The following is a 110168-nucleotide window of genomic DNA, read 5'->3' as shown; positions in this document are numbered from 1 at the left end:
CTATTGTGAGAAGCTTGTGGAAGGAGATCCAAAATGTTTCACCCAAGTCAAACAGTTTAAGGGCAATGGTACCAAATACTAATGAAATGTATGTAAACTTTTGACTTTGCAGAAAGTAATAAAAATGCCTTTAAACATTCTCTCTCATTATTCTGGTATTTGGCAAATATAAATAATATTGGTCCCTAATTGACCTAAAGCGGGAAAGGTTTATTCTGATTTCATGTCATAGTGAAAAAACATGCATGTTTCTTTTTAGTGTATGTAAGCTTCTGGTTTCAACTGTATATAGATTTTTCAAAGGTGCTTGATATGATGAAAATGAGAAATAGACCATAAACAATTAAATACCCATAAAAGATATACTGTAAGTTGATTTGTATCAATTAAAAAGCTCTCAAAACGAAAAAACAATCAAAACATACAAAGTGCATGTAGTGTGTAGGTACACATTAGGTGGAAAGGTATTGGAAGTATTGTGGAGGGGTCTGAGGTAGGTACTGTATATAGGATAGATTGATGTTATATGGACCAACGAGGATAAATCTGTCCCTTATCTGTGTCCTATCAACCAATGGGGCTTTAAGCACCCTAGGAATGTGGTGCCCCCATTCCTCGGCGGCTCGCCCTCACTGTTCCTAACTACCTAATTATATATCCTCTACCAAGATGAAGAAGTGCAAAGTGCAATAAAATCAGCACAGAATTAACAGACACAGCACCATTTATACACAAAAAGACGGTTAGGAGACTATTAAAGCACTATATAGACTCTACCAGCTAATTTAGCTATATCCCACACTGGGGACAAAACCAATATTCCGGTGTCAGTGCCTTGGATACCCAACTCTTATGTACATAGAATCAATACAAAAGGTACAAATCTCTCATAAAGTGACCATTAACTCGGTATTAGTCATAGGCAAAATAAGTAAGTACTCAAAATACCAATTATTACTAAATGTTTTTTTTGGCAAGCAATATGAGGTATATAATAAACCGTCCCCAGTAATCTACTGGGTATCCTACTTTTGGATGGTAGTCCTCCTGGCCTACAATGGAGTAGTCAAAAAACAGAATTCTCCCATCCTTATTAACACATAGTAGTGCCGTACCTGGTGTTTTATAGATGTATTTAATATTCACCCATCGTTCACCCAATGCGTACCTACCTCAATCCCCTCCACAATACTTCCTATACCTTTCCACCTAATGTGTACCTACACACTACATGCACTTTGTATGTTTATCGTTTGTTCGTTTTGAGAGCTTTTTAGTTGATACAAATAAACATGTCTTTTATGGGTATTTAATTGTTTATGGTCTATTTGTGTGAGATACCCTAGTCATTATATTCTTGGTCTATTTTTTGCAAATTGTGGCTGTTTTTTTGTCAGGACCCCTGAATACGAATAAATGGATGAGGGATGCAGATGAGGTATTTTCTGACAAAGCTCTAGACAGCACTTTTGTGGCGCCCTGGACAAGCCAGGGGCCACAGAGCACAACACCCACACACCCCACACTCCCGGTCAGGCACACCGAAGTCAGACACAAAACCCTTGTTGCCTTCCTCCAGGGGCTGATGTTCACACCAGGGGGTGGGCCAGGCGGTTGGTCCCGCCCACTGAGGAGTTCACAGTCCTGGACGCGGGAAAACCAGGCAGATCAGTTTAGGCAGTGGAAGTGAAAGGAGTAAAGTGGCAAAAGAGCAGCCTGAAGTTGGTCCGGGTGTGTGGCCCGGACGGATCAGCAAGGTTGGCAGACGGTGGTGACCGTCTGCAGGAGTGGCCTATCAGAGCTTGCCGTGAAGACCATGGACGGGCGGTGGCCCGGCGGTACTGGACCGGTACGCAAAGAGAAGCCAGCACCATCTGGCAGGGGCTTACGGACCCCGGCAAGGCTAGGAGTCGCCGTGAATTTGCCGAATTCGTTAGTGAAGGGAACCTCCTGGGTTTGCCAACAGCCAAGTCCCGACAGAAGGCAACAGTCCAACCAACAAGAGGGAGACACCGCCACCGCCAAGGCAACCGTTTCTCAGGGCCAGAGCCTGCGGGCAAAAGGGGCTCCTCCAGCCCATATCCAAGCTGGGGAGCGGGTTACCGGTGGGAACCCATCGGAACCATCAACCGTACATAGGTGAAGGGAAAGGCAGTCACCATCAACCTGCCGGGAGAAACAACACCGCAGCCGTCTGTGGGACCCGTCCATCCAGGCGTGTGTTTTACCGAGAACTGTGTCCTCATCATTGGGCTGAGTGAGTACCACCGTGCCGTACGGCACAGCGCTGCCCCTGCGACCCTGCACCTCACCAGGCCCCGTAACCCGCCTGCCATCCATCCCTACCCCATCACCGGGCCCCGGAACAACCAACCCCCTACCCACGGAGGGGAGAACTAACAACAAAGCTGCTCCCTGTCACCGCTCCCGGGATCCCCGTCCAGAGCAGCGGTGGTGTCACCATTATCACCACAACCGTGGGTGGCGTCACGGACAATAATCAAATCCCCACAATCAATCCCCACCCTTTTCACTCACGGGCGAGGAACGCCGCTCGAGTCCCCGGGATCCGGCCCACCGCTCGAGCCACCACCGAGCAGCGGCAGCAGCAGCGGCCGGACCCAAGCAGTGGGAGAGCGCGGCGTCCCCTCCTCCGCCCGCGACACTTTCGTACCCACTCCCACACTTAAAACTATTTTTTCTGATCTGCTGGCAGCCTGTAAGGACAATATCAAATCCTGGTGGGAGGTTCAATCTCTTGAACACTATATTAAAAATAAGATTGTCCCTAGAGGTCTTAGGCGGGCTTTGCACGTTGCGACATCGCAAGCCGACGCTGCGATGTCGCACGCGATAGTCCCCGCCCTCATCGCAGCAGCGAGATCTTGTGATTCGTGGCATAGCGAACATTATTGCTACGCAGGCTTCACACACACTCACCTGTCATGCGACTTCGCTGTGGCCCGTGACCCGCATCTTTGTTAAGGGGGTAGGTCGTGCGGCGTCACTGTGACGTCACACGGCATGCGGCGAATCAAAGCGGAGGGGCGGAGATGAGTAGGATGTAAACATCCCGCCCACCTCCTTCCTTCCGCATAGCCGCCGGTGGCAGGTAAGCTGATGTTCCTCACTCCTGCGGCGTTATACACAGCCATGTGTGCAGCCGCGGGAGCGAGGAACTACATCGTACTTGTCGCGGCAGCATAATTATGAAAAAGTCGGAGCCTGCAACGATGATACGATAACGACGCTTTTGCGCTCGTTAATCGTATCATCTAGGATTTACACACAACTATGTCGAACGTGACGCCGGATGTGCGTCACTTTCGATTTGACCCCACCGACATCGCACGTACGATGTTGCAACGTGCAAAGCCGCCCTTAGAATTAACATTATTCCCGCTACAAGATCGAAGACCCCCAACCTGCTCCGTAAGTGGGAGGACGAATCCATCTTGTCCTCACTACGTTTCATGACCATCCTTCTTGAGGAAGAGAAAAATACTCTAGATAATTCCTGCAAGAAGTTACAGACTCTGAGAGACGAGGCACTGAAATTTAGTAGTGATCCTGATTTTCCAAACAAGGAGGCTAGTTTACAAACGAGTATTGATAAATACCACCACAATCTCAAAGAGAGGAATCATAAATACTTCCTAAGGGATCTGGGGGATTTTGCAGGGCACTGCGGCCGCTGCCGCTGCCCCTGACTGCTGAGCCCCTCGCTACGTCCCCCCCATGGTCACCTCTCCCTCCTCCCTACTGTGCAATGCCCCCCGCTGCCCCCCTTCCCTGCTGGGACCTCCTACAGGGCATATAAACAGCTGCCGGAGTCCCTCCTTTCTCTTACCACATCTGCCCTCAGGGTGAGCATCGCCGATGGACCCCCTGGAAGCAGCGGTAAGAGAAAGGATCGGACGGGAGGGAGCCGATTGGCTTGCCTCCCTTGTGGGCACCAGCTCCCTCCTGCCGGTTCCCAGCAGCGGTGGGCGCAGGTCTTCCAGACCCTCCCGTCCACCGCAGCGTCTAAGCCCCACAACAGACCCCAGGCGCAGGGCGGCCCGGTCCAGAAGGTCCGGTCCGCTCTCACCCCCGGCCACCTATCCCCTGCCCCATCGGGCATCGCAGATAATAATATCGCGCAGCGCTGCTCCTCCGACACCCAGGCATGCTGCCCCCCACCTGGCATCGCGTTCGTCCACGCCACGCAGCGATGCTCCCCCTCCCCTCAGGAATGCTGCCCCCACCCTGGCATCACGTTCGCCACCACAATACACCGCGCCTCCCCCCAGGCACTCTGCACCGCCCAGGATGACGCGGCCCTCATGTTGCTTACCGCTCCATGCTGAGGCTGCATCACATCCGGTATCCATGGCAGCCGAGTCACTTCCTGTGACTCGGCAACCATGTGACTATACTGTACTTCCGGTTTTCGGCCCCCGGACCGGAAGTGATGTCATTAAAAGTAAAAGCGGCAAATTTAAAGGGAAATGCAGTCATAAACAAACATGCTTTATAACTGCATTTCCTGCCCAGCGTTCGCATTCATTACAAAGCGAACGTGGTGGTCTGCAGCAGTCAAGCACCCACCTTCCAGCCAACAATCTCCACTGCCCTCTAATCTCACATCAAGCAGCCAGGCCACATTATGGGAGCATCAGAAAGCAGAAGCTCTTCAGCCGAGGGATCAACACACTCTGACTCACACCAGGAATGCAGGGACCATCATGGGCACCTTTCCCAATCTGACCCTAGCAAGAACACTGAGTTCCATGGTGAAGAGGATCCATCTTTACCCCTGACACCCCCATGCTCCAACCTACAGCTACAACCGCAGGAAATCCAAGGTACTCCTCAATTAGATTTACCCCCCCTGCACCCCCTGCCAACCCCTGCAATCCATCCATCGCCCATCCTGCCAGTAAGCCAACCGCAGGTAGAAGCAAGGCACTCATCATGCGTGGGGTCAGCCGAGCCAGGATCATCAGCTCTCCATCGTAGACCCCCTAGGGGTCATAACCACAGAAGATCACCGTCCACTTCCCGCAGCAGAAGCCGAGATAGCCACGGGCGTCACTCCCGGCGCTCACGGCACAATCACCATTTCCGTTCGTCTAACCGCAGCAAGAGATCATCCCGCAGGAGACACCACACGCCATCCAGCACTGCGTCATCCGACTCTCGCCGCAGCCGCTCACTAAGCGGCCCTCCAGGCGAAAGGTTTGCTAATCACCACCACGGCAGCGAACCACTACCCGAAGAACTACCCCAGATGGCGGCGCCAGAGGAACAACCTACCACATCGGCCGGTGAGTACAGCTTTACCAGCGCTTGGGCAGGGGGGACCCATCCAGGAGTAATGAGGGAAACGGTTCGTTCACCGTCGGGACTAGTTCTGGTTAACCCGGCGTTCGTAAAACGCCAAGACATAGCGCATCAGCGCCCTGACCTACACAGGGACATGTTCTATTGTGGTGTTTCACCGCTAGGAACCCACCTAACCCCGGAAACAGTCCAAAAAATTTGGGCCAATGATTATGTGGACTATCTGGTCCCTAATATCTGCGGATCAAAACACCGTCGACAAGGAAAGACGAGGCAACGACTGCCAATTCGCTAAAAAATCCACCGTAGCCAAGACCATAAATAATTGGTTGCAGGCTTTCTGCGTTCTGGGGTGCGTGATGGGTCAGAAGCACCCCGAACGATGCTCAGAACTCTTCACTTACTGCGACACCATTTACAACTCCTATAAAACCCATGGGGGTTCAGCGTGGTGGAAGTATGATGAAGAATTTAGGAGACGCCTGGCATTCCAACCACAATTGGGTTGGGGTGTTAAGGCAACTGATTCGTGGCTCAGACTCATGATGGCACAAAAGTCCTTTCAGTCCTTTCCAGGCCAATTTTCCCCAAACCACGGCACACCGGGAGCCGCAAATGTTCGCAGACCAGTTGCTGCTGGCTCTTCAACGAAGGCCATTGCAGGTATCAAGGTCTCTGCAAATACAAGCATGAGTGTTCATCCTGCGGGGGCAATCACACCTCCACCAAATGCGATAAGCAAACAACAAGGCATCACGCAAAAAATGCACCACCAGGTCCCAAGGACCCCAGTGAACGTGCACGAGATGGAGCCATGGCTCGAACGTTACCCCAATAAGGCAGCGGCTGACACCATCAGAGACGGTTTCACCCACGGTTTCTTTATCTCCTTTAATTTCTCCTCAGAACCAACCTTCGCCCCCAACCTAAAATCTGCCCGGGACCTCCCACAGGTCCTGGAAAACAAATTACTCAAGGAAGTGGCACTAGGCCGCGTAGCAGGCCCATTCACTAACTTACCATTCCCAAACCTTCGCGTTTCACCACTAGGGGTAGTGCCTAAAAAAGAAAAGGGTGAATTTCGCCTCATTCACCACTTATCCTTCCCGGCCGGGAGGTCAGTAAATGACGGCATCCCCACAGAGGACTCAGCAGTGTCCTACGCGTCTTTTGACAAAGCAGTCGGACTTGTACGCAAAGCAGGGCAAGGAGCAATAATGGCTAAATCGGACATAGCGTCCGCCTTTCGCCTGCTACCAGTGCCCCCCGATTGTCACCACCTGCTGGGGTGCTATTTCAACAAAAAATTCTTTTATGACATGTGTCTTCCCATGGGTTGCTCCATATCCTGCTCTCACTTCGAGCTCTTCAGCACCTTCCTAGAATGGGTGGTTAAGGACGTGGTAAAGATCAAATCGGTCACCCATTATCTAGATGATTTCCTGTTCGTTGGCCCCGCCAACTCGGAAACATGCGCTATTGCGCTAAATTCATTCCAGGCACTAGCGGACAAATTCGGGGTTCCGCTGTCGCACGAAAAAACAGTTGGCCCTGTGACCTGCCTTTCCTTTTTGGGAATCGAAATAGACTCAATTAAGATGATGTTTCGGTTACCACTGGAAAAGGTCCAAAAAACAACATCGCTCATCGACGGGTTCTGTGCGGTTCGTAAGGTAACCCTGGCGCAAATGCAATCTTTATTAGGCTTGCTCGCCTTCGCCTGTAGAGTCATGCCTATGGGAAGGATCTTTTCCCGTAGGCTTTGCCTGGCCACTAGGGGCATAGCTGCCCCCCACCACAGGATTCGCATCACCAGCGCCCTACGGGAGGACCTACGTGTATGGAGGTCTTTTCTAGCTACTTACAATGGACGCACGTGTTTTCAGGAACAGGAGGTTTCCAGCTCTGACATATCTCTATTTTCGGATGCTGCCGGGTCCACCGGATTCGGAGTTTTCCTTGGTCCCAAGTGGTGCGCTAGTCGCTGGCCCCAAAAATGGCACTTATTAGGTTGGACAAAAAACCTCACTTTACTTGAGCTGTTCCCTATAATTGTAGCTACGGCTCTTTGGGCAGATCAGCTGGCGAATAAACGAATCTGCTTCTGGACCGACAACATAAGTGTCGTCCACGCCATTAACCACCTGGCATCTTCTTCCCCGCCAGTGATCAGCTTACTGCGCTATTTAGTCCTCAAGTGCCTCAAGCATAACATCTGGTTCAGGGCCCGTCATGTGCCAGGGATCGATAAGAATATTGCTGATGCCTTATCACGTTTTGAATTTCAGAAGTTTCGTGTATTACATCCGGAAGCGGACAGCATGGGCCAGAACTGTCCACAGTTCCTTTGGACGGTCCCCGAGGACAGCTGATGCCTTTGATCCAGGCATCCCTGGCTCCATCTACGTGGCGTTTGTACGGTAAGGCTTGGAACGAATGGTTAAATATAGCACAACCGCTGCCTAGCCAGGTGTCTGCTTATTTTCTCAGCAACTCCGTTGCTCGGTATATAGCGCATTTGCATAGTAATGGCGTGTCGGGTATAGTAGCGCAGCAGCGACTCGCAGGCATAGCCTTTCACTTCCGGGTTCGTGGATGGCCTGATGTCACCAAGGCCTTCCTGTTTATGCAAGCCGTTAAAGGCTGGAAGCGGAAGCGTCAGTGCACTGAAAGCAGAAAGCCCATTTCATTTGCCATCCTCTCAGGCATAATAAACCAGCTAGGTGACGTATGTGCCAATGACAGCGAGGTCCGCTTGTTCTCGGCTGCCTTCTCGCTTGCATTCTTTGGGGCTTTGCGAATCAGTGAATTAGTCAGCAGATCATCAGCCCGTCCCGGGGGTCTGCTCCGCGATGATGTTATAATTTGCAATGGTGGAGTACGAGTTCGCATAAGGCGCTCTAAAACAGATCAGCTCGGTAGAGGAGTTTGGTTCCCCATTTTCCCGTTTCCCGGCCCCCTCTGTCCCATCCTTATCTTGCGGTGTTACTTAGAGTCTCGGGTTCCCAACAAATTCTTTTTAGAGCACGCGGTTGGATCCCCGCTCACGGCAACGCAGTTTTCAGCCTTGCTAAAAACGTCACTTTCCAACCTGGGCTTACAGCCAGGGGATTATAGCACACACTCCTTCTGCATAGGCGCAGCAACCGAGGCAGCAAGGGCCGGCTTCTCGAACGAGGAGATACAGCGGATAGGGCGTTGGAAATCAGACTGTTTCTTCCGCTATATTAGGCCAGATCTAATTTAACCCCCCGATCCCTGCCAACCACCAAATTTTACCACAAGTCTTAACCTCGAACCAGCCTCGGCAGTCACTACACCTTTCCACATCCCTCAGATAACTAATCATTGCTAACCATTCAGTCCCGTAGTTCCGCCACCAAAAGCCATGACAACACTAATACAATGATGGACGCTGACACTATGATAAATATGCTGAGTACAGTTGCTAACAGCTTTTCTTCCTAGATCCGGCGAGACCTAGCATTTGGATCCTAGGTCACTCACACATATTCTGGGCAGCACGGCGGGCCGAGTCGAGACCAGGTGGAAGCGAGCTGGGATTTCATCACCTCAAGTTCCATTGGAGAGGAGATCGGGGCATGACCTGGACACAGGTCCTGCCCGAGGTAGTGAACATAGCAAGGATAGCCACGGGCCCAGTAGTGCTAGTAATCCACGCGGGTGGGAACGACCTGATGAATGTGAGGATCCAGGAACTGCTCGCGTCATGCAAGCAGACCTGGATAGGTTTAGCGGCTTCTTCAGCAACGTAGTGGTGGTATGGTCCAGTATATTACCAAGATTAAGCTGGATAGGGGCAAGGAACATAGCGGCTGTGGAGAGGTCAAGGCGGCATGTCAATATGCGGATCGCCAAATTTATAGCGTCAGGAAGAGGGATAGTGCTGGGACATGAGTTGCTGGAATCAGAGATCAGCAGATTGGTGCTAGAGGATGGTTTTAGCCTCAATGACATAGGTCTGGATATTTTCCTGTCAGACATCCAGGACGGGGTTGAGCGGGCCATGAGGGCCCTGTGTGGGGGTCGCAGCTCAGGCGTGGGCCTTCGCCACTCCGTGGCCGGTGGAAGAGGGATTTGGTGAGAGCCAACCTGCCACGGACGGCCGTAGGCATCGGGCCTCCTCCCTCAGGTTTAAGGCGGATTTGTGCCTGTGGTAAAAGCTGTGGCCAAAATATCAAGCAACCCCCTTTTTATATCAAAATTGAATGGTGTTACGTGGATACCTTCAATAAAGAACAAAAGAAAGATATTCCATGTGTGGTCTCCTTCATTGCGCGGTGGGGAGGGGGAACCGGTTGGTGGGTCTCGGCAGTCTGCAGGGCACTGCGGCCGCTGCCGCTGCCCCTGACTGCTGAGCCCCTCGCTACGTCCCCCCCATGGTCACCTCTCCCTCCTCCCTACTGTGCAATGCCCCCCGCTGCCCCCCTTCCCTGCTGGGACCTCCTACAGGGCATATAAACAGCTGCCGGAGTCCCTCCTTTCTCTTACCACATCTGCCCTCAGGGTGAGCATCGCCCGCCCTCCCTCCCTTAAGAAGGTTTTGTTACAAGTTCGGAAGTCACAGCCGGTGGAAGAGGGATTTGGTGAGAGCCAACCTGCCACGGACGGCCGTAGGCATCGGGCCTCCTCCCTCAGGTTTAAGGCGGATTTGTGCCTGTGGTAAAAGCTGTGGCCAAAATATCAAGCAACCCCCTTTTTATATCAAAATTGAATGGTGTTACGTGGATACCTTCAATAAAGAACAAAAGAAAGATATTCCATGTGTGGTCTCCTTCATTGCGCGGTGGGGAGGGGGAACCGGTTGGTGGGTCTCGGCAGTCTAAATCTAACAACGTATACCTTTGCAGAAGTGATATTTTGTCATCAGATATTTCAGATTCAGAATCAAGGAGTAAACCACCCAAATATAGGAACAATAGAGTGAGATTCTACAAGAGGGGCTCTAGGGGAGGAGGACAAAGATGGACAGATCCTCTAGAGAGGGAAGGGGGTTGGAGCAGGGAACATACAGCAAATCTGTCACCACCCTTGGCACCCTCCTCAGCATCACCCTCTGGATCTTTATCAGTGGAACCTTTTTTAGAGAACCGGGACCAATACAATCTATGGCAGAGGCCACAAAAGTTTTCCAGAAGGAGATGATAGCTCAGCAGGATAATAAATGTAGGATTATTAATTTGTCAAACTACAGACTGTCAGCAGAGGAGGAGAGGGTACTTAGTTTTGGACTGTCCTTTGTACCTACCATGAAATTTGACCCTTTCATTTGAGTCAAAGATGTTGAATTATTTTTGCGATTTATCCCCGTTGGTCCATATATCATCAATCTATCCTATATACCTACCTCAGATCTCTCCACAATACTTCCTATACCTTTCCACCTAATGTGTACCTACACACTACATGCACTTTGTATGTTTTGATTGTTTATTCGTTTTGAGAGCTTTTTAATTGATACAAATAAACTTATATCTTTTATGGGTATTTAATTGTTTATGGTCTATTTGTGTGAGATACCCTAGTCATTATATTCTTGGTTTCTTTTTATGATGAGAATGAGACTAATGGAACTAGGGTAAAATATGTGTAACTGGGCTAAGAACTGGCTCTGTGATAGAAAACAACAGTGGGATACCAGAAGGGTCAATATTTTGCCCTCTTCTTTTTAACAGATTTATTAATGATAATACTTTAATATTACAGAAGGATTTATGTAAGCTGGTGTCTTAAGGGCGCTTTACACACAGCGACATCTCTAGCGATGTCGTTCGTGAAAGCACCCGCCCCCGTCGTTTGTGCGTCACGGGCAAATCGCTGCCCGTGGCGAACAATATCGCTAGTACCCATCACACGTACTTACCTTCCTAGCGACGTCGCTGTGGCCGGCGAACAGCCTCCTTTCTAAGGGGGGCGATTCGTGCAGCGTCACAGTGACGTCACACAGCAGGCGTCCAATAGAAACGGAGGGGAGGAGAGCAGCCGCATGAAAGACACGCCCACCTCGTTGCCGGAGGACGCAGGTACGGTGTTGTTCGTCGTTCCTGGGGTGTCACACGTAGCAATGTGTGATGCCTCAGGAACGACGAACAACCTGCGTCCAAAAGCAGCAACGATATTTTAGAAATGGACGACGTGTCAGCAATCAACGATTTGGTAAGTATTTTGCATCATTAGCGGTCGCTCGTACGTGTCACACGAGGTCGGATGTGCGTCACAAATTCCGTGACGCCAACGACATCTCGTTAGCGATGTCGTTGCGTGTAACAGGACCTTTACGCAGATAAATTGAAGGTTAATGTAGATGAATGTAAGGTCATGCACTTGAGAAGACAAAATAATATTTATAATTATGTACTAAATTGTACAGCACTGGGTAAAACTGTTATAGGAATTTTATTCTCTTATAATAATAGCTGAATATTACAAGTAATTTTAATTCTTTGTACTCTTTATTCTCTACTCATGTATGAAAAGGAGGAGAGTAAAGGCTACTTTACATGCTGCGACATCGCTAGCGATCTCATTAGCGATGTGAAATTCTAGATCGCAAGTGCGACCTGTCGAGATCGCACATGCGTAAAATGACCTATGTACGATCTCGAAAGATCGCACTTGCGCTCTAGAATTTCACATCGCTAATGAGATCGCTAGCGATGTCGCAGCATGTAAAGTAGCCTTAAGGCTGCTTTCACACATCAGTTTTTTGCCATCAGGCACAATCCGGCAAAAACATGAAAAAACGGATCCGGCATCTCTTGCCACTGGATCCGTTTTTCCCCCATAGACTTTCATTAGCGCCGGATTGTGCCTGATGGCCTTGCGTTTCATCCGTTTTTTGCCGGATCCAGCAAAATGTACTTGTCCGGCAGCCGGATGAAACGTTGAAGTGAACGTTTTTGTGTCCGTCAAAAAAACATATGGCATGTTTTATAATGGAAGCCTATGGACGCCGGATCCGGTGTAATGCGGCAAAAAACGGATCCGGCCGCCGGATCCATTTTTTTGAACTGAGCATGCTCAGTATCACACCGGATCTGTCAAAAAACTGAAGGAACTGATTGAAAAAACTGATGCAATTGATCCATTTTTTCGGCCGATCCGTTGCATCAGTTTTTTCGCCAGATCGTGCCTGATTGCAAAACTGATGTGTGAAAGCAGCCTAAGCTATACCTGCAGAATTTAAGTCTTTTGTTTTTATTGACAGCGCTCCATTAGTAAAACTGAGTGCTCTCTAATATCAGCTTGGATGTCTGATTTTACCTATCTTACTAAAGGCCACTTTACACACAGGGATAAATCTTTGGCAGATCTGTGGTTGCAGTGAAATCATGGACATATTGTTCCATTTGTACCCGGCCACAAACCTGGCACTGATTGTCCACAATTTAACTGCAACCACAGATCTACCGAAGATTTATCTCTGTGTGTAAAGTGGCCTTAAGTGAGCGCTGTCAATCAAGACAAGGGACTGGCTTTCATATGCAAATATAAGGACATGGGGTGCACCAAAACCCCATTTGCATATTAAAAAATAGCTTTTTAACCCCTTCACGACCCTTGACAGATCTATCCGTCATGGAGCGTGTGAGGTTAATCCCCGCCCCCTGCCGTGGGCAGGTTGCGGCGATCCGCGCACATAGCTGTTTTTAACAGCTGACATGTGTGCCTGCATGTTCCGAGTGGAATTGCATTCCACCCGGAACATTTAACCCCTTACATGTATATGTATATATGTATGTATATGCGCGCGGCCATTACTTTTACTTACCGCCGCCCCCACCGGACGTCACGTGAGTGATCACGTGACTTTCGGTGGTTGCCATGGTAGCACAGGGTCATGTGATGACGCCTGTAGCTAGCATGAGTCACTTCCTTTCAGTGTCGGCATAATGCCAGCACGGAGAGTAAAGCAGTGTATCTGCAGTTCTCAGCTCTGTAGCTGAAATCTACAGATAGGGCAGAGCGATCGGATTGCTGATCGCTATAGCCCCCTAGGGGGGGTCTATGAAAATAAAAAAAAAAAGTAAAAGAAAAAGTTTAAAAAAAAAAACAAAACAAAATAAACCAAAAAGCCTAAAAGTTCAAATCACCCCCCATTCGCCCCATTGAAAATTAAAGGGTTAAAAAATAAAAAATATACACATATTTGGTATCGCCTTGTTCAGAAACGCCCTATCTATCAAAATATAAAATCAATTAATCTGATCAGTAAACTTCCTAGCGGCAAAAAAATTCCAAACACCAAAATTACATTTTTTGGTCGCCGCAAGTTTTGCGCAAAATGCAATAACAGGCGATTAAAACGTAGCATCTGCGCAAAAATGGTGCCATTAGCAACGTCAGCTCAAGACGCAAAAAATAAGCCGTCACTGAGCCATAGATCCAGAAAAATGAGAACGTTACGGGTTTCATAAAATGGCGCAAAACGTGCGCCACTTTTATTGGACAAACTTGTGATTTTTTTTTAACCCCTTAGATACAAGTAAACCTATACATGTTTGGTGTCTACAAACTCGCACCGACATCAGGCATCATACCTACACATCAGTTTCCCAAAGTATCCCAAAAACTATTGTATGATCACACTTTTTTTGCAGTTTTTCCACACTTGGAATTTTTTTGCTATTTTCCAGTACACTATATGGTAAAACTTATGGTTTCATTTAAAAGTACAACTCGTCCCGCAAAAAACAAGCCCTCATATGGCAAGATTGACAGAAAAATCAAAAGGTTACGGCTCTCGTAAGAAGGGGAGCAAAAAACAAAAAACGCAAAAACGGAAAACGCCCGGGGGCTGAAGGGTTTAAGCAACTATTAAGGGGGTTGTCAAGTGTGAATGACAAGTTTGCAGTCACTGTGTGTGTCATGCTGTGTGAATGCAGATTTATGAATCCTCCCAGTGCACTCACTGTGTGCTATGAGGATTCTCCGGTGTCTGCGCCGGGAATGGCGCTCAGGTATGCGATATGCAAACTCTCAGCTAAAACCCATCTAGGGGGCGCCACCTCGCTCAATACAAGTGCATTAAGCGAGGCTGTACCCACTAGATGAGTTCTCTCCAGGAGTCTGTATATCGCATACTTGACCGCCGTGAGTGCGCTGAGAGAATTCACAGGTCTGCAGTCATAGAGTGATGCGGGCTTTACACGGTACGATCGATCGTGCGATTTCACGATCGATCATACCCGCCCCACTTGTTTGTGCGTCACAGGCAAATCGCTGCCCGTGTCGCACAAAGTCGTTAAAGCGCCGTCACACGCTCTTACCTGGTGTGCGACCTCGCTGTGAGAGGCGAATGTCCACTTCCTGAAGGGGGAGAGACGTTCGGCGTCACAGCAACGTCACACAGCCGACGGCCAATAGAAGCGGAGGGGCGGAGATGAGCGGGACGTAAACATCCCGCCCACCTCCTTCCTTCCGCATTGCCGGCAGGTGCCGTGGGACGCAGGTAAGCTGTGTTCATCATTCCCGGGGTGTCACACGGAGCGACGTGTGCTGCCACGGGAACGATGAGCAGCAGTAAAAATAAACGATATTTTAAAATTAAACGACCAGTACACGACTCACGATTTGTGAGCCATACTGCGTCGCTCGCAGGTGTCACACGAGACGACGTCGTGTACGATGTCGGATGTGCGTCACGAAAACCACGACCCCGATGATGCATCGCACGATCGGTCGTCTCGTGTAAAGCCTGCATGACACATAGTGACTGGAGACTTGTCATTCTAGACCGGACATCCCCTTAAGCTAAACTGTGTATGATTTTTGTAGCAGAACCGTCCTCTATATAAGGCTATGTGCACACGTTGCGTTTTTTTCCGCGTTTCCGCAGCGTTTTGAGCGGCAGCGTTTTTGCGCTAAAACACATGCGTTTTTGTTTTCCAGCAAAGTCTATGGGAAAAGCAGAAATCCTGTCTCCACTTTGCTTTTTCTTCTGCAGCGTTTAAATTGCATATTTTGGGTCAAAAACCATGCTGAAAAAGAAGCAGCATGTCAGTTGTTTTTGCCATTTCTGCAGAGTTTCCTTAACATTGGAGTCAATGAGAAATGGAAAAATGCAGCCAATAGCACAATTCCTGCGTTTTTCATGCTTTTTACCTGCTTTTTCAATGCGTTTTTGGCTCCAAAAACGCATGATTTTCTGGCAAAAAATTAAAAGGTTGTAATGTTCCTTTACACACACACAATAACCGAAAATTTAAATGTTATAAAATAATAAATTTCACCAATTTTTCAGTTATCATGTGAATAACCGCTATAATTTCATTATAATTGTTAATTTTACATATAGTTATATTAAAAGTGAATATAATTTTTTTTTTCTATTTTTTCATTCTTTTTGACTATTCCAACTTTATTTCTCAGTGTCTTGATCAACAAAATACATCTGCAGAAACGCAGGTGAAAAAGCAGGTAAAAAGTGTGAGGAAAGAGTTAACCTTTTTCACTGACTTAGAAAATAATAGAAATTCATTCTCCCTGGCAAGACCGAACCAGACTTATTTGCGTAATAAACTATGAGACCAACTTCAAGGACGCAGAATGTTTTGACTTAGAAATGACTGACAAACATCTTGTTATGAGAATGAGAGGCGGAATAGACTATTATGGGAGTATAAGTCATTATATTAATTTCTCTTGCTGGGAATATGCAATCCACGCCTTAATGAATGTAGATTAATGAATATGTATGTTGCATAGTTACGCCCTAATCAACTTTGTATAACTTTGTAATGTAAACAATACCAATACAGTTTCTTTTTGGGAGCCGCACGTCTCCTAGCCTTTACGTGTATAACGGTGTCTGCCTGTTTTCATTGAAGGCTAAAGGGAGGGCAGAGGGGGGTCACCGGTACCCTCTCTCATTTGGGCATCGCTGGCAATAGCTGTGACCGTTAGGTCAACCTAACATTATCTGGCGTCCGAAAAGCAGGGACCCGTGTTTCTAATCCCAGGACGCAGTGGACTGTCTTGCCATTCAGAGGAGGAGTGGACCAGACGTGGGGACCAGAAACACCTGGCCAGGTAAGAGTTGAACCTTATTCTTCTCTTTATGCTCCCCACATCTGATCTCCCCTCTCCTCAACGTGCAAAATGGTACACTGTGAGTAGATACTGGGTTATTGGCGGGTTTCTACTGAACTCTGAGAGAGCCTTGCCAGCTGATGTTTTCTGTGCCTTGTTTGGTTGTTTGCTTGTTTGTTTCTCTGTGTTTCTCTGCCTCTCCGTGTGTCGCGTGTCTGCTCTCCTGCGCTTTACTTCTGTGCTGTTGTCCTTGTTGGTTGTCATAGATCCCATACATCAGTGAGTGTTGAAAGGGAATAGTGTACCTGCTCTGTCCAATGGATGTGATATTCACTGCCCTAGTGTTAGTGGGAATAGCCCTGTTTGCCATTGCTATCGGATATAGAGTGTATCTCTGTTACAAGAAGGGCAACCCAGCGCCATTCAACATTCTCAGCCCCCTCTGAAGTTAGGACACCACCTTTCAGTAGGAATACACATCAAGAATCAGTCTTTGGGTACTTCCAGGAAGGGTGGTTCTAGACCTCACCTTAGGTAGGAATACAAAAGGAGTTAGTCTCTGAGTATCTCCAGGATAGGTAGGTTTAGTCCAAAGGACGTTCAAGGGTCTAAAAGCTGAAGAAGATAGACGAAGAATGGGACAAGGAATATCAAATGACAGAAGAGCTGGATGCACCCTGCAACATCTCATTACGTGTTATCATGGCAAGAAGACAGCCAGTCAGTCCAAGGAAGTTTTCAAGACATTTGGATTGAAGGGGAAGGATCAATTGGACCCCAACAAATGGAATACAATAACAGCTACTAGAGCAGGAGTGATAGCAGATAAATCATGGACTAAACTGATCAGAACTCTTTCTGACATGGCAAAAACAGCCCACGATCAAGGTTCGATATACCATGAAGAATCAGACACATGGGAAGAAGCTGGGAAGCAAGCTAATAAGGATCCGCAGCCCCCTCCGTAGCTGTCAGCTACTCCTGGAACGACTCCAAAAATAGCAGGATCCCCGGGATGGACCTGCACAAACTGTGACCAACAAAATCCGGACTGGAGTGAAAAATGCCTAGCCTGTGGAGCTCCACAGCACAAGCTACAAGCCACAGCACCAGTGCCTCTTTATCCCGTAGTGGAAAGAAGAGTCCTGATAAGACCACCTGTTAATCCACAAAACCCAGATGCTCCTAGAGATGCAGTTCCCCGTACATATGAAGACTACGTACCCTGGACTCCAGCCGAGCAGATGGCTTTTCTGCAAAATGCTCCAGATCCAACTAGAAACCCAGTCAGTTTTTCACGTTACCTGAACCAAATACAGGTCTCCTACAGAAGCACTTGGTTGGACATGGAAGGTTTGTGTAGAGTTAAAATGTCTCCCGAACTGTATGCCAAACTCACTGCCCACCTGACAGGACATGCTCCGGACGATACCCGTAATGTGGAATCGGGCCAAGACTTCATGATAAGACTCAATCTCTTCTGCGCCCAGGAGCAAAGAACTAAGGGCACAATGGGACCAGTGCATCAAGGTCCTGTGGAGAATGTCAGCTCATTTTACTACAGATTGATGCAGTCATTCGCAGATGAAGGGCTGGACTTACAAGCGGGTGCAATACGCCGCCTGATGGTAAGATCCTTCATGGATGGAATACATGCACCTCTGGCAGATAAGTTGAAAGCGTGCTGCCCAGAATGGAGAAACATGGAAGACATAGATCTTCTAGTCAACAAAGCAAGTGGCTTAGAAACCGACGCAAAGAATAAAAGGAGCAACAAGAAAGTTGTCATAGCAGCAGTGGACGGTCAGCCAGAAGGTACAAGAAGGAAGGCACCGACCTGCTACTATTGTGGGAGTCAGAGGACGTGATCAGAGACTGTAGAAAGAAGAAGAGGGACACTCAAAACCGACCCGAGAGTCAGGAGGAGAAGACTGCCTGACTTGCGGCAGCACGGGGTAGGGATGCCAGAGGTCCATTTATACATGTCCCCCTTCACATTGGCAACAAGGAAATAAGAGCTTTAGTGGACTCAGGAGCCTCTCGCTCCGTACTCCCCAAGAATCTGGTGCCTGAAGGATCCATCTCCTCTGAAGCTACTGTAGTATCCGGATTTGATGGACAAGCCCAGATAATCCCAATAACACATCCACTGAAGGTGAAACTGGGACCACACATGTTCGTGTCTAAATTTTTAGTGTCACCCCTGGGTGGAGATGCCCTAGTGGGAGCAGATCTACTGTCAAGACTGCAAGCTCAGATTGTCTACAATGAAGATGGATCTGCTATCCTGCAAATTCCAGAAGATATCCCAGAAGAAATCCTGTGCACTCACCAGATGATAGAAGATCAACCAGAATCTGAAGTTACACATGAAGTAAACACGGATCCAATACTTCTACAAGTTCCTGCAGAACTCTGGTCCACATCAAAAACTGACCTCGGCACACTACCCGTGCCCACAGTAAAAGTTTCAGTCAAGCCTGGAATTACGCCACCGCAGCTGAGACAATACCCCCTCCCGCTACCTCTCGCAGTACATCTACCAGTACGTGGATGATTTACTACTGTGCTGCCTTAGTGAAGAGGAATGCTTACCTTTCTGGCAGAAGTAGGATGCAAAGCGAGCAGAGATAAGTTGCAGTTCTGCAAAACGAGGGTCACTTTCTTGGGTCATTGCCTTTCTGCGGGACAAAAACACCTCAGCCCGGACAGACAAGAAGTTATCAGGAAAGCAAGCATTCCTAGAAATCTCAAACAACTCAGAGGATTTTTAGGGCTAATATCTTTCTGCAGACAGTGGATTCCCAATGCATCGCTACTCATGCAACCGCTGTATGATTGCACAAAGAATATTCCTTTCTCCCTCACAGAAGAAGCTCAACAAAATTTTCAAAAGCTCAAGGAACTAGTGATTGATGCACCTGCTCTGGCACTCCCAAACTATGATCTCACCTTTAATCTGTTCGTAGCAGAGCTTCAAGGATTTGCAGTAGGAGTACTCACCCAGAAGACGGACAAACATCACATAATCGGGTACTACTCCTCTCAACTCGACAACGTTACCAGAGCAGCACCAACCTGTGTCCGTGCTGTTACAGCAGTTTCAAACATACTGCAGAAAGCATCTGAAATCTCACTCGATTTCCCGACTACCATCCTTACCAGCCATTACATCTATGCTGTTCTCAATCAAGTGCAGTTGAAACACCTCTCCATGGCAAGATAAGTCAGACTCCAGTGCACGCTGTTGCTACCCCCAAACATCTCATTTGCTCGAGTTACAAGTCTAAACCTTGCTGATCTGCTGATCTTCACAAGTTTAGAAGGGGGGACAGAAGAGAGGACAGAAGAGAGTGACAAACGTGCCAGCGCACCATTTGATCATGATTGTCAGGAACTCATTGAACATGAGGCAAAGCCCCTGCACAATATTCAGGCAACACCGCTTACAAATCCAGACTTTGAACTTTTTGTGGATGGTAGCAGATACGCTGATGAAGCAGGCAAGTTCCACACCGGATTTGCAGTAGTGACTCTATATGCAGTCCTAGCCAAACAACCGCTACCTCCACGCATATCTGCTCAAGAAGCAGAACTTCTTGCCCTCATTTGGGCAATTGAGTTTCTGGAAGAACGAACAGCGAACATCTACACGGACTCAGCCTATGCACATGGCATTGTGCACGATTTTGGCACTATCTGGCAGACTAGAGGATTCCTCACAGCAACAGGAAATCCCATCAGGCATGGAGCCTCAGTGAAGAAACTAATGGAAGTAGCCTTGATACCAAAACAGCTAGCAATCATAAAGGTTGCTGCACACACCAAGGCTCAAACACTTGAGGCAAGGGGAAATCGCTTGGCCGATCAAACAGCAAAAGAAGCAGCCTTACTCCCTTTGAAGGAGACGGAAACAGTGTCAACGACGGAGGAAGAAATGCAGAACCTCTTTGAGACACAAGAAAACGCCTCTGAGGAAGAAAAGGCCGGATGGCGGGCCAAGGGGGCAGAAAAGGTGGAGGGGATTTGGCGCCTAAACGGACTTCCCGTCCTGCCACGCAGTTGGTTCCCTGCCATTTTCCAAGTACTCCACTACCCCACACATGGAAGCACAAACTCAATCATGAACCAGATGCAACCATATTGGGTAGCCCCCGGCTTCAGACAATACGCCTCCCAGAGAATAAAGGATTGTCACATCTGTCAACAACACAATCCAGGCCAGCTAACTAAAACCCCGCAAAGACACATGCCAAAGACGTTTGCCCCATTCCAAAGAGTACAAATAGACTATATACAGTTGCCAAGACATGGCATCTACGAGTTTGTACTTGTCTGTGTAGACCTCTTCTCAGGATGGCCAGAGGCCTACCCTGTCAGCTCAGCCACGGCCCGAGTTACAGCAAAGAAATTGGCCTGTGAGCTGGTACCCCGGTTTGGACTCCCTGAAGTCATAGAGTCAGGCCGAGGTACTCATTTCACTGGACAAGTTTTCCAGAACACCTATGCCCTGTTAGGCATGCAGTCAGCCTTACACACACCTTACCACCCACAGTCATCAGGGAAAGTGGAAAGGTTAAATGGGACTCTAAAGCTCAAACTAGCCAAGGCAGTGGAGGAGACTGGTAGACCATGGACAGAATGTCTCCCCATAGCTCTTTACTCTATAAGGACTACCCCGCAGGGAAAGCACAGGCTCTCACCCTTTGAAATACTCTTTGGTAGTGCACCCAGATTAGGATGCTACTTCCCGCAGGAGTTACACCTGCAATGTGATAGCCTAACGTCTTATGTTGTTTCCCTGCAGAAGAGACTAACTGAAACCCACCAAAGGGTCTACTCTTCTCTACCTGATCCTGATGCGGTTCCAGGAACCCACTCCCTAAAGCCTGGTGACCGGGTCTACCTAAAGAAGCACGTGAGAAAGACCCTTGAGCCACGATTCGAAGGGCCTTTGACTGTCCAGCTGACCACTCCAACCTCCGTCAAACTTGAGGGGAGATCGACATGGGTCCATGCCAACCACTGCAAGAAGGCCTAATACCGCTGATAAGTATTTCTATGTGTACTCCCTTTTTGGGGCCTTCTACACCACGGCAGAATTCATTTGAGACCCATCATGAAGTGTTAGCTGAAAAAACTTGAGATCACAGACTGCTTGATATGTACACACGCACTTGTGACAGCCTCTTCCATGCCATACTTAGCCATACCAGTCCCAATAAACAAAGTGTTTCAATGGGGAGGCTGTTACAACAGATTATCAGTGTTCCAAGTGTTACTCTGTTTACTAGTTGCTTATGTAGTGTTCAAGTTGCTAATGGCTTTGTTTTCCCGCTGCTTGAAGCAATGTAGATACAATGATTATTCAGCACCCGTATGAAATCACTAATATGCCTTTTTCTCTTCTCTACTCTTTCCTCTAGAAATCACCTTGGCGTATCATGATGAGACTCCTATCGAGAGGCATGCAGGCAGTCCTGGGTGACGGATGTGAGACGACACTCCCTGAGCAAACCCGCGGCTCAGAAAGTATCTGGAGGCTAGCCTGCTCTCTCTATAGTCCAAAGCTTCTCGATGGCCCCCTGTCCATCAATCACGCCAATAGGGGGGATTGTGAGGAAAGAGTTAACCTTTTTCACTGACTTAGAAAATAATAGAAATTCATTCTCCCTGGCAAGACCGAACCAGACTTATTTGCGTAATAAACTATGAGACCAACTTCAAGGACGCAGAATGTTTTGACTTAGAAATGACTGACAAACATCTTGTTATGAGAATGAGAGGCGGAATAGACTATTATGGGAGTATAAGTCATTATATTAATTTCTCTTGCTGGGAATATGCAATCCACGCCTTAATGAATGTAGATTAATGAATATGTATGTTGCATAGTTACGCCCTAATCAACTTTGTATAACTTTGTAATGTAAACAATACCAATACAGTTTCTTTTTGGGAGCCGCACGTCTCCTAGCCTTTACGTGTATAACGGTGTCTGCCTGTTTTCATTGAAGGCTAAAGGGAGGGCAGAGGGGGGTCACCGGTACCCTCTCTCATTTGGGCATCGCTGGCAATAGCTGTGACCGTTAGGTCAACCTAACAAAAGCACTGAAAACGCACTAAAAACGCGGTAAATACGCATGCGTTTTTAGCGCTAAAAAATGGTCAAAAGCCATTTGGTCAAAAACCAAGGGAAGGAAAACGTGCAGAATAAACTGCAGAGACTCCGACGCAACGTGGGCACATAACTTAAATGTTTATTTACGTAAATGGAAAAAATAATTTCACCCAACAAACATTTTGCTAGTGCGATGGGTGATCTGACAGCCGGTTTAGTTAGACCAATCTGTTTCCGATTATTATCAGCGTTGTAAATGCACCTCAGAATAACAAAACTTTTTTTTTTTTATGTTTTATGCCCAATAATTTTGAGCAGATTGGTGTGGAATCTGTTCCTGAAACCCCCAACCACAGCTGAAAAGTCTTTTTAGTAGAGAGCACAGAGCGAATGTAGGTGAAAGTCATAGTCCTATCTCCTATGGGCCGTTTCACACATCCGGATTGCCGGATCCGACGCATACAGTACAATGGCAGCGCGGCAACTTCCGGGTCACATGCTCCGGTCACATGACAGCATGTGACCGGAGCTTGTCGTGCTGCCATTGTACTGTATCACACTGTACTGGAGTGCGCCGAATCCGGCAATCCAGCGAAATGCCGGATGTGTGAAACGGCCCTAAGCCATGCACTTCTAAGAGGTCTTTTGCACAATCAATGAGGGTTTCAGGGCTCAGAATTAATGGACCTAAAGGCTGCTTTACACGCGTCAATTTGATGGCCGATCGCATGTGCGATCGCACCCGCCCCCATCTTTTGTGCGGCATGGGCAATTTGTTGCCTGTGTCGCACAACGTCGGAATCCCCCTGTCACACGTGCTTACATTTCAAGCGACCTCGCTGTGGGCGGCAGACATCCACTTCCTGAATGGGGAGGGAGGTTCGGCGTCACAGCAATGTCACACACCGGCCGGCAAATAGAAGCGGAGGGGCGGAGATGAGCGGGACGTAACATCCCGCCCACCTCCTTCCTTCCGCATTGCCAGCGGGACGCAGGTAAGGAGATGTTCGTCGTCCCTGGGGTGTCACACGGAGCGATGTGTGGTGCCTCAGGGACGACGAACAACCGGCATCCTGAAATTGAACAAGATTTAGAAAATGGACGACGTGTCAACGATGAACGAGAAGGTGAGTATTTCTGCTCGTTCACCGTCGCACGTAGCTGTCACACGCTACGATATATTGAATGATGCCGGATGTGCGTCACTTACGACATGACCCCGCCGACATAACGTTCAATATATCGTAGCGTGTAAATCCCCCTTTAAGTATAGAAGATATCTCCCAAAAGTTAAGGTATTTTTTAAATATTTAATAGTGCTACTGCCTGTACTTCACCAGTACTGTGGTTCCAGTATGGTCCGCAGTCTGATGGCTGGTAACAACTCTTAGTATCTCCTTACCATTGTTAAAGGTATACTAGGAGCTGCAGTTTCATGCCATACAATTATATGTTGGGCTGGCTTTGGTTCTGGTGACGTAATCTTGAATTCAGGTTAGTTTTGGTGATTTAATAAAGTACCAATACTGGTTCTGGTGATGTAGTAGTGATTTGAATTTGGTTGGGGTGATGTTGTTGTGTTCAGATGGTGGTTCTGGTGATGTAGCCATGTTCAGATGGTGGTCCTGGTGATGTGGCCGTGTTCAGATGGTGGTCCTGGTGATGTGACCGTGTACAGATTGTGGTTCTGGTGATGTAGTCATGTACAAATGGTGGCTCTGGTGATGTAGCTGTGAACTGAGGTTGGTTCTGGTGATGTTGTGATTTAAAGTTGGTTCTGGTGATGTTGTCATGTACAGATGGTGGTTCTGGTGATGTCATGAATTGAGGTTGGTTCTGGTGATGTTGTCGTGAATTGAGGTTGGTTCTGGTGATGTAGTCGTGATTTGAGGTTGATTCTGTTGCTATAGTCGTGATTTGAGGTTGGTTCTGGTGATGTAGTCATGTAGATGTAGCAATCTTTATTAGACTTGATAGTAGATAATTAGGGTGAGTGTACCAGACTAAATATATATCTTTCTCAATGAGTCCATACATAAGCAAAACAAGCATTTGACTAAAGCCCCCATGCACTACAGACCGGTGTCCCATCATTCGGCTGGCAGCGCCCTGACTCTCCAATACACAGGAGTGCTCGCTTTGTTGAATGCTCTTGTATTCTCTATGGGACAGACACTATTAGACATCTCTGCTATAACTACTATATGTTATATGAATGGTTAGGGTATGTGCACACCACGGCTTTTACACATCTGCAAATCCTTTGAGTTTCTCAGGTGGAGGACAGGTTAGGAAATGCTGCCATTTTTTTTAAATTTTATTTTAAATTGAAATTGTATTTTGTACTAGTCAGCTACTTCCTTGCGGTAGCAGCCCTAAAAGTGGTTGTTACCTATTTTAACCACATAGTGTCTTTGAAAATCTGAAGCTGTTAAAAAAAAGCTAAACTAAAAACTGAACGTGTATGCAGCAAATGCTGATCTTCATTGTATTAGTGTTCAACACTTTTTCGAGAGTGTTACAAGAGGAGATCCGCCTGAGATACAGTTAGGTCCAGAAATATTTGGACAGTGACACAATTTTCGCGAGTTGGGCTCTGCATGCCACCACATTGGATTTGAAATGAAACCTCTACAACAGAATTCAAGTGCAGATTGTAACGTTTAATTTGAAGGTTTGAACAAAAATATCTGATAGAAATTGTAGGAATTGTACACATTTCTTTACAAACACTCCACATTTTAGGAGGTCAAAAGTAATTGGACAAATAAACCAAACCCAAACAAAATATTTTTATTTTCAATATTTTGTTGCGAATCCTTTGGAGGCAATCACTGCCTTAAGTCTGGAACCCATGGACATCACCAAACGCTGGGTTTCCTCCTTCTTAATGCTTTGCCAGGCCTTTACAGCCGCAGCCTTCAGGCCTTGCTTGTTTGTGGGTCTTTCCGTCTTAAGTCTGGATTTGAGCAAGTGAAATGCATGCTCAATTGGGTTAAGATCTGGTGATTGACTTGGCCATTGCAGAATGTTCCACTTTTTTGCACTCATGAACTCCTGGGTAGCTTTGGCTGTATGCTTGGGGTCATTGTCCATCTGTACTATGAAGCGCCGTCCGATCAACTTTGCGGCATTTGGCTGAATCTGGGCTGAAAGTATATCCCGGTACACTTCAGAATTCATCCGGCTACTCTTGTCTGCTGTTATGTCATCAATAAACACAAGTGACCCAACTTCCGGCTCCTGCGCTGATCATGTAGGACACAGGATGCCTGAGCTCTGTCATTCCCTGCAGCTCTGACATATATACCGGACAACCCACCAGCCTCCCCCGCTCCATACCACCGATGAGTGAAGTTGCTGCATGCAGGGAAGCTAATGGGGAGCCGTGGAGATAATCACTTGAAACAGCACGGTGAACTTCGCTCTCCCCCTCCCTCTCAAGATCTGGCAGCGTGATAAAGATGGCGCCGGAGCCTGCCCTGCACTAAAATCAGATCTGTACACAGAGAGCAGGACGCAGCTGATGGCTTACCTTGCACTCACTCCCCCAGCACTAAACAGTTAACCGGCAGCAGAATAATAAATCTCCTGGAGTCCTGATAAGATATCAGCAGCAAACAACACTACTGACAAGTTCTGCAAAAAGCAGAGTTAAAAAGCCGGAATCCCTGGGCCCTTCCCCCATCGCTGTCCAGACCTGTGCATAAGCAGGAGCTGAATCTCTAGGCATACAGAATCAGTGCAAAGCTCTGGAGAAAGTGAAAGAAGCTGAAGGAGGGAAGTTTAAACATACATCCCTGCAAAGTTACAGGACAGTGAGAATTCATATAACTCTGGCAGGGGGGAGAAAGGGGTGAAAGTGAGAATAAACAAAAGGGGGAGCAGAATCAAGATTTGTCTGACAACCCACACTAAATCAGTGTCAAAACTTGCGTCCCTTCATTCACTATTTGATGGAAAGATACCTGCTGCGCAGCAGCTCCAAAACACAAAATCCTCATACATCCAGCGTACAGTGTGAAAAAAAGATTGTGACTGCCCATACAGAATTAAGTGTCCCTCGGTCACCTGAAAATACTCATCAGATGGAGATGGAGGATTCCCCGGGGACCCCGGATGTATTCAAAACAGTGGAGGGTATGGATTATAAGTGTCTGGCTGATGAAGTCGCCAATCGTTTGCTACCTGACATCTCCGCTACAATTAAAGCATCAATAGCAAAAGCTCTCAGTGCCATACAGAACCAACTTGATGAGACGGTGGAACAGGTTGCGGCTATGGAAACCAAAATGTCGACGTTAGAGGAGGACTTCAGCTCTGACCACACTACAGTCATGCGTCTGGCCAGGGAGAATCTGACCCTGAGGGACCGTGTGGACGATCTGGAGAACCGCTCCAGAAGAAGCAATTTGCGCATTGTCGGCCTGCCTGAAACATACCCGGTTGGTGAGCTACGTACATTGTGTGAATCCACTATTCCTACAACCCTGGGAGTAGCAGGAAGGAGAAAAGTGGAAAGGGTGCACCGCATTGGTCCGCCAAGGAGAGGTGATGAGAGTGAAAATAACAGACGCCCAAGACAAGTCATAATGAAATACTTGGACTTCTCCGATAAACAGGAAATATTACAGGCATACAAGAAATTGAAACATCCCTTGGAGGTGAAAGGCTCGCGCATCTTGCTCTTCGAGGATTTTTCTGCGGAGGTCACACGGCAGCGGAGGGCATTCTCATACATATGCTCTGCCTTATTTAAGAGAAATATACGCTTCCAGTTAAAGTACCCGGCAACGTTGATTATCAGACATCAGGATGGATCCTACAATTCTTTCTCAAGTCCAAAGGAGGCAGAGGCCTTTATTGAGCGGATCAGCAGTCCTCGTGACCTCAGGAATTCTCCAGGACAAGGGCGCAACGACTCACCGAACCAGAGAGTGACCAAAGGGAGCTCTGTGAAGCACGCTACAGCTTCCCCAAAGGACCGGAGACAACAAAACAAGGAACTTAAGGGAACCTGAGACAAATAGACAAATGTCGGATGTATGAAGTTCAAGGTGGGACACCTGTTTTTGATTTAGGCTGGAGAAGCCGCAGTGGAAAAAGTTCAAGAAATCTGAGGCGAAGGAAAGGAAAGAGAACCTTTTTTTTTTTTTCCTTCTCTCTCTTTCTTTGTAGGTGGGACACTCCTTTATATTGGTTAAATGCTATACAAGTATAAGGTTGACTGAGCTTGGAAAATGATCAGAAAAAAGTGAAGTCTGAGTATTATGGTATAGTTGGGGGGGGAGGGGAGGGAGATGTTTGAAATGTTTGGGGATTTTGGATTCAAGTGAAGTAGCAAAGATTTTACACAGAGTTATTATTATTACTACTACTCTCACTATTGCAAGTGAGCACTATGTTCAATTGTCTAATTGGTTGAATTTTGTTTTGGCAAGGGAGGGCAGCAAAAACATGGTAAACGAAAGGCAGGATTTCCATTTATTACATGTGCTTTATGAGAATAGTCACCTGGAATGTTAAGGGGTTACGTTCCCCCCAAAAAAGAATTAAGATATTACGCCACCTTAATCGCCTCAAACCGGACATTGCGCTCCTTCAGGAAACTCATCTGGAAGGTTCAGACATGCAGAGGATGGGGAAATTGTGGGTTGGAGGAGTCTATGGGTCATCCTCAGTTAAAAGGAAAGCAGGGGTTATTACATTAGTCAGTAGGAGATTACAACATCAAGTCCTGGAAACATATGCGGACACGGAAGGCAGGGTTCAGATGGTCTCAGTGGAGATACCTGGAGGAATTTATAAAATCTTTAATATCTATGCCCCGAACGAAAACAACAAATCATTCTTTCAACGACTTGAGGCCAAAATTTTAGAACATGCCCATTTTAATCTAATAATTGGGGGGGATTTCAACTCGGTGGTATCTGTACTAGAGGACAGGAAAAATGCTAAAGGCCCCCCAAATGTACCGCGTGGCCATGATAAAGTTATGCGTCCTCTGTTAAATGCCACGGCCTTATGGGATGCGTGGAGACTACTGCACCCTCAGGATAGGGAATTTACGCACTATTCACATGCTAATAGCTCCTGGTCTCGCATTGACTACTTTCTTATTTCAGGGAACCTGGTACGTGCGCTCCACTCAGCTACTATCCAGGATTTGGTGATTTCTGACCATGCCCCGGTGGTGCTAGACCTAGCAAACATTTATCCCAGAGGAACGGACTATCTGTGGAGATATCCTTCCTTCCTTAAAGATAACGAAGATTTTTCCTTGAAATTAAAGGAATGGTGGACGGAATTTATGGTACATAATGATCAACATAAAGACACACCTATGTTATTATGGGACACGGCGAAGGCAGTATTACGGGGCAGAACGATAGCACATGTTTCCTATTTGAAGAAAAAGGCTCATCTTAAATTTACTGAAACCTCCCATAAATTGAGGGAAGCATATACTTCTTTTCAAAAGCATCCTGATAGGGACCATAGAGATAGATGGGTAATAGCCCAAAGAGCTTTTAATGGGTGGGCGGAAAAACGGGAAAAAATGGCTAGGTCAATGCAAGAAGCTACATTACATCGCTTTGGAAATAAAGCAGGGAAAATACTGGCCAACTTAGCGAAAAATAGGATTATAACTCAGGGACCCATGCAAACAAAAAATCAAAAGGGGGAGATACACAAAAACCCTAAGACAATAATTGAGACTTTAGGCACGTATTATAGAAACCTTTATTCGTCGGAAAAGGGAGACAAATTTCCTGATAATAATCTTTTATCTAAAGTGACACTACCTTGACTCACAGAAGAGCATCGCACTTTTCTGAATGCCAAAATTACGGGGGAAGAAGTATTGGGGACAATCAACTCCATGCATAATTATAAAGCCCCTGGCCCTGACAGATTTACGGGAGAATTCTATAAAACAGTAAAGGAAGAGATCTTACCTACATTACTAGAGCTGTATAATAGCATACTAGACGGTAATGCGTCTTTCCAAAATAATAACCGGGCATATATAAAATTGATCCCTAAACAGGGGAAGGACCCGAAGGATCCGGGTTCGTATAGGCCCATATCACTTATCAACCTAGATATGAAGATAATGTCAAAGATTATGGCAAATCGTCTAGCTATAATTCTTCCCCAACTGATTTCCCCAGCACAGGCCGGTTTCATTCAGAAAAGATCAGGGACACTAAATATTAGAAAAGTTCTTCTTGTCCTGGATAGGGTTAACCTTCGGCTTCTGAAAGGAGAATCTCCCGCTTTGCTTACAATAGATGCCGAGAAAGCCTTTGACAATATTGAGTGGTCATGGCTTTATACAGTTCTAGATGAAATGCGTTTTTCGGGGTCATTTTATACCTACATTAGAGAAATGTACACAAATCCGAAGGCTCAAGTTTACATTCCAGGATATCTGTCAGCCCCTTTTCCGTTACTGAAAGGAACCAGACAGGGTTGCCCCCTTTCCCCATTACTTTTTAATCTGGCTCTGGAACCATTGGTACGATTGTTATCTACACATAGCACCTTCCAGGGTATTTCTGTAAATAATAGACAAATTCAGTCAGCTTTTTTTGCGGATGACATTTTGCTTTTCCTTTCGAATCCAGCTCAGCAGGTCCCCGAGATTTTACAAATTTGCGAGAGTTTGGAGCGTACTCAGGCTTCAAGATTAATGCGTCAAAGTGCGAGCTCCTATACCTGGGAGGGACAAATGTTCAAACACGGGAGCAGAACCCTTTTGAAGGAATTACAGTGGCTAAGTCATATATCACATACCTGGGAGTTAAAATAGGTAAGGTTCCGGCAACCCTTTATAGTCTAAACTATCCACCCCTTCTGAGCCAAATAGAGCAAGATCTTAAAAGATGGCACGACCTTCCATTGAACCTAATTGGTAGAGTCCACCTAATTAAGATGATGTCGATATCAAAATTAATGTATCATCTTCAAACACTTCCCCTGCTTCTCAAGCATAAAGATATTGTCCAGCTAAATAGAGCTTTTTCACACTTCATTTGGAGGGATGAAACGCCCTCGTATAGGGCTTAAGAAGTTGATGGCATCTAAGGTTCATGGAGGTCTGAGTTTGCCGAACATTCGGGGTTACAATATAGCCTGTTTGACTAGATATATATTGGATTGGATTAAAGGCTCTAGGCATTATTCAGCGTTGGAGCTTGAGAGAGACTATGCACAACCTTGGAATCTGGTGGCATTGCTTCATACTAGGCAGGCTAATCTCCCAGTGAAAATCAAGCACTCTTCCTTATTTAAAGACACGATTGCAGCGTGGAAGGCGTTGAGGAAAAACTACAAACTTCCCCATAAAATATCCAAATACTTGCCTATATGGGGGAATCCAGAGTTTGTGCAGGGGACAAGCAATAAGCTGTTTGAAGAGTGGAAGGTGAGGGGTATAAGGACTGTTGCTCATCTCTTGCACACCTCAGAACCTAGATGGTTGAGTAGAGACGAAATTATAGCGCAGTATGGCCTGGGGCCTAACCAAGTAATCCAATATGACCAAGTGAGATATAGTATTATGACTCAGTTGCATGATGTGACCCAGGAGGTAGTATTTAACTCTTTTGATTGTCTGGTAAAGAACTCAATAACTTCATCATCTATCTCTTTTCTTTATGGAGCCATGCGTGATCTATTAATAGGACAGCACCCGGAAGGTTTATTTAAATCTTGGGAAAAACAATTTGAGGACCCGTCTATGGGGGTAAAAATTAGGGGAGGGTGGAATGCTCTTCGTAAATCAATTTTAAATGAGAATTGGCGAGAAACCCAATTTAGAATTATGCACAAGGCAATTTATGGTTTTAATCTCCCTCCATCAGCAACAAAGCCAGACAGGCTTACGTATTGCCCTAAGTGTAAGAGTAGTGGAACTTATCTCCTTCACGGGTTGTGGTCCTGCCCCCATTTGAGTCCATTATGGTCACAGATCAAAAGTTGTATACAAAAGGTGTGGGGTCTTGAAGTTCGGCTCTCACCTGGGTTCGCTATTTTTCACCATTGGGAGGAGGGGAACGATACCAAAGGGAAGATGACTAACCCACCCAGACTTATACATGTGATACTTCTGGCAGCCAAGAGAGCGATACTAAAAAATTGGTTGGAGTCTAGGGTCCCCGCGATTGAAGAGATCTTGGGTCAGCTCATGCATCTTCTTGAAATAGAAGGATTGGATGCAGAAAGGAGGGCGGATAGAATACGACAGCACTTTAACAAATGGAAGAAATTCATACTGGCCTATTGTACTCGGGAGGAGATAGTCAGGATTATGTCACCTTTCAAAGACACAGTCTGGTATCATACTGAAAAATTGAAGGATACATTGGATGGCTTGGAGGTGGGGGAGGAAAGGCCGAAAGCTGACTAAAAGGAGAGGGGGAAATAACCGATTTGAGTGGGACTTCTTTATTACCGTATATACTAGCATATAAGACGACTTTTTACCCCCTTAAAATAATGGCTACAGTGGGGGGTCGTCTTATACGCCGGATATACGGGGGGGAGGGGTGTGTGTGTATATATATGTACACTGCAGCGTCCAGGGGAGGTGGGGGCAGCAGTTCTGGAGCACAGGGGAACGCTGCGGGCTGCTGCCTTTGATCTCCTGCACCCGCTCATATAATATGCACAGCCGCTGTCCATCTCCAATGGTGCTGAAATCGCACGCAGTGATGGGCTGGGGCAGAGGTGCATATTATATGAGCCTGCGTCCCAGTGTGATCGCACATGCCCACCCCTGTGTTAGATTTGGCCCCCAGGCTGCTGCTCATTCTAAAATAAAAAAGCTTTACTTACCCCTGCAGCGTTTCTCCCCGTGTCCCTGCTTCCACTGTGATCAGGCAGGCAGAGATCTCAGGCTGCTGTGCCGATCACATGACCGCACTGAACCAGGAAGTGGAAGAACAGAAGCACGGAGCCAGACAGGAGGGAGCTCAGCGCTGGAGGAGATAAGGAAAGAGGGTTTTATTTTACTTTGGGCAGCAGCCTAGGGGCCATATCTGACACAGGGGGACTTGTGCGATCTATAGGGGCCATGGGCAGCACTATGGGGGAGATATCTGACACAGGGGGACTTGTGCGATCTATAGGGGCCATGGGCAGCACTATGGGGGAGATATCTAACACAGGGGGACTTGTGCGATCTATATAGGGGCCATGGGCAGCACTATGGGGGCCATATCTGACACAGGGGGACTTGTGCGATCTATAGGGGCCATGGGCAGCACTATGGGGGCGATATCTGACACAGGGGGACTTGTGCGATCTATATAGGGGCCATGGGCAGCACTATGGGGGCGATATCTAACACAGGGGGACTTGTGCGATCTATAGGGACCATGGGCAGCACTATGGGGGAGATATCTAACACAGGGGGACTTGTGCGATCTATAGGGACCATGGGCAGCAGCATGGGGGCGTTATCTAACACGGGAACGTGTGCAATCCATAGGGGACCATAGGCAGCACAGGGGAACGTGTGCCATCACAAGGGGGCTATGTTCAATATAAGGGGGCCATATCCAGATTAAGGGGGCTAATTTTAGGATGGGGGGCTATGAGGGACATATACCCTATATGATTTGTTAGAGGGACACTGGCATTATAAGATGGACCCCATTTAACATTAAAAAAAAAAAATTCTCTTTTCCTTCACCAAATTTGGGGGTGCGTCTTATAATCAGGTGCGTCTTATAAAGCGAAAAATACGGTATATATCATACAGCAGGGGTCGGGAACCTATGGCTCGCGAGCCAGATATGGCTCTTTTGATGGCCGTATCTGGCTCGCAGACAGGGCTCCTACCTGTCTATGGGCAAATGCCGGGGCCCTGGAGAGCCGGGGGGCCCACTCGGCCTCGTCAGTTCTCCTGTCCCTTGGCCGGGGCCCACTCGCCTTTATAGTTCTGCTGCCCCCGGCCGAGTTCCGGGGACCGCAGTCCTCGGCAGCAATCTGCGGCGCCGTCACTTTAAGGCGCGCAGACATCCTGTTTTGAATTTCATCTGTGGGTGGAGCTACCGCCTTCTCAGTGCCACAGATGAAGGAGGCGAGCTTCTGTCCGGCGCTGTGTGGGCCCCCTCTCCACCGTGACCTAATCGGGTAAATGCCCTCCCCGCCTCCCCATTATGGGCCCCGGTGAGCTGCTTCTAACCCCCCAGATGTATGCCCTGCCAATCCCCCCCCCCGCCGATGCCGCGGGTGCTGTACCCGCCGAGCCGCGGGTGCAGGCCCCACAGAGCAGCAGACTTGTGTGTATTTGTCTGTATGTAGCAGAGTTGTATGTGTTTGTCTGTATGTAGCAGAGTTGTATGTGTTTGTATGTAGCAGAGTTGTATGTGTTTGTCTGTATGTAGCAGAGTTGTATGTGTTTGTATGTAGCAGAGTTGTGTGTGTTTGTCTGTATGTAGCAGAGTTGTATGTGTTTGTCTGTATGTAGCAGAGTTGTGTGTGTTTGTCTGTATGTAGCAGAGTTGTATGTGTTTGTCTGTATGTAGCAGAGTTGTATGTGTTTATCTGTATGTAGCAGAGTTGTATGTGTTTGTCTGTATGTAGCAGAGTTGTATGTGTTTGTATGTAGCAGAGTTGTGTGTGTGTGTTTGTCTGTATGTAGCAGAGTTGTGTGTGTTTGTCTGTATGTAGCAGAGTTGTGTGTGTTTGTCTGTTTGTAGCAGAGTTGTGTGTGTTTGTCTGTTTGTAGCAGAGTTGTGTGTGTCTGTTTGTAGCAGAGTGTAGTACCATTGTTTCAGTCCAGTTGTGGCTTTATACAGCAGGGAGGAGCATTCCTTGCTGTACTAAGTGAACATTGGAGCGATTGATCTGTCAATGGCCCTTTAAAAACATATTGTACGGCTCTCGCGGAATTAAAATTAACATGTTGCAATCAAAGCAGACTTTTTTTCATTTGGGAGCGGGGTAGTCTTATACAGTGAGTATATCCCAAATTCTATATTTTTAGGGCAGAAGTTGGGGGTCGTCTTATACGCCCAGTCATCTTATACGCCGGCATATACGGTATATGTCATTACCATGTTCACAAGGGTTCAATGGGGGGAATGATAAGAATGATGGGTTAAGGGGTCGCTGCTTTCCTTTGCTTTATCTTGCCATGTTACGGTTATTAATGTTAAAAATTGGTATGGAATTTGGGATGATCAAACATGACAATGTAATGTTGAATTTACAATGCTGAATTCGCTTATGCCAGTGTTATGTTATTGAAAAATTTGAATAAAAATATAGTTAAAAAAAAAAAAAAACACAAGTGACCCAGTGCCATTGAAAGCCATGCATGCCCATGCCATCACATTGCCTCCACCATGTTTTACAGAGGATGTGGTGTGCCTTGGATCATGTGCCGTTCCCTTTCTTCTCCAAACTTTTTTCTTCCCATCATTCTGGTACAGGTTGATCTTTGTCTCATCTGTCCATAGAATACTTTTCCAGAACTGAGCTGGCTTCATGAGGTGTTTTTCAGCAAATTTAACTCTGGCCTGTCTATTTTTGGAATTGATGAATGATTTGCATCTAGATGTGAACCCTTTGTATTTACTTTCATGGAGTCTTCTCTTTACTGTTGACTTAGAGACAGATACACCTACTTCACTGAGAGTGTTCTGGACTTCAGTTGATGTTGTGAACGGGTTCTTCTTCACCAAAGAAAGTATGCGGCGATCATCCACCACTGTTGTCATCCGTGGACGCCCAGGCCTTTTTGAGTTCCCAAGCTCACCAGTCAATTCCTTTTTTCTCAGAATGTACCCGACTGTTGATTTTGCTACTCCAAGCATGTCTGCTATCTCGCTGATGGATTTTTTCTTTTTTTTCAGCCTCAGGATGTTCTGCTTCACCTCAATTGAGAGTTCCTTAGACCGCATGTTGTCTGGTCACAGCAACAGCTTCCAAATGCAAAACCACACACCTGTAATCAACCCCAGACCTTTTAACTACTTCATTGATTACAGGTTAACGAGGGAGACGCCTTCAGAGTTAATTGCAGCCCTTAGAGTCCCTTGTCCAATTACTTTTGGACCCTTGAAAAAGAGGAGGCTATGCATTACAGAGCTATGATTCCTAAACCCTTTCTCCGATTTGGATGTGAAAACTCTCATATTGCAGCTGGGAGTGTGCACTTTCAGCCCATATTATATATATAATTGTATTTCTGAACATGTTTTTGTAAACAGCTAAAATAACAAAACTTGTGTCACTGTCCAAATATTTCTGGACCTAACTGTAGGTGTCGTGTGCACACACTCGTAGTGTGAGTGGTCAGTAAGGGGCGTGACCACTTAAAGTGCATAGGGCAGCATGAAGGCCAAATACGGCCCTGAGCATAGACATGAAATGCTTCGCTATACCTTAAAGACAAGCACTCCTGGGGTCTTATTACACCTTGTGCTAGCGTTTGGCATGAGGTCATATTTAAAAGTTGCCATATATCGTAGGCAGACATGCTTTTATCCAGGCATTATGGTTCACCTATATTTAATGACCTATTCTGTCTTTTTGCCCTCCCAAATTCATCTAGACTATGGGTGACTAGAACAGGTTTCCCTAGAAGCTTTAGGCTTGGAGAACGGTGAGCAGAGGCACCAAATCTTGCATTCTTTATTTAGGGTGCCAATCTCCAAGATCAGGTAGGGCATTTCTTAAGGAAAATATCAGGTATTCCTTTGCCCTGTATTCAGACCTACAGTATCTAGTCCTCTAGTTTACCTGGCATAATAGTGGATAATAAAATTCACTCAGGAGCACATTATTTATATTCTCCAGGAACTAATGTGATATTTTATTTTAATTTCAGTAGTGGAGAGGGATAAAGGAGATAATGCCGCACTGCTCTCAAAATTAATAAACTGTTGATATATTAAAATTTTCTTCTTTTATTTCATAGGTCTACTCATTTCAGGGATCAAAGTCCCCTTCTTCAGGACTAAGGAACAAAATAAACAATACCATTGGACCTTCTTGATGATGAGCAGTGGCAGCCTCATACACGTATATTCCTATGTGAAACTTTTTTCTGGCTTTCAAAATCATAGTGATGAGATAGATAGATGTATAGCAGACTCCTTGGTCTGGCTCAGTGATATAATTTAGTTAATAGAATACGACTTATGAAATAATACTGTGATAAAACATTGAGTAAAGCAAATTTTACCAAGTCTGGGATTTATAGTTTAATGGTTCCTACATTATTTTTATACAATATGCCGACCAGCTCTCCATCAACTCCATAGATTCTAACTATGATAAAACTAGAAAAATAAGTGCTGATAGGGTCTTACCAGATAAACAGAGGAATAATGTATAACAGTTTACACTCACCTAATGTGGTTGTGAGAGTCACAACCACCACAGATAGCATGAGATAATGCGGCTGCCGCAGCCCCATGTGGATCATTCTTCAAAGCAGGAGAGGAGAAGGGTTAGGGTTAACCCCTTCTCCTCTCCTGCTTTGAAGATAGATTCTAACTAGGGATGAGCGAAGACAAACTGTAAAGTTCGGGGTTCGCATTGGACCCGAACACAAACGTTTACCTGTATGTCCGATTCCTGTTCTGGTTTGTCATCCGAATAAAGCTAGTTGAAAGGTTGCAGAGCAGCCAATCAGCAAACTTTTTCAGTGTGGGCATGTTCGGCTCCATCACAGCCATATTAAGTATTGGTATGACTGTGAATGGCCAGAGAAATTACTAAAAAAAAAAAAAAAATGTGCTCCCGCTCTATTTTGATAGCCAGTGAAGATAAACCAACAGCTACAGGCTGCAGGGCACACCTGTGAGCTTTACCGTGACTGGATATACGGCCGTGCCCTGCAGTCCGACAATCCAGCAGCACTTTCACTTTCAAAGCGCTGCCGGACTGTTGAATTGCAGGACACAATTGTGCCCCTGCAGTTTGACAATCCGACAGGACTTTGAAAGCGCTGCCGGGCAGTCAGGTTGTGGGTCACGGCCGTGCTCACAGTCCAACAATCCAGCAGCACTTTCACATTCCTAGCGTTGCCGGATTGTGGGACACAGCCATGTCCCAATATCTGACAATACAGCAGCACTTTCACAGCGCTACTGGGCTGTCGGATTGCGGAACACAGCCGTGCCCGGCAGTCCGATAATCCGGTAGCATTTTCACTTTCAAAAGTGTTGTCGGTTTTCGGGTCTTGGTTGTGTTCCGCAGTCCGGTCACCTGAGGTCACACCGTGGGAACCCGGGTGTAACCTCTGGTGAACTGAGTGAAGTCACCTGTTCACAGCTGGGTCCCCCTGTCAGTGTTTCTTGGAGGCTACAGAGAGCAGATATGTATTCCCTCTCTGCAGCCTCTGGATGTAGCAGAGTCGGGTTCGTCATATGACTTTATATGTATTACGTTTAATCTACAAGGGTGTTCTAGGGCTTAATAAAGGGGTGAAAGAGAGTGTTTCTTATTTCAAATAAAGAATTTTTTTCTGTAAAAGTAGCAACAAATCCAGCTCACCATCTTTGCATCCACTCTCTGCTCAGATCCCGGACAAAGGCCCCGCCACGGTCTGACAATTGAACAAGTAACACTGGAAAGTCCAGCTCAAATGAACAGTTCTTTATTTCTTGAGAATTTCAAGAACATGGGACATCAAAATTTTCACAAGGAAGCCGCTATAATCGCATATGCATCAACGCGTTTCTGGTGTGTTTCCACCCTTAACCCCTTCCCGACCATGGACGGAAAGATCCGTCATGGTGCCCTGGGCCTTAAAGACCAAGGACGGATATTTCCGTCATGGCGGAATCGCGGCCCCGGAGCCTCCGGTGATTGCAATCGGGTAACACAAACCGCAGATTCGGGGAGGAGGGGACCTGTACCTGACCTCAGGAGGGGTGGTGCCTCCTCCCCGGACCTACGGAGGCTGTGATTGGCTGACGAACGCCGCTCAACCAATCACAGCCACTGTAATGTTCCAGCCATTTAAAGTGACTGAAACATTGAAATCCAGCCCTGGCCAGTGCAGCTATAGCACTGGCCATTGACTGGAGCTGGGTGACCTCACTGGATCACCCTCCCCCAGCTCCAGTAGCTCTGATTGGAGAGATCGGCCTTGTGACCGATCTCTCCAATCACAGTGGACCTGTTGCCGGTGACCGCCCCATTAGCTTCACTTGTCGGCCCTCAAGCACGCCAGCACAGTGAGTGTATACAGTGCAATGGCAGGGCGACAAGATCCGTTCCCATGCTGTTATGTGACCGGAGCATGGGACCCGAAAGTTGCCGCGCTGCCATTGCACTGTATGAAACCGGCGAAAAGCCTCCCGATCCGCCGCCACCGCTGCCCTCCGCGATCTGCCACCTGTCTCCCGATCTGCTGCCCGCACCCCCACCCCTGGTATCTGCTGCCCGCACCCTCAGCCCCACACCTCCCGATCCGCCGCCGCCGCCCTCCATCTGCCACAGTGCCACCGCTCCCCCCGATCTGCTGCCCGGCCCCTTTCCCTCGTGATCGGCTGCTCGTCCCCTCACCTCCGTGATGTGCTGCCAGCCCCCTCCACTCGAGATCGGCTGCCCTCTTCCTCCTCCGTTATGTGCTGCCCAGCCCCGCCCCCTCTCCTCCGTTATGTGCTGCCCGGCCCCGCCCCCTCTCCTCCGTTATGTGCTGCCCAGCACCGCCCCCTCTCCTCCGTTATGTGCTGCCCGGCCCCGACCCTCTCCTCCGTTATGTGCTGCCCGGCACCGCCAACTCTCCTCCGTTATGTGCTGCCCGGCCCCGCCCCCTCTCCTCCGTTATGTGCTGCCCGGCACCGCCCCCTCTCCTCCGTTATGTGCTGCGCGCCCCCTCTCCTCCGTTATGTGCTGCGTGCCCCCTCTCCGTTATGTGCTGCCCGTCCCCTCCGTTATATGCTGCGCGCACCCTCTCTTCCGTTATGTGCTGCGCGCCCCCTCTCCGTTATGTGCTGCCCGTCCCCTCCCCTCCGTTATATGCTGCGCGCCCCCTCTCCTCCGTTATGTGCTGCTCGCCCCCTCACCTCCGTGATGTGCTGCCCGCTCCCTCCCACCTCTCACTCCCGTGATCGGCTACCCGCCCCCTCCCCTGTCACCCCCGTGATGTGCGCTCCCTCCCCTGTCACCCCCGTGATGTGTGCTCCCTCCCCTGTCACCCCCGTGATCTGTGCTCCCTCACCTGTCACCCCCGTGATCTGTGCTCCCTCACCTGTCAGCCTGTGATCTATGCTCCCTCACCTGTCACCCCCATGATCTGCTGTCCGCTCTCCCTCACCTCTCACCACCGTGATCTGTGCTCTGCTCACCTGTCTCCTCCGTGATCTGCGCTGCGCTCCCTCTCCCACCTCTCACCCTCCCCGATCTGCTGCCTCCTTCATCTCCTGTGATCCAGCTGCCTACATCCATCCTGTAGGGTAACTATCCCCGATCTCACCTCCCACTCCCCTTTCCTCCCATCCCCCCCATCACCCCTATCCTCTGCCGCTCCTGCATCCACTGCGCACTCTCCCATCCGCCCCCACCCTATCCCAGCTGCCGTCTCACAATCACAGACGCTCCCTTTATATGCCGCTGCCCCCCCATCTGCCGCCCCCCCCCATCTGCCGCTGTTCTGATCCATCCTGTAAGTATTGTTCGTGGCTCTTTTCTAACTATCCCCAATCGCATCTCCCACTCCCTCTCCCCCCCCTCCTCCCCCACCTGCTTGCCGCCAAGTGCTGATCAGGTACGTAATTGTTGCTCTAGTTTTTGCTTTTTTTGTGCACCCCAAATAAAAAAAAAACAAAAAACAAAACTTGAACAATTAGGTACCTGATCAGCAATCGTCCTGCAGTCATACTCGACTTTGGACAGGACTTCTTTTTTCCATCCCACCTAGTCCCCCCACCTTTTTTGCAGAACATTCGTGCGTGCGCCCTGTTTTTTTTTTTTCTATGCCATGGGGGTCGTTTCCAAAATGGGGTCACATGTGGGGGAGCTCCACTGTTTCGGCACCTCAGGGGCTCTCCTAACACAACATGGAATACACTAATTATCCCAGACAATTTTGCGTTTGAAACGTCAAATGACGCTCCTTGCCTTCCGAGCCCTGCTGTGCGCCCAAACATTTTATTTCCACCACATATGAGGTGTCTGTGTACTCAGGAGAAATTGCACAATACATTTTATGGTGCAATTTTTCCTGATACCCTTGTGAAAAAAAAGCTACCTGGTTGAGGTAACAATTTTGTGGTAAAAAATCTTTTTTTCATTTTCACGGCTCAACTCTATTAACTTTTGTGAAGCCCCAAGAGGCTCAAAGTGCTCAATAAACATCTAGATAAATTCCATGAGGGGTCTAGTTTCCAAAATGGGGTCACATGTGGGGGAGCTCCACTGTTTCGGCACCTCAGGAGCTCTCCAAACGCAACATAGTGCGGCTAACGATTCCAGCTAATTTTCTGTTCAAAAAAGTCAAATGGCGCTCCTTCCCTTACGAGTCCTGCCGTGCGCCCAAACAGTGGTTTTTCGCCACATATGAGGTATCTGCGTGCTCAGTAGAAATTGCCCAACAAATTTTGGGGGTTCATTTAATCCTGCTACCCTTGTGAATATGTAATATTTGAAGCTAAATTAACATTTTTGTTGCAAAAAGTAAAATGTTCATTTTTTCCTTCCACATTGCTTTAGTCACTGTGAAGCACCTGAAGGGTTAATAACCTTCTTCAATGTGGTTTCGAGTAGCCTGAGGGGTGCCGTTTTTGGAATGGTGTAACTTTTGGGTGTTTTGTGTCATGTAGACCTTTCAAAATCGCTTCAAATGTGATGTGGTCCCTAAAAAAAGTGTCTTTGTAAAATTTCTTGTAAAAATGAGAAATTGCTCATAAACTTTGAACCCCTATAACTTCCTTTAAATTTTTTTTTTTTTTCCCAAAATTGTTCTGATGTAAAGTAGACATGTGGGAAATGTTATTTATTAATTATTTTGTGTCATATGTCTCGTTGGTTTTAGAGCATAAAAATTAAAAGTTTGAAAATTACAAATTTTTCGCGAAATTTCCGTTTTTTTCACAAAGAAACGCAAAAAATATCGGCCTAAATTTACCACTAACATGAAGCCTAATATGTCACGAAAAAACAATCTCAGAATCACCGGGATCCGTTGAAGCGTTCCAGAGTTATAACCTCATAAAGTGACACTGGTCAAAATTGCAAAAAATGTCCTGGTCTTTAGGGTCAAAATAGGCTTGGGGCTGAAGGGATTAATTATGATGGTACTACAAATCAAGGTTTGCCTTAAAAAGCAGCCCAGTTCCGGTGAACTGATTAAATAGAGAATTAAGTGAGCACTTTTAAAAGAATTGTTCACGCAGCAAAAAAACAAACAAACAAAAAAAAAAATTGCTAACAGTGCTCACTTAATTGTCTATTTAATCACTGGTGTTGGGCTGCTTTTGAAGGCAAACTTCAAAACTTTCCTGTTACTTATTTTTTTCAGTGTTTGTGTTTTATTTGTGTATAACTATCCTGCTATTACTACCATTTAACTTCCAGTTTTACCTCCCTAGCGCTAACTATGGCCATTTTACAGCCCAGAACTTCTTGTCCTCCTTGACTTGTATAGGGTTCTTTGTCCAGGGTCAAGTTCGGCTGCTGAATCAGATGTTTTTAGCCCGTGCTGGTTTGGTGAACGCGAACATCCACGGCTTTGCTCATCACTAATTCTAATGTAACATCTTAACATTAAAAAAAGAAAGATCAAACACAAGGATATATGTTTTAAAGTATATGATTTTTAATGAATGGCAACAAGTTTTAAAGGGGTTGTCCAATTTCTATCATCCGATATAACTTCGATCTTGGGCAGTGGTGTACAAAATCAAGACATTTGCTGACACAACTCTCCGATGCCTAGCTGGTCTCATCTATTTAATAGGCAGCTCGTTGTACCCAGCTGAGCATCAGATAACTGACAACTATCCTGATTGAATACGGAAGGGTCTCTCTGTGACGTGTCAGAGTGGATGAAGAAGAGTGGCGGTAGGCAACCTCCAAGATTCTGTGCAAAGTTGATTCAGTTCCAGGGCCATCGGTGTCTAGGGCACAGAAATAATAAAAACACTCTACTAACCTGAAATCCAGTGTTTGCAGCAATTATGAGAAGCTACCCTGTCCATATGCAACTAAATTGCTGCAGAACCATTTCAACAACTACTGAATTACATGTCATGCAAACTGCTGCACTTCTGAAGGCCGGGGGGGGGGGGGGGGTCCAGCACATTCTTCTATTGGATAGCTCTAGTAGGTATTTGGTGTTCAGTAACAAATCTTTATTAGTAATGTCATTTATTTTTAGGCATCATCACTAAATGCTCTGCTTTCCATAATTCTTGGATGTGATGTAGCTTCACTTTGACTGTAATAGCTCAATTTTATTTTTTACATTTTGTGAGCTTAAAAAAAGTGTCTAATTTCCTGTGTGATTTCTCTGATATCTCAGAAGTTATGATTTGTAGGGAAAAAAAAATACTACATTCTGAAAAATGAAAATGTTTTTCCTGTCTGAACTATTTGATGATGAATACGAGATGAATTTTGGAGAAAATATTATATTATGCACCACATAAAAATGTTTGTTTTTTTTTCTCCCTGGGTGATGTTTCTGATGTTTAACCAAAACTGATTACTGATTAAAACATTTCCCACATTCTCAACATGAAATGGCTTCTGTCCTGTATGAATTCTCTGATGTCTAACAATGTGTCATATCCGGTAAAAACATTTTCTACACTGTGAACATGAATAATGTTTCTCTGAAAATATGCAAGTGCAAGTTCTCAATTTTCAGAAAATTCTGATGTCAGGTTAAACTATTTCCCACATTCTAAAAAGAAAATTGCATCTACCTTGTGTGAATTATCTGATGTCTAGCTAAATTTGATTAATCTCTAAAACATTTCCCACATTCTGAACATGAAAATGGCTTCTACCTTGTGTGCATTAATTGATGTCTAACAAGAAGAGATTTAACTAGAAAACGTTTTCCACATTCTGAACATGAAAATGGCTGCTCCCCTGTGTGAATTTTCTGATGTATAACAAGATTTGCTTTCTCTGTAAAACATTTTCCACATTCTGAACATGAAAATGGCTTCTCACCTGTGTGAATTCTCTGATGTGATCTTAGTGTAGATTTATCTGTAAAACATTTCCCACATTCTGAACATGAAAATGGCTTCTCCCCTGTGTGAATTCTCTGATGTGATCTTAGTGTAGATTTATCTGTAAAACATTTCTCACATTCTGAACATGAAAATGGCTTCTCACCTGTGTGAATTCTCTGATGTGATCTTAGTGTAGATTTAACTGAAAAACATTTTCCACATTCTGAACATGAAAATGGCTTCTCTCCTGTGTGAATTATCTGATGAGTAATAAGATGTGATATCTGCATAAAACCTTTCCCACATTCTGAACAAGAAAATGGCTTCTCCCCTGTGTGAATTCTCTGATGTCTAATAAGATCAGATTTCTGAGAACAATATTTCCCACATTCTAAACATGAAAAAGGCTTCTCCTTAGTGTGAATTCTCTGATGTCTAAGTAGACTTGATTTCTCTGTAAACCATTTCCCACATTCTGAACATGAAAATGGCTTCTCCCCTGTGTGAATTCTCTGATGTTTAATAAGATCAGATTTCTGAGAACAATTTTTCCCACATTCTAAACATGAAAAAGGCTTCTCCTTAGTGTGAATTCTCTGATGTCTAAGTAGACTTGATTTTTCTGTAAAACATTTCCCACATTCTGAACATGAAAATGGCTTCTCCCCTGTGTGAATTCTCTGATGTTTAATAAGATCAGATTTCTGAGAACAATATTTCCCACATTCTAAACATGAAAAAGGCTTCTCCTTAGTGTGAATTCTCTGATGTCTAAGTAGACTTGATTTCTCCGTAAACCATTTCCTACATTCTGAACATGAAAATGGCTTCTCTCCTGTGTGCATTAATAGATGTCTAACAAGAAGAGATTTAACTCGAAAATGTTTCCCACATTCTGAACATGAAAATGGCTTCTCCCCTGTGTGAATTTTCTGATGTGTAACAAGAGTTTCTTTCTCTATAAAACATTTTCCACATTCTGAATGTGAAAATGGCTTTTCTCCTGTGTGAATTTTTTGATGTGCAGCAAGATATGATTTCTCTGTAAAATATTTCCCACATTCCAAACATGAAAATGGCTTTTCTGCTGAATGAAATTTTTTATGTTTAAATAATGCTGAGTTATAGCTAAAAAATTTACCATTATCTGAACATGAAAATGGTTTCTTCATTGAGTGAGTTGTCTGATGTGTATCAAGATTGTATTTCCTTGTAAAGCATTTCCCACATTCTGAACATGAAAATGGCTTCTTCATTAAATGAGTTATCTGATGTGTATTAAGATTGCATTTCCTTGTAAAACATTTGCCACATTCTGAACATATAAATTGCTTCTCCGATGTTTGATCTTTTAGATGTTCAAAATCCCTTCTGCTATCTTTATTTTGCATAACTGTCTGTGAGAAATTAGAAGAGAGGACTTGTTGAAAAGGACCTGATGGAGGGTTGATGTTAAAGGCTGAAAGTATATCAGGTATATTGGCAAGTTTTTCATAGGTATCTTGTGTGATACCGTGATCATCTGCTGTAAAATCTGAAAATAGCTGATGTCCCTTGGAGTTTTTGGTACAGTCATCTGCCAAGAATGAAACATATTTTAGTTTAATCATTTTCACTTGAGCTATTGCAATTATGCTATTATTAGAGATGGGCAAACCTGAAGATATTTGGGTTCGGCCGGATTTAAAAAAAAAAAAAAAAATCTGCTTCGGGACCAGACTTGAACCACAAACATCAGCCTAGATGCCGAACCCCACATAAGTTTATTGGGACCCAAGAAAGGGTTAGGGAGATAAGAACAGGACAGTTATACTTACAGAGTCTCCCACCAGGCGGTAACACTGCTTCTGGGTCCACTCATTAACACTCATACATACTCACTGCATACCCCACCCACTGTCAATCCCAGTGTCAGTGATTGGTTTCAGTCATACCTCACTCCCATCCTGTGTGACAGTGCCTGTAATTGGTTAGAATCACACACGCTGTCGGTGTCTCTATAGTGCTATAAAATTGGTGTAGGGTCCCCCCATATTGTGATACCCAGCGCAAATAAAGCATATGGGTACAGGCTGCAGCCCCCAGCTTATGTTGGCTGTATCAAAATAAGAGGCACCCTATTCATATTTTTTAAAAACTATTTAGATAATTTTTTTTTTAAAAAAATGGCATTTTTTGCCTTCCTCTGGATCAACATGTTAGGCTACAGGTTCAACTAGATGGACTTAGAGTCTCCCTTCAACCTTAAAATCTATGATACTATGAATCAGTCCTAAAGTGTAAAAGGAGGAAAAGGAATATTACCCATGGGAAAAAAGCCCACGCTCAGGTGCCATCCACTATCAAAGCCTGGAGCAGACTTTGATAGCGAGAGGCACCTGAGGATGGGCTATTTTCCCATGGGTAAGCTAACAGGCTGATTCCTTTTCCTCCTTGTATTCTTTAGTACAATGTTTATTCCCCCACTATGATACAATGGAGAGCTTATTTATCCCACTAGGGAGTTATGTGATATCTTGTGATAGAGGTTGTTATAGATTAACATTTCCCTTGGGATCCCTAATTAACCCCTTCAGCCCCGGGGCACTTTCCGTTTTTGTTTTTTGCTCCCCTTCTTCTGAGAGCCGTAACTTTTTTATTTGCCCGTCAATCTTGCCATATGAGGGCTTGTTTTTTGCGGGACAAGTTGTACTTTTAAATGAAACCATAAGGTTTTACCATATGGTGTACTGGAAAACAGCAAAAAAATTCCAAATGCGGAAAAATTGCAAAAAAAAGTGTGATGGCACAATAGTTTTTGGGATGTTTTATTCACGGTGTTCACTATATGGTAAAACTGATGTGTGGGTATGATGCCTGAGGTCGGTGCGAGTTTGTAGACACCAAACATGTATAGGTTTACTTGTATCTAAGGGGTTAAAGAAATTGACAAGTTTGTCCAATAAAAGTGGCGCACATTTTGCGCCATTTTCCGAAACACGTAGCGTTATTTTTTGGGATCTATGGCTCAGTGACGGCTTATTTTTTGCGTCTCGAGCTGACATTTCTCATGGTACCATTTTTGCGCAGATGCTACGATTTGATCGCCTGTTATTGCATTTTGCGTAAAACTTGCGGCGACCAAAAAACGTAATTTTGGCGTTTGGAATTTTTTTTGCCACTACGCCGTTTACCAATCAGATTAATTGATTTTATATTTTTATAGATCGGGCATTTCTGAACGCGGCGATACCAAATATGTGTATATTTATTTATTTTTTAACCCTTTAATTTTCAATGGGGGGAAAGGGGGGTGATTTGAACTTTTAGGGTTTTTTTGGTTTTTTTTTATTTTTTAAAACTTTTTTTTAACTTTTATTTTATTTTACTAGTCGCCCTAGGGGGCTATAGCGATCAGCAATCCGATCGCTATCTGCTGATCACAGCTATACAGCTGTAAACAGCAGAAATAGTCACTTTCTTTTTCCCTCTGCTCCCGGCCGAGGAAAAACGAAAGTGAAACTTCGTAGCTGCAGGCGTGATCACATGACCCTGTGCTACGATGGCAACCACCGATAGTCACGTGATCATGCACGTGACTTCCAGTGGGGGCGGCGGTAAGTAAAAAACATGGCCGCACGCATTTAGATCTTGCTGCCAGACTTTGGCAGCAAGATTTAAGGGGTTAATGGCCACGGGTGGAAGCGATTCCACTCGCGGCTAGCAGGCACACATGTCAGCTGTTGAAAACAGCTGATATGTGTGCCGACCGCCGCCACCTGCCCGCGACAGGGGGCGGGGCTTAACGGGACACGCTCCATGACGGATATATCCGTCCATGGTCGTGAAGGGGTTAATATACACTCAGTTTGCTGCTCGTTGTGGGTGTTCACCCTTTCTTTTTCCATCTCATAACACTATGTTTTATTCTATTATTACAAGTTTGTAATGCAATGTATGTTTTTATTGAATTTTTGTTAAAAATAAAAGTTGGATATTTATTTTTAAACTCTAAAAATGCTCTTGGAGTTCTTCTTTTTCCAAGTCTGAATATGGAGTTGCTATATTTAAGTAACTAATAACATCAATGTTACTATCAAGATATAATGTGCCCAAAGGAAATAAATGTGTATTTGATGGTATAAAAGTATCTGAAGAAACACAAATATATACACAAACATAGCAGATCCATGGTATAATAAGCTGACATTTAAAAAAACAAACAAGTAAAACACTGAGCCTAGAGAGTGATCCTTAGCTGAGTGGTGTGAAAGTTTTATTGTCCCAATATCCACGCAAAATCAGAGGCCTGGTGTTGTGAATACATTTGGACTAGGTTCCAGTTTGGGGCTCCCTCTTGTGGTCAGTGCTGGTAGTGAAGTTTGCTTGCTGAATAGAAACCAGACAGCTGGGGATGATTGGCAATCAGGTTCTTCTGACTGGGCCTATATAACTGAGTAGTGTTCTCTTGTTCCTGGCCGGTGCTCAATGTTGTCTCCTGTGTGCAATGGACATTCTGAAGCCAGCCCTTCCTTCTGTGTCTACCAGAACTCCTTTCAGATAAGTTTGTTCCTTGTACCTCTGCTGGTGGTTTCCACCTTCTGGCTGTTTTTCTGTTTAGGTACTAAGGGTTATTCCTATTTTGCCTGTGTGGAGTTCTGGGTGGAGTTGGATCATTCCCTGCTGGAAATGTCTGTGTACCTTGCTCCATATTCTGCTATGTATTTTGTTTTGTCATGCTTGGTACTAATTTCAGTCCCTCCACTATATTAGTGTTTTGTTTGGATCCCAGTAACACCAGAGTACTGATATAGTTGGCGAGCGTCCGTGTGGGCTCAGTATTTTTCCATATCAGGCGTGTTGGTACTTTTTCTAGGGTATTGCACGGCTGCAGACAGTGCTCTTTTCTGTCCTTTCCTATTTAGATAGTTTGGGCCTCATCTTTGCTGAATCTGTTTTCTACCTGTGTATTGTGTTTTCCTACATCACCGTAATCTTTACATGTGGGCGGCCATCTATATCTTTGGGAACTGCTGCGAGGCAAATTAGCCTTTCCTGTATTTCTCTCTGTAGGAATAATTAGTTCTCCGGCTGTGTCGAGGCAACCAGGTCATCTCGTAGGCACGTCCCACGGCTACTTCTAGTTGTGTGTTAGTGGTAGGTCTGCAGTTCGCTGAGATTCCACTCTGGTACATTCTGGGTTTCCTAGTTTTTGTCCTTTTTTCTGATCCTCCTCGGTCACTGAATCATAACAGCCTGGTGCCCTCACAGTCTCAAGAGAAGACTCCTCAAATTCTGTAGTGAGTCATAAATCCTCCTGACAGATTTAGTCCTGTGTGGACAGAATCAAAGAGTATAATCAATTTATATTCCCAGACCCTTCGATGGTTGTGAGATTTGACGTTGACTTTTAATATGATAACTTTCATGTGATTTATGTTGTGTCCTGAAGCACAGAAAACATTTGCCACAAGTAAATGTTTTTTTTTTCCCTGTAATTGTGTGACGATGAGCCCTCATCCTTTTTTTTTTTTTTAAATCAGATACTTTATTAAAACAGAATACATACAACAGTATAAAAAAAAATCGACATCCAAATTAAGGTTATCATATCTATTACCCCTTTCCCTCCCCCTCCTGCCTTCTTGCCCCACACCCCGGCAGCAACCCTCCTCCCCAATACTACATCCCATTTAGTACACACTTAGAATACCCTTCAACTGCAGTATAGCAACCATCCCGTTAATCCCGACGTGCAGGAGGAACTACTAGTAACACAAATATAGTATCATCATTTGTCCAGGTTACTTCCCCATCCACTTTAAAGAGGCTCGATTTAGACCAATTAATGGTCAGTCCCGAAACTTCTCCAAATTTCTCTATTATCTGCATGGCATGATCCAATGAGGCTGACGGATCCCCCAAGAAAAGTAATAAGTCGTCAGCATAAAGAGCTATTTTCTCCTCTAAATGCCCATATCTAAATCCATGGATCTCCTTCGATTTCCTAATGGCCGCAGCCAGAGGCTCTATTGCAATAGCAAATAGGAGCGGCGATAGTGGGCAGCCCTGCCTCGTTCCCCGATGCAACTCGAACTCTGCGGAGGTCATACCGTTAACTCTAACTTTAGCAGTCGGCCTATTATACAACAGCTGCACCCACTTTACAAACCGTGGGCCAAAACCCATATGTTGCAACACTTTCTACAGATACCCCCACTCAAAACTATCGAACGCTTTCTGGGCATCTAGGGAAGCGATCACCCTCCAGCCAGGGTTGTCAAGTGGCAACTGTAGATTAAGATATAATCTCCTGATATTAGCAGCTGTCGACCTATTGGCCATGAACCCTGATTGATCCATATGTATTAGGTTAGATATAACTCCAGTCAGCCGGGAGCCCTCATCCTTATTCTCAGTCTCTGACCTATTTCTCTAACATAGAAACCCCCAATAGGACATATAGTGCACAGGATTAAGTACACCACATTGGAAGAGAAGTATGTAAATGTCCTGGGAATCTTATAGTCCTTCTGTGTGTTACAGATTTGTATCCGGTCTTTGGCTCTACATGAGTGCAGGTTTTTCAGCTCTTCCCATTGCAAGGATAAGTTCCTCTTGGTGTATCTGAGGGCACTGACCTTCCGATTATAATGCTTCTTAAATTAGGAGGTTTCCTGTAGCTTAGCAAGAGAGGATCTTTGAATATTGTTTTTAACCGGTCATGCTCATGTGGAACATGGTGACGTTTCTTAGCCGTTTTTCTCAGTACCTCAAGCTGTGGGTTGTACGTCACCACCAGAGGTACACAAATATTTTCCTTTTTTTCTTTGTATTGAAGTAATTGACTTCTAGGGGTCCTTGTGGCTCTAATGATCTGATCATCAATGAAGGTCAGATGGTAGCCTTGATATAAAAAAATTTCTTTTTAAGATGGAATAAGTGTTCTTCTTCCGTCTGTTGGACTGGAACAGATCGATTATATCTGAGGACCTGGCTGTAGACAATGGCCTTTGTAATGTGCTTCGGATGGAAGCTGTCTCATCTCGGGTAAGTGGGATGGTCAAGTTGTTTCTGATACACTGATGTCTGTAATGAAACATTTTGAATTTTTATGGTGGTATCCAGGAAGTTGATTTCCATTTTTGAGTGGTCCAATGTCAACTTTATGGTAGGATGTATTGAATTTGTCATGGAATTTTAGAAGTTCTTGTTCAGACTCAATCCAAATTATTAAGATGTCATTGATGTAACGGATGCTAAAAAGTCATTTTCCAGTTTAGCCTCTGCTCTGTTTGTATATATTTCTGTTTCTTCAGATATTTTTTTTATACCATACCTGATGAGACCTAAGAAGTCTTGAAAGCTTGCTTTGTAACATAATTTATTTTATTTTTGTTAGCCATTAAAAGGTGTCACAACTACAAGATTGTAATTTTGTTTCTCCCACTGAGAGCAATCATTCTATAAATGAAAAGCAAAAGTTATTTACTCACAATTTTGGAAAGGTGTAAAAAATTTTGTCCTTTCCATCTTTGGGGGTTTGTGTGAAATTATGTCCAATTTGCCTTTTTTTTTTATTTTTTTTTTACTGTTTTTTTATTTTTTATGTTGTTCCAATACACACAAAGAAAATAAAAGGCGGGTATAACAACACATGCGTAATTGCAATAATTTTCTGTGAGAAATACTTCATTTTTAAAGTCAAATTTCAGGATGCCAATAGTTTCGTCCATGACTGTAGCTAGAATTCCTCAACAATTTGAGGAATGAGCATCCTGAATAGGGCTTGTGCTGAAAGTAAACCCTATGGGAACAAACATGCTAGAAATAGGAGGAAACCCCTATGGCTAAATAGAGCTGTAAGGGAAGCAATAAAAGAAAAACAAAAAGCCTTAAAAGAATTAAAGAGGGTAGGTAGTGATGAGGCATTATATAATTATAGAAAATTAAATAAAATATGTAAAAAGCAAATTAAGTTAGCTAAGTTTGAGACAGAAACTCATTGTGAGAGAAAGTAAAAATAATCCTAAAATATTCTTTAACTACATAAGCAGTAAAAAACTGAAAAGCGATAGTGCTGGCCCCCTTAAAAGTAGTCTTGGTAAAATGGTGGAGGGGGATGAGGGTAAAGCCAACCTGCTGAATGACTTTTTTTCTACGGTTTTTATACAAGAAAATGCCATGGCAGATGACATGACCAGTGATACCATAAATTCACCCTTGAATATTACCTGCTTAACCCAGCAGGAAGTACGCTGCCGCCTCGAAATCACTAAGGTTGACAAACCTCCGGGCCCGGATGGCATACACCCCAGAGTACTACAGGAATTGAGTTCTGTGATAGACCATTATTTTTAATCTTCACAGATTCCTTAATAACAGGGTTGGTACCGCAGGACTGGCGCATAGCAAATGTGGTGCCAATATTCAAAAAGGGGACAAAAACTGAGCCGGGAAATTATAGGCCGGTAAGTTTAACCTCTACGGTTGGTAAAATCCTTGAGGGTTTCTTGAGAGATGCTATACTGGAGTATCTCAAGAAAAATAACCTTATGACAGAGTATCAACATGGGTTTATGAGGGATCGATCCTGTCAAACTAATTTGATCAGCTTCTATGAAGAGGTAAGTTCAAGCCTGGATCAGGGAAATGCAGTAGATGTTGTGTATATGGACTTTTCAAAAGCTTTTGATACGGTGCCACACAAAAGGTTGGTACATAAAATGAGAATAATGGGGATATGGGGAAAATATGTGTAACTGGGTTAAAAACTGGCTCAGTGATAGGAAACAAAGGGTGTTATTAATGGTACGTACTCGGACTGGGTCTCAGTTCATAGTGGGGTACCACAGGGGTCAGTATTGGGCACGCTTCTTTTCAACATATTTATTAATAACCTTGTTGGGGGCATGCGGAGTAGAATTTCAATATTTGAAGATGATACTAAACTCTGCAGGGTAATCAATACAGAGGGGGATAATTTTATATAACAGGGAAATTTATGTAAATTGGAGGATTGGGCTGAGAAGTGGCAATTGAAGTTTAATGTAGATAAATGTAAGGTCATGCACTTGGGTAGAGGAAATAAAATGTATAATTATGTACTTAATTGTAGAACACTGGGTAAAACAGGCACAGAAAAAGACTTGGGTGTATGGGTGGATGGTAAACTTCACTTTAGTGGACAGTGTCAGGCAACTGCTGCCAGGGCTAATAAAATAATGGGATGTATTAAAAGAGGTATAAGTGTTCATGAAAAAAATATAGTTCTACCTCTGTACAAGTCACTAGTGCGACCGCACTTAGAATACTGTGTACAATTCTGGTCACCGATATATAAGAAGGACATAGCTGAACTGGAGAGGGTGCAGAGAAGAGCCACCAAGATTATTAGAGGAATGGGTGGGCTGCAATACCAAGACAGGTTATTAAACTTGGGGTTATTTAGTTTGGAAAAACGAAGGCTTAGGGGGGGATCTAATCACAAAGTATAAATATATGAGGGGACAGTACAGAGACCTTTCCAAAGATCTTTTTACACCTAGGCCTGTGACTGGAACACGGAGGCATCCGCTACGTCTTGAGGAAAGAAGGTTTAATCATAATCACAGACGAGGATTCTTTACTGTAAGAGCAGTGAGACTATGTAACTCTCTGCCGCATGATGTTGTAATGAGGGATTCCCTACTAACATTTAAGCAGAGCCTGGATCTGGATACCTTTCTTGAAAAATGTAATATTACCAGTTATGTATATTAGATTTTATGACAGGGTGTTGATCCAGGGAACTAGTCTGATTGCTGTATGTGGAGTCAGGAAGGATTTTTTTCCCCACTGGAGCATGTTTGCCACATTGTTGTTTTTTTTTGCCTTCCTCTGGATCAACATGATAGGCTACGGGTTGAACTAGATGGACTTAGAGTCTCCCTTCTACCTTAAAAACTATGATACTATGAATTTGCTGATCCATGTTACTCTCTGTAACGCCTGGCTGGCAGGGCCGTATTTACCACCAGGTACCCGTGGTCCAGTGCCTGGGGCGGCACCTTCTGGCAGCAAAAAAAAATAATATTTTTTTTATACACATCCTCTCCCGCTTCGTTAGACAGTTGATTAAATCCGCTGTGTTTTTGGAGGGGGGGCGGGAGAGGCGCACCTTCATTTATCTGTATCTGCGCCTTTAAGACACAATACAGAAACTCCGGGCGCCGGGAGCTGATTGACCCCGGAAGTGCTGGCGCCTGCACTTCCGGGGTCAGAGGCACACGCCAATCAGCTCCAAGCTGTGGCGTCTGCATCTGGAGCATTTTCAAGTGCCACGGAGGAGGAGAGATCACTCACCGGAGCCGAGAGAAGAAGGGCGACAGACACCGGAGGAGGTGGAAGAGGAGGAGGGCAGCAGGAGCAGGTAATCGCTCACAGAGCTGAAGATTCATAGGGAAGGTACGGGTCTTCCTAATGAGGATTTTGGGGGAGGGTCAGGCAGAGGCTATAGTGATGTGTGTGGGAGAGGGTCAGGCAGAGGCTATAGTGATGTGTGTGTGGGAGGGGCAGGCAGAGGCTATAATGTGCTGTGTGTGGGGGAGGGGTAGGCAAAGGCTATAATGTGCTGTGTGTGGGGGAGGGGTAGGCAGAGGCTATAATGTGCTGTGTGTGGGGGAGGGGCAGGCAGAGGCTATAACGTGCTGTGTGTGAGGGAGGGGCAGGCAGAGGCTATAGTGATGTGTGGGGGGGAGGGGTAGACAGAAGCCATAACATTATGTGTGTGGGGGGGAGGGGCAGGTAGAGGCTAAAGTGATGTGTGTGGGGGATGGGCAGGCAGAGGCTATAGTGATGTGTGTGAGGGAGGGGCAGACAGAGGCTATAATGTGCTGTGTGTGGGGGAGGAGCAGGCAGAGGCCATAACGTGATGTTTGTGGGGGAGGGGCAGGCAGAGGCCATAACGTGATGTTTGTGGGGGAGGGGCAGGCAGAGGCCATAACGTGATGTTTGTGGGGGAGGGGCAGGCAGAGGCCATAACGTGATGTTTGTGGGGGAGGGGCAGTCAGAGGCCATAACATGATGTTTGTGGTGGAGGGGCAGGCAGAGGCCATAACGTGATGTTTGTGGGGGAGGGGCAGGCAGAGGCTATAGTCTGAAGATTAGGAGGCCTATTGCTGTAAATGGGGGGTTTAGGGAGCTTATTGCTGTAGAGGGGGAGTTAGGGGGGGCTTACAGAGTGAGGAATAGTGCAAGGGACAAAATTGATGGGGAAAAGTGTAAGGACTTCAGTATGGAGAGGGGTAAACTTGGCACCCAAGATCAATATGAATAGTGTTTTTTATTGTGAAGAACTTGTAGGGCCAGCACAAGCACAGATGTTTTGTTCAAAAGACCTTCATCAGTGCGTGCAGAGGGTCCTCAGACAGAATAGTAGCGTGGCGAGCAGTGTAGCTGGGTATGACGTGGTGTCCTCCGCTGTCTATGTGGCAATGCTGTGGTTGTGCTGGTCCTACAAGTTTCTACATCTACTTGAGCTGCTTTTGGACCCTTCTTGTGCCACCCCCAGAAGTGCCGTGTATCAACTCACTAAGTATGGAGAGGGGGAAGCATTGGGAGCTCATTATGGAAAAGGGGTAGCATGGGGGGTTCAGTATGGAGTGGAGCAATGTAGGGGACTCGGTGTGAAACGTGAGATAGTGTGTGTGTGGGGGGGCTCAGCTTTAGGCATGATGCAGCATGGTGGTCTCTGTATGCTGAGTGGGAGAGCATGGTGGTCTCTGTATGCTGAGTGGGGCAGCATGGTGGTCTCTGTATGCTGAGTGGGGCAGCATGGTGGTCTCTGTATGCTGAGTGGGAGAGCATGGTGGTCTCTGTATGCTGAGTGGGGCAGCATGGTGGTCTCTGTATGCTGAGTGGGGCAGCATGGTGGTCTCATTATGGAAAAGGGGCAGGCAGCATTTGGAGCACATTAAGAAGGGGCAGCATGGGAGGCTCAGTATGGAGAGGGACATTGTGAGGAGGTAGCAGCATTATGTGAGGACAGTGTGCATATTTCATAATGGAGGAAGGTGTGGTGGGTATAGTTTATAAGGGAGGACAGTGTGGCGTTTTAGTTTATTAGGGGGCAGTGTGGCGGTCATTGTATACAATTGGGTATGGTGTGGTGGGAATATTTTATAGGAGAGGATAGTGTGGAGGCCATGTACGTTAAGAAGGATTGTGTGGAGTAATATTCTTTTGCGGGGAGCACAGTGAGGAGCAGTTATTTTTTCAGTCCACAGCATAGGGCTTATTTATGGCACAGCATTTGTGGTTATTGTTATTCGGAAACATTATAATGACATTGTTATTTTTCAGGGCACCATGGTGAGATGTGCTGCAGAAGACCGAAGAAGAAGGAAGTCTGCAAAGACGAGCTGTGGATGTGAAGTCATCATGGATTCGGGGACATGAGAACAGCGATCGGTGAGTGAATTGTTACAGACCTTACACTGCACTAACATTTACACAGGTTTAGGGGAAAAAATGCCCGGAGTGCTTCTTTAAAGGGAACTTGTCAGCAGATTTGGGGTCTATAAGCTGCGGCTACCACCAGTGGGCTCTTATATACAGCATTCTAACATGCTGTATATAAGAGCTCAGGCCGCTGTGTAGAACGTAAAAATCACTTTATAATATTCACCTAAAGGGTGGTGCTGTGCAGACTGGTCGGATGGGTGTCTCCATTCTCCAGGTGCGGTACCTCCTCTTTTGGCCATCTTTGTCCTTCTTCTTCTGAAGACTGGGTGCATGACGCATCCTACATCATCCACACTAGCCGGCATTGAGGTCCTGCGCAGTACAATACTTTGATCTGGCCTACTCAGGGCAGATCAAAGTGCACCTGTGCAGGACCACAATGTCAGCTGACAGGTTCCCTTTAATATTAGCAGAAAAATCTACATTTATTTAATATGCAAATGAGGGCACTTTGGTGCACTATTGGTGTGGTCTTTGCTTCGGTGCACCGTTGGTGTGGTCTTTGTGTCGGTGTACCATTGGGGTGGTCTTTGCTTTGGTGCACTGTTGGCGTGGTCCTTGCTTCAATACACCATTGGTGTGGTCTTTGTGTCAGTGCACCATTGGTGTGGTTTGTTTTATGCCCAATAATTCTGAGCAGATTGGGGGTCTCCGGACCAGATTCCCCACCAACCACAGCTGAAAAGCTCTTTTAGAAGCGGGCACACAGCACAGAGCGGATGCTGTAGAAAGTCGTAGTCCCGTCTCCTGAGCTGTGAACTTCTAAAGGGGTCTTTTGAGCAATTTACGGGGGTCTCCAGACCAACACCAATGTGCTCAGAATTAATGGACTTAAAAGATAGAAGATATCTCCCAAAAATTAAGGTATTTTTAAAATGTTTAATAGTCCTACTGCCTGCACCATCAGTACTGTGGTTCCTGTATGGTCCGCAGTCTGATGATGGCTGGTAACAACTCCTGGTATCTCCTTACCATTGTTACAAACATACAAGGAGCTGCAGTTTCATGTCAGACGATTTTATGTTGGGCTGGCTTTAGTTCTGGTGATGTAGTAGTGATTTTAGCTTGGTTCTGGTGATGCAAGCATGTGCTAATGGTGGTTCTGGTGATGTAGTAGTGATTTAAGCTTGGTTCTGGTGATGCAGTCTCATAGCAATGGTGGTTCTGGTGATGTAAGCAGTGTGCAGATGGTGGTTTTGGTGATGTAGCAATGTGCAGATGGTGGTTCTGGTGATGTAGTAGTGATTTAAGCTTGGTTCTGGTGATGCAGTCTCGTACCAATGGTGGTTCTGCTGATGTAGCAGTGTGCAGATGGTGATTTTGGTGATGTAGCAGTGTGCAGATGGTGGTTTTGGTGATGTAGTAGTGATTTGAGGTTGGTTCTGGAGATGTTGTCATGTACAGCTGGTGGTTCTGGTAATGTTATCGTGATTTGACGAGTTCAATGATATAACAAAGGGAAATACCAGGGCCAGGTATCCATCCACAGACAGCTGTTTCGGGATATTGCCCCTCATCATCTGGCTAGGTGGGAGCAATGCCTAGTAGACCATCAAGACAAAATAATCACTGATCTTGGGGAGACCAGCCAGAGAACTCGTCAAAGAGTTGGATATTGACTAAAAGAGCCACTTAATATGGTGGTTATGGTGGTCTCCTAAAAAGAGTCACTCCTTGTCTAGGTCCTTCCCGAAGGAATATCTGGCTATTTTTCTGTGTCGAGACTCCTAACAGAGGCTCCACGGACCTTTTTTGATTTGCATTCTTAACTAGTTTTGAAATATGGTGGGGCCCCTATGCCGTTTTATTAAATTATTTGTTGAAATAATAATAAAAAAAAAAAAAAAAAAATCACCATGGGATCCCCACTATTTTTCATAACCAGTCAAAGAACAGCTGAGGGTTGAAGGCTGTAGCTGCTACAGTACCTGTGCTGGTTATTAAAATTAGGGTGAACCCCACGTTGTTTTTTTCTATACTTATTTATTAACTCTGCTAAATAGCTGTACATGCTCTCTCTCTATCGAGCATTTATATATCTTTTTCTAGCTTTTCACATCTTTTAGGCTCATTTCACACATCCGGCTTTTCGCCGTTTTGCCGGATAAGGTGCACTCCAGTATAGTGTATACAGTACAATGGCAGCGTGACAAGCTCCAGTCACATGCTGTCATGTGACCGGAGCATGTGACCCAGAAATTGCCGCGCTGCCATTGTACTGTATTACACTGTACTGGAGTGTGCCGAATCCGGCAAAAAGCCGGATGTGTGAAACTAGCCTTACACATTAAGAAAACATTCATTTCAGTTATATCTGACACGTGTCACACAGATGCCATCCTTGAGCTGTCCCTGTTTTACACGCACCCATTGACTTATATGGGTCACGGACATGTGATAATAATGGGTATGTGTGGCATTCGTGTAAAACACGGATACAACACATACCGGAAACACGGATGTGTAATGAGGCCTAAAGGCGGCGTTACACGCAATAATTTATCGTGCGATCGCATGAACGATCGCACCCGCCCCCGTCATTTGTGCGTCATGGGCAATTCACAAAGTCGTTAAACCCCCATCACACGTACTTACCTCCCTAACGACGTCGCTGTGGGCGGCGAACATCCTCTTCCTGAAGGGGGAGGGACGTTCGGCGTCACAGCGACGTCACACAGCGGCCGCCCAATAGAAGCGGAGGTGCGGAGATGAGCGTTGTTGTTCGTCGTTCCTGGGGTGTCACACGCAGCGATGTGTGTGTGCTGCCGCAGGAACGACGAACAACCTGTGCGCAGAAGGAGGAGCGACATTATGAAAATGAACGACGTGTCAACGAGCAATGATAAGGTGAGTATTTTTGCTCGCTAACAGTCGTTCAGAGGTGTCACACGGTACGACATCTCTAACGATGCCGGATGTGCGTCACGAATTTCGTGACCCCGATGACATATCGCACGATATATCGTACAGTGTAACGCCGCCTTTAGACTCTCTTGTAACAGGGTTGGAGGATGATTGACGTGGTACCGAAATTTAAGAAACGTAGGAAGGTGGATCCAGGTAAGTACCGTTCAGTAAGTCTGACATCAGTGGTGGGCAAAGTTTTTGAGGGCAGTATAAGAGAGGACAAGCAAAAATATATTGCAGAGAATAATATAATAACCAACAACCAGCATGGATTCATGAAAGATAAGTCATGTCTAACCAACCTGTTGGGGTTCTATGAGGGGCTAAGTGCAAATCTGGATATTGGTAATGCTTCTGATATGATTTATTTGGACTTAGCAAAGGCATTTGATACTGTGCCACATAACAGCCTTATACTGAAGCTACAGAAGCAAGGACTAGGGGAAACTATATGCAACTCAGTAAGGAATTGGCTGATAGGAAACAGAGTATTCATAAATGGTACATTTTCTAAATGGGCTATAGTCAGCAGTGGGGTGCCACAGGGATCTGTGCTTGGGCTGATTCTTTTTTTTTATAAATTTAACTTTTATTAACATTATCAATAACCAATATATGTATCAGCTCACCGTGTAGAAGCTCACTCCCGGTTTCGTCCTGGAGCACGGACAGGCACTGCCACACCCCGATATAGCATAAAAGAAGAAAGGATGTCCAGCTCTTCAGGCAAAGAAAACCAAGGTCTTTATTTTATCATGCAGATGCAACGAATGACATGACCAGCCATGTCATGGTCATGTCATTCGTTGCATCTGCATGATAAAATAAAGACCTTGGTTTTCTTTGCCTGAAGAGCTGGACATCCTTTCTTCTTTTATATTATCAATAACACAGGAAACACCGTATTGTACAGAGTAAAGCACAATGTCAGAACACAAGCATTGTATCAAGGAATTGTTAGAAGATCAATTCCTAAAATATGGGGAGATACAAAACTCAAGACTGTATAAACAACGATGAGAACTGTAACCAACTACTGTCGGAGGATCAACATAAAACCTTTTTATACTATATAACAAGGCCACCTTAGAGGAGTGAACAAAACCGGGGCCGTAACTCAAGTGTGAGTTGGCAGAATAGAAGATACTGAGTAAAACACGAACAAGAAAGAAAAAGAGAGAAAAGAAAGTCAGAGAAGAAAAAGGTGGGAGGGTTGGGGTCAAAAAGGGTAGGTAAATTTGTCAGGATGGAGGGGGAGGTGGGGGGGGAGGTTCCAGACACTGACAGTGCAAATTCAACCTGTCTCCAACAGTGAAATGTAATCATCAGATCCCTGAAAACATAACTCTGTCCAGTTATACCAGGTTCTAACAAACCGGTCTTGAGAGTTGTGAATTATGGAAGTGAGGTCTTCGAGCAACATGGTCTCGTTTATCCTGGCGAACCACATTGCCATCGTAGGAGGGTTATCTTTTTTCCACAAGAGAGGTATGCAAGCTCTGGCTGCCGTGATTAAGTGTCGTAGTAAGGAATTTTTGTACTTTTTCGTTGAGATGTCACAATGATGTAAAAGGACCAGGGCCGGATCCAGAGCGGTGGTCAAGCTAGTAACTTTATATATAACTGTTTGTACATTCTCCCAAAACGGGGCAACGTGCCTACATGACCAGAAAATATGCATTAGACTACCATCCTCCTCATCACATCTCTAACAGAGTGGGCTCACTTCTGGGAAGATTGAGTGCAGTCTAGTAGGAACTCTGTACCATCTGGTGAGCAACTTAAAACTCGCTTCCTGATCGCGGGACGAGATAGAGGATCGATGGGTCAGAGAACATATCTTTTCCCATTGGGCCTCAGAAAACTGGATTTGAAGATCGTCCTCCCATTGTGATTGAAATTTGGTTTTAGTGTTACCAGTGGGTGTGTTAATAAGATTATATGCCATAGAAAGGGTATGTCTAATGGGACCCGTTCTCATACATTCCTTTTCAAAAGGTGTCAAAGAGTTAGAAAAATGGGATCTAGGAGGAAGGGATTTCAAGAAATGTGTCAATTGGTTGGATCTCCATACATCGAGGGCACTTGAGAGTTTGGGAGCTCATAAGTTGGTCCTTTGTTGGCCAGGCGTTTCCACTACCAAAGTGTAGCACTCTGTGATAGCCCTCTCTCATGATTGACCGGAAAATCCAGTCTTCCACCCCAGGTGGAAAAAGCGAATTTCCCAAAACCGGAAACAATGACGACGATTGGGGGAGTATGTGTGATCTAATGAATGAATTATCGCAGCATGCCAAAGTAGACCCGATTGTGGGGTGATCTCTCAGATGTTTTACTCTGCTGGAGGGCTGATTCTTTTTAATCTCTTTACTAATGACATTGTGGATAGGATTGATAGTAAAGTGTCAGTCTTTGCTGATGACACCAAACTATGTAGGATATTAAAAACTGACCTTGATAGTACAATATTACAAAAAGATCTGGATAAGATGTCAGAATGGGCAGATACTTGGCAAATGAGCTTTAATGTTGATAAATGTAAAGTAATGCACCTAGGACGGAGTAATCCTATAACTGCGTTTACATTAAATGGAAGTAAACTCGGAACTACAGAACAGGAGAAGGACTTGGGAATTCGGGTTACAAATAAGCTGAGCAGCAGCACTCAATGTCAAGCAGCAGCTGCAAAAGCAAACAAGATTTTAGGGTGTATAAAAAGAGAGATTAGATCCCATGATCCCAACGTATTGTTACCCCTCTATAAATCACTTGTAAGGCCACATCTGGAATATGGGATCCAGTTTTGGGCTCCACATTTTAAAAATGACATTCAGAAGTTAGAGTCAGTTCAAAGGTGACAACTCGATTATTGCAAGGAATGGAAGGCCTCACATATGATGACAGGTTGGAAAAGTTGGATTTGTTTAACTTATAAAAAAAAAACATTTCAGAGCAGATCTCATTTATATGTATAAATACATGTGTGGTCAATATAAAGGACTGGCATATGACTTATGACGCACCCCAGGGCTATGGGGTACTCGGTCCCAGGCAGTATATTTACTGGGATAGTTCACTGGGTGGCCGTTGCCCGGTTCCGTGACCCTGGGGGTCGCTTAAAAGGGGAATTTGTACAGGGGAAAAATAAAATAAAGAGTTTTTCATGAAGCCACTTCCGGGATGCGGTTATATGGAGAAAACCGCCACTGCACAGTCTCTCAATGCTGAGTCTGATGGTACTGGGCATCTTAGGTGTGATGGCTCTCCGCAAGTAGAGCTAGGCCCCAGGGGAGGATGATGGTGGTTGTAGTCTGTGGGTGCAGAGGTGTATGAATGATTCAGACGACACAGGGGCTGCGTTTAACTTGTGCTTTACTCAATGGTTTTGAGTTGCTGCCACCCGGTTTGTGCTGGTTTACCAATCCGGTATTCCCTTTGTTCCAGTGCCGGTGTAGTGGACTGGTGAGCTTTACCTCCATGCACCCTGTAGTAGTTGGTGGGTCCCCGTGGCTTGGAGAGTTTTTGGGGATCTCCTCCTGTTGTTTCCGTCTGGGCCCATATGTCAGGCAGCTTGAACCTCTCTTGGGTCAGACCTCTGTCCCTGTTCTCAGGTTCCCTCTCTGTTGGTGTGCCCCGGACACTAAAGTCGGTAAGGTCCTTGTTGGTCCCCTCACCGGGCAGATTGTTATCAGGCGAGCCTAAAGTGTCCTCCTGAACTACTGGTTCTGTACTCCGTCGGTGCTCGATCCGGTGAGTACTTCAACGTACTCTCCCTGGCAACCGTACTCCTTTTTACTCAGTAGATCACTGCACACTTTCCCGTCAGCACATGAACTTCTGACTGACTTGGTGTCTGGTTACTTTCTCAGCTGACAAGATGTTCATCGTTCGTCCACTCCACTGACTAGCCCCTCCTCCTCACAGGTTTCTGACTAGTTGACTTGATGAGTCCCAGCCTATAGAAGACCACACGTCAAGTCAATTTCTAGCCTGTTACCCAGTCTGGGGAAATGGGCGTGGTTTGTGCGTGTGTTGTGGTGTTTTACCAGCACTGGTCTTCCAGGAATCCGGGGTTGGATGTAGTACCCTGTGACACGATCCTGTGAGTAAGATCATTTCATCAGCCCTGATGAAATGATCTTACTCACAGGATCGTGAAACGTATACGTCGGGGTCTCCAGGGGGACCTCTTTGCTGCCACTCATTGGCTGTGTGTGTCTTATGGGTATGCCTTCAATTTGGGTCTGCGCCCATTGTTTTTCCACTATATGCCTGATTTAGGCTCAATGTGATTGCCACCTGTTTTTGTTATTCATATGCAATTTTATGTCTAATATAGCAATTGCCTGTGCTATCATGGGATACATGTGTTGCTGACGCTGTATTGCCTTACTGCATCTATAACCTATGACTCTGGTCTTACTTATATGCAATTGTACTATTACATCTCCCATGTGCACATGTATATTATTCTTTGCATATGCTATATGATAACTTATCATGGGTATCATGTGAATGGCCGTGGTTACTTCCGATGCATGATTTAATGGGGGGCACGTAACCTGTGCTTATGATAAATTTTTCCTCCGTCTTTTTGCATCTGGTTGTAATTGTATCTGTCATACATATATATAACCCATGTCGCCATTTTTACAGTTACTCATGTTTGTTTAAATCTTTTACTCTATGGTGGCCCATTGATATTATACTGTATGTTGTAATATCATCCATACAATTTTGTCACACACATGTCTTTGATGTCGCCGCCCATCCTCTCCTGTGCCAGTCCTGTTTCAATAAATTGTTATTTTGCAATACACTCTTTTTTGTTCTCCTTGTTCTCATATGCCTAGAGTGTGCCATGTAGGAAGGTGCATCATGCTGCCTCCTTCCTATTTATATTGTGTGGTCTTTTGCCTTCTAGAGCAGTAATATTGTGTAATGCCCTACCACAAGAAGTAGTAATGGCAGATACTATAACAGCTTTTTAAAAAAAAGGTCTGGATGATTTCCTCAGTACACACAACATTGTCGGTTATAAATGATTTAGTGACAAAATGTAGAATTGGTGGAGGAAGGTTGAACTAGATGGCCGCGTCAGACACAGAGATAAATCTTTGGCAGATCTGTGGTTGCAGTGAAATCATGGACATATTGTTCCATTGGTACACAGCCACAAACCTGGCACTGATTGTCCACAATTTCACTGCAACCACAGATCTGCCACAGATCTGCCACAGATCTGCCACAGATCTGCCACAGATCTGCCACAGATCTGCCACAGATCTGCCACAGATCTGCCACAGATCTGCCACAGAATTATCTGTGTGTGTGACAGGGCCTTTAGGTCTTTACCTATGTAACTATGTATGTAACTGTCAAATTATGGAATGCCCTACCGCAAGAGGTAGTAATGACACTATAACAGCTTTTAAAAAGAGTTGGATAATTTCCTCAGCAAAAATGGCATTGTGGGTTATAGATAATCTAGAGACAAAGAATGTCTTTTGTCTCCTGTGTAACTATGTAACCAGCCGGTGACTGAGAAGAATCTGTGACTTCTCCGGATTTAGTGGTTAGTACTCACCTGGGTAGTCATATGTAGGAATCTCCTCTTTACACCACTCATCAACCCTCACATAGGTCTCTGTAGTATTAATATGGGTCAGATCTTTACCCTGAAACAAATATTGTAAAAGTCACAGACAGATGGAGAAGTGACATCTATGATCAGCTCTAATCCTGCCATCTCCACCGTTCTCATTACACAAGTATAAAACATATAATACTGGAGGATAAAACAAGACTGAAAAAAGTATACTATGCAGAGGCGGTTTCTGCACTAAACCGTGCAATACCTTATAACTGGGTTTATGGGTCAGCTTCAGTCCTCTTTATGGAAACAATGGTCATGGGTGCATGTAGACAGGGAGATGAAAATCCAAACCAATGTCCAGGAAGCAGAAATCTACGGCAGACACCATCCAATTTTCCAAAGTGCTTTATTCCATCATCATGTGCAGTTAAAAGTAGTGGGGAGAGAGCCGAGTGCAGGCCCCCTAATGGACAACGGCCGTTTTGCACGTCCTTGTGCTTCTACGGGTTAACTGCACATGATGATGGAATAAAGCACTTTGGAAAATTGGATGGTGTCTGCCGTAGATTTCTGCTTCCTGGACATTGGTTTAAAACAAGACTGAGCACAAGACCTTCACAGCCGTCTACACGTCATAGGGAGATTTCATGACTCCTTCTTTCCATCTACCTGATCATCCTGAGGAACATTGGGATCTTCTTGTTTACAGTCCTGTGGAAGAAGAGGATGGGGACATCTCTCTGGTGTTGTCCTCTTACTGGATAGAACTGGAGGAGACACATACAGAGACTATACTCATTATTTATATACAAATAATTATAGGCCGTGTGTATTTAGTCCTGTCTATTACCTGGTGATGTGAGGAGCTGGGGAACCTCCATCATGATGTCTTTGTATAGATCTTTGTGTTCTTCTAAATACTCCCACTCCTCCATGGAGAAATAGACGGCGACATCCTGACACCTTATAGGAACCTGACACATACAATGATACCGTCACCCCCGATCCCTTCATAGCATTACTGTATATGTCCCAGCATTCCCAGCAGTGTCACCTCTCCAGTCAGCAGCTCAATCATCTTGTAGGTGAGTTCTAGGATCTTCTGGTCATTGATGTCCTCATGTATCAGGGGGTGAGGTGGAGGCCCCGTGATTGGGCTCAGGGTTCTTCCCCATCCCTCAGACACAGGGTCCTGACAGCGCTCACTAGAGGTCTTCTTCACTACTGTGTAATCCTGGTTATGGAGAGACACAGTAATAAATCTCACTACAGACATTTCCAGAGTCCTCACCTCTCCAGTTCTGTCCATCTGTTATTCCCATAGATAAGAATGATGTAATGTGACGTCATCAGAATCTCTCACCTCTCCAGTAAGCCGGAAGAGGATCTCTAGGGTGAGGTGTAATATCCGCTCCGCCATCTTGTCCCTGTCCTTATCCATTCTTGATGCGTCAATATGGAAAATTCTCTTATATAGAAGATCTGAGAGGATCCGATATTGTAGGGACCTGAATGGGGAGAAAATGACTGATGTAACATCATAAAGATCCCATGTAATAATACAATAAATGGAGATAAGGAAACATATGGGGAGATATAATGTGCAGATGTTGTATTCTCTCTTCTTGTACTGGGACTGAGCATGCCACTAATTACACCGTGTCCAGAATTATTAGGCAAATGAGTATTTTGATCACATGATACTTTTTATACATGTTGTCCTACTCCTCGCTGTATAGGCTTGAGAGCCAACTACCAATTAAGTAAATCAGGTGATATGCGTCTCTGTAATGAGGAAGGGTGTGGTGTAATGATATCAACACCCTATATAAGGTGTGCTTAATTATTAAGCAACTTCCTTTCCTTTGGCAAAATGGGTCAGAAGAGAGATTTGACGGGCTCTGAAAAGTCCAAAATTGTGAGATGTCTTGCACAGGGATGCAGCAGTCTTGAAATTGCCAAACTTTTGAAGCGTGATCACCGAACAATCAAGCGTTTCATGGCAAATAGCCAAAGGGTTGCAAGAAGTGTGTTGGGCAAAAAAGGCGCAAAATAACTGCCTATGAATTGAGGAAAATAAAGTGTGAAGCTGCCAAGATGCCATTTGCCACCAGTTTGGCCATATTTCAGAGCTGCAACGTTACTGGAGTATCAAAAAGCACAAGGTGTGCCATACTCAGGGACATGGCCAAAGAACAAGAAACATAAGATAAAACATCAAGACTGGGCCAACAAATATCTTAAGACTGATTTTTCAAAGGTTTTATGGACTGATGAAATGAGAGTGACTCTTGTTGGGCCAGATGGATGGGCCAGAGGCTGGATCAGTAAAGGACAGAGAGCTCCACTCCGACTCAGACGCTAGCAAGGTGGAGGTGGGGTACTGGTATGGGCTGGTATCATCAAAGATGAACTTGTGGAACCTTTTCGGGTTGAGGATGGAGTGAAGCGCCACTCCTAGACCTATTGCCAGTTTCTGGAAGACAACTTCTTCAAGCAGTGGTACAGGAAGAAGTTGGTATCGTTCAAGAAATACATGACTTTCATGCAGGACAATGCTCCATCACATGCATCCAACTACTCCACAGCGTGGCTGGCCAGTAAAGGTCTAAAAGATGAAAAATTAATGACATGGCCCCCTAGTTCACCTGATCTGAACCCCATAGAGAACCTGTGGTCCCTCATAAAATGTGAGATCTACAGGGAGGGAAAACAGTACACCTCTCAGAACAGTGTATAGGAGGCTGTAGTGGCTGCTGCACGCAATGTTGACCGTAAACAGATCAAGCAACTGACAGACTATATGGATGGTGGCTACTGAGTGTCATCAGAAAGAAAGGGGGCTATATTGGTCACTAATTTTCTGGGGTTTTGTTTTTGCATGTCACAAATGTTTATTTCTAAATTCTGTGCAGTTATATTGGTTTACCTGGTGAAATTAAACAAGTGAGATGGGAATAGATGTGGTTTTTATTAAGTTGCCTAATAATTCTGCACAGTAATAGTTACCTGCACAAACAGATGTCATCCTATGATGGCCAAATCTAAAAAAAAAACACTCCAACTTCCAAAAATATTAAGCTTTGATATTTGAGTCTTTTGGTTGATTGAGAACATAGTTGAGCCAAGCGTCCCAGATTCAGCGCCACATTCCCAGATATAGGAGGGCGTCCGGGGGGCAGTTATCCTGTGCGCGTCATAAGGGAGGGGGTCACGAAAGAGGTAACGTACTGTGTGCACAATATATGAGAGGAAAAGGTATATCTCCTGGAAAATAGGCCCAAATATAGCAAGAGTCTCAGTGCTGAAGGGGTTAATGCGAACCTGCGACGAGTAAGGCTATGTGCCCACGGGACTCTGTACCCGCGGATTTTGCCGCGGAAAACCTGCAGATCTTTCTGGATTTTCCAGATAAATCCGCAGGTTTTAGCATGTACAGACACTCCCCATGTTACCCTATAAGACATGGGGAGTGTCTGTGTCCATGCTGCGGAAAGTGCGGCTGCGGAATCTCCTGCGGAGATCTCGCAGCCGCACCTAACTGCATGTCAATTATTCATGCGGATTTACTTGCGGAGATCCCGGCCCTCCGCTATGGAGATAGAGGCCGGGACGTCCGCAGGTAAATCGCGTGAAAGTCCGCATGTTTCCCGCAGCTATTCCGCTGGAAACTCGCAGCTAAAAATAGCTGCGGATGTCGGCGGGAAAGATCCGGCCGTACCTGCGAATATATCCACAGGTACGAGCGCCCGTCGGCACATGGCCTAATGGGGAATCTCCACATACCTCCACCTGCAGAGCCGCACACTAGATATATGGCTGCTCTGTGCTTACAGGACCTGTGATGATGTCACATGGAGGGGAGGAGTCAAGGGTCACATGGTCAGCTCCTCACTGTATGCTAGTGATGGGCAGTCCGGCTCTTTTTGGTCATCCGGTTTCCATGGCTCCGCTCACCAAAAAGAGCCGGATCTTTCAGATCGTTCTCGACTCCTTATTAAATATGTGTTCACCCCCGGTGAACACATATTTAAGATTATAGTGACGCCGCTGAAACCACGCCCACCCACGGCTAAACCCCGCCCACTTACAAGGGACAAATTAGATCACGTAGTGGGCGGGGTAGAGCCATTCAGCAATTTTAGTGGCTCACTTTGGTGATCCGGCTCCTGTCGTTCACAGCAGTGAGCCGGATCTTTGTGTCGGATCGTTTGAGATCCACACACGTATGCAGGACTCTGCTGTGCTGGGTGTCATGGTGCTGGATGAGGGGAAGGTTATGTGTGGGGTCAGGAGGGGTTTACAGTGTGGATGTAGCAGAGCCGTGTGTGTACGAGGTGTACAAAGCAGAGCCGTGTGTGTACGAGGTGTACGGAGCAGAGCCGTGTGTGTACGAGGTGTACGGAGTGTTGCGGGCGGGGGACAGACCACGGCAGGGGGCTGCTCGAGACACTCTGATCCGGGGCCGTGGCGGTGGCTCGAGGGGAAGCCGGACCCGGGCCTGAGCACCGTCGCCCGCAAGTGAAAAGGGCGATTATTATATAGGGGAGGTTTTGTCAGTGACGCCACTCGTGGTGTGCGGTGATTGTTGGTGATGCCTGGGACCGATGGAGTGGGGCAGCTGGATGTTATCCTCTCCACGGGTAGGGGAGGTGTTGTCCCGGGGCCCCAATACAGGTGGGATGGTGCTGCGGAGTGCAATCTGCAGGGTTGGACCGGGTGGTATTGGTGTACTCACAGTTCCTGAATGAATTCACACAGAGTCCAGATGGTAAACCAAATTGCCAGTGACCGGTATTTTTGTCTGAAAATGTAAAGACATTATGTACATTAGTGTACAAAATAAACAAAAGACTCAGAAATAAACAACTTTTCTAGGTAAGGAATCCTATCGTCATGAAATAAAAAATGATCAGAAACATAAAATCATGGGGTATACTAGAGTAAAGCGCTGACACATCCATAGCTGGAACACAAAATATTCTTTCCAAGAGATGAGAGGAAATGTCTAAAGGCCCCGTCACACGCAGCGACGTATCTAACGATATATCACCGGGGTCACGGATTCCGTGACGCACATCCAGCATCGTTAGCGACGTCGTTGCGTGTGACACGAACGAGCGGCCGTTAATGATGGAAAATATTGACCATATCGTCCATCGTTGACACATCGTTCATTTTCAAAAAATCGTTGATTGTTGAGGACGCAGGTTGTTCGTCGCTCCTGTGGCAGCACACATCGCTATGTGTGACACCCCGGGAACGACGAACAGCTTACCTGCGGCCGCCGGCAATGCGGGAGGAAGGAGGTGGGCGGGATGTTAAGTCTCGCTCATCTCCGCCCCTCCGCTTCTATTGGGTGCCCGCTTAGTGACGTCGCTGTGACACCGCACGGACCGCCCCCTTAGAAAGGAGGCAGTTCGCACCACAGCGGCGTCGCTCGGCAGGTAAGTAGTGTGACAGGTCCTAATGATGTTAGCGATTTGCCCGTGACGCACAAACGATGGGGGCAGGTACGCTCACTAGCGATATCGCTGCGTGTAAAGCGGCCTTTAGAGTCTAAGATAGCTTAGATGATTACATACATGAGAATGCATTACATTATCGATATAGGCTGATAGCTATATCATTTCATTCATGTGAAAATCAGGTGTTAAGTGCAATGGACGTGAAGGAGCACTGCAAGAGCCTCCGTATCCTGAGCTTGTTTTCTTGTGCAGCATCTGTATTTTTTTCCTTAATAGCTCACTATAGCTATCGTTCAAGCTAGAGAGGCTGGTGCCGGCCTGGGAAGCAAGCTCCGGAAGCGTTGGCTCCTAATGTACTCTGTCACTATAAGAAAATGTAGAGCCTCACCTGCATACAATTAAATGGAATCACTCTAAACTATCCTGTCCTTTCTCATATATGACTTGTAATTTTACTTTGTAATAGTTTTGTGTGTGTGTGTACAGTATGTATGTATGTGTATATATATATATATATATATATATGTGTATATATATATATATATATATATATATACACTCCCTGACAGAAGGTCTGTCACTTATCCATGCTATGTGAATAAAAGCTTAGAACCTGACCAACAAGTGATTTCAGAGGCCTTATTTTTACCTGCTGGACCACACCCTAAGGTGGAGATATGGTGAATACCCATCCCTCCCAGCTGTTCACAATAACCCAGCCCCATTAATAGCTGTTTAACCCTCTTAGCACATAGTATACTGGAGAATACACCCAGGGTTACATCACTGAGGCTAATAATCTCAGCGATACATACCTCCCCTCTTGTATTTTAAATCAAAGAATGGTAAAGTTGAATAGAACCTTAAGAGCCATGTTGTCCAACTCCTTGTGAGTGCAGGTTTTCCTAAATCTACCCAGCTATATGTTTATCCATCTTCCGCTTGAAGATTTCCATTGACAGAGAGCTCACTACCTGCCGTGGTACAACCAAAGCAGTCAGAAAATATAATTACGTGTTTTCTTTCACCAAAATAGCCACAGCCTCTATAAAAAAAACTCCATAGAGAATATCATAAAAAAAAATATATATCTTTATTGCAGTATAAATAATAAAAACATTACAAAAAAATTTTGGGGAGAAGAAAAGACAGAATAAAGCCCTATACCGTATTGTATATAAAAAAATACACAGTGGACTTTCTATATCATCTCTGTATATAGTTTGCTTTAAATTTGTACATAAGGTAAATACATAAATAAATAATCACAGATGTATAATATATGGTCAAAAGCAAAGTAAACAGCACAACAGCATGGCTTCAAAAGAATAAATTCTTTAAATAGCAAAAAAAATCATGCCCATAAACATAGAATAGTTTCCAATGTGAAATTCACATTCAAAGGGTAAATAGTAGGTGGCAGTATCTGATTAAGGCTGCTTTCACACATCCGGTTTTTGCAGTGCGGCTCAATCCGGCTCAAAAACCTATGCAACGGATGCTGCGAAAAAAACGGATCAGTTGCATAAGTTTTTCCATGCGGCCCATCCGTTTTTTGATGGATGCACCTTGATACTGAGCATGCGCAGTGCAAAAAAACGCATCCGGCCGCCGGATGCGGTTTTTGCCGCAGGACACCGCATCCGGCGTCCATAGGCTTGCATTGTAAATTGAGCCACATCGCGCCGGATCTGGCGCGATGTGGTTTTTTCGCCGCACAAAAAACCGTGCCAGGCAATGTTCCATCCGGCCGCCGCATGGGCTAAATATGCCGCATCTGTCAAAAAACGGACACAACGCAAGGCCATGCGGCACAATACGGCGCTAATGCAAGTCTATGCAGAAAAAACGCAACCGGCGGCAAAAAAAAGCGGTTGCGTTTTTTCTGCAAAGCGCCGTATTGTGCCGCTCAGCAAAAACCGGATGTGAGAAAGTCGCCTAAGGTGACAAAAAGTAAAGACTGCTACTAGACCATAGTGTGAGAGCCCATGTAGACCCTGCGATATAGAAGAACATCAAACAGAGAGACAAGGTGATAGTTCCCGTAGTGACCCCCTGATGCGTGTTTCGCCATCTAACTTCCTCAAAGGGGGCGTCAATTTTTTTGCAATGTTTTTATTATTTATACTGAAATAAAGATACCATTTTTTTATGATATTCTCTATGGAGTTTTTTTTTTTATAGGTTGTGGCTATCTCTCGTGGTAGCCTGTTCCACTATCTGACTGCCCTCACTGTCAGACAGCCTTACCTAATGTCTAATCTGAATCTCCTTCCTTTTAGTTTCATCCCATTGCTTCTTGTACTTCCTTGTGCTAATGAGAATAGGGTAGATCCCTCTGCACTGTGACTGTTTGTAGACTGCTATTAAGTCTCCCATCAGTCGTCTCTTTTGCAAGCTAAATACTCCTAATTCTTTTAGCCGGTCTTCATATAACATGGTTTGCAGACCTTCTACCATCTTGGTTGGTCTCTTCTGGACTTTCTCCAATATATACCAGTGATCACCTTAAAAAATATATAATATATATAGTACATTTCCAATATTCTGGACCTAAATATGGCTCCTCCTGTGTAAGCATACATAGCTGTCTGGACAGGAAAATAAATGATATTCCTGATGTGTAACAGTATGATTTCTCTCTGTAACATTTCCCACATTTTGTAAGAAAAATGGCTTCTCACTATTGTCTCTTCTATTTTGTCTACCCAAATTAGATTTCTGGATTAAATATTTCTCACATTTCAGAACATGGGTATGGCTTCTACAGTACTTTGTTAAATTCTGCTGTCAGTGAAGACAGATTTTCAGCACAGAGGATTTGACAATTGCTGCTCATAAAAATATTGAGAGGAGCTGCAATAAGACAAGAGCAGGAAAAATGCACTACTGCAAGTTCATCTAAATGAAAAGTTACACTTTACTGCTATGATTACCACATTCTGAATATGAAAATGTTTTCTCCTTTGTGTGAATTCTCTGATGCCTAACAAGACGGAATTTCTCTGTAAAGCATTTCCCACATTCTGAACATAAAAATGGCTTCTCCCCTGTGTGATTTCTCTGATGTATGACAAGAGCAGATTTACATCTAAAATATTTGCCACATTCTGAACATGAAAATGGTATCTCACCAGTGTGACTTCTCTCATGTCTAACAAGATCTGACTTCTGGTTATAAGAATTTCCACATTCTGAACATGAAAATGGCTTCTTCCCTGTGTGAATTCGCTGATGTCTAACAAGACGTAATTTCTCTATAAAACTTTTCCCACATTCTGAACATGAAAATGGCTTCTCCACGGCGTGAATTTTCTGATGTTTAGCAAGGGTAGATTTTACCCTAAAAAGTTTACCACACTCTGAACATGAAAATGGTTTCTCCCCAGTGTGAATTCTTTGATGTATAACAACATTGTATTTGTCCTTAAAACTTTTACCACATTCAGAACATGAAAATGGTTTTGCCTCTGTGTGAGTTCTCTGATGTCTAACAAGATCTGATTTCTGGGTAAAACCTTTACTACATTGTAAACATGAAAATGGCTTTTCCCCTGTATGAGTTTTATGATGTCTAACAAGCTGAGATTTACAGTCAAAACATTTACCACATTCTGAACATGAAAATTGTTTCACCCATCGATGAGTTCCTTGATTTAATTTACTGCTATAGTGTTTCTCACATTCTGACTTTGACATCTCTCCTGTTTGACTACATTCAGGTTGAACAAGATCTGATTTAATGCTATGAGGTTTCTCACGATCTAGAAATGAATATGACTTCTCCCCATTGTGAGCTCTTAGGTGATCTTTACCATTTCTGAGACTTTTACTTTCCTTTACAGTGAATGATGAATCAGAAGATAGGACAAGTTTAAAAGGATCAGATGATGGATCTTTGCTGTGAAGGGATGATGTTTTATCTGGGATAGCAGCATGTTCTTCATATGTACTGGTATCTTGTTTAGTACCATGATTAGCTACTTTAAAATCTGGACAACTCAGATTTCCTGTTAACTTCCTGATACAGTTATCTGTCAAAAGTAAAATTGATCTTATTATTTTTGAATAATATAACTTTTCAATTATATAGATTTTTTAAAACATTTCTATATAGAACATTTCCATAATAATTTCAACATGTAAAAAATTCATCTAGAAACTGATTAATGGTAACCTGTAACCTGATTCAAAGCATGGGTGGCATGAATTGCAGCCAGATATTTTTTTTTCTAAAACACTCCGACATTTTCAGATAAAATTTATTGTGGAGAGCCTGCCCGGGACTATAGCCAGAGAAAAAGAAGTCCGGCACAGTCCCAGAATGGCTTTTGCCAGCGGCGTTCCATGTGATTGACTGGTGTCTTCCATTCTACACAAACAGGAGAAATTGGTCAATAAAATAGAGGGCACAGGGAAAAGTAAGCCCGGAGTGGTGGCGGACTAATCTTTTCTCCCTCTATGGTCTCTGTCTGGCTCATCAAACTATATTTTCTGAAATGCTACAGAGTTTTAGAGAAAAACATAGCATGCAGAGAGGCTCTGATTCGTGCTGCCAATGGCTTTGGCAACATGAAGCAAGTGATAGGTTCCCTTTAACACAGCAAGACCACCAGAATTTTGCATTTTTTTTTTATTTCTGTGCTTGCTGTCCTCCTGCTTCATGTGGATGACACTTCCTACATCAATATTGATCCTGTGCAGGCGGCCTTCCCTCTGCTCTGCTGATGGGATATATGCAAGTGCCAGATGAGGAAAAAGTCACTGATGACCTGAGAGTAAAGCCAGCACATGCGTGCTTTGCTTGAACCCTCCACATTGCAGATTAATGGAGATTTTCGCAGGAGCAAGCGAGGGGATTTGTGTGGATGCCGCCGTTCTCAATTTATGGCGGTGGGCAGGCTATGGGTGGACACACTGTATATATAATATACAGTAGGTCTACATACACACACATACATACATGTGACAGTAAGACAAGGAGAGAGAAAACAGCATATTTATAAGACCAATTTTAAAATAGTAACATATCACACATCAGTACTCTGTCTATTGTTTAAAGCACCAAATAATAGTCAGATATGAGTTCTGCTGGCAACCGGCGGGAATCCGCGCACATGTCAGCTGATTTGTACAGCTGACGTGTGTCTCGCAGGCACGAGTGGATCCGCGTTCCACCCGTGCTTATTAACCCCTTAAGTGGCGCTGTGAAAATGTCACAGCACCATTTAAATACCGATCCGTGTAAATCTTTACTCACCTGGCTCCATCGGCGTTGCAGTGACATGATCACTGTGAGCTGATGGTTGTCATGGTAGTACAGAGTCATGTGATGACTCCTGTAGCTAACATAAGTCACTTCCTGTTTCACTCAGCCAGCTGCTCTCAGTGGCAAGAGGTGAGTATTTCTGCTGTTCTCAGCTATGTAGCTGTGATCAGAAGAAATAAATGAGCGATCAAACTGCTGATCCTTATAGTGTCCTAGGGGGAATAGTAAAATAAAAAATAAAAGTAAAAAAAAGTTTTGAAAATATAAAAAAAATAAAAAAAAATAAAAGTTCAAATCACCCCCCCATTCAAAATTAAAGGATTAAAAAAATACACATATTTGGTATTGCCGCGTTCAGAAATGCCCGATCTACCAAAATATAAAATCACTTAATCTGATCGGTAAACGACGTAGCGGTAAAAAAAATCTAAATGGCAAAATTACGTTTTTGGTCGCCACAAATTTTGCGCAAAATGCAATAACAGGCGATCAAAACGTAGCATGTGCGCAAAAATAGTAGAATTAAAAACGTCAGCTCGAGATACAAAAAAGAAGCCATCAATGACCCATAGATCCCGAAAAATGAGAACGCTATGGGTCACAGAAAATGGCGCAAAAAGTGCACAACTTTTTTTGGACAAATTTCTGATTTTTTTTTAATTCCTTAGATAAAAGTAAACCTATACGTGTTTGATGTCTACGAACTTATACCGACCTGAGGCATCATACCGACACATCAGTTTTACCATATAGTGAATATGGTGAATAAAATATCTAAAAAACAATCATACAATCGCACTTTTTTTTGCAATTTTTCTGCACTTGGAATTTTGTTGCCGTTTTCCAGTACACTATATGGTAAAACTTATGATTTCTTATAAAAGTACAACTCGTTCCGCAAAAAACAAGCCCTCATATGGCAAGACTGACGGAAAAATAAAAAAGTTACGGCTCTTGGAAGAAGGGGAGCAAAAAAAACCAAAACGAAAAACGGAAAATCGGCCGGGGTGAAGGGGTTAACTACTTAGTGACCACTAATATGTCTTTTTACTGACCTGATGTAGAAATAGACGAGCCATATATAGTAAAATCCAGTTCACCATTACTGTCGACCACTTTTTTTTTCAGAGTTCGGACATAGGCTCCGCCACTGCCTGTTTAATAATAAGTGAGACAAGATGGTCCAGCTCAAATTAACTTCTTCTTTATTGCTTGAGAAATTCTTATACACAGGACATCATGTATTTACATGAAAATGCTATAGTAACGTATGCATCAATGCATTTCTGGTGTGCATTAATAATGATTAAGGGTGGATGCATACCAGAAACACGTTGATGCATACGCAACTATAGCATTTTCATGGAAATACTTGATGTCCCATGTATAAGAATTTCTCAAGTAATAAAGAAGTTGTTCATTTGAGCTAGACCATCTTGTTTCACTTATAAGAGGATAGCATCCCCCCGTGGATGAAAATGCAACAGCTGTACAGTACAACTGACAAGAATTGATTAATGCTGAATCCATCCTGTCCATAAATGTGTAGGCGTGAAATTAGGTTAGGGCCCAACAAAGAAGGACGCCTTGCCGGAGCATGAATTGGCCAATTTATGCGCTAAGTACCTTTATTTTTAAAAGTATATTCCATAGAGCAGAAATGCAATTCAAATTTCATGTTAAAATTTGCATATATCTTGGCGCTTACGGAGTGCTGCTGTATATTTGTGTTTGTGTATTGTGCAGTCATCATGGCAGCTTGCACCTGTTCACACTTGCTTTATTCTGTCTGGAGGTGCTGGTCAGTTTTTTTGTATTAACTATTCGAGGGCTGTGAGTGCGTCCTTTTCTGACTGAGCACGCCTCAGGTTATTTTTTTTATTAATGCTTCATACTATCAGCCTTAGGCTAGCGCCACACATCTGTGCTGCCGGCACGTGTTTGTCATTTTTTACACGTACCGGCGGCACGGAGACACGTTAACCAATGCTACCATATTGTAGCAGGCACACACACGTAAAACCACACGGAACGTGTGTCCGTGTGCGTTTGTACGTGTGTGCGTTTTTAAAAGCGCTGACATGTCAGTGATTTCTCCCGCAGCACGGGTGTCACACGGCCCGCACCCGTACCACACGGGTGTAGTGTGGATGCGGTCCAGTGTGACACGCGCCGGAGAAAACACACATGTCATTGAAAAAAAAAAAAAACATTAACTCACCTTCTCCAGCCCTCCTGTCTCTGCCGCTGCTGCCTCTTGCTGCCGACCGCCGCTCATTATTCTCATTGAATATTCACTTCACTGCCTGGCAGCAGCAGCAGCGGAGAGACGGGAGGGCTGGAGACCGAGGATCAGCACCACGGACAGCAGCGCGGACAGCAGGAAGGACCAGGTGAGTATGATAATTACCGGTTCTACGTGTGCTATCGCGGATAGCACACGTAGAACACACGTGTCACGCACGTACCAGAGACACGTACTTACCTGCACGCAACACGCAGGGAAAATACGTGTCTCTCGGCACGTGCGTGAATTTCACGTGAGTGTGGCAGAAGCCTTAAATTGTAGGCTTTTAGCCTAGGAAAGGCATGATATCAGGTCCCATCAAAGAAGGACGCCTTGCCACGGCTGACGGGATCTGATGAATTCGCCATTTTATGAGCTAATTACTTTCATTTTTAAAAATTATATTCTATATAACAGTAATATAATCTGAATTTTATTTGTTCAATGTTCACATACTATATATCTTGATGCTTATGGAGTGCTGCTGTATTCTTTTGTTTGTTCATATATATATATATATATATATATATATATATATATATATTATATATATGTGTGTGTGTATTTAGTGCTATTACCTGGTGATGTGAGGGGCTGGGGATCCTCCATCATGACGTCCTTGTACATATCTTTGTGTTCTTCTAAATACTCCCACTCCTCCATGGAGAAATAGATAGCAACATCCTGACACCTTATAGGAACCTGACACATACAATGATACCGTCACCCCCAATCCCTTCATAGCATTACTGTATAATGTCCCAGCATTCCCAGCAGTGTCACCTCTCCAGTCAGCAGCTCAATCATCTTGTAGGTGAGTTCTAGGATCTTCTGGTCATTGATGTCCTCATGTATCAGGGGGTAAGGTGGAGGCCCCGTGATTGGGCTCAGGGGTCTTCCCCATCCCTCAGACACAGGGTCCTGACAGTGCTCACTAGAGGTCTTCTTCATTACTGTGTAATCCTGGTTATGGAGAGACACATTAATAAATCTCACTGCAGACATTTCCAGAGTCCTCACCTCTCCAGTTCTGTCCATCTGTTATTCCCATAGATAAGAATGATGTAATGTGACGTCATCAGAATCTCTCACCTCTCCAGTAAGCCGGAAGAGGATCTCTAGGGTGAGGTGTAATATCCTCTCCGCCATCTTGTCCTTGTCCCTATCCATCCTCTGAGAGGATTTAGTATTGTATGACCCTGAATGGGAAGAAAACTAGAAGTAATTAAATTAATACAACGCAAATAATAATAATAATAATCTTTATTTATATAGCGCCAACATATCCCGCAGCGCTTTGCAATTAAAATTTAATTTGCTTCGAATTTCCACACCAAAATCAAATTCAATAGAATCCAGTTTGGTTTTTTTCTTAATTTAATTCACTTGATGTCATGCAGTAACTACCGGGGTTCTGCCAGGCATGAGGGAATTTTCGACGAGCGCCACAAGACACAGGGTACACATGGAACATGATACAATTGTGAGCTCTGACGCTAGGGAGAGGGGCCACCTCCTGCTAATTGGATACTTAGACATCTAGCTGACTGCACTTGTGATGCGCACAGAATGATCAAGTAATCAATTGCTCAGTGCACAAAGATTGTCATTGTTCTCGGCAGCACGTCAAGTTTACACTCGATGATGTGCTGTCAAACAAATATTTTGCTCGTTCATTAGGTTGATCAGCAGTCAGTGATAAGTGAGTACTACCATGCTTGGGTGCCTAGTACTCGTAATGAGCAGTTGGACACTCGTAAAGGCGTGACTTGTTTACCAAGTATAATAGAAGATCTTCCAGAAAAATGCTTGAGTTCTCCATTGGCTTCCATTATACTCGGTACACGAGTGGAGCACTTAAGCATGGTAGCGCTCGCTCATCACTACACATTGCTAATATGTAAATGTGCAGCGCAAATGCACCCCCTTAATCGTAACTAAAGATAAATTAAGTGATTTGAAGGTTTGAATTTCATCAAAAATTTGTAATACAAATTATTTTTGGGATCCAATTTAAATCAGCAAAATTGTGGTCGTTTCTTTTTAGGGCTAGGGACTAGAGATAAATAGACCCGTGGAACTTTGGGTTTGGAAGGTTCAGCCGGACTCTAGCAGTTCGCTTCGAGTCCCTGACTTAACCTGAACCCCAATGGAAATCAATGATTAGGCAGTTCGGCTGTCCGCCCACGTACAGTCCAGCCATAAACAGAGCTCATCCAGGGGAGGGCAAGAGGGGTTGTTGCTGTTGTTGTTTTTTGAGACACACTACATCCAATAACGTTGTGTTTACCGCCAGTGAGAACTGGACACTGCAAGTGGCTCGCATTGGGCTGAGCACCAAGGATCCAGTGGTCAGCATACGTAAAGTACTCTAAGTCCAAACTCAAACATTAATTTTTTGTAATGTGTTTGGTATGACCACCAAAATTAACTGCTCAAGTTCGCTCATCTCTAGGGATGTGTGAATATATTTGTGAGATCACGGTCCAACAGCCAAGTTAATATGCTATGTCTGCCAAATTAGCTTGCCAGATTATCATGGGACCTCGTGTGGATTACGTCAGACCTGCAGGGGTGTTTTTGATGTTGATAAAGTGGTGAAAGAGGGGGTTTTATGTAGTTTATTTTAAATAAAGGATTTTTTTCTGGTTTGTGTTTATTTCTTTTCACTTTCAGATTAGTGATGGGGTGTTTCATAGATGCCTGCCATTACTAATTTAAGGCTTAGTGGCAGCTGTGAACTGACATTAACTCCTCATTACCCCAATTGCCACTGCGCCAGGGCAATCAGGAAGAGCTGAGTAAAGTGCTGGGATTGTCGCATCTAATGGATGTGACAATCCTGGGTGGCTGCATGCTGCTATTTTTAGGTTGGGGGGCACCCAATAAACATAGGTCTGACCAGCCTGAGAATACCAGCCCCCAGCTGTCGGGCTTTATCTTGGGTGGGTATTAAATTGGGGAGGACTGCACGTTGTTTGTTTTAAATTATTTATTGAAATAATTGAACAAATAAAACAGCATAGGGTCCCTCTTATTTTGATACCCAGCCAAGATAAGTGCACAACTGGCAGCTGCAGCCTGCACCTGTGGCTTTATCTGTGCTGGGTATTACAATATGGGGTGACCCTAAGCCAATTATTTTATTCATTTATTTTTACTGAATGATAGACCTGCAGATCGGGTCTGTGATTGGTTGCAGTCAGATGCGCTGTAACACAGGGACACTGGTGGGCAGGGAAAGCAGTGAATATGCAATGAAGGTAATGCAAGGCTCTGGAAGTGAAGGAGCAGCCACGGGAGCGTACAGCTGTGCAGGTGATTCGGTAAGTATAGCGCCCCTGCTCCAATCCCCCTATCCCTTCCACCACCAGTTTTAAGTGCCGGATTCTGATCCCCATAGACTTCTATGGGGACCGGAGTCAGGCCAGATACCCTGAATCAATTCCGGGCCGGACCTGGGTTTTTTATTAACCTGGTTAGACCCACCGATCCACGGTACCTGTGAGTCTACCCTTCTCTAGGGTGGAAAACCAAGGCAAAACTGCTGAAAAGAATTGACATGATCATTCTTTTAATAACGCAGCAAAAACAATGGCGGGTTACAAAACCGTCATGAAAATACCGCAGGTGTTGTGTGTGTGTGCACGAGATTTCTGTAATCTCATAGGCTTTGAAGGGAGTGTGAAGCCAGCGGTTTATTAGCATGGATTTGCACAAAACCAAGGCAAATACCATGCTAATAACGGTGCAAAAACGCCCTATGTGAACATAGCCTTGTATTACTGTTCATATACACATGGCAGAGCTGGGGGAGGGGACACTATCTCCGGGAATGGAGGGGTTACTGAGCCCAGTAATGGGGAATCTCCACATACCTCCTCCTGCAGAGCCGCACACTAGATATATGGCTGCTCTGTGCTTACAGGACCTGTGATGATGTCACATGGAGGGGAGGAGTCAGGGGTCACATGACCAGCTCCTCTGTGTGTACTGTGTAGAACTTGATGAGGTGAAGGTTATGTGTGGGGTCAGGAGGGGTTTACAGTGTGGATGTAGCAGAGCCGTGTGTGTACCACGTGTATTGAGCGGTGCTGTGTGTGAACGACGTGTGCAGTGTATGAGGTGTATGGTGTGAGACTGTGGGTGAACAATGAAGTGCATGTGTAAAACATGTACCAAGTGGAGTTACCATGTTTCCCTGAAAATAAGCCCTAGCAGGAGTTTTCAGCATTTTTGGGGTAATTAAATATAAGCCCTCCCCCGAAAATAAGTTCTAGTCGCAATTCAATAATGAAATGTCCATGCAGCTAAAAAAGTTAAAGATACTGCAGGAGACTTCATTATAGAAAGCAGACACCCCCAAAAGAGAGAAGACAGAAGACCCTGCAATCATGCTCACCAGACACTGATCGAGAGCAGTGGAAGCATCAAGGACTTGTGGCGGAACGCTCACCTACACACATCAGGTCACACACACACACACATCAGGTCTCACACACACACACACACACACACACACCCACCCATACACATCAGATCACACACACTCACCACATCCAACGATATTGATTGCTTCTGGGCTTCATAAGGACCTGGGACGTTGTGCAGTGGAGCGTGAGGACCTGTGGGTGGAACGCATCATAGAGACAAGAGAACAGAGAGTCCCCTGCTGGCTGGAAGCAAGCCAGAAGGAGGGGAGGACGGCATACAGCATACCTGCTGGCAGCACCCGCCGGAGATCGCAGAAGGATCTGGGAGCCACACAGACTCCCAGGTTCTGGTATGATTCTCCTAAGAAGGGGGATCTGTATTCTTTGGGGGGTACATTTTCCATATAAAAAAGCAAAAAAGAAAATATCATTACTTACAGCAAGATGGAATTGCAGCTGTATATTGCTCAGGCCAAAAAACTACTACTACTACTCCAGCAGGATACAGCTAAACCCCCACTAGGTGGAGGCAACACAGGTACAGGTGGAGCCATTCACACTCACTTCCAAATATGGAGGAGGTATGGAGGAGGTATGGAGGAGGTAATGGCTGGATGGTAAAACTGCACACTGGTGGCTTGCATAGAGCACTGTTCACACTAGCAGACGCACAGTCACAAACCCGCAGCCTATTAGGTGACGCCCATACTATTAGATCAGGCGGGCTGCCAAGCCGTACCCCCACTGCGCGCTACGTAGGGACAGAAACTCTGATAGCAAGGCCTAACAAAAAGGGGCCTGGCTGTATCCTGTACAAAAACGTTTTTGAGGTTTTTTGTTAGCGTTATGGCCATAAGACGTAAGCCTACAACCCTCGTCACGGGAACCTCATGCTTGTAGGTCCCTACACCTATATATAATATAAAAAAGCAAAAAGACCATCCAGCCATCACCTCCTCCATATTTGGGAAGTGAGTGTGAATGGCTCCCCCTGCACCTGTGATGCCTCCACCTAGTGGGGTTTAGCTGTATCCTGCTGGAGTAGTAGTAGTCTTTTGGCCTGAGCAATATACAGCTGCAATTCCATCTTGCTGTAAGTAGGGGTACATTTTCCCCAACGATGTTTCCCCGAGAATAAGCCCTCCCCCAAAAATAAGACCTAGTGCTTTTTTCTGGGCAAAATAAAATAGAACACAGTGTCATATTTTTGGGGAAACAAGGTATGCGTACATGAGCTGAGATGTGCAGGTTTTATGTGTTTTTTAAATCCCCTCTTCATGCTTTTGTTCTTCTTTTTCCAGTCTTTTTTTATTTGTTGGCACAGCCTTCTGTGTTGTTTTTTTTTTCTTGCTTGCCAAGTTGTAGTTTTGAATGAAACCATTCATTTTACCACATAATGGACATCTTTAACAGAGATGAGCTGATCGATCTGCAGAGGATCGTATTTGGGTTAAAGATCCTGAAAATCTTCATTTCATGTGAATATGAACATTTTCAGATTCGATTTGCAAAAAAAAGCATCAGTGCTGACTAATGTCATCTTGCGTTGTGGCTCATGCTTGCCCCAATGTTCTGCAGCTGTGCCATCTAGTGGATTACACTGATATACAGCGATTTTGGTGCCAACGATAACTGAACGTTTGTTATATTAAGTTTATGGTGCTGATTAACAATATGACTTCAGTTTTGCCAGATTGGCTCTAGTTTCTGAGATATTTAATAGTTAATTAATGCAACACGATTGAAAAGCATTCAGATTTGCAAGAATATTAGAATGTTATTTTTGTTACAGATAGTAAGCAAACAGTCTAAAATTATGCAAAAAACAAAAAAATCTAATAGTGACAGGAAAAAGTTATGTAGGATTTGATGAATTAATACAATATGAATTAGTTATTGATATTAATGTCAATGCTTAAAAAAACGCTGTTCATGCAATTTCCTTTTATGTGTGTCATCAGGACAATCACGTTGGAGACTCCAATAGTAGTCTGCCATCGTGAGTACGTCCCGTCTACCATCGTGCGTACGTCCTGTCTGCCATCATCGTCTCGACTGCCATCATGTGTATGTTCTATCTACCTTGATGTCTCCCCTCCATCACCTTCATATCCTGTGGATCCTCTGGCCTTATTCCATCACGTTGGAGACTCCAATAGTAGTCTGCCATCATGCGTACGTCCCGTCTGCCATCGTGCGTACATCCTGTCTGCCATCGTGCGTACGTCCCGTCTGCCATCATCGTTTCGACTGCCATTATGTGTATGTTCTATCTGCTTTAATGTCTCTCATCTATCACTTTCATATCCTGTGGATCCCCTGGCCTTATTCCTCTCTGAAGTCTCCAAGGTTACCTGGAAATCTGTTTGGCACTATGGAGATAGTGCATCTTTAGGCCCGTTTCACACGTCAGTGAAAAACAGTGACGTTTTTCACTGGCGTGTAAAACACGCACATGTCCCTGCGTGTGCCGTGAATCACGGCACACGTGGGTTGTCTAAGTGCAATCCGGGCTCCGTTCTCCGTGGCCCGTGATTGCACTTAGAAATCAACTCACCTGTGCCCGCTCCCGCTCTCCGTGGTGCTGAATCCTCCCGCGGTGCAGCATCCGGCCGGCGCTGACCCCTGCAGCAGCTGCTTCCGGGTCGGCTGTGTCGCGCATAATGAATATGCGCGACAGTAATGAGCCGGCTTAGAAGCAGCAGGGAGGACGGGCTGCAGAGAGCGCGGCTGAAGCCGGGTGAGTTAAAATGTTTATTATTTTAAATGCACGTTTTTTTCTGGCACGTGTTTCACGGACCACACCACTGCGTGGTCCGTGGAACATCAGTGATGCCAGAAAAAAATAGACATGTCTCCGTGCAGCAATCACGCACACGCGGGTACGCCGCACGGAGACACGTGCAGTGAAAAATCACTGACGTGTGAGCAGACCCATTCATTATAATGGATCTGCGTATGTCAGTGATTCTGGTACGTTTAAAAAAAAGCACAAACGTACCAGAATCACTGACGTGTGAAAGGGGCCTTATGCTTATAAAAACTTTAACATTTCTGAAGTTAGCAAGCATTTCTTCCACCAAGTCTTCATAATGGTCTGCTCTGTGATTAGCCACGTAGTTCTTCACAACGGAGACAAAATTTGTCCAGGCTGAAGCCTCCGTGTCATTCATACATGTGGTAAAATTGGAATCATTCATATGTTTACGAATATGAGAACCATCAAAGACTCCAGCTTTTAGTTTTTCCATGCTCAGTTCAGGGATTGATCTACAAATGTTTTTGAAGCAATTACCCAATTTGTCCTAATAAATTGCTTCATTAATCCTAATTTAATATGAAGTGGTGGGAGAATTATTGTGTTCTTGTCCACCAACGACTTGATGATATTTGCAGAGCCAACAATCATTTCTTCCCTTGTAGGCCATGACACCTTTGTTCAATGATTTTGCTTTGCCCTGTTATCCCAGAGGTACATGAAGCATGGGTATTTTGTGTATCCAGACTGCTGTCCAGGTAAGAAGTTCACCATCTTCAGATCAACACAAATCGACCACTGATATTCATGATAATGGATTTTCTGTAATACAATTTTTAAATTTTAATATTCTTCAAGTTTTGTTGAGTGAACAATGAGAAGAGACGCATAAAAATGTTCTCTAGAACACATTTGAAGCTTCTTATGGCGCTTTCGATAAAAAGCCGCCAGTCTTCTAGTGTCTATTCCGTTAGTCCCAATTAAATTTCTCATAGATGAAAAAGCTTCTAATTATAAAACCATTTATATTTATTACAAAAATGACATACATTGTACAAACACTTTATCATGAAGAAAAAGGACAGATAGTTTATACACTTACTGATATAGCCAAAACCACATATACACATAAAAGGTACCCCTTTACAGTTTCCCTAGTTTCTATTCGGACCTAGGCTTTGTTACATATGAATGTTTGTAACATAGGAAACCTAGAACTTATCAAATTATTTATCAGTCCACAGTCAGCAGTCACAGGTCTCGGTCTTAGCAGTATGAGAAAACTGTCCCTGTGTATTAAATTTCAGTAAGGGTACCAAAGTATAAATTGTGAAGTACACCATATGTTAGGGTGGCAACTAGCACACCTATGTCCCCACTTGACCCGACGCGTTTCTCCTCCCAACAGGAGGTTCATCGGGGGTCATATATACATATAGAATAGAGTATGGTGCAAAATAACACTGGTACAAAAACCTCTGGATCTGTCTGTGTTTGGCAGACCAGTTACAATGATAATGTAATTCACACACACACACACACAGACACACACACACACACATATATATATATACAGGTCCCACATAAGGTGACTAAGACCTATGACTGCTTTCACACATCCGGTTTTAGCAGTGCGACTAAATCCGGCTCTAAAACCTATGCAACGGATGCGGCGAAAAAAACGCATCCTTTGCATAAGTTTTTACATGCGGCCCGTCCGGCTTTTGCCGGTTACGTCATGCTACTGAGCATGCGCAGTGCAAAAAACCGCATGCGGCGGCCGGATGCGTTTTTTGCCGCATTGCACCGCATCCGGCGTCCATAGGCATGCATTGGAAAAAGCGCCGCATGTGGCGCGATGCGTTTTTTTTCGCCGGACAAAAAAACGTGCCAGGCAACGTTCCATCCGGCCGCCGCATGGGCTAAATATACCACATCCGGCAAAAACCGGACCGAACGCAAGGCCATGCGGCACAATCCGGCACTAATGAAAGTCTATGCGGAAAAAACGCAACCGGCGGCAAAAATAAACGGTTGCATTTTTTCTGCAAAGAGCCGGATTGTGCCGCACAGCAAAAACCGGATGTGTGAAAGCAGCCTAAAGCGGTCTAAATCTATCACCTATAGGAGAGTTAAGAAAAATTGATTCCATAGCAAGTAACTGAGACTTATGATAATCTCCACAATAGTCACCCTCTGAAGAATGTAGAATTCAGCGTGTTTCCACCAGTATCTGTATCCCTTATATATCCTAGGACAATCTGGTGCTTTAGGATACTGTAGATAAAACCCCATAAGAGGTTCCTAATGTATATCCATTGAAGGGGTGGTCACGAGATATAGTACTTCAAGGTTCATTTCATAAATAGGATCCCAGACAACCATTCTTTAAGGGTAGACAATCCTGACTGTGCAATCGCATAACTACTTTATGATGACAGCTGATTAACATGCTAACAGACTCCCTGCCAGCCACAGCGGGGAGTCTGTTAGCCCGTTAATCAGCTCCCTTTCTTAAAGGGCCAGCGTCCCATTACCTGGAAATGATCCTTGAGGTCAACTATTACCCTGAAGCTACTTAAGTCTGCCTCCTTAGGGGAGGCACCTGAGCAAAGTTGCCGATCCCTAGTGTGTTGCTGGTTCTTAGGTCCCATACACGCTACTGTGTTTAGTTCAGTTCAGTGTCTTGTTTGGTTAACTAGTGTCTCTTCTTAGAGCCTGCTTGCTGCCACTACTTCCGTGCTGCCACTACTTCTGTGCTACCACATCCAAATTACCACCTCCGTGCTGCCACGTCCGAGTTACCACCTCCGTGCTGCCATGTCTGACTTTCCACCCTTGTGTTGCCACATCCAAGTCACCATCTCCGTGCTGGAACGTCTGAGCACATCTGTATCGGACATGAAAGACTCACCAGTCTGTCAGAGCCGACTCCTCTGGTCCTCGCTGTCATGCATTTAGGTCCCCTGGGGCTGCATCTGACAATCCCTGTACAGGGACAGGGGTTAGCTCCAGATAAGCTCCTGTAGGGGAGTCTGGTGTACGGCCCAGTGGGTCCACTCTTGGACGATCGCTGCCCCTTGTAAAGGTGACATCATCGCTCATCGCTGAGGCTCAGTCATTCTCTGCCTGAAGTTCAAAGGTCTATGCCTGCGCACTGTCACTTCAAATGTACTAGCGCTGGAATAGTCATATAACCTTGTGTGGATTACATCGAACCTGGGTGTTTTACGGGTTAATAATGAGAGGAAAGAGGGTGTGATTTTTGTATTTTATTTCACATAAAGGATTTTTTCAGTGTTTGTGTTTATTTCTTTTCACTTACAGATTAGTAATGGGGGGGGTCTCATGGACGCCTCCCATTACTAATCTAGAGCTCAGTGGCAGCTGTGACTTAACACCTTATTACCCCGATTGCCACCACACCAGGGAAATCGGAATGAGCCGGGTAAGATTCCAGGATTGTCGCATCTAATGGATGTGACAATCCTGGGCAGCTGCAGACTGCTGTTTTTAGCCTGAGAGGGCCCAAATGAGCATGGGTCTCCCCAGCCTGAGAATACCAGCTCACAGTTGTCGGCTTTATCATGGCTGGATATCAAAGTTGGAGAGGGACCGCACTTCAGTTTTGTTTTTTTTTGTGTAAATCAGATTTTATTCGAATAAAGAACATGTTTACAAGTTATAGGATAGGCAACATATGATATACAGTAGAATAACTCAAATCTTGGAGGTAATAAGTAATACAACACTTTTCTACTTGCATAATAATTCCTTTGATTACACACTTCAGGTCAGACCATCATCACCCATGTAATAGCTTTGCTTTGGAGATGATGCCCACTGGGTGACCAACAATCCGACCCCCATACAAAAATGTATGCAGCCTCGTTTAGAAACGGGAGGCAACGTAGATGCACAAAGTCCCTGAGATGACAATCCTTTCTAACAATGTAAACATAACATAAAATGTACCAAGAGGAAAGAAAGATGAGAAAAGAGGAAATGTAGGGGGAGAGGGAAAAGAAAAGAAGGACGAAGAAGATGTCTCGTCTATGGAATGGACAATCACAGAGGTCTCACGCCCCCAACTGAAGCTTGAAGCCATAGTACCAAGTCTGGTGTCTCTCTATACATAATCCACGGCGCCCACAGCCTGAACACTCGCTCCCTCGAGTCAAACGCCTGGCCGACCAGCTCCTCCATCCTATAGATCTGGTTCATCTCGGCCACCAGTTTAGCCCACGAGGGCACTTTGGTCTGCCTCCAGTACCTTGGGATTAATCTCCTTGCCCCCGTCAAAAAATGCCTTAACAGGCTTCTCTTGAAGTTGGCGATCGAGATATTGCTTAAGAATAGAAGAGCCAGTTCCAGCGTCGGCTCAAACCTAGTGGATGACATTTTATTCAGAAGGGCAAACACGTCTAGCCAAAAATATTGTATGAGAGGACAAGACCACCACATGTGGATGTATGAGCCTCTATCGTTTGAGCATCTCCAGCATTCTTCAGAGACAGATGGGAACATGGAATGAATTCTGGAGGGGCAGTGATACCACCTAGAAACTATGGACCCGAGGAAGCGTGAGTACACGCGAAACGGCTGTCGTCCATGAGGGGGCCCTGCTGTCAACTCTGCTCCTGCCTTTTTACCTGCACCATGAATAAATAAAGTCTTTTTTACTGGACGTTGGTGAGTGCTGCCCTATTTCTATTGTTGGACTCCACCTAGAAACTATTTTGTAGCCCCGTTCCTGTGACGCTACATCCAGTGACAACTTGTGAGTAAAGAGTAATATTTTTGAGTGTTCCTCACGCGTGAGGAGTCTCCCCAAATCCACCTCACATTTCAAGAAGAAAGGGGCATCATCCTCCCATCCAGACAACTCAATCTGGAATATTTTGTATAGCAGGGCAATGGTGTGTTCCAGAGGCTCTCCCCTGAGACAGAGACTCAAAGGGCGTCAAGGGCCTATAAAAGTTAAGTTTGTGGTGAAAGGGACTTCAGTTTTTTAATTATTTATTTAAATAATTTAAAAAAAAAGCGCCACATATGGTCCTTCTTTTATTAATTCACAGCCAAGATAAGTGCACGGCTGGGTGCTGCAGACTGTGGCCATATGCTTTATCATGGCTGGGTATCATAATATGGGGGAAACCTACGCTAGTTTTTGTATTTATTTATTTTTACAACAATAGAGATGCACACACAGCGCCTCTGATTGAAAGCAGTCAGACACGCTGTCACACAGGGTGAGGGCACGTCTAACTGCAACTAGAGACGAGGGCGGAGGAAGCAGTGCATATACATGAGGGATGAGTGGCCCCGGAAGTAGCGTTGGAGCCGCACGGGAGACTTGTTAAGTATAACGAGCTTGCTCTAATCCCCTATCCCTTCTACCAAAATTTTAAAGCGCCGGATTCTGGTCCCCATAGACTTATATGGGGACTGGCGTTCGGCCAGAATAATTTTTGTTGCTTTTTTTTTTTAATGCTGGTTGGATCCACCCATCACTAATCACAAGGTAAAAGTGGGGTTTTTACAAGCTTCGACAACTGACATGGCGGCGTCGGGATCTGTTCAAACTATAGATTGACAGTCCGCCTGATAACTTCTCTGTTGTCTGTGATCAATGCAGGTAGACTCAGGCGACGACTTGCAGAGTGGTAGATGATATGCAGGCTAGAAAGAGTTAATATCTGCTAGTCTACTTGTTAGTCTCCTTGGATCACATGTTGTTGGGAGCCAATTACATCTGCTCCCATCCTATACATGCTGGCTAGATCCTTCTATGCCAGCTATAGTTTATGTCAGCTGGTCTGGCGAGGTGCTGTGATCTAGGCTATCTGGTGATTGTAGTACTTATTGCTGAGTGCGGTTGTGGAGTTAACCCTTGTTGCCTTTTGTTGCTATTTTCTGCTCTTGCTTTTTTCCTGAGTCTCAAATTGTTTATTCCTGTGTGTGTACAGTGTGTCTGAGTTTTGGTTTTCACTTTTCTGTCTTTATCTTTGTTTTCCATCTCACTCTTGCCCTTTCCTTCCCTGGTGGGAGGGGGGAATCAGCTTAGTTCTGGTTAGAAGCACAGCTAGGCATGGGACTCAAGCATCTCCACCATCGATAGCCTAGGGTTCCCTAGCGGGAGGGACAGCTTAGGGCAGTCATGGGGAACTTTTCACAAGCTGAGTGCCCAAACTGTAGCCCTAAGCCCAATTTTTTTTCCGAAGTGCCAAGCAATCCTATTATGTCAATAATTAATTTTAACCTTACCTTTGCAGTCTTCTCTTCAGCAGGGGACATCACGCTCATGCATGCTTACCACACATTGAAGCTGAGCCACTGCCACTACGCTTTCCAGACACAGCAGTTGGATTGATGTTTCTGGAAAAAATTGCAGCATATTAGACAGACAGAAATTTTAGCATGGAACGCAATCAGTTTTCCCCCTGTAATCCACATCTACATTTCAAAGTGTGAACATCTTGAAAACCCATAAAGACGTACGAGTTGCTCCCCTCCCCTTTCATTGTGTAGTTATGTCCCCCTTCCTGGGCCACTTCCTGGTAAACATGTCCCCCATCCTGATATATATTTCCGACATTCTGGTATATTTGTCCCCATCATGGCCCCATCCTGGTAAATGTTTCTCCATCCCGGCATGTACCCCATTCCTGGTAAATGTCCTCCATCCTGGTAAATGTACCCCATCCTGGTAAATGTACCCCATTATTTTAAATGTATTTCATCGCTGGCATGTTCCCCCATGCTGTTAAATGTCCCCATCCTGGTAAATGTACCTCATCCTGGCATGTTCCCCCATCCTGGTAAATGTACCCCATTCTGGCATGTTCCCCCATCCTAGTAAATGTACCCCATCCAGGCATATATCCCCTTTCCTGGTATGTTCCTCTTCCTGCTAAATGTTCCCTATCCTGGCATGTTCATGTACCCCCATCCTGGCATGTTTCCCCCCATCCTTTCATGTTTTCCCCCATTCTGGTAAATGTACCCCATCCAGGCATATATCCCCTTTCCTGGTATGTTCCCCTTCCTGCTAAATGTACCCCATCCTGGCATGTTTCTCCCATCCTTGCAGCCATGTTTCCCCCATCCTTGCAGCCATGTTTCCCCATCATTGCAACCATGTTTCCCCCCACCCTTGCATGTTTCCCCCATCTTTGCATGTTTCCCTCCATCTTTGCATATTTCCCACATCCTTATGTTTCCCCCATCCTTGCAGCCATGTTTCCCCCGTGCTGTCAATGTTTGCCCCCCCCGTGCTGTCCATGTTTGCTGCCCCTGTGCTGTCCATGTTTGCTGCCCCCGTGCTGTCCATGTTTGCCCCGTGCTGGCACTGTCCCCCCACCTTGGCACAGCCGCACACAGTTTAAAAATTAAAAAAAAAAACCTCACCTTCCAGCACCCACTCCACCGCTGCACGCCGCTGGCTCCTCAGTCAGTTCCCGCGCGGCCACAAGACGCCGGCGCCGCTTACTGACGCTCCGCCGTCTCCTAGGCAACAGGCCTGCGGCCTAGGAGAGGAGGGGTGTCAGAGCGAGGAGAAATGTCTCCTCTGCTCCAACACAACTTTGAACTACTGGCAAGATCACACCGACAGTTCAAAGTGGCTGAATGTGGCGAGAGCGCGCGTGCCAGCAAAAAGGGCTCTGCGTGCCCAGTCTGGTACGCGTACCATAGGTTCGCCATCACTGGCTTAGGGGCTCCTGTCTCTCCTTATCCTACAGTCACACCGTGACCGTATAATTGTGATAAGCTCTAGGCAGGAATGGATTGCCATCAGTCAGAATTTGGCCCAGACTTTCGTATCTTGCATGCTAGAGTGATTTCCAAAAGTCTTGAAAAATAAGGAACAACACTTTAAATATAAAGTCATTGCATACATTTATGTATTTGTCATTATTAAAAGTTTAAAAACCTCAGTAACTGTACAAACATTTGACTAGAAGATCAATAAATACTAAATCAGCAAACTTTTTGAAAAACAATTTTTCAAACAAATTTTAGTCTCAACATTTTTAGACACGACTGTATGTCATATTGCAGCAAAATTTCTCGTTTTACTCCTGATTTGATTGTTCCCTCTCAGTTCACTGATAAAACCTGTCGTTAGTGAAGCTCCATGTACACCTGAAACAATAGTTACACATTACTGGTATGATTACCACATTCTGAAAGTGAAAATGGTTTCTTTTTTGTGTGAATCCTCTGATGTCTAACAAGACGTAGTTTCTCTGTAAAACATTTTCCACATTCTGAACATAAAAATGGATTTTCCCCTGTGTGAATTCTCTTATGTGTAACAAAAGCTGATCTGCTACTAAAATGTTTGCCACATTCTGAACATGAAAATGGTTTCTCACCAGTGTGACTTCTTTCATGTCTAACAAGATCTGACTTCTCAGTATAAGAATTTCCACATTCTAAACAAAAATATGGCTTCTCCCCAGTGTGAATTCTCTGATGTCTAACAAGGCGTAATTTCTCAATAAAACACTTCCCACATACAGAACATGAAAATGGCTTTTCCACTGTGTGAGTATTCTGATGTCTAACAAGACGTAATTTTGTAATAAAACATTTTCCACATTTAGAACATGAAAATGGTTTCTCCCCTGTGTGCATTTTTTGATGTGTAACAAGAACAGATTTAACACTAAAATGTTTCCCACATTCTGAACATGAAAATGGTTTCTCCCCAGTGTGAGTTCTTTGATGTGTAACAAGATGTGATTTCTCTGTAAAACATTTCCCACATTCTGAACATAAAAATGGCTTCTCCCCTGTGTGACTCCTGTGATGTCTAACAAGGTCTGATTTTTGAATAAAACATTTCCCACATTGTAAACATGAAAATGGCTTCTCCCCTGTATGACTTTTTTGATGTCTAAGAAGCTGAGAGTTATCATTAAAACATTTTCCACATTCTAAACAGGAAAATGGCTTCAGTTTTCTATTAATTTTTGGATTTGCTACAAGACTTGATTTGCAACTATAGTGTTTCCCACATTTTGACTCTAAAATTAGCTTCTCCTCTGTTTGACTATTCTCAGATGTAACAAAATTGGATTTAGTACTATAATGCGTCTCACAATCTAGACATGAATATGGCTTCTCCCCTGCGTGAGCTCTGAGATGTTTATTCACCCTTCTGGGACTTTTACTTTGCTTAACAGACTGTAGTGGATCAGAAGATAGGACATGTTTAAAACGATCTTTGCTGTGAAAGGCTGATGGTATATCTGGGATAGTTGCCCCCCTTCCATATGTATCTTGTATTATATCACAATCATCGCCTTTAAAATCTGAAAATATTAGATGTCCATCTGACCTCCTGGTACAGTTATCTGCCAAGAATAAAACAGAATTTGTTATTATTGATAAATACAACTTTAAAATTATAGAGATATTTTGTAATATTTCTGTATAGCACATTTCTATAATTATTGTAAAATATGTAGTAAAATTAATCTAGTAATTAATTAAGAAAGTTGTGTATCAACAGCTCACAATCTAAGAACAGACCTCACACCAAGACCATGATGCTGTTCAGCAGTTTTCCATGTGTGTTGAAGTCAGCATAGTGAAAGGCTCATGTTTCAATTAACCTGTTACTTATGTTTAAATGTCAAAAAAATTAGGGTGAAATTAAAAAGGGCCCTGTGACTCAGAGCTTTTAGGTAGTGTCCATCTTACAACCTGTCTGTAGCCTATAGCTGAAGAAATAGATTCTTGCCCCGCATCATGTGGCTTCAAATATTCAATTTGTAAGCTTGCAAATACTATTGCAATGAATAAGGACACAAAGTGTATCTAAATTTTAAAGTATTTGTAAACCTCACAACCTGATGTCGGTTGATTTTAATGTTAATACAAATAAAAGCTTTGGTATATAGAACCTTTCCTGGGACTAGTAAGGGGGAGACATATACTAAAATACTGGCAGCATAAATTTTCCACACCATGTGCAGTTCAGGAAAAAAAATATAAAATCCTCACTCGCTGGTATCGTTGTAGCGATACTTTGCACGCGATCTTCCCTTCTGTGTCTGACAGCTGTTGGTGGTGTAACCGGGAGAGGGGAGGTATGTTGCATATATTGTGGAGCTGTGATCTCATTAAACCATTTTGGGATGGGGTCTTTTCGGCATATAACGATATCAGTGGTGAAAACCTTGTTGGTTTTCCGCAGATTGCTTTCCTATCTATTCTCTCAGGGTCTGTCAAATCCCAAAAGATGGGCTTGCTGAGATTTTGTCTGGCTGCTGCCCGAACAGTGATCCCCAGACACTGGCAGTCCAACCAGGCTCCGGTCTTAGAAGAGTGGCTCAAGGAGGTGTCCTATCTTTATAGAAAGGAAAGTCTTACTGCTGAGGTAAAAGATTCTACCGAAAAATTCCTTAGGATTTGGAGTTCTTGGGTCATGTTCTTGGACTCCCCATCTTTCCCATCTCTTTTTATGAGGAATTGAAATCTCTTTTGGATTTATCGCAGTTCGTAGCATCTACCTGCATTTGCCCTTACCCATATTTTGCCCCCCCTCTCCTATACCATAACTACCTATTTACTCCCCCCTTTCCGCCCCCTTATTCTTTTTTTAATCCCTCTCCTACTTCTCTGCCACTTCCCACCCCTATTCCCGTGGCTCATTCCTTTTTACTCTTTTGGTCTCGATCTCCTAAACTCTTTCTTCTACATTTTCCTCTTATCTTACTTCTTTCCCTCTTCCTTGTTCTGTAACCTTTTTGACAGGACTAGACAGTCCTCTTTGTTTTGGTTGGTGACTGTCAGCCTAATTTTTCATAATCAGGATCAATCCAATCCGATATAGTTGCACTGTTTTTCATGTTGCTATGACTTGCAGAGCCCTTTTGTTATTCTTTAGCACCTTATTGGTCATACTTTACATGTGGCCTGATTTTGGCTTATAATTTTGTTTGCTTTTTTTTGTTACAAAATTACAATAAAAAAATAATAATCAAAATTTCCATATAAATAGATAGCACCCCCTGAGGAAAGGATTGCTGAAACACGTATCGGGGCTTTGCGGTACACTTTGGAGCTTTTACAGATCACTTAAGGTATCATTTTCCTTGCAAATTAAATAATTGTTAAAATCTTTTTACATAGGATCATTATACCATAACCTTATTTATATATGACATAGGATTTAGATACAATTTTGCACTGTGCACTTTGTCATATATTAGGGATTGACTTTTTAAGTGATCTTGGCATTATGCACTTTATTTTCCTAGTAAAACCGCTGCTATAATTTATGGGACATTTTTTCCTGCCTAATATTTATATGGATTTGTAAAATATTTATTTTAATTGTTGAATAAAAATAATAATTTTAATGCTATTTGCACCATCATTCCCTTTATTTATTTAATTCTAACGAATTTTTTATCTGAAGGTATTTTTGATATTTATTGAAATTTACAATAAAAAGATTGTCAGAACAGACATCGTAAAATAGTCAACGTATTATTGTAGAAGACGGTGCATTTAGTGGTTCATACTCACCTAAGTAGTCATATGCAGGAATCTCCTCTTTACACCACTCATCACCCCTCACATAGGTCTCTGTAGTATTAATATGGGTCAGATCTTCACCCTGAAACAAATATTGTAAAAGTCTCAGACAGATGGAGAAGTCACATTTATGATCAGCTCTAATCCTGCCATCTCCACTGTTCTCATTATACAAGTATAAAACATATAAGACTGGTGGACAACAGAAGACTGAGCACAAGACCTTCACAGCCGTCTACACATCATAGGCTATTTCACACGTCAGTATTTTTCCATCAGTCACAATCCATTTTTTGACTGATGCGACGGATCAGTCGCAGGTTGTGGTACAACTGATGTGATGGTTCCCTGTAAAAAAACGGATCCGTCGTACCAGCTTTGGAGCCTTACAATGTGATTGTGTACATACTCGGCATGCTCAGTAGAAAATGACGGAATCCTGCACCATAGACAACCATTATACCTCTTGACGGATTGTGACAGAATCCTGCGCAGTGCGTCATTTTGACGCTCGAAATAACGTTACATTGTGCGTTGCTTCTGCCCGATAGTTAGTCATTCCACGACTGATCAGTCGCGCAATGGATGCAACGCAAGGCCATCAGTCGCAATCCGTCGTTAATACAAGTCTATGGGGAAAAATGGAATCCTGAAAATTATTTTGCAGAATTCAGGAGTTTTTTTTCAAAGCAACGGATTGTGACTGAGGGAAAATGACAGAAATGTGAAAGTAGCCATAGGGGAGATTTCATGACATCTTCTTTCCATCTACCTGATGATCCTGAGGAACATTGGGATTTTCTTGGTTACAGTCCTGTGGAAGAAGAGGACGGGGACATCTCTCTGGTGTTGTCCGCTCACTGGATAAAACTGGAGTAAACACATACAGGGACTGAATTCATTCTTTACATACAGATAATTATAGTCAGTGTAAGTTTAGTCATGTGTATAACCTGGTGATGTGAGGGGTTGGGGAACCTCCATCATGATGTCCTTGTACAGATCTTTGTGTCCTTCTAAATACTCCCACTCCTCCATGGAGAAATGGATGGTGACATCCTGACACCTTATAGGAACCTGAAACATACAATGATAATGTCATCCCCCCTATCCCTTCATAGCATTACTGTATAATGTCCCAGCATTCCCAGCAGAGTCACCTCTCCAGTCAGCAGCTCAATCATCTTGTAGGTGAGTTCTAGGATCTTCTGGTCACTGATGTCCTCATGTATCAGGGGGTGAGGTGGAGGCCCCGTGATTGGGCTCAGGGGTCTTCCCCATTCCTCAGACATAGGGTCCTGACCACGCTCACTAGAGGTCTTCTTCACTACTGTGTAATCCTGGTTATGGAAAGACACGACTAAATCTCACTACAGACATTTCCAGAGTCCTCACCTCTCCAGTTCTCTCCATCTGTTATTCCCATAGATAAGAATGATGTAATGTGATGTCATCAGAATCTCTCACCTCTCCAGTAAGCCGGAAGAGGATCTCTAGGGTGAGGGCTAATATCCTCTCTGCCATCTTGTCTCTCGCCCTATCCATCCTCTGAGAGGATCGGATATTGTATGGACCTAAATGGGGAGAAAACTAAAAGTAACAAAAAAATCGATACGAAGCAAATCGAATTTGCTTTCAGTTTCCACACCAAAATCAAATTCAATAGAATCCAGTTTTTTTTTTTCAATTTAATTCACTTGATGTTGCAATGACTACCAGGTTCCGCCAGGCATGAGGGAATTCTCGGCAAGCGCCAATACACACAGGATACACAGGGAACATGATACAACAGTGAGCCCTGACGCTAGGGAGAGGGGAGCAGGCTCACCTCCTGCCACTCACGTGAGACTGATCCATGCACTTCCTAATTTTCCTATACGGGTCCTTCCGCAGACTACGTGCTAAGGCTCTCGCTTGCCCCGGCTAGTGATTCTGTCTGTCACAGTTGAAGTGTACCTATGATAAAAATTCCAGACCTCTCCATTATTTGTAGGTGGGAAGACTTGCAAAATCGGCAGTGTTACAATTCTTTTTTATTTTCCCCACTGTCCATTTATAAAAGCATTGAAAACCCCCTTAAAAATGAGGCTCATGGCACATGCACCAGAAATATGATTCAATTTGAGATCTAATTCTAGAGCAACTAATCATAGTAAACTAAATGGGTTATCCGGGACTATTTATTTATTTTACCATGGGCAGGTAATTGCTAATTATCTGCCTGATGTGACTGGCGCATGAAATCTGGCACAAAGCGGTGATTCAGCAGCTTCTAATCATGTAATGTCAACAGAACGGCGGCTTCTCTTCTGCTCTGTTGACGGAACGTGACTGTCAACGTCATGCTGATTGACAGCCAGCTCCCCACTGATAAGATGCAGGGAGTTGTCTTTCAGTCAGTAAGATATTAGCAGTCACATTCTGTCAACAGAGCAGCCCGGAAGAGGAAGATTTTGTTTGTTGTCGTGGAGCAGCTGAATCACTGGCAGGAACAGTAAGCTACTGCTCTAATCCGGCACTGAGTAGAACAGGCACGTGGTTAGCAACCCCTTTAAATTAGCTACAGAGTTCAAAGCATTATGCTCCTACGTCGTAACTACGGAAGACAGATTTGCTTTGAAGCTAAGCAAATTCACTTCGACTTTCACACAAATTTCCGAATTGCCAGATGGCCAACATTTATCTGTATTCTTTTCAAAGTCATTAAGGGTAGGTATGAGCAGACCCAAATAGTAAAGTTCATGCTTTGTACTAGACACCGGGAGTCCCAGGCTCGAACCCGAAAACATGTCTGAGTTCGGGTGTTGTTTGGCTGCTAAAAAAGTTTGCTGAAAAGCCTGCAGAGCAGAGAGAAACTGAATTCCTACGACCATTCTACTGCACAAAAGTTTGAGTTCCCATTGACTTATATGGGGCTCGGGGTCAAGTTCAGGTTACAAAATTAACTTTGGACTAAATTACAGCTGAACCCGGTGAATCCAAACTTTAACAGGTCCACTCATCCTTAATCAAGAGGTCAAAAAATAAAAAGGAAAATATTATGCTTACCCATTCTCTCACCTGTCTCTATGCCACAGCTTCATGCCTGGTCACCTGCGAGCGCTTTTCCTTTGGCACTGGTCTTTTCTCTTTAGCCTTGATTTTTTGGCGCCTCAGGTGCCAAATCCACCTCTGACCAATATCACATTATTGGGCAAGATCTAATCAACACATGAAGTACTGAAAAATCAAGACTAAAGAGAAGAAGATGGGAGCCAGGCGGAAACATCTAGTGCAGGGGTCCCCAAACTTTTTTACACAGGGGGCCAGTTCACTGTCCCTCAGACCGTTGGAGGGCCGGACTATAAGAAAAACTATGAAAATCCCTATGCACACTACACGTATCTCATTTTAAAGTAAAACAAAAAGGGAACAAATACAACATTCAAAATAAAGAAATAGTAAATATAACACTTACATACACTGTACCCCCCAAATACAGCACAGTGCACCTCTGAAATGTGCTTCTCTCTCCCCCATATAGGTCCAGCACTCTGTCCCCATATAGGTCCAGCTCTCTCCCCCCTATATAGGTCCAGCTCTCTCCCCCATATAGGTCCAGCTCTCTCCCCCATATAGGTCCAGCTCTCTCCCCGCTATATAGGTCCAGCTCTCTCCCCCATATAGGTCCAGCTCTCTCCCCCATATAGGTCCAGCTCTCTCCCCCCTATATAGGTCCAGCTCTCTCCCCCCTATATAGGTCCAGCTCGCTCCCCCATATAGGTCCAGCTCTCTCCCCCCTATATAGGTCCAGCTCTCTCCCCCCTATATAAGTCCAGCTCTCTCCCCCATATAAGTCCAGCTCTCTCCCCATATAAGTCCAGCTCTCTCCCCATATAAGTCCAGCTCTCTCCCCATATAAGTCCAGCTCTCTCCCCATATAAGTCCAGCTCTCTCCCCATATAAGTCCAGCTCTCTTCCCCCATATAGGTCCAGCTCTCTCCCCATATAAGTCCAGCTCTCTCCCCCAAATAAGTCCAGCTCTCTCCCCCAAATAAGTCCAGCTCTCTCCCCCATATAAGTCCAGCTCTCTCCCCCATATAGGTCCCATCAATCCCCCATATAGATCCAGCTCTCTGATTCTCCTCCATGCACAGTAAAAAAAAAGTGAAATTATGCTTTACCTTCCACTGCAGCCGCTCCCGCGCTGTGGTCCCGGCTCCTCTGTTTTCGGCTATAAGGCCTAGATGAGCACGTCGTGCGTCATGACGTAATCATTCTAGGTCCGGACAACGAGTGCCGAGCGTCTACACAGGAACGAGACTTCCCGTGTAGCGCTCGGCGGGTTATTTCAATTGTAAGCGCCTGTGCGCTTGCAATTGAAATAACACAAGGAAATTGTGAGGCGGGCCAGGTAAATGGCCTCCGGGGGCCGGATGCGGCCCGCGGGCCGTAGTTTGGGGACCCCTGATCTAGTGCATGACTGGGTGGGATGCTGTGGCATCAAGACAGGTGATGTGTGGGGTAAGGATAATATATATATATTATTTTTAAGAAACTTTTTTACAGGCAGTTGGGGCACATTTGATGCACAATGCATGCATTTGATGGGAATTTAAATTCTCAGCTGAATTTAAGTGAATTTGTCAAATCCGAATTTCTGCAGATTTGCTCAGCTCTAGTCCTGACCCATTGTCTCCCAATCAGTTATATGCAGAACTACAGATGTTTGTCTTTCTCCTCTCCACATTTTTAAAAACTTGTTAAAAAAAAGGTATTTTTTTGTCATTTACATATATTAAAATCTGAAGTATTTTCTAATTTTCTGTCCCTTTATCTAAATATCATGTTTTCTTGTGTCTTCAGATCTGTGTTAAGCCCTCTTCACACGTCAGTGATTCTGGTACGTATGTTGCAGTTTTTTTACATACCAGAATCACGGACGTACGCAGACACATTAAAGTCAATGGCTCTGCGCACACATCAGTGATTTCTCACTGACTTGTTTCCGTGCGGCTTACTAGCATGTCTGTGTGCTCCACACAGCGACAAGTCGTTTTTTTTCTGGCATCACTGATGTCCCATAGACCACACATTAGTGTGATCCTTGAAACACGTACCATAAAAATCACATACATTTAAAATAAAAACCTTTTTCAAATCACCCTCTCCAGCACTGCTTTCTCCGGCTGCTGCTGCCTGTTGCTTCCAGGCCGGCTAATTATGCTCATGCATGTGCAGTTATGCACTGCACAGCCGACCCGGAAGTAGCTGCAGAGGGGAGACAGCAGCGGCCGGATATAGCATCCGGGAGATATCAGCACCACGGACAACAGGAGCATAGACAGGTGAGTATAATTGCTTATTTCTGTATATTATCACGGATAACACACAGAGATCACACGTGTGCCATAATCACAGCACACGGGGGGACATATGCACCTTTATCACGTCAGTGAAAAACCTGTGTATTATCAACTATTACAGGGTAAACCAAGAAAATTACCAGATACTTCAATTCCCTATAATCTCCACCCCAGAGAGAAAGCGTCATCTGTCCCAAAACCCAGAGTGACCTCCCCTGTATACATGAGCACACCCAGCTGTATATTACTGTACATATACACATGGCAGAGCTGGGGGAGGGGACACTATCTCCGGGAATGGAGGGGTTACTGCACCCAGTAATGGGGAATCTCCACATACCTCCACCTGCAGAGCCGCACACTAGATATATGGCTGCTCTGTGCTTACAGGACCTGTCATGATGTCACATGGAGGGGAGGAGTCAATGAATTCCATATAAATGTGAAGGCGCAGAGCTGTGTGTGCACAACGTGTGTGGAGCAGAACTGTGCGGGTTTAATTTTAATGTATATACGTGTGTATATTATCTTGTTCTCGTGTTTTTATTTTGGAGATGTCAGTGACGAACACAGTGAGCGGTTTCATCAGGACATCGCATTTCTTGAAGGCCATTATAAAGGCAAATGAGACTAAAAATGCTCGCAGACTACTTTTAGGGAATAAAAAGGGACAAACCTGCAGCTAAATAGTCAAGAAAATTGAACAATTTAAAAAAAAAATTAAAAATACCTAAAATCTGATTTCAAATATAATTTTATCCCAAGGAAGAGGCACGATTGCCTTGAAACAAGTAGAAAGAAACCAATTTTGCTTCATCGTGACTCATCTACCCAGTTTTGTCACAATAGCTCCTGCCGCTTGAACCTCAAGAACATCTCTAGAAACCATCCCTTTCTCACAATGAAAACGTCAAACACCCCACCGTGGCCCTGATCCACTCTCGCCTTGACTACTGTAACTCTCTATTAATTGGTCTCCCCCTAACTAGACTCTCCCCTCTACAGTCCATCCATAATGCTGCAGCCAGGGTCACGTATCTGGCTAACCGCTACTCGGATGCCTCTGCTCTGTGCCAGTCATTGCACTGGCTGCCCATATATCACATGATCCAATTCAAACTGTTTGTTCTCACCCACAAAGCTCTCCACAGTGCGGCACCCCTCAACATCTCCGCCCTCGTCTCGGTCTATCACCCCAAATGTTCTCTATGCTCTGCAAATAACTTTTGACTAACATCCACACTAACTCGAACCTCCCACTCCCGGAACCAAGACTTCTTCCGAGCTTCACCAATCCTCTGGAACGCTCTACCCCAAGAAGTTAGGACGAATCATAACTTACTCAACTTCAGACGCACCCTAAAATCGCATCTTTTTAGGGCGGCCTATTTACACTCCCTAGCTGAACTAAATTCACATAGTCCTTCCACAACTTCTCAGAACATAACCCCACATCAAATTTCATGGCACCCAAATGCATCTCAAGGTTCTGGCCAACTGGTCCAGGAAGCCACTATCTATCCCCCATTTCCTTGAGATGGTTGGATTGTCATTGTAAATAAGCACTTGTACCTTGTTATCGTCCCCCATCGCATTGTAGATTGTAAGCTCTCACAAGCAGGGTTGTCTTTTTTCCCTCTAAATAGTATTTTCTATAACTGTTACTTGTTTGTATATGATCCTCCTGTATTACAAAGCGCTGCGGGATATGTTGGCGCTATAGAAATAAAGATTATTATTATAGGCGAACTACATATATTCTCTATATAGCTACATGACAGTATGGGGATGCACATCACTAAGGACTCTGGAACTTCCCTTTTGTTTATTAATCCTAAACAATATTCAAATAGAGACATCAAACAGGCTGTATCTGATTGAATCCTTTATTGCTTGGAAGTCTGTGGCTAAGAATTGGTTGTCTCATAGAACACCAACCATCTCTGAATAGAATTCAGCAGTGAATCTTTCCCTTGCTTTTAAGAAAAGTATTTTAACACACTGGGGCTACCAAGATAAATATACTAAAATCTGGTGTAGTCACCAGACTACATAGACTGTTATTGTCCCTGTGTCCCCTCAAGACCGATTTCCCTTGACCCTCGGCAGAGTCAGAAAGACACACAGTAAACGCAATTGATTCATTTTTATTGTTGGATTTGATTGTACTAAGATCTTCTTAATATACGCACTCATTGTACAAAAATGTCGTTATACTGGAAAGGATTATTCTTGTCTTTGCTAAATGTCCTGAGGAAAGGGGCTGCGTCCTCCGAAACGCGTTGACCTGTATTTTAGCTACCTCAATAAAGTCATGGAATAAATTCATTTGATTTTGAATGGTGACAAGCGCGGCATGATACCCGGTTTCTTTTTCTCCTCGTCTGTCATAGTGCATATGATACGTAGATAAATTTCACTTTCTTTGTCTATGTATACTGGTCTCTCCAAGAGATAAGCTGTATATGATCATCTCCTTCATGTGCTGTACTGTGATGGGTACTTCAGCCTGTAGTTTCCTAATAAAGTTTATTTTCTTTGATGAAACAGACCTTCTGGCTGTTTTGGACATGTGGAAGAATGATTGTCCAGAGAAGAATCGGTGAGTGCTACAATGAGTCCCGTATCATGTCAACAATAAAGCATCTTCAGACCATTCATATGTGGAGGCTATTCATCCACTCACTCACTCACTCACTCACTCACACTGTTGCCTAAGAACATAGCCGTGGATAAAGAATGGTATACAAAAATTCTCGAAGAGCAACTTCTCCTAACCAACTAGGAGCAATTGAGTTGCTGAGCAATGCTTTTTCCTGCATGATGGAGACCATGTAACAAGGTGATAACCTAGTTGTTGTGATGAAAACATTTACATTTTGGGTCCACAGGCAGGAAACTCCCCAGATTTCAATCCCACTGTGAACCTGTGTTCAATCCTCAAAAAAGCAAGTGGACAAACAAAAACATAGAAATTGTGAAAGACCCTGAGCACTGATGAGACCAGAATGGGTCATTAGTCAGGATTTGGACCATGCGCAGACATCCAACTGCCAGGGTGAAGGATCAACACTGCAGATACTTATGTATGATGTATTTGTCAATATAAGCTTAAAATTTAAGTTTAAAAAAAACTAATGAAATGCTGAGAATTGTACTTCAGTAACCAGAAAAACATCCGACTAAAGCCCGCTTTCCACGCTGCAATATATCTTACAATGTGTTGGCCAGGTCACGTCGTAAGTGACGCACATCCGGCATCGTAAGGTACACTGCAGTGTGTGACAGGTACGTGCGATTGAACGGTAAAACGTTCATCGCATACACATCGTACCTGTCTCTAGAATTGCACGTCAGATTGTTCATCGTACCCGGGGTAGCACACATCGCAGCGTGTGACACCCCGGGAACGATGAACAGATCTCACCTGCGTCTCCCGGCCGGTAATGCGGAAGGAAGGAGGTGGGCGGGATGTTTAAGTCCCGCTCAGCTCCGCCCCTCCGCTTCTATTGGCCGGATGCCGCGTGACGTCGATGTGACGCCGAACGTCCCTCCCACTCCAGGAAGTGGACGTTCGCCGCCCACATCGATGTCGTATGGAAGGTAAGTATGTGTGACGGGGGTTAATCGTATGTGCAGCACATTCAACAAATTGAACGTGCCGCACATACGATGGGGGCGTTGCAAATCGCATACGAAATGGTATGCGAAATTGCAACGTGTAAAGCAGGCTTAAGAGATCTAAAAACACTAAAGCCAAAAACTTTGTTAAAACTCCCAAATACATATATCAGTCTCAAAACTTTTGGTGATGAATGTATAGCTTATTGCATCCTTCCAACTCTTACAGAACAGAATCATATGGAGGATTAAACATGCGATATGTGCAGCGGCAATTTGTTGGCCACACCCCCTAATCACACCTCTAAACTACACCCATTTACCATTTTTTCTTCCCTGGAAGGAGGTTATGTTAAGGGGGACGGTGACAATATGGCATATTCAGCAGATAACTAGGACAATAAGGTGTAGACCTAAATAGATTAACTATATCTGGGATAGGTTGGACCTATGGATTTATTTTTATGCTCATTCATTTATTCATAGTTAGAACAGTCATAACCTAGTCATTTTTACATAAGATTCACTATATGAGGGCTTGATTTTTTACGAAATGAGCAGCGTTTTTCTAAATAAGTTCTCCACTACTTTATGTTTAATCTTTCTTTATTAAAGTAAACAAGAGAATTTACAGGAAGAAAAAAAAAGAAGATTCAAATACGTGATTACCGTATTTTTCGGACCATAAGACGCACTTTTTTCCCCCCAAATGTTGGGGGAAAGTTGGGGGTGCGTCTTATGGTCTGACTATAGGGCTGCGGCCGGGAACGAGGGTGCTGCGGTGGAGCGGGTCATCGGGGGCACGAGCAGGCAGCAGCAGCGCCTGCTCGTGACCACGTGGGCCCGCTCATTACATATGCATGCCCATCCTCCCGCCCATCTCTCAGCGCTGAAGCCGGCACTGACAGATGGGCGGGAGGACGAGCGGGGACGCGCGCATAGTAAAGAGCCGGTCCGCATGATCACCCCTGGCAATTACAGCCTGGAGTGATCATGTGCAGTTGTATTCACTGCCCCCCGCGCGTCATCATCAGCGCGGGGTGCAGTGAATCAGTGTACTCACCGTCCCCGTGTGTGGAGCCGTCCCCCTGCAGCACGCGATGTCTTCCTGTCTGTGCCGGTCAGGTGATCTGTGCCGGTCAGCTGATCGGCACAGACAGGAAGACATCGCGTGCTGCAGGGGAACGGCTCCACACACACACAGGTCAGCGGCGCAGAGAGGAAGATGATCGGTGCTGGAGGGAGTGAGGAAAAGGTGAGTATAAACGTTTGTTTTTTTTTTCTCTGTGCTATAGGATACAGGCCATATACCAGGATGGTATATGAGCACGATGGGGGCATATAGCAGGATGGGAGTATATGAGCTGGATGGATGGGGGTATATGAACAGGATGGGAGTATATGAACAGGATGGGGGTATATGAACAGGATGGGGGTATATGAACAGGATGGGAGTATATGAGCAGGATGGGAGTATATGAGCAGGATTGGAGTATATGAGCAGGATGGGAGTATATGAACAGGATGGGAGTATATGAGCAGGATGGGGGTATATGAGCAGGATGGGAGTATATGAACAGGATGGGGGTATATGAGCAGGATGGGAGTATATGAGCAGGATGGATGGGGGGGTATATGAACAGGACGGGGGTATATGAACAGGACGGGGGTATATGAACAGGATGGGGGTATATGAACAGGATGGGGGTATATGAACAGGATGGGAGTATATGAGCAGGATGGGAGTATATGAGCAGGATGGGAGTATATGAGCAGGATGGGAGTATATGAGCAGGATGGGAGTATATGAGCAGGATGGGGGTATATGAGCAGGATGGGAGTATATGAGCAGGATGGGGGTACATGAGCAGGATGGGAGTATATGAGCAGGATGGATGGGGGAAATATCAATAGGATGGATGGGGGGTATATCAATAGGATGGGGGTATATGAACAGGATGAGGGAATATGGGCAGGATGCTGGTATATGAGCAGGATGTGGGTTTATAGCAGGATCATATACAAGGCAGGAGGATCATTACCAGGATGGGGTACCTTAGTAGAGAATTTGGGGACATTACCCCCATAACAGTGTCAGCAGCAGATCCTCGCCCCATAACAGTGTCATGACCACATTTTTTTGCTTAAAGTTTTATTTTCCTATTTTCCTCCTCTAAAACCAGGGTGCGTCTTATAGTCCGGTGCGTCTTATAGTCCGAAAAATACGGTACTTCATGTCAACTTACAGAGAAGAGTATAAGCCACATCCTAACACCTCTTCTCTTACTATCATAAGGCACGCATATGACATGTAACCACCTTTTATAATACAGACAGACAATCTCCTTCCAATTGAGAACTACACCTCAAACAAAGTGAGGCTACTGCCGAAAACAAAAAAGAAAAGGAAAAAATTTGAAGATTTAACGAGAACTAGAGAGAAAGGAAAGTAGCAAGGGGGAAAGATAAGAAAAAGAAGAGAAGGAAAAAGGGGGAGAGAAGAGCAACAGAAAGAGAGGGAGGGAAGGCATGGTAGGGATTACCTCCCCAGTACTCGGGCCGCTACATTGGACTAACGTAACACGCGTCATGCGTTACCAATAAGGTTCTGAAATGGTCCACTACTTTATATATTGTGCCCATCTACTGTGTGTGATCAATAAATTAATTGTATTGTGAAATACTTTCTTTTATCAGTTTTGGCACTGAGCGGTACTATTCCTATAGCTCACGTGGCCACTAGCTGCCGATGTCACTGATGTTCGGTTACATCACGTCAACTTCTAGCAGCTACTCACCCTGATGGGCGTGGAAATACTTCCCACAGCAATCAAAGACTGGAGCGTGCAGTCTACTTCAGCTGAATGTGCATCCGAGGGCACACATCCAGCTGTAATGCATTTCGGCACAGAGACCTGTCGGGTTCCCGCACTGCAAATTGTAGTGGCACTGGGGCACAGGAAGCTGGAGCTGGCAGTGGGGAGTATACAAGTGTCTGCTGTTCAAAGAAAATTAATACTACTCCCCACGCTCATAATTCTGCCCCCCTCTCTGCACTAAAGACAGTGCCAAGAGGTGGGTGGCCAGGGCTTACAGCAACACAATGGGGCAATGAACAGGAATAAAAGTTACATATCCTGACAGGGCTGGAAAAAGGGCACGTTACACGCTACGATATATCTAACGATATGTCGTCGAGGTCACTTCGTTAGTGACGCACATCCATCATCGTTTGACATATCGTAGCGTGTGACAGCCCGGGAACGACGAACTGCAGCTTACCTGTGTCCTGCCGACAATGCGGAAGGAAGGAGGTGGGCGGGATGTTTACGTACCGCTCATCTCCGCCCCTCCGCTTCTATTGGCAGGCCGCTGTGTGACGTCGCTGTGATACCGAACGTCCCTCCCCCTTCAGGAAGTGGATGTTCGCCGCCCACAGCGAGGTCGTTTGAAAGGTAAGTACGTGTGATGGGGGTTTACGACTTTGTGCGACACGGGCAACGAATTGCCCGTAACGCACAAACGATGGGAGCGGGTGCGATCGTAGCGTGTAAAGCAGCCTTAAGCCTATTTCAGGATACTGTCAGTATGGTACACAAAAATGACCTAACAGATTTCCTTTAAAGAGAATGACTATTCACTGCTCCTTACACCCCCATAATCCCGGGCATGGGGAGAAGCGAATATGCCAGCAGCTGACGTCAGTGTAAGTGGGCGTGCATGGGAATACTTGTACTGTCACAAGATGCAGGACGTTGAAGATAGAGGAAGCTTGGGAGGGAGGGGTTTGGGTGGAATATTGAGTTGGTGTAATAGGTGCTACCTTTACAGGCCACTGCAATGTATGATGGAAATTGTAGTAAAAGAAAAAATCACTTATGGTACTGGACAACCTCGTAAAGTAGCATTTTGCAAAAAGGCAAAAGGCATATTTTATCTTCAAGAGTCTCTACCAAACTATGCCATACTAGTCTTATTTGATTATTGCATTTTCCCCCCCATTATTTGATGTGCTTTTGGTGCAGAATTGAAGCAGTGTTTTAATACAGCTTTTACAGTAGAAGAAGTGCTTTGATTCTGCACTTTACACAACTGTGTTGTTTTATTATTTTAACATGTGTTTTTCAGGCTTCACATAGAAGCCTATAAAGAAAAAAAATCCCACCAAAACCACAAAGTTCAACCTCATCTTTAAACGCATGATGATCAGGAGTATTAGTGAAATTAAATCTGATTTGCTTCGACAATTAAAAGTGGCAGATTTTCTGTACAAAAGAACATAGCAAAAAAAGTGATGTTTATTAATACTACTACTACTACTACTACTACTACTAATAATAATAATAATAATAATAATAATAATAAATAAAAATACATTAAAATGTCATTATCTAAACAGTTTTTAATTATTTTATTGGAAGAAAAATAGTACAGGGCCTTGTGAATGTATTCACACCTGTTTGCATTTTTCGTAATTTGCTACCTCACAACTTGGAATTTCACGGTTTCTTTTGAGAGTTTGCATGAGTTCATGTAAGTAACATGCCTACAACTGTGAACATTTGTTTTTTTTTTAATTGTGAAGCAAATAAATAGGACAAAATACCTGAAAACATCAGTGTGCATAACTATTCAACCCTGTAAAGTCAGTACTTTGTTGAGCCTTCTTTTGTAATAATTACAGTTACAAGTCCCTTTGATAAGTCTCTGAGTTTTTCATATCTTACCACTGGGCTTTTTGCTCATTCCTCAAGGCAAAACTGCTCCAGCTCCTTCAAGTTTAATTATT

General features: G+C 44.6%; 1 protein-coding gene across 1 annotated transcript; it reads right to left on the bottom strand.

Moving 5' to 3' along the window:
* Nucleotides 1–42497: 42497 nt before the first annotated feature.
* On the bottom strand, nt 42498–97486 carry LOC142312900 (uncharacterized). The gene is made up of 13 exons (XM_075351887.1): nt 97367–97486; nt 97186–97283; nt 96405–96495; nt 93029–94222; nt 78762–78868; nt 78453–78632; nt 78248–78371; nt 73031–74147; nt 72697–72817; nt 65496–65613; nt 65315–65412; nt 64637–64727; nt 42498–45235 (listed from the first exon to the last, which is right to left on the bottom strand). Exons 1-13 carry the CDS (start codon nt 97449–97451, stop codon nt 43482–43484), a joined length of 5178 nt encoding a protein of 1725 aa, XP_075208002.1. The 5' UTR covers nt 97452–97486; the 3' UTR covers nt 42498–43481.
* Nucleotides 97487–110168: the final 12682 nt, after the last annotated feature.

This window comes from Anomaloglossus baeobatrachus, chromosome 5 (assembly GCF_048569485.1).
Source record: "Anomaloglossus baeobatrachus isolate aAnoBae1 chromosome 5, aAnoBae1.hap1, whole genome shotgun sequence".
Taxonomy (NCBI): domain Eukaryota; kingdom Metazoa; phylum Chordata; class Amphibia; order Anura; family Aromobatidae; genus Anomaloglossus; species Anomaloglossus baeobatrachus.
Note: the sequence above shows the minus strand (reverse complement) of the source record. Positions and strands in the feature narration are given on the sequence as shown.

Excerpts from the sequence above, each read along its gene's own strand:
- LOC142312900 (XM_075351887.1), bottom strand. The coding sequence starts at position 97,451 with ATGGAGGAGTGGGAGTATTTAGAAGGACACAAAGATCTGTACAAGGAC. Across the intron at positions 74,148-78,247 it reads CCAGCCCCTCACATCACCAG|ATAACTGTATCAGGAAGTTA; the intron begins GTAATAGCACTA and ends TACTTTTGACAG. Across the intron at positions 45,236-64,636 it reads TCCTACATATGACTACCCAG|ATGACTGTACCAAAAACTCC; the intron begins GTGAGTACTAAC and ends CATTCTTGGCAG.